General features: G+C 31.7%; 5 protein-coding genes and 7 long non-coding RNA genes across 15 annotated transcripts; 9 read left to right on the top strand and 3 right to left on the bottom strand.

The window, feature by feature from the left end:
- Positions 1–4,541: 4,541 nt before the first annotated feature.
- LOC109619771 (uncharacterized) lies at positions 4,542–5,546 on the top strand. The gene is made up of 3 exons (XR_004600212.2): positions 4,542–4,724; positions 5,017–5,274; positions 5,398–5,546. It is a non-coding gene; the product is annotated as an uncharacterized lncRNA (long non-coding RNA).
- A 6,143-nt stretch (positions 5,547–11,689) lies between these two features.
- Positions 11,690–14,639, top strand: LOC105346632 (perlucin). Its single transcript, XM_011455307.4, has 6 exons — positions 11,690–11,821; positions 12,341–12,432; positions 13,411–13,501; positions 13,685–13,813; positions 14,273–14,366; positions 14,538–14,639. Exons 1-6 carry the CDS (start codon positions 11,761–11,763, stop codon positions 14,563–14,565), a joined length of 495 nt encoding a protein of 164 aa, XP_011453609.2. The 5' UTR covers positions 11,690–11,760; the 3' UTR covers positions 14,566–14,639.
- A 12,799-nt stretch (positions 14,640–27,438) lies between these two features.
- On the top strand, positions 27,439–31,977 carry LOC117687087 (uncharacterized). The gene is made up of 4 exons (XR_010711828.1): positions 27,439–27,524; positions 28,261–28,352; positions 31,570–31,663; positions 31,840–31,977. It is a non-coding gene; the product is annotated as an uncharacterized lncRNA (long non-coding RNA).
- Positions 31,978–32,511: 534 nt separating this feature from the next.
- On the top strand, positions 32,512–35,475 carry LOC117687913 (uncharacterized). Its single transcript, XM_034465312.2, has 3 exons — positions 32,512–32,660; positions 33,048–33,207; positions 34,895–35,475. Exons 1-3 carry the CDS (start codon positions 32,595–32,597, stop codon positions 35,419–35,421), a joined length of 753 nt encoding a protein of 250 aa, XP_034321203.2. The 5' UTR covers positions 32,512–32,594; the 3' UTR covers positions 35,422–35,475.
- Positions 35,476–38,220: 2,745 nt separating this feature from the next.
- Positions 38,221–40,749, bottom strand: LOC117687912 (uncharacterized). The gene is made up of 3 exons (XM_034465311.2): positions 40,581–40,749; positions 40,078–40,237; positions 38,221–38,819 (listed from the first exon to the last, which is right to left on the bottom strand). The coding sequence occupies exons 1-3, from the start codon at positions 40,644–40,646 to the stop codon at positions 38,278–38,280; spliced, it is 768 nt and encodes a 255-aa protein (XP_034321202.2). The 5' UTR covers positions 40,647–40,749; the 3' UTR covers positions 38,221–38,277.
- An 11,155-nt stretch (positions 40,750–51,904) lies between these two features.
- Positions 51,905–53,345, top strand: LOC117687909 (uncharacterized). Its single transcript, XR_004600716.2, has 3 exons — positions 51,905–52,004; positions 52,869–52,968; positions 53,079–53,345. It is a non-coding gene; the product is annotated as an uncharacterized lncRNA (long non-coding RNA).
- Positions 53,346–56,306: 2,961 nt separating this feature from the next.
- LOC117687226 (uncharacterized) lies at positions 56,307–58,497 on the top strand. Its single transcript, XR_010707489.1, has 3 exons — positions 56,307–56,594; positions 56,854–56,918; positions 57,330–58,497. It is a non-coding gene; the product is annotated as an uncharacterized lncRNA (long non-coding RNA).
- Positions 58,498–60,363: 1,866 nt separating this feature from the next.
- Positions 60,364–66,990, top strand: LOC136275785 (uncharacterized). The gene is made up of 6 exons (XM_066085775.1): positions 60,364–60,885; positions 61,293–61,367; positions 61,697–61,768; positions 62,020–62,073; positions 64,222–66,206; positions 66,328–66,990. Exons 1-6 carry the CDS (start codon positions 60,513–60,515, stop codon positions 66,988–66,990), a joined length of 3,222 nt encoding a protein of 1,073 aa, XP_065941847.1. The 5' UTR covers positions 60,364–60,512.
- A 3,033-nt stretch (positions 66,991–70,023) lies between these two features.
- On the top strand, positions 70,024–89,453 carry LOC105333500 (uncharacterized). The gene is made up of 3 exons (XM_066065620.1): positions 70,024–70,602; positions 84,974–85,192; positions 88,656–89,453. The coding sequence occupies exons 1-3, from the start codon at positions 70,206–70,208 to the stop codon at positions 89,351–89,353; spliced, it is 1,314 nt and encodes a 437-aa protein (XP_065921692.1). The 5' UTR covers positions 70,024–70,205; the 3' UTR covers positions 89,354–89,453.
- Positions 89,454–91,292: 1,839 nt separating this feature from the next.
- Positions 91,293–93,851, bottom strand: LOC136273638 (uncharacterized). The gene is made up of 2 exons (XR_010711821.1): positions 93,770–93,851; positions 91,293–91,893 (listed from the first exon to the last, which is right to left on the bottom strand). It is a non-coding gene; the product is annotated as an uncharacterized lncRNA (long non-coding RNA).
- A 7,095-nt stretch (positions 93,852–100,946) lies between these two features.
- On the bottom strand, positions 100,947–103,914 carry LOC117687905 (uncharacterized). Of its 2 annotated transcripts, XR_004600711.2 has the most exons (3): positions 103,857–103,914; positions 101,280–101,656; positions 100,947–101,115 (listed from the first exon to the last, which is right to left on the bottom strand). It is a non-coding gene; the product is annotated as an uncharacterized lncRNA (long non-coding RNA). The 2 variants fall into 2 exon arrangements; XR_004600710.2 differs by lacking the exon at positions 103,857–103,914 and having other exon boundaries at positions 101,280–103,850.
- Positions 103,915–105,903: 1,989 nt separating this feature from the next.
- On the top strand, positions 105,904–108,924 carry LOC117687904 (uncharacterized). Of its 3 annotated transcripts, none has more exons than XR_004600709.2 (3): positions 105,904–106,055; positions 108,285–108,585; positions 108,756–108,924. It is a non-coding gene; the product is annotated as an uncharacterized lncRNA (long non-coding RNA). The 3 variants fall into 3 exon arrangements; XR_004600706.2 differs by having other exon boundaries at positions 105,916–106,055; positions 108,209–108,585; XR_004600705.2 differs by lacking the exon at positions 105,904–106,055 and having other exon boundaries at positions 108,016–108,585.
- Positions 108,925–115,015: the final 6,091 nt, after the last annotated feature.

The following is a 115,015-nucleotide window of genomic DNA, read 5'->3' as shown; positions in this document are numbered from 1 at the left end:
TAAGTTGATGCAAAATGTAGTGCACTTGACGTGACCTTTATGCGAAAACATGATAGTCAAATTTGAATAAATTCATAGATTCATTTGTTTATATGACCTGTTTGACTGTGTCAAAATTTCATGAATTTCTAATATAAGAAGTATGTCGAATAACGAGAACACTCTTCTTAAAAACGACAAAATACAGAGGTACAGTCCTGTAATTTATATATAAAAAAAAAACCTACATAACTTTAAAACCGTAAAATGAAATATGCATCAATAAACGTCATAAAGAAGTCATAAATGACGATATCTTCTAAAATGTTTTGAACGGCTAAATGTATGTGTATGATGATATTTGGGGGCAAATGCTTGAATTAAGAACAAAGGTCCATGTTGTCCGATAAGTTTCTCTCGGATTTAATCTAAAGCATTTTCCCCTGATCTGCTTCTCAGTGGGTTTTAAATTAACAGAAATAGCAAGCATTGGCGTCTTTATTATAACGTCATGAAATAGACAACGTCACCCACAGTGTACACACTATCTGGAAGTGGTGTCAAATAATTTTTACAAAATAGTGTAAACGTAATGAAATTTGTACAAATGATACTGTTTAAAATAAGAGGTTATTAAAATAAAAGCTAAATAAGGTCAATGCAGAGTAAACAATGCAATTATCGATTAAATTAGGGTTTGAATATATTTATGAAATATTGTTCATTGCAAGTAACAGCTAATCACTTTCTTTGCGTCTTTTGTAAAATGAAAATATTTCAAACTGGCCTCTCCAGCACACATCAAAATGTTCACTACGCGGAGTGTAGTCTTGTGATTGAGGCCAACAAATACCGATTTCAGAACTGCGAAAATTAACAGGGAGAAAACATCCGGAAACAGTTCTACAGAGATCCCGTTTGTTGTAACGCACAATCCGGGAAATCATAATATTTTCAATGACACGAGGTATTGTTTATTAGTTCCACATCAGTCCCAAACTATAAAGAATGTTATAAAGGAGAAAACTGTTATCTACAGCAGAAAACAACCCCCAAACCAAACGATCGAGTGTGATATAAATCGTATATCACACCCCTAATGTTGATATATCACACGGATAGGCGAATTTTATATTAATATTACACAGGGCGGAAAATGGTATATTTTCCTCCAGTATACGATATACGTGATATACATTCTAGTTCTATGGAATACTGGTAAATTGATCAAATAATGGGAAATAAAAAAAACTAACTCTTATTATTATGGCCACATCATATAATAAATAAAAAGAAAGAAAAAAACTATACAGTTAACAAAGGCACGTATATGTCTGTATATGGTCAAACCTATTAACGATGTTTCATCATTTGTTATGGATGGTATTTCGTTAGTGAAGGGGATCAGTAGAAGAGGATATGGTCGACTGGTAACTTTTCTTATATTCTAATGATTCCATACTATGAACAGTTATAAATATTTAATTCTAATCTGACGGCACTCTACAAGTCTGTTCATTTAAAAACCAAGAGAAAATGTTTTCTCTATAAATGGGTACTTATCTTTGACACAGGAATCCCACATACGTGACATCCGATTCTTCATAAATAGAATATTGTCGATTTTGTTATATGTACTATATGATGCTTTTTTCAATTAAAAACCATTGATATTACCAAAAAATGATTATCCTCTTCCTCAAATCTGTTTAACTAATCACTTTTTTTATGGTACTTTTAGATGATAATAATGAATATCAAAGTTTATTTAAATGACAACCGGAAAAGATTAACACGTAATGTTAAATGCAAGCAATAAATACTTCCTTCTTGAACGGATACTTTAGTGTTATAAATATACATACAATATAAAAATGAAAGGATGAAGTTGTTTAAATTTAATATATAATAAAAATATATTAATTAAGGTTTTCTGTTTGTACAGTTTGATTTATAAATTTTAGTATCGATTTCCTTATTCTATTGTTTTATTCTACAATTTCTTTTTCATTGAATATTTTTAATTTGAAAAGAATAATCTAAACTTGTTGCTTTTTAACAAGGCTTGTGAAAATTCAGAAATTTTATAAACAAAACCTTTGAAAAATTGCTAACATAGAAAGAGAATTGACTTACACGTATAGCCATCTAATCGGATCTACAGAGGCTAATGAAATCGTGAGATAATGCGTAGTTAGTTTCCTGTTTGAAGGAAAAACAATTCGCTTGAAAACTAAGATAAAAGCCCAAATTTTGAGTTTATGGCAAAAATTCATTCCGGCAGTTAATACAACTATTATGAAATGATGAACTGATTTTTTTTCTAGAAGAAATCCGCTAATTTCTAGTATTTTAGGGAAAATACAAATAATAAAATAAGGGGGGTGTATACAAAAATGTTTTGAGACCATTTCTTTAACAAACTATGTAATATCGTGTACGACGATTGAATACGAAGAAATGAACAGTTAGTAAGAACGGATGATGAATGCTTTCAAATAGACATATGAATTGTGTTATAATTTACATCATTTTAAGAATACGACGGTCAACAAAAAATACAAAGACTTTAACCATAGCTATTTTACTTAACGTCATATTATTACTAAAATTAAGAAACAAAATTTTGCAATAGTTTCAAATATTCTAAGGTGCAACTGATATGTCTAAAAATTATTTGAACAACAGTGTTTAGTGGTAATACATCTGGTGAGGGTGGTGGTAACTGTATTTTGGACATGAGCTTGCCCGAAAGAAAACAGAATATCTGTAAATATTTAGTCAAAAGGATGAGTAACGTCATCTGACGTGCAGGGTTTTCATACCGTAAACGAAAAGACACATTAAAAAAACCCTCAAAAACTCCCAATTACTATCTTATGATTCTCGAACAAATGTGAACAAATATTATGTCGTGTAATATATGCATGTTTTAGTTGTACGGTGAAACGCACAAAAGGCTTAGCGTGAAATAAAGAGACGGCTTTTCTATTAAATGTGCGTTCGTCATCTTAGCATCATGTTTTGAACGTTACCGGGTGCCGTGGTGACAAATCATGTTGTTTTTAAAATTGGATAACAAAAATGCATGTCCATCAAATGGAATAAAATGTTGTATACCAAAAAGATATGTTACTAATCGTAAGATACAGAATATATATCTATATTTTCACTGGATAAATTTTAAAAGAAATATACAGAAAATTTTTGCGATCAAAAATTAAGAAAAATCGTTTACAATTAATTACGATCGCCTGGCTATGTACGACTCATTAAAGTTAAGTTAAACTTAGATGCAATTAATAGTATGAGTGTGTCGATGTTATTATCAAACACCACTAATTTAGCCTAATTGAAATAATTCACTGAAATTCACACCAATATTGCGTCAAGTGAAAAATTTAATGTTAATAATTAAGCATAAAAATATCAAATAACAATTATCAGATATATTAGGCTGTTTCAATTCCCTTGCGTACAATGGAGTGGGAAGCGAGTCGTTTATGTGCAGTCCGTGTTAGCATGGGAGCATTCCTCATGGCTCTACTTTTATGCTTTATTAACGGTTTTTATTGTTTTTGGTATGTAAATATTTTTTATTAACTTGAAAATAAGATATCTAAGTTTACATAGCAAATGTTGAGTGTCCATACATATCTCTATATATATTGTACATAGTGATTTATGAAGAACTTTAATTTTTTTTTTATATTTAACATAGACAATTTCGGTTACCTATGGTTAAATATTCACTTACATATGGTGTAACATTAACTTTTTGTAAGTTTTTGTTTGTTTTATGAAGAATTGATATAATATAAAAAGTAATTGTACACAGCAAATTGAATTGCTAAATGTGTTGTGGTTTTATTTGGAGTTGATTCTAATTAACTTTCCTTTGCAATTACTCTGGCAAACCGAAAGCGAAACGGTGTGTGGTCCTAATCACAAATTATCACCGCTGACAAAACGTTCTTAAAAATATCCATAAATTTGATGTAATATATTCTAAAGGACTGTTTTTCAAGGAAACTTATTTATACATGTAAATACTTTGAAAATAGCCAGATTTAAGTCTCTTTTGATTATCGGAGATTATTGGAGACAGTCGATGGTCTGGTTGAACGAGACTATAGTTCAATATTGCTTGGATCCAATACAATTTCTCGGAAATATTTCAATTATTGATACGTGGTTTAATGGAATAAAAAAAAAAACTCTTTAAATTATACAATACATGATTCAAACGGGGTATCTCTTGGAATTCTTCATATAACAAAACATGGACGTAATTTAAATGCCTATAAGAAAACGCCCGCCATGCAAATAAACATATCTTTAATCTTAAAAAAAATAATCTATAAAATCAACTCCCGTCAGTACTTTGATTAAAATTTCAAATAGCCCTTATTTTTATTCATTTATTTATTTTTATTATTTATTTTTGAAAATTTTCCTTTACACGTAACTTCCCGTGTATGATACAGGGATATTTTGCATTTTTTGAAAAAAAAACATGTGCGCTATCTAAATTTCAGAAAACCTGTGTAAAAGAAAAACAACAATTCTAGGTCAGAGTTCAACGCGCCATAGCCAAGGAGTGTCACTTGCTTATGACGGGAATTTAGATTTGACATATGCGCATTGTTCACATACTGATTTCAATCGACCGAGAGCTTGGTTTCAAGTTGATCTGGGAATACCATACAGCATAAGTAACGTAAAGATATATTACAGATCCGAAGGTATGTCAATTAACATACGCGTAGTATGACGAACAACCATATTAAAAATGAGTGGATATTTTTGTAAACTTATATGGTTAACTTGTTTTTTGACTAACCTAGATTTATATATTTATTTCTACGCAAAAATGATACGTACAAAATGTATACTTCCAACATCATCTCAGCCAATCTTTTCCCCCATTTTAGTACACAGCGGCTCAGAGTTCGACGCTTTAAATAACTCACTTTATTCATTGAATGTACATAAATGTACAACTTTACTGTCCATTTAAAACGAATCATGTTTCAGATTCATGGATGCAGTACAGATTCAGGCAGTTTTATCTCGATGTATCAGAACTTCCAGCAGCAACGTCAAGTACGTCACAGAGAGTTCGCTGTTATACGGATAATACCACACAACCAAACGTACCTCCAAATATAATTGACATACCATGTCGATACACAGCTAGATACGTCATTGTAGAGACCACGTACGACGCACCTGAAGACAATAAATTTGGTGAAATTGGGCCTATTCTTGAAATCTGCGAAATAGAAATATATGGTATATTCTTCGTGAAATTTTATACTATCAATAATATGTTTGATCTTTAAATCGTTTATTATAGATAAGAAAAACTATGATGGGTTTATTACTAATTATTATATTCTTTATTTATTGCTTCAGGATGCGAATCTGGCAAATACGGTGATTATTGTCAACATTGTGAGGGATGTAAATCGTGTGATATCAATAGTGGTCACTTTGGTTAGTTTATTTGTTTACAATTTTGAAATATTTGTGTTACAAAACGTTTGATTAGCACATTGCTCAATACACGTCTTATGTACATTTTAAATTTTTTTCTTCAAATTTTTCAGATTTTTTTTTAAACAAATTTCTTTTTTTTAATTTTGAATGTTGAAGCAAAAATTTAGCTTTAGACCTTAAATGAATAAGTTGAACGTTCAGAACTGTTTATTTATGCCTAACATGAAAAAGAAAATACACAAATTAGCTTGAAAAAGATTGTTTACAGGTATTTTGAACCTATGTACATGTATACAATAACAGGACACAAGCCCTGTTTATCTGACAAAGAATTGTGAGCCATGCATCTTGCTTATAACTCTCACATTTCATTGGATCAATCAAAATGCATTCTGTAAGCATTGTAAACAATAAAACAAAAATAGAATTTGACCAAAATCGTGACCATGCCGCTTTAAAACGTTATTTTTCTTTCAATAATTCATGCATATTCATGCTGTCAACAAATACATTTTTACTCCTTGTTTGCATTGTAAACTGAATATAGGAATCACTTTTATTATTTTTTGTTTGCCCTGAAATGACCAGTAATCTGTCTTAATATTATTAACACATAATTTCATAATCTGCTTCCTTTTGTATAATTATGATAGGATTAAATATGATTATAGTTTGGTTTGCAGTATTAGAAAAATATATTGTGTATAGATGCATGCATGTCTATAATGAAGCTTAACGTAAGAATTGAAAACGAGTTTCCGGTCGTAACAAATGAAAGGCATCGAAACACAGGGAAGCGTAATTTTTAATGTTACATATATATATTTATAAAATATTATATTGTATATGATAAAACTTGATTATCTTTTCATCTTTTTTTAATATTTAAAGAATGCAGTCCTCATTATTATGGTGAGTTGTGTGATAAACAATGTATTCGGTACTGCATTCACGAAACCTGTTTTGACAGCAACGGAACATGCGATAGTGGGTGCAAATGCAACATTAGTCATGAACCAAGTGCTCAAAGTAGATTCTCTTTATACAATTCTTTACCTAAAGCAAATAGAGATGAAACACATGTTCAAGTGTCAATTACATGTACATGTATACATCTAAAAGAAGTTATCTAAAGAAAAAAATACTTTTTAAATTTTCTAATATTATTGGGATGTAATTTCTTAACTCTTTCAGTCTTTGTTAGTTCGATATTATTAAGTTTGTTATTTTTTTTTTGACAACTTGTAACTTTGTTCCCTCTTATAACAGCAAAATAGCACAGGTCAATACGATACATTTTTACATCAAATCTCTTTTATTTTTTTCAGTTACAAATTTACAAAATGCAAACCTTCAACAACTTGTTTATGCTGTTTCGGTGCTGTTTTGTCTAAGCTTGGTTATCAACATGTTTTCATTCATTATGTATGTAATAAAGGCAGAAGGTCTTTATTTTTGTGTTTTTGAAAGATACTATCTTTTAAGGTAATTATCCATACGTCACAAAACAACGTCTGACGTAATTCACGCGTTATTATGTCTTATCCGTGCCCGATCTAATTGAGACCTCACGTTAAAAATTGTATTTCAAAACAAAGAAATTAAGCCGACATAGAAATTTATTCAAAACAAATATATCAAAAATCCTGACAACTGCAATCAATTGGGTTTAACGGGGTATTAATCAGCAAAATAACATGACTGGGTTGTGTCGACTACGTACTCGTTTTAAAAATATAGACCGCTTACTTTTGTCCTGCATAAATATCAATCCATTATAAGGTTGAATTTAATCCAATGTTTTGAACATTAATCCCCCAAAGTCCATAAACATCCAAATGAAATCCTGACCGAGATCTATATTCCATGGCATTAGGGAGATAAAAACACAGGGGGAAATAATTTGACCTATATCATCTTTATCCTATTCGCTTAGCAATGAGCATAGATTTATTTTCCACGAAAAAAATGTTTTTAGAATTAAAATCACGCGCTGAAGAGAAGTTATTTCATCAAAGAACAGTCCTTAAAACCAGTAAAAAAGGTTTGAATAGATGTTTTGTCTTGAAGACATATATATATATAAATATATATATATATATATATATATATATATATATATATATATATATATATATATATATATATATATATATATATATATATATATATATATATATCAGGTAGTTAGCATTATCCACCCATGTGACTGCAATTTCTAAATAACGATCTCGATCACTAATACTTATCGATATCCAAAGAAACCATCTTTTGCGATTTAAATAATACAGATTAATCAACAGTTTGTTTAAATTATGTTTTCTATATAACAATAATCAAAACATATTTTTTAGAGCTATGAAATAATACGCCTATGCACAATTTAAATTTTACGGATTTTTTTTAAACTAAACATATTAATGATTTTACCAAAAATATGCCAATTATGATCCTGAAAAGGCCGGTCCCTTGAGTAATTTTATTTCCATTTGATTAAGGGCATTAAGGTGTAAATAATATCAAAATTTTAGAGAATTCTGTACGTAAATAAAATTATAAGAGCTTACATTTTCTTTGAACATTTATTTATTTTCTCTAATTTGTATGCATATTTATCTATTTTTGATAAAAAAGCAAGTGTAACATAAAAAAAATTGTTTTGAAATAAAAAATAAGTATTCCTTTATTTTACATATGATATAAGTCAAAAAATGATTTTGTGAAAGTCAAATTTCAGGCTTACACTTATATTCTTTATGTATGAGAAAAGCGCAATTTTCCGCAATCGGTTCTATTTTTAGCAACGGTTCTAGCTTTTATAATACCGATGGACCAGCAAACAGGGTAAAATTTGATAAGAACATATCCTCAGATACACTTATGAAAATTATGAAAAAATTATGCACGCATTTTATTTATATAGTGGGAACATGTATGGACCATCACCTTTACTGTGTTCGTATTTGCAAGCAATTTGAGTACCTTCCGTTTGTTTCGGGTTAAGAAGGGTGGGTGGTCAACAGAAAGACTATCAGATATACTTAATGACAAATTCTTATTATTTCATATTTTAGATTTGAATTTTTAGTTTGTAAATTACTTGTGTTTCTTGGCTATTCCAGATGGATCAAAACTGAAATTTGCAAATGTCAAAGAGAACAATCAAGACAAAATGAAAAGAGAGGTCGGGCTCAAACAAATGAAAACGCTGCAGATATGGAAACTGATTATAAAAATCTTTCCGAAATGTGTCGTTCACAACATTATTACGAGCAAGTCGGGTAGACTTTAAAAAAAGACCAGAAATTTTAGGGATCATATTAAATATTTGAAAAACTTTAAGATACCTAATTTAATAAGTACAGGAAAAGTGCAATTAAGATAAATGACAATATGCAACTTCATTTCACAAAATAGGAATAAAGTTTATTTTTAGCATTTACAGATACCACCTGTTACATGCCTCAAATTTGGTTTTGTTTTGTCAAAATATTTATTCTCCTTGACTTCTTCAAACTGACCTGTTTGTCTTGTTTCAGTATATGCTCAGTTTAGTCTTTGTTTCAGCCCGTGCGATGAAGAATAAACTGTCGTGAAATGTTAATGAAAATTAATTCGGGACATTTAGTACATCACTGGACGAATGAGCTACATTGTTATACAAATTAAAATGATAATCAAATCAACGATCGATACAAATGAAATGCATATGATATGTCAAACTTTATTGATGTCATATATATACAAGAAATTATTTCAGTATTAAACCAAAGCACAACAAATCACAATTTTGAAGGTTGTTTTGATGTTTTTGAGCCTATTCAATTTTAAACCTGATTACAGTTGTTGTTATGGATTGCAAACTTGAATGTTATAAATAAATAACAACATTAACCAGATGAATCAAATATTTGCTCTATGTGATATCGTTGATATTAATGTCATGACGTAATTTAAATTTAATATATAAATCAAAATAAAAAAGCTTAGAATTGTTCCAAATTTAACTTGCTTTGAATCTTTTTAAATGCACTAAATTGGTCAAACATTTAACACACTTTAAAAATGTTTTATTTAAAGTGCGTTGCCACACAGATACTCTGGCATACTATTCCAAGATAATTATGGTAAAAATTATCATGCCCGACTACCCGATTGCAAATACAAATTATGTTTGTCGACAACCTATTGGAAAGTCTGATTGTGATTAAACATATTCAGAGAATTCAACAAGAACAAACGCACGTCGTATAATAAACAAATAGCAAGTAGAAAAATGCGTAAGGAAAATGTATTTAACGAAAATATATAATGGCGAATGAGATTCAACCAACTATCTGTTGACAGTAAAAATTCAAAACTATTAACATTTATGCCCATTCAGAGTTTCATCTAATATCAGATGTGTAAGATTTCGGAAAATTACAGAAGCCAAAACCAGAACCTAAACGTAATAGGAGTCCGTTTATGTTTCAGCTTGTGTTTTGAAATAAATAAGGAATAAGGAATCATTCTTTGAGTATTATGAGGTGATAATTTTGGTCGGGGCGTGATCAAATCCAATAAAGCCTAAAGGGCTTTATGATAGATTCATTTTTGATTTGATCACGCTCCGACCGAAACATCACCTCATAATATTCAAAGAATGATTCCTTATTACTTATATTTATATAGTTTTAAGCCATCGTACGATTAAATATTTAAATATCAATAAACAAACCCCACTGGCGTCTCAATTTGGCGTCATTTGTATTATGGGTTATAAAGTACAAAATCGATACGTAGTGTTATCACAGGTAAAGACACAGGAAAATGTAAAAATAAAAGAATAAACAGTTGAGCATTACGCATAGCGCATAGGGCATTGATTATATGTAAACAGTTTTCCGGTCAAATTTTCCTTTGACACATCGATCAATAGACAATTATTAAATTCATTTCTTATCATTTAATAAAACATTTTCGAATAAAAAAATGTGAAGTGCCCTTGATCAAAAATGTAAATAATTTAAATGAAGCAGTGCCTATAAATACAATACAACAACAGCAACAATTTTCAAAATAGATGCACCTTCAGCTGAGCAGGATTAAACAGAAAAAGGGGGTTGAAATTTGAATCGGCTGAATTGAAAACGAAAAGGCAATACATGCGATGGTTGGTGATGTTATTACCTGTGCAGCAAGATTCGTTAAAACTGGTTTAAGTGCGAGTTAAATCGCTGAAATATGCAACTGGGCATAACCATGCAAGGAGACGCGATCGTGGACAAAAATGGTTGATATGTCGACAAATAATAGTATGTATGTGCGACTTTTATAAAATTTGTGGTAACTAAATAGCCTGCGAGATACTCAAATAATATATCTGACGCTTGGAATATTCCGAAGGAGTTTACTTGATGCACTACCCATAGCTTTGCCTTACGAAGCTTTCTCCGATGAAAGATCATGTACGTGTGTAAACTTGAAACTCATCGTTATCAAATTTAAACAACAGTGTTACTGTGAAAGTGTATAAGCCTATATGTTAGTTATAATCATTCTTGGAATTGAAACAGCCAGCATCGCAGTAAATGTTGATCGTTGATCTCATGATTCCAAGCAGACAAAATCGTGACAAGACGCTTAATTTCCTATTTAATGAATTAAATAATGCGTATGTTTATTTTTGAAGGTTACCTTTTAATTTTTATAAAGTTGTATTTTGTTTGCTGACAATTAAACAGACACAACTTTACATTTTGTTGACAGTGTTTACCTTGGAACTTCCCGTTCTATAAATAGTGTTAGATCAGAACATATTAGAAAACTAGATCCGTCAAAAATTTTATTGATGCAGGTATTAAAGAAATTTTTCGACCTATCAGAATCGCCAATATCTTATCAATCTAACAAATATTACATGATAAGAAAGTCGTAACAACAGACAAAAGGTAAGGGGGCTTGAAATAAAAATCAAAAATTGTCCTTAAATATACATAAAAACATAAACTTTAAATGTATAATATTATTTCAATTGTCACGAAATACATGATTTCTATAAATATTCAAACTTAACATTTTATATAGTACAAAAAACATACATAAATTCTGTCATGGATATAAAAAAAAAGAACGAAAATGATTATGTGATAGAACAAAGCCTCGCATTTTTGGAGTGTTTCTAATGTCCCGATATATTGATAAAACATCTCAGGTCTTTTGATAAGAACTTAGTCAAGGTATACGTTAGCATTGACTTGATACACCGATTAACTTTATAAGTGACATATATCTTCAATGTTGACAATGTCAAGTGTCTACGTCTTTTGTCTGATTGCTGTTTTCGTGAGAGGTGGAGGTATGTTTTCTGTAGACTATTATTTATAACATGTATACTTGTGTGTGTATTTAAAGCGATTAGGGTTTTTTTTTGTTTCATAAATCTTCATTCTATGATCATGATAGCATTTTATCTTCTCCAAGTAGGGTCATTTGGACAGTTGTACAATAAATTACTTTTTTCCCATTAATTTTTTTCCCCAAAAACATTGTCAGCTGTTTTGAGAAAGCTTAAATGGACAATGCTTCCTGCTAATCAATATATTGTTTATTGCAACAATTAAATATATAATAATACAGAATATTTCAATAAAATCAATAAATATTACCGAACTGAATATATATCGTTTTATCTCAGTTCTCTTCACAAAACCGTTCCTAATTAAGAAAGTATTTCCTATCTTTCTCGGGAAAAAAGGTGAGAAACGCGCAGAAACGACAAAGAACTTAGCGCTGGTCACACACTGCTTAACAACTTGGTTTAATTAGATTGAATTGCATTTCTACATTTTGTACACGAGGTATGTTTGTTGCTCAGAATCTGCCGCACGATGTCCTATTGGCTGGGACCACCATGGAAACTCTTGCTACTTATTTTCAAAAGACACCCAGTCTTGGAACAGTTCATCGGTATGTTTTTGTTGTTGTTTTCGTGGATATTTTTTTTTATAACAGCTCAATCATTTTACTATTTTACTTACTTTCAATTTGTGTCTTCAAATTTGAACACGCAACAAATTATACATATTGTTTTGAAAACCGTGCGAAGGTATTGTATAGGTTATAGAAGCACTTTTGTCAACTTTATATCTATACCCACTATAATTTGTTTCAATTTAAATGACGGGGGAAATGCATTTGTTCGATATATTACCAACGTTACTTTTATGATGTTAACTACTATGTCCAGTTCGATCACATAATAAATATATCAAATTTTTAATGAAAAAACATATTTATTTTCCTGCCAGGAAAGTAATGCCTCCATATTAATATAAATCTAGCACGTGATATCGACAGCTAATCTTAGACTATCATACAAAACTTGGTGGAGGTCAGCGTCGTCATAATTGCTAAAGTGTAACAAAAGAAAGGTTATATTTTTCAGTAAAACATAAATATGTCCTATAAAAGAACTGAAGAAAGCCAAAAAAATAAATAAAAAAAAGTATGTTTACACATGTACTTTCCTTGAACAATGACGTAAGATTCTGTGTTTCCACTACGGGCTATTTTTAGTTCGTGTGAGTGTTCTATTTTGACATTCAAAAGGATTGGTACCATGAATGACAAGCGTATTGCATTTATAATGCGTGTAAAAATTTCAAAGTAACAACTGTTAAGCATATATACAAAACTGTGACGGATGTGTACTTTAGCAAGAAATAGTGACTACCTGATTTTCGGCGGACATGCTCAATGAGGACATTACTTTCATAAACAATAAAAATGCTATATCTTTGTAAATTGATGGAATCTACTAATGTAATTTACAGAATACAGATAAATTTTCTAAGTAAACAAACACAAGCGTTTTTACTCTCATTCAAAATTAACGCAAAAATAGCATGTATAGCTTTAAGCAATATATGTATGTTTCTTTCCCAGGACAGCTGCGCTACAGTTGGTGCAAGTTTGGTAGCCATTGAATCCCAGACTGAGGAGACGTTCATACAGAATAGACTACATCATGAATTTGGTCAGACTATGTTCCTAGTTTCATAAAAAGGACATATTGACAGAGAGCTTGTTGGCAGCGACCAATTTAGAAACTACACTTTTAAGCCTTTGGCATCAAAATTGTGATGGAGTATGTAAAATATGCACAATTTTTTAATCAAATTTTTCTTAGACACTCAGTTTTGTTTATTTTATTTTTCAGCAAGCTTTATGTTCTGGCTTGGTGGTACCGACCAGTTTGTATCTGATCAAACATGGTACTGGGTTCAAACGGAACAAAAAATAAACAACGGATATACGGATTGGTACCGCACAGAACCTGATCATCCGGGTATTTATTTTTTGAATTTGTGTTTAACTCTTTACTTGTGATATAAACAAATCACAAATTGTTAAATAAAACCTTTTTTATACTATAATTTATTAACTGTAAATCTACGACGATGTTCTTCACATATCATTTTTGTAATGTTTTACTTACAACCGGGCTACACAACTTAAAGGCAGTAACATGAAATATGTATCTATAAACGTAAGAAAGAAGACAATACGAATTTTTCTAAAAGTGCTAAGACAGCAAAATTTATGTGTATGATGATATATTTCGGGGCTAGTGCTTGAATCTAAACATTACATGTATGTGTCTGCTGCTCAATCTGTTTATGTGGTACATAATAAAAAATAAGTTTAGCATATCCAAAACAGACTCACTTTAAACAAAGCCCCTACATTTTGAAAAACTTAATAATCATTAAAAAATATTGTAGTTTTTAAATTTTATAACTTTCAGGACGACAGCATTGTCTTGCGATGAGAAAGGACCTTAACTACCAATGGTGTGATGACTATTGCCCCGAGTTACACGGCTACATCTGCGAAATGACGTACGTTTTGTTGGATTGTCTTTGAGAAATGATTTTCGTTATTACATTTTTTTCAAACAATCATTTAATTATTTTATCAAGACATCTATTACACTTTCAATAAAATAGATGGTTTACAATATCCTGAGATTTCATTTACTTTTTCTAAGTGCTGGGCATTTTTTTTTTTAGTCTTGGGGATATGGACCTCATAGGATGAACGTGAAGATGTAATACCCGCGCTTGACAGTACTATTATATCATTACAAGTCTAAAAAAACAAATGCAACAAAGTATGATTGTTTGATTTTGTTGTTGTTGTTGTTGTTTTATGCATTTAATTTGCTTTTTGATTTAGGTTTTTGCATTTGTATCGTTTAAATGAGCTCTATACAGATCAAATATTGCAAACCATTTTTGGGAGTTGATTTTGATCAACTTTCAGATGCAATTACTATTGTAAACCGGAAGTGAAAAAGTGTTTGAATCTGCACACAAATCATTACCGCTGACAAGACTAAGAACTTGAAATTAATCAATATGCTCGATGTAATATATTCAGAAGCATTTTTAAAATGAGAATTCTTAAAGTTTTATAGACATTTAAATACGAACATATTATAAAAATAATAAATAATATAATATGAAAATAAAAGCTGGTTTTTTTTATTCATTTGTCTAGTGTACACCACTGTTAATCATGAAAGATGAAACACCAAAAATAATTATTTAAATTTGTGAAAAAATGAATTGTTTGAACTCTTCTGGTGAGTACCGGAAGTGACGGTTGACAAAAGAAAACCCGTAAAACATACCATCAATCGATTGTCTATCATTTATAAAAGTTCGTGTCTCAATCACTTACAGTGACTAAAATCTCGCTGGTATCAATTTTGTAAAAAGTCTAGGTATCTAAGATATTTGACATAACTGACCGGAAATACAATATCTTTGCTTATTTAACATATACAAGATCGTGTTATACTATACCGGTATTCAGTCCATGTAAAAAAAAATAGAGAAAAAATATTTCCGTACTTCCGGTGACGACTGGAAGTGACGACAATTCAAACAAAAAAATGCAAACACGGATACATACTTAGGGCTATCATCCCACAAATTTTGGTTGTTCAAGTCATCACCGTTTTTTAGATCTTGTGGAGTCATTGCTTGGTGTTTTTTTTTAGGGGGGGGGGTGTGGCTCTTGACAGGAAATGGACAAACGGTAATGCTCAGTGAAAATAAAAAGTTAGTATTTTATGAACATTATACACTTGTACTTTATTATTTACCAATTTTACTAAAATTGTCAAAGAAAAACAGTGAAACTTTCAAACAACTTGATTTGTTTGAAACCTTTCCGCTGAGAACCGGAAGTGACGGTTGACAAAATGAAAACGATTAAACGCATTTTCTATTGAATGTCTATTATCTATATAACTTTCGTGTATTGATCACTTGACTTTCTGAGATCTCGTGGGTAAAACATTTTTTCAAAAAAACGCTCTCTGAGATATTTGAGATATTTTACCGGAAGTCGATTTTTTTGTTTTTATTTAACATCGGATACATAACATATGTAAGGATTATTACTAATTTTTCAATTTCATATGAAACAAATTTAATGCAAAAAAAAAAATAATTATTGAAGTGCTTCCGGTGACGATCGGAAGTTATGACGGACAAAACAAAATAGTTGAAAGACATCTACAACCATAAATCTATAACCCTACAAAGTCTGAATGCTCAAGTCCTTATCATTTTCGAGATCTCAATGTCACAAGCTTTTTGTCGCGGGACAGGAAACGGACGACAGGAAATGAACTTTGAAAAACTCAAAAATTGGATACTTGAGATATAATTTATTTCTATCACTCCTAAAAATTTCAAGAAAATCTATCAAGCCATCTCCGAGAAATCGTGTGTACAAAAAAGGAGAACAAAATTCGTACCCAACTTTCGAGCCATGGTAAGCTCTTAAGAACGCACAGGGCGAAAAACCATCTTTAAGCAAGTCCTTAAAGGTGGCTTAAAGGTGACTTAAAGGAGCTTAAAGGCTATACAACCTTTAAGCCGCCTTTAAGTCACCTTTAAGCAAGTGCTTATAGGTCCTTAATGTCCAAACTTCTTTAAGCCACCTTTAAGCCACCTTTAAGCATCTTTAAGTGGCATTTACGCTCTCTTTACACTGCCTTTACACTGTCTTTAAGTGGCCTTTAAGTCAATATTGATCAAGCTGAACAATAAAAACATATATTAAATGCAAAAGCTCTTTTATAGAGATGGGAGGGGGTCATCGGAGTGATAATTATATAATTTCCAAGGAAGGGGGGGGGGGTGTTCCAGGCGGTTTTAATCGTCGCTCCATTAAACGTAGATCGCTATCATCAGCACCGCTCCGATGGACACAGATTGCCGTCATAAAATTCTTTATAATTTGTTGGGGGTTTCAAAATTATTGTAGGGATGAGCACAGTCTCTGTATCTTAATATGTGCATAAAACTAATTAAAGTATGTTTGTTTTCTATTATAAATTAATCGGTGAAAAAAATATCTCTCTCTCCCTCCCTCTCTCTCTCTCTCTCTCTCTCTCTCTCTCTCTCTCTCTCTCTCTCTCTCTCTCTCAGTTCATCCGGTTATTAAACAAAATAAAGATAATGAACCAAAAATGCATGATTTAATTTGTTAATCGGTTTAAGGTTTGTATTTTTTTTTCAATTTTCATTATTTCTAACTCTAGATCTGCTAGATACATGTTAAAGATGAAAAGACTCTCAACTGCCTTTGTTATATCGGGCAGGATATTACTGCTTTGTTTGTCTAGACATAGTTTTGTTCGTTTGTGTATATCTAATTAGAGTCTATTGTTTGTCCAACTTAAGAAAACCCCTGGAACTAACACAGAATATACAAGATATACACAACAGTTGTGTCGTGTGCCCAGGTGCATGTTTGTGTATATCTAATTAAAGTCTATTGTTTGTCCAACTTAAGAAAACCCCTGGAACTAACACAGAATATACAAGATATACACAACAGGTGTGTCGTGTGCCCAGGTGCACGTCAGGGTTTCTAAAGGCGTTGAATCTTAGTATGTACGAGTATACGATAAGTCTAGTGAATAAAAGTTAATTTACATTTGTAATTCATTTTCAAAGTATTATTTCCTAGCTCTGGGTTTCAAAGATGTTACGTCTACAAATTAACGATACATGTATGTAAGAGTAAAATCTTGAGGCTCATTGATTAATGTACCGGTGATCATAAATAGGGGTTGATTATTTAAATATATGTATAAGGGTAAATATGTCAAATATACCCGGCCTGGAACATCATACAATTGTATGTACAAGTCATTTGCAATTGCCACATGCAGTAAATACGTCACCGGTAATTGGTAATTTTGTTTGTTATAGAATTGATAGTTTATAAATCATGTACATACAATTACATGTAAATATTTAAACATATTGGAACGGCGCCGCGATCATGAAAACCGGGAAATTGCAGGAAATTGAACAAATACCCTAATAGTATCAATGCATTTATTAAAGAAATGATTTCATTTTCTTTCTTACATTTTTATAGCTATAAATAAGATGAACGTATATCTACTCGGTTTAAATTTATTAACTACATGTAAGAAAGCCTACTATAGTGAACCTAACGGTTTCCATTTAGGTATAATATATTTTTGTTCACTGAAGACCAAGTTCCGTATTTCATTCTAAATACATGCATGCATGTAATTTATAAATTAGATATAAGTGATTGTTACAAACTGAATGGTTTGTCAAAATCTTTTCAAGTAAACACATTCAATACAGTGATTCAATATCCACTGATATATAGGATATAAAAACGCTCTTAAATATGTAAGTTGCCGTGGCGCAGAGGATGTGTGGTGATGCTAGTAAACTAAGGGTACCGGGTTCAATTCTCGCCGTGGACGGTTTTGTTTGTGTTTTTTTTTTTCATTTTTCTTTCTAGAACAAAAACCGTTTTAATACCTTTTCTTTCATAAAGTTAATACATTTTGTTGGAAATTAAGCAGAATATTGAAATAATTTTTTTTAATGGCTTAAAGGTGGCTTAAAGGTAGCTTAAAGGTGGCTTAAAGGTGGCTTAAAGAAGTTTGGACATTAAGGACCTATAAGTTGTCCTTAAAGGTGGCTTAAAGGTGGCTTAAAGATAGTCTTTAAGCTGCCTTTAAGCCATCTTTACGCTTTCTTTAAGCCACCTTTAAGCAATACATATAGCTTAAAGGTAGCTTAAAGGTGGCTTAAAGATCGTCTTTAAGCTACCTTTAAACACCTTTAAGCTATCTTTAAGGAGGACTTAAAGATGGTCATTCATCCTGTGACGCCGCCAATGGCGTAAAACAAAAACAATAGGCACAACTTCAGGCTATGGTCTACCAATCCTGAAAATTTCATATTCATATCTCTGATAGTTTTCGAGATGAAGCGTGCACAAAATGGGTCGAAAAAGTGTATAGAACTTCATGTGTTCGACATTCCTCTTCTGTAAGTTGATCGTAAACAAACCGAAAATCGTTACATTCAAACATGGATGTTAGCCGATAAGGGTCATTTGATGTGAAATTACTTCGATTAACTTTGCATCGTATACTTATAGGTATAAAGGAACAATTGTGAAAATCATTATCTTAATTTCTCAATTATGTGTAATAATTACGAACAGATATATTTATATTCTTTATTAAAATTGTTTAATAATGTCAATTATGATACATTTCCCTCAAGCGATTGCCATACATTTGTTTGATAAATTACGGTATTACAGACTGCGTAGAAGCAGCTGCTTTTGTCATGTTGAAATACTGTTTTTTTATATATGAATTATCAATTTTTTATTGTGATATTGACTCTGGTGGTGCAACGAAGGTTTGATGAGACTGTATCTCTTGGTAGTGATAATATGTTTACTGATGGGAGGACAAAATTCGGTAATTTTTTTTTTAATTAGTATTTGCTTATAATTAATTAAAGTCAAAGTACTAATTAAACTTGGGTTTTTTTCTTTTCAGTAATAGGTTAAATATATATACTAGTGACTGAAAAATTACTGATGTATAATAAAATTATAACAAATCAGCTATTTTTGTTTATCTTTTAAACTCTTTAATGTAAACCTTCCAATATATTATTTAAAATTTCATACTTACTTTAAGCTTAATTAAATGCAAGTAACTATTATTGTGTCGATTGTGTTTTATAAAGGTCTTAAGTAATATTGAGGATCAATGTACGAACCTTTTCCTACGAGTAAATATTTTAAATTTACATATTACATTTTAGAATGCTGAAATTATACGGAAACTTCAAAAAGCGGCATTACAACCTATATATTTGAGCACGGCGTCATCTGACGAGGAGTACTTCATTTTTGGACAGTTCCTTGGACCGTCGGATACATAGCCGACATTTGATGGCGGAGAGTTAATCTCATTTCAAAACAGTAGGTTAACTTTTTTTTAGATTTCCTTTCATAAAATACTAAGTAAGATTTTTTTCTTACATGTCAAACGGGGTCTCTGGGAGATATGAATAAAAAAAAAAAATATTGGCAATTTTGTTATCAATGATCTGATTTTTTTTTATCATAAAAGATAAATACTTTAAAAATCGATTATTGAAGAATTTCGAACACTGGAACCCAACACATTTCTTTAAAAAAAAACCTATTGGTATGAAACGAACTATGGTACTCCCTTTCAGAATGCGGTGTTTATTTCACTGAGTAAACATGTACAGAAAAAGGAAAACTTATAAAAAATCAAAGTACTGAAAGCCGGGCCCTTTTGGTGTGTCTTTATGCATATTGTGTAGTAGTAGAAGTTAAAAAGTTCAACAGTTGCTGCCTTGAATTTTGCAACAAGCATTATATATTCAATCCCCGTTTCTTCATCGTGCAGCAAAGTAGTTCATGGAAATTCAAGCGCATTGTATGTGTCCAAAATGCATAGTAATGTTTTAAAAACACGTTATCAATAAGAAAACTAAAAAAGATAGACAGTTTTCGAAATTTAAAAAAAGAAACAAAATGACAACACTTTTGACAAAACGTGGCTCTTTGTGTAACTATTTGGTATAGCGGAAGCTTTACCTTGACGCTGTTTGGTTTTTTGTTTATTTGTGCTATTTATAGTAACATTGGCGATTGGCCTGCCTATAGCCAGGACTCTGCTTTCAGCAGAGCCCGGCTAATTACGCAATATCGCGAAAAAAACATATCCATTATAAACCTCATTTAGTTCTTTTCTTTCTCTATTTCTAAAGAAAATCGATTAGGGTTTATGCAGTTTTGCACGGACAAGCCTGATATCTACGCAATCAAGTAAAACGATGTTTGCGTATGAGTACACGCTTTGAATAGGTGCTTTCAAGTGTATTGTTCAGCTAATTAAATGTCAGCAGTAAGTTAAGTAACAGTAAAAAATAAGTGTAACTTCGTTTCATTCGAAGAACACAAAAAGATATTATACAGTATGATAAAAATGATAAAAACAATTCGTAGGGGTATCATCGCATCTGTAGCAATGCCAGACAATTTATCCCATCCGTTACAGAGGTTACATTCGGTTCCAGAGGACGGTAATTGTATAAAAATTGTTCCATCTACTTAGCACATAAATCAACTCCCTTTTTTGTAATCGTTCACTTATTAACAAGACGATCGATAGAATAACAAAATTAAATAAATTGGTGACCCTTTCTAGTAGCATAGACGCTCGATCTTCCCTCTAGATAATTGTTTATTAAGGCAAGAAATTATGCAAATCTTTCTTAACAAACCGAAGCAATCACCAATGGTACATAAAAATATTCAGGACTTGCCTCAAAAGGGTGCACTCAGATATTGACGAGATAAATGTATGTAAATTTTTCGAGAGAAAAGGTTCAAAAGGTCTTTTTTACGAATACTGAATTTGGCACGTATTGTTCTTCATCTCTGGGTCAGTATCTGACCCCGCAATTGCCAACCTTCCTTAAGTCAATACTCAGCTTGACCTCAAATTTATGTACTTTTCTTTAAAGGATTTGAGTTGAGGAACGAGATGAGGGATTTAAAAATTTTAGTGACGGTGGAGCCTGATGATTATGACATTTCTCTCAGCGATTCATTATTCATAGATAAAAATCAATAATCATGTATACAGTTTCAAATTTCACAATGCATTTTTAGATATTACGCAAGAAGGCCTAGGCAACACGGAATGGGAGGCCAACATGAATAGCAGGTTCTCCGACTATAATAACTGGCTTGTCCTGCAATCAAATTCCACACGGGAAAGTTTGACTTTGTTGTTAATATACAAATCCGCTAATCGCTCTCAAACAACGTTTGTCGAAAACAGCTGCGAAATAGGAATAGAGAAGACTAAGGTGGGTAACCAGAGAGAATATAAAGCTACAACGAGAAATTGCGGGGACAATAATGTAGTTAGGGAAACATTTAGAGTCGTTTTGGCCTTTAGGAAAACAAAAAAAACAGAAAACATTATTACCCGGTATCCAGGCGAGGCAGTCTACGAAAATCATCTGAAATATGTTGATACATACAAAGTTGAAAATGAAGACAAATATTACGCCATATTTAAATGACCGTCGATGGAAAAGGATGGCGTCACCCTTGATGGTCTTTCCTTTGAATTGTGGGTAAATGAAAAGAATGCACGTATATCTAGCAATCGCCTCTGGCGATTCAATATTGTCTAAGTTTGAAGCATCAATAAAGGATAAAGTGGAACTCAATAAAACAGAATCTATATGATTTTTTTCTTTTTTCTTTTTCAACATTAAATAATTTTAATTTTTATGTACATTGTGTGTTGAGCTTAGTGCTCATAAAGCTAGAAATGCTGTTTTTTGTTAGCTTATTTATATGCAATTTAAGCATTTCTCAAATTTTCATTTTTTTTATCAATGATGTTTTCCAATTTATCAAAACTGAAAAGTCATCGTGATAAACTATTCATAACGTTGTGAAGAAGTACCCGAATGTGAAAAATAAATCGTGATATGTGCCGAAATGTACAAACACAGTATCATAAATGCACATTACATCATGTGGGATTCATAGCATGTTAATCCTAATGAAACATAAAACTAGCAAATCGGTCAAACCTTATACATACATTATACTTTTTATAAAAAAATTCTTTAAAAAAGGCTACTTAAAGAATTACAACATTGTTTTGTGATGAATACGTAATACGTAATGAGTACAATTCTTAACAACTCTTTTAATAACCTTGAAAGCATATTTTTTATACAAGCATTCATTTTAACAACAAATCCAGTCCATTAAAATGGTTATGGATAGACAATAATTTGAAATCGTTCACTTCTTACCAAAATGGACCCTTTCATTATTGTTGTTTTAGCCACTAATTATTAACCTCGTAAGCTGAAAAATTCTTCATGTACACGTACATGTATACGTATATATCATCATTATACTTTCATGTTGAATGCTGTAATCCAAGTGATTTAGATGCAGTCTATAATCTGTGCTATTACCATCTACGGTAGCTAGCAATACACCTGGCAACGGATAGCACAACGAATTGCTACAAGAGCGTAAATTATGCGCGTACGGTCCGCTGTAGATTTCGCGTAATTCCCAGGAAGTCAGTTTAAAAAAACTAATACAGTAAAATTTTCTTTAATATCAAGAGATTCCGTATAAAAAAAAGGTACCTGTGTACAGTTGAAATTAACATTCCTTGAAAAACATTGTCATCCTTCGTTTTAGGTCGGTTGACAATGGTTTTTCTCGAGGATGTCAATTTCAACTGTTATCCTTTCAAACATGCCCTATTAATATAATGACAACTTATAGTGGAGCTCAACTCCAGTTATTGGCGTTATATGTTAATGCACGTATTTCTAGCTAGCAATCGCCTCTGGCGATTCGATATTGTCTAAGTTTTAAACAACAATGAAGGATAAAGTGGAACTCAATAAAACAGAATATATATGATTTTTTTTTAACATTAAATAATTTTCAAGTGTAATGTGTGTTGGGCTTAGTGTTCACAAAACTAGAAATGCTGGGGTTTTTTTTCGGTTCTTGTTTCGTTAGCTTTTTTATATGCAATTTAAGCATTTTTTAAATTTATCAAAACTGAAGAGTCATCGTGATAAACTATTTATAACGTTGTGAAAAAAAGAGGTCATATTTTTTAATACCCGAATGCAAAAAATAAATCGTGATATATGCCGAAAGGTACAAAAACCGTTTAAATGCACATTACATCATATGAAATTCTAATGTAACATAAAGCTAGCAAATCAGTCAAACCTTATACATTCATTATAATTTATTATGAAAGCATTCTTTAAAAAGGGCTACTTAAGGAATTATAAGAGTGTTATGTAATGAATACGTAATACGTAATGAGTACATTTCTTAACAACTCTTTAATAACTTTGAAATCATATTTTTTATATACAAGCATTCATTTTAACAACAAATCCAGTCCATTAAACTGGCTATGGATTGACAATAATTTGAAATCGTTCACTTCTTACCAAAATGGGCCCTTTCAATATTGTTGTTTTAGCCTCTAATTATTAACCTCGTAAGCTGAAAAATTCTTCATGTACACGTACATGTATACGTATATATCATCCTTACACTTTCATGTTGAATGCTGTAATCCAAGTGATTTAGATGCAGTCTATAATCTGTGCTATTACCATCTACGGTAGCTAGCAACACACTTGGCAACGGATAGCACAACGAATTGCTACAAAAGCGAAAATTATGCGCGTACGGTCCGCCGTAGATTTTGCGTCATTCCAAAGGAAGTCAGTTTAAACAAAAAACTAATACAGTAAAATTTTCTTTAAAATCAAGAGATTCAGTATTAAAAAGGTACCTGTGTACAGTTGAAATTAACATTCCTTGAAAAACATTGTCATCCTTCGCTTTGGGTCGGTTAACAATGGTTTTTCTCGAGGATGTCAATTTCAACTGTTATCCTCTCAAACATGCACTATTAATACAATGAAAACTTACATTGAGCTCAACTCAACTTCAGTTATTGGCGATATCAAAGGTATACTGCAGTCATTATTTTTTTTAAAACGTCATCAATAAATTACCAGATTACAAAACACATATTAGCCTCGCACTGATTAGAAACATAGAACTTCATAAAGTAAAACATATTTTTTTTAAACCATGTCTAAGTCACGTCTTTGTTCCAGTCAAAACGATGTATATTGACTCTAGTGTTAATTTCGAAAGGATCGATGATTCTGATCTTACATATTTTCACTGCGTGTTCTTATATAAGAATAATGTAAATATCACATAAAATTACCCATAGAATTTAAAGAATATGATACAAATATACTTTGGAGATACATGTATGTGAAGTGCATTTTACCTCATTAGGAAAAAATATTACTGCATGCCATTACGATTATATGTAGCAGCCTGTGATCGATTGACCGGTAAAAAGTTGCAAACAAAACATTTGAGGAGGTAACATTGAACAGCCATCTACATTACCTACTCAGTTCTTCATTAGAGAAAATGATCAACAAACGTTCGGAGCCACAAGCACTTAAATAATAAATTCCTAATGAAACAATTGCTAAACCTCATGTTTCTGCAGGTTCCCGCTTTGTAAGCCACCTGAACTGATGGATAGCTTAAGTTTAGGCAATGTGTAAACCTATGTAAACGTCGGGCTTCCAAATGAACACCTTGTGTAAACCATGCATTTCTTGAGTTAACGCACAATTTGCATAGGATTTGTGTTATGCGGAAACTGTTGTTTTTTATACAGTGCTTCTTATCATGAACGTTCTTGGTCTCAACATGGTATAAGTTGGTTTACTTAAGTTTATATGTCAACAGTCTTTTAGAAGATCTAGTTTGAAATCAGTGTTGCCAGATATAGCAGGTCAAAATAAAACCGTGGTTGAGAAAATTCATTAAAAATGACAGGTGATGATAATGAACAGTGTTCAAATTTAAAAGTCCAAATTACAAAACAGGAACAGAGCTAACACATACCTCTTCAAAAAATAAAGGTAGGATCAGGTGCCATGATGAATTGAAGATCCTCTGCTGACCGGCCACATCCGCCGTGTGCTCTTTGTCGTAATCGGGAAAAACAAAAAGTTCCGTACACAATAAGGTAATTAATTATGTTCTAACAATTAGTATGAAAAAAGTCAGTCAGCAGAGACGTAGGGGAAGATTGTGTTTGCTGACAAGGTCGCTTTATCGATCAAAGAACTTACGAAAAGATGAGTTCAAACCAGACTGTTGATAGTCCTGTTTTATCAACTTTTTTCAGTTGCTTGCCTCGCCTTAAAAACTTTTCGTCCTAAGAGCATGCCTTTGCGTATCGAATTAACTGAGAGAGGCAAAAACACCATATGCAGGTGATGAAGGTATATTGCTATACAAGTAAGGACATTGACTACTGTAAAACGAGAAAATATGGCGCACTACAAATTTTAGCGCCTTTGGCGCAACTGCCTCTGAGCTCTAAAATTAATAGTCCGCCAACGATTTTCCATATGTATTAAATTTCTTCAAGTTGCAAAACAATAACGTCTGTCCATTTTTAAGGCTATATAGAAGTGTTCATTTAAATATCAGATGCTGTCGGTTATGTTTGTTTAAACAATAACACAGATAAACGGTGTGGGTTATCGGGTATAAGTGCCTAAACATGGATTTATTAATTCAGTTTTAATTGCTTTTTAATATCTCTCATTCGCACCTTGAACACTGGGCTTCTCCCCATGCAACTTCCATTTAGCGCCTCGGGGTGAAAATGTGATTAAGCGTGGCGATCGTTAACGCTGACAATACATGATTGATCATAATTCCTTTGATCTCTGATTAGTGGATATAAAGATAACAAGACGATACCTTTTTGTGTTTTTTTAATGTAAAATTACTGTGAAAAAAAAATTCTCTCATGGTGATCGAAACTCATGGTAAATGTAGCATTCGATTTCACTTTTAGTTTCGGGACTTTTCTAGTGTTATACAAGTCGACACGTTAACTTCAAAGTCCGATAACTCAAATTTGTTTACCAACAAAAATTACGCATCATCGCCAATAAATGAGGTTTTCATATCTATCTACTGACGATTTACACAAAAGTAAGTGTATTATTCTCAACGACAGTTTACCGTGCATGCGAGATAGAAATCAAAGTCGTTGTGTTCACGTGCTTGAGTGAACACAGAACTAAATTTTGGGCGTGATCGTTTATCAAACAGCAACTTTTTTTATGAAAAGATGCATGCGCTAAAATATAATTGCGCTTATGTACTGGCACTTGCGTTTGCGCTAAAATACGTAAGCGCCAAATTTTCTCGTTTTACAGTATAGAAAAAATGAAGCCATCGCGTTTAATATAAAGTTTTGATGGTAGGTTACCATCAATGTCAATTTCCGGTAAAATATCCAAATAAAAACAAATGAAGCAGACGCTGTGGTATCTAATTAAACAAAAAGCATTCGTCGTATAAAGGGCAGATAACAAATACAAAATTGCTTCAGCAAAATATATTAAAAAAAAAAAGAAAGAAAAAAAAACCCACGAATTATATGTTTGACCTTTCTGATTTAAAACTGCACTTCAAAATTCGAACCTTTAAGTAATTAAAGTTAATTATTTACCTTAACTAGCACTTTAAACGTAACAAGAAAAAAGATATGTTTTTGTGCAAATTAGGTTTGTTGGTCAGAAAATTCTTAACAACAGGCAAATGTGTTTGAGATGATAATCAAATTCTTCTCTATTTAAAAGGCGATTAAAATGTATATTTAAATCATTTAATCATTGCAAATTTTTTGATATCTAAAGATATAATACTTCATTTTTTATTCAAACTAAATGGATTTTGTCATTGACATTAATCATTCAAAATAAAAAAACGATTATTTTATATAACGAAGCCTTGAATTTTTGGGTGTTTATATTGACCGAAGAAACATTTATTTACTAGGTTGATGCCATTGATTTGGTCTTTGATAAGAACTCTGTCAAGGTATGCGTATGCATAGACTTGATTCACCGATTAACTGTATAAGTGACGCACATTTTCAACGATAATCATGTCAAGTGTCTACGTTTTTGGCCTGATTGCTATTTTTGTGAAATATACAGGTATTTGTTCTGTAGACTATTTTAATGACTCTGACTGTGTTTCTTTAATGCTAACATAAATCTTCATTCTATCAGCTGAATAATATTTTTTATCCTCTTCAAATTGTGTCATTTTGACAGTTGGACATTTATTTACGTGTACTTTATTATTCTTTTTTGCATTATCCTAAGATTGTTAGCTGCTTGTGAAGGCTGAAATGAGCAATGCTTCCAGCTAATTATAATATTGTTTTTTGCCGCAATAATGTATACATGTATAAATTTACAGCATACTTGAAATGAAATCAAAGATAATTAACAAAATGAATATATTTTCCTTGTCGCTCTGGGTTTTTTTTGGGGTTTTTTTTTTGATAACTTTAAAACAAAATGAATGATTGATTGATAAACACAGATATTTTTATAATATGTTTAAGGACAACGTGCCTCGGCATACATGTATGTCTTTAGTCTACTGTGCCTCGGCAATCCTCGTCACAAAACAGTTGCTAACTTAGAAAGTGTTTCATTTTGTATTTTTTTTTCTAAATAAAGATTTTAATCTTGCCTAGCTGAGAAAGTTGATATGTATAGCGCACTGGTCGCTGGTCAGATTGCTATAAAATTGGTTACAAACACGTAGTAGTTGTAATTTAAACAATATTGTATCATGCATAACATATAAACGGATAGCATTGTCTATAAAAAATCCTCTCCAAAATACATTTTAGTAGTTGTACATATGTTTGTTGCACAGAATCTGCCGCAGGATGTCTTTTTGGCTGGGACCATCATGGGGACTCCTGCTACTTTTTTTCTAAAGACACTCGGTCTTGGAACAGTTCATCGGTAGGTTTTAGCCTGTTTTTTATTAAAATTTTAGTTTTAATTACAGCTCAATCATTTAATTGTTTTGATTTTTTTAATTCTTTGTTATTAAATTTCAACATGCAACAAACTAGTATTTTTACAAAAAAAAAACGTGCAATGAAATTATATGGGCTTTTAAAACGCTTTTTAACGATTAAATCCACTTTAAACGGTATACGTGTTTATCTTACTCCCGGGACATCTGCATTTCATTTGGTGCAAGTTTGGTAGCCATTGAGTCACAGACTGAAGAGAAATTCATACAAAATAGAACACATATTGATTTCGGTCCGATTTCTTTTTCATTTCAAAAAAAGGCAATATTAACTGAGAGCTCGTCGGTAGCGACTAATTTATATACAACGTATAATTTCAATCCTTTGGCAAAACAATCTTGAAGAAGTATGTGCAAAAATGCACAATTATTTATCTAAAAAAAATCGTTTAATATCGTTTTTTGCTTTTGTTTTTATTTTCAGCAAGCTTTATGTTTTGGCTCGGTGGGCGCTACCAATTCACATCTAATCAGACTTAATACTGGGTTCAAACGGAACAAAAAAAACCAAAAAAACAAAAAACGGATATACGGACTGGTACCAAACACAACCAGATAATCCGGGTACTTACAGACATTGAAACGCAATAATACACCAACAAAGGGTGCGACCAGTGCGAGAATCGTTTCCTGTAAACGGTTTACCGTTCGTGTTAAGCATGAATCGTTTCCTGTAAATAGTTTAATGTTTCCTGTAAAGCGTTTTGTGTTTCATGCAAAGCGTGTAAAGCGCTTTGTGTTTCGAGTAAAGCATGCGATAGTCGTTCGACACGTTTCATCAGATTTCATTAGGAACTTTTCTCATTTATCACGTGATACAAAATAACTCCTGATTTTAAAACTTTCCGGAGTAGTTTGTTATTAACAAAACACTTGCATACGTGTGTTCAAGACCTTAAAAAAAACAAGTCCTTAAAATACTGTCATTTCGTTATAAAAATGTAGTATTTTAAGGGTTTTGTTTCGCCATCGATAACTGAACTTTTCAACAATGTACAATTTTCACACATAGCTTAGATATTTGATAACAAATGCAGCTGGCTAAACCTGTAAATCAAATTGTATTTTTTTCCTTTGGATGGTCACGCGTCTATTTTTTTGGTTAACAGACAATAACAGTTTTATGACTTTAATTTAGTATTTGATAAGGTACTCAGTTTTAATTGTATAAAGTTAAACAATTAAATGAACACAATTGAAGAAGAACAGGGGGAAATGTACTGTTTACATTTTATGTCTATAAATATATGGTTATTCTAACAGTGTGTGGTAAATAAGCCGTTTTGTGTATATTGAGTCTGGAATTTAATTATTTATATTGTTCTTCCCAATATAATGTTCTTAATTTTTTTTGCATAAAAAGGGATACAAACTATTTTTCTTTCTTTTTATGCAAATCGTCTAATTTTAATATTCTGAAATTTTATACACGGAACATAGTCTATACGTAGTTGATACGATATGAATAAAAAAAAAAGATGTAAGATTGTAATAATACGGATTCCAATATCAATGTCATTTAATAAACCATTTATCTTTTCTGCATTTTTTATTTTTTGGCAACAATTTCATTTATCATACGACATTGAAACGATTGCTAAGTATCTTTTTTAACGATTAATACATATTCATGCATGATTTGTAGCATTTTTTTATTGGTGTGAATGAATGAATTCTTTGTTAATAAATGTAAATATTGTTATTGTGATTTAAATAAAGATCTTTTTATCTGTATTTATAATATATGTTATAACGTGTCATTTTAAAATAATTCTTATAATCAGAGGAAAAATCTGCTTGTAAGGAAATCAAAGCGTGTCCAAAACGTGTAAAAAGCAAGCAACTATTTCGTGCGAGAAAAGTTTCGTGAAAATCGTTCAGCGTTTAGTGCAAACCGTTAAGAGTTTCAAACAAAGTGTGTATCGTTTGATGGACATGTAAATAGTTCAATGTCTCGTGTAAATCGTTTAGCGAGCGTGAATAGAACGTGCAGCGGCCGTGTGGTGTAGTAGTACGTTTCAGGGTCTGCACTGTGGAAGCACTGGAGCTCGTGGTGGCTTATATTTGTAATATTTGTTGATAGCGGTCTTCCAAAAATGTACATCCTTCACGAAAACAGATTTTTTAAAAAAGTTATTCTTCTTACTGAAACTAATGACCGATGTATCCACGAAAAAAAATACCCGCGAACACAAATTAAACTGATTTCACGATTTGTTTTATTTTGCTTATTCAACTTACTTATGTTATAAAATAAACACTATTTTATATTTTTTTAGGATGTAAACAGGTAAATGAATTATTGTCGGGGGTTTTTTTTCGCTAATGTGTTGACCGATAAATATCTTTACGAGTCAATTTAGGTGAATTTATTATTTTAAAAACTTTTTTGTACTCTATATTATTAACGCGAAAAGCTACGACATACTTCTTAAACTGTTTTTTTTAGTAGAGTAAGTAGTTAAGATTTTTACTAGCATATGATTTTGATTTTAAGATAGTAATGATTATTATTTTACGAATTAGTGTATGGTTTCAATAGTCAAGGCAGATAATAATAGCTATTATAGATCGGTCCTCTACTTTAGTTTTGAAAAGTGATTTTGGTTGCAGGTACCGCATGAAAGGGTCTTTGGTGGTCACATAATTTACGAAAATGGTAAAAATGTGTATTTTCTCTTTACATTGGCGCCAGTAATTACCCGATAAAGGATATTAAACATATTTTGTAGCATCTCAATCTTTATGATATATTTTTTGCCAAAAAGGCGTAAACGTACAGAATCATTAAAAAATAAATTGACTTAAACAAATTTAAAATTAAGTATGCATCTATACATGTTATAAAAAGGACTTTAACTATGTGTCTTCTAAAATTGTTTGAAACAGCAAAATATATGTGTATGGTATATAATTAATTCAAGTGCTTTTTCGAAATCAACAGATAATTTTTATGGAGATAATTTGATAAAGAAGTTTGGGCTACCTCATTTGTTTATGATTTACATAAGGAAATATGTTTAAAAAAAAAGAAGATATTTTTTGCTCGGGTCATACAGAAAAATATGGTTTTTGTGTATAGAAAATAAAATCATTTAAATGATCATCAGACATTTTAGAATTGTCAATATGTATTTTAAGGGCAACAGCATTGTCTTTCGATAAGGAAGGATTATAACTACCAGTGGCGTGATGACTATTGCCCCGAGTTACACGGATACATCTGCGAAATGACGTAAATATTGTTACATTGCCTTCGAGAAATGATTTTCGTGATTGTAATTTTTTTAACAATCATTGAAATTATTTATTAAGGCATCTATTATAATAATCATAATTTTAAAAACAACCAATGACAAAAACTTAAGAATGTTTACTTCTAACTGCTGAATTTCTTTTCTTTTTTTATAGTTTAAGCCTTGGAAATCTTATTGGATGAAGAATCATGCATGCAAATATTTAATCACAGATTTAGAATTAGATTTATCTCTGTAATCTCTCTAATCGAAGATAGAAATATATTTAATAAAGAGGATTTTTTTCTTCAACACATTGTCTTCAAACATTTTTTACTGTAGTTTTGTTTAGAGAGTTGTTTTTTTTTTGTTGTTGTTGTTGTTTTTTTTGTATTTACATACATGTATAGATGCAGCAAACAAACTTCAAAATTATGGATTAAAAATATATTTCGTATTTATATTCAATCTTTGTTATATGTGAGCCTAACATAAAAATGATGAAAATAAACTTATATTTCAAAACTTATGGTTAAGTAATATATATGGCTTTTCCCCACTTTAAATTCTTTGCATAAAAATCGCAAATTGTTGCATTTAAACTTGAATTTTAGATAACAAGGGTCAATTGATGTGAAATTAATATGATAACCTTTGCATTGTAAACTTATATATACGATTCTGAAAATCATTACCTTATTATCATAACTATGAGTAGAATTTATGAATAATTGACGTTATATTATACATCAAGATTGTTTAATCATGTTCATTATGGTGCATATTTCTACGGTAATTGCCATACATTAGATAAATTACAGTATTACAAACTGCATAGAAGCAGCTGCGTTTGTCATTTCGAAATGCCGGGTTTTATATATACATGCATGAGTTTGTTGATTATTGTGATATTGACTCTGGTGGTGCAACATGGGTTTGATGGGACAGTATGTCTTGGTAGTGATAGTATGTTTATTGATCGGAGGACAAAATGCCGTAAGTTTTTTTGTTTTTTTTTTAACTCGGTTAAACAAAAAAAAAGTGAAACTGTTAGTTGTGGTTGGGTTTTTGTTTTTGCAGTAATGGGGTAAATATACATTTACTAATGACTGAAAACAATATTTAATGTGTAATAAGTATAAAACCAATCTGTTGTTTATGTATATATTGTTTATGCTTTGTAATGTAATCCTTCCGATATATTATTTAAAATTTAAAATTCCAAACTTGCTTTGAGCTAAATGATAACTTTTACTACAAATACAGAAAAGAAACTACTGTGGTTTCAATTGTGTTTTATAAAGAATTTAACTTAAATTTAGGATTAATGTAGGAACCAGTTGTCGATCACTGAATCTACTTAATTTCCATATAACATTTCAGAATGCTGAAATTATCCGAAAACTTCAGAAGGCGGCGTTGCAACCTTTGTCTTTGAGTACGGAACCCTCTGAAAAAGAATCCTACATCTTTGGACAGTTTCTGGGACCTTTGGATACAGAGGCGACATTTGATGGCGGCGAGCTTATCTCATTCCAAAACAGTAGGTAAACTTTTTTCCTAGGACTATATTTTCTTGTGCATTAATATTTTTCTAAAAATTTGTTAGTAATGATTTTAAGCATTCCATTCTGATTCTGAATGTTAAACCATGTTTTAAGATTTGTATAGAAAAGCTTGCTTTTTTAAATGAATTGCCCGTTAAAAATTGACGATGGTGCATGTTGAACGATGAAAAATGCAAGTAATTTTCGTTCTTAAATTTAGTGTATCACTTAGAATCCGAAGGGGAAAAATAAAAAGCAGGTAAATGTCCATGGTTAGAGAAATTGAACAACCTAACGTGTACTGTAAAAAATACATACGCAAACTTGTTTTAATACTTATTCGGATATATCGAAGTATTGGATATAGCGTAGTTTTATAGACTTCCAGTCAGTCTAATCCTTAAATAATTCATTGAAGAATTTCACGGACTCCGATATATCAATTTATGGATTCAGCAAACTGATTTCGAGTTACTTAGAAGTAAAAATAGCAAAATAGAGTGTTGCAAATAAGCGTGAATACTCCCTTATGCCCCAGTCACACATTCACGGATTAAATGCCGGATTAGCTACGGAAGCGATCCGGAATCATTCGTGGCGATATGCATTTATGAGTGACTTTTCCGTCTGTAATCGTATCCAAACGTAGCAATACTTGTATAGCTACGACAATTTTTGAACATGTTCAAAATTCCACTACGGATGAAACCACGGTAGTACTTCCTTAGAAAAACTTACTAAACCGTTTTAAAACGTAGAAGTCCGTTGTAACTCCATATAAATCCGTAGTAATTCGTATGTATCAATTTGTATCCATTCTGTAGTGCATCCGTACTAACTCCGTATCATTAGCAGAACCTAGGAGTTGATCTGTGAATGTGTGACTGGGGCATTAACAATTATTTGATTTTCCGGTGTCAACCGTGGAAAATATTCCGTATAGTAGAACCGTGGAGCTCATCCGTGAATGTGTGACTGGGGCATAACGTCGAAAGTACCTTTAAATATCCGTGTCACTTCAAGAGCCATATTTAGATATTGACACATTGCAAAGACGACTATATTTACATTGCATTAGGAAGATGACAATGTATTTTGTATTTGATGCTAACATATATCAATTTGATATCTACTGCCAAGCTTGTTTAAAATATATTTAAAATATCGTAGCTACTTAAATGAATCTTATTCTGGCTCTTTAAAAAAATCAGAGTTGTAATTATAATCATCCCATATTTCTATCGTATCTAGATACACGCTTTTTCTAAATAAAAAGGTGGATTTTTATCCAGACATATGTTCGTTAACATATTGCTTCGTCTCGGATTCATGAATACTTTTTCAAAGATATTTTTTGGTTACTTTTATCAACTTCTACACATATCTTTCAAATTGGCATACCCGGTTATTTCATAAAAAGGGGAAAAATCAACTTCCTACATTGTTTTAAAATCACTTGTTAAGAAGAAAATGTTCGTAATTAAAGTTTTAACGGGAACTTCAAATATATGTTAAATTTCACGCTAGGAAAACGTTTAAACATTCTTTGCTTTGGAGTACGTTTTACAAATACTGAACTTGACACGTACTGAACTTTTATGACATTTCACTCAGCGATTCATTATATATAGATCAAAATCAATAAAAATTTACACAGTTTTACATTTCACGTTTTATTTTTAGATCTTACGCGAGAAGGCAGCACAGCATGGGAGGCAAACATGAATAGCAGGTTCTCCGACTATAACAGCTGGCTTGTCCTAAAATCGAGTTCCACACGGGAAAGTTTGACTTTGTTGTTAAAATACAAATCCGCTAATCGCTTTCAAACAACGTTCGTCGAAAACAGCTGCGAAATAGGAATAGAGAAGACTGAGCTGGTTAACCAGACACAATACAAAGCTACAACGAGGAACTGCGGGAACAATAACGTCGTTAGGGATACCTTCAGCGTCGGTTTAACCTTTACCAAAACAGAAAAGACAGAGAACATTATTACCCGGTATCCAGGCGAGGCAATCAACGAGAATCATTTGAAATATGTGGATACATACAAAGTTGAAAATGAAGACACATATTACGCCATATTTAAATGGCCGGCCATGGAGAAGGATGGCGTCACCCTTGATGGTCTTTCCTTTGAATTGTGGGTTAATGAAAATGATGCACTCATTTCCAGAATTCGCATTTGGCGATTCAATATTGTCTAAATTATAAGCATCAATGAAGGATATACGTGGAACTTAATAAAACAGAACAAACGTAATTTGATTTCTTGTTTTTTATCTCAACATTAAATAATTTGATTTTCATGCGCACTGTCTACTGTGCTTAATGCCTACAAAACTAGAAATTTTGTTTTTGAAATAGAGATGTAACATTTCTCTTCTGTTTTTCTTTAGCTTTTTCTACGCATTTTAAATATTCTTCAATGGCTCATTATATAATATCAATGAGATAAGTGATATATGCCAAAACTTAAGAAAGGAAAAACTATCATTAATACATTTAAGATCATGTAGAATTCATAAACAATTAAATTTTTTGGAACATAAAATCATGTAAAATTCATAAACAGTTAAATTTAATGGAACATAAACCTAACAAATCGGTCAAATCATATACATATGTGATATGTTCAAATCAATTTGAACATCAAGATGCCTTTTTGATCTAAATGATTACGATAGCAGATTAAAATACACTTAAAGAACAAAAACGTTGGCTTGTGATGAGCAAGATCCTTAATATCCAGAGGTAAACTGGTTGTTGGATCGACTTACGGGGACAAATCTGCAATTGGCGTCTGTATTGTAACATTTACCTTGATGAATTTTTTTCTAGGTAGTCCACTAAAAATCAAAAAGTCAAAAATTGAAAATAACATGAAATCGTTTACTTCTTAAAATAAATCGCTTTCATCATTGTTTAAACATGAGGAATATAATTCTCGTGAGGTATAAAATTATTCATGTATACATACATGAGTCCTTTTTGTAGTTGAACGTTTTATGCTAACATCTAATTGGTTAAGACGCTGTCAATAATTCGATCTATTTTTCATTTCTATTTTAGCGTTAGAAACACTTGTTAAAATAACGGTTAAAACAATGAAAACAATGCCTGTATGGAAAGCTAACAGTTGAAATTGACACCCTTCGAGAATGATTGTTAACTTCCGCTTTGCGTTGGTTGACAATGGTTTTCTTTGTGGTGTCAATTGCAACTGTAATTTTACCAAACAGGCAGTGTTTAGATAATGACGACTGACAATTGAGCACAATCCTACCTCAGTTAAAAGTTTTCATATCAAAGACATTCCACAGACTTATATTTACAATTGCCATCAATAAATTAGCAGATAACAGAACACATAATAGCCTCGCACTGATTACAGATAACTTCAAAAAGCAGTACTTTTTAAAGAAAAAAAGTTGTTTAAATCGTGTCTTATTTCCATAAGGATATGCAATGACGGAGTGGTAATTTCGCAAAGATCAATGCGTCTGTTTAAAGAATCTTACCTAAGGCCATTATTAAAAATATCCATGTTTCCTCTAACCCGAACCTAAATTTTGAAGGTGAGTGGGTAGGTCGGTAGGTCGGTCGGTCGGTCGGTCGGTCGGTCGATGGTTGGGTGGGTGGGTAGGTAGTAGGTAGGAAGGTAGGTATAATAGTTGTTATTAATTATAACTATTGATGGTCTTTGATAAATATTGAAGTATAAATAATTACAGAGCTAATTTAAAAAAAAAGATCAGGCGAATAATCACACATTTTTTTAAACGTTCAGTATAATTGATTTTTACACATGCTATCATTTTGATGATTAAAATTTGACAATGTATTTTGTGTTGAGGGATTAGTTTTTCATTATAATAAAAAAAATACCCTGCAATGTATGTGTTAATTTAGGAAATAAGATTAACAAATTTCCTAAGGTATGCACACGTTTACTTTGTACATGTACCAAGCGGATTAAGATAATTATCGTTTATGCATGTCTAAATATGAATTGATTTAATTATGTTTGAAAGAGGAATAAACATTATTAAACATATTTAATGAAACAGTTAAAAATAGTTTTGGTCACTGGGAAAACTGATCACAGAAAGTTTATAATGAGAACTCGTGTGTCAAATTTGAACTTTTTTGCTCAGATTGATCAACAACTCAGAAGAAAAAAAAATGACTTTTAACGACTCTTCTGTATTATTTGGGTTTGCTCTGTTCAGGGATATTTCATTGAATTTACTCAAATTCTATTTGACACAATAAACGACAACATGTTTCGAGTTATTAATACTCATAAGGCGCTTGTTATATGCAAAATACAGTTTGCATACAAACGAAAAACTCCGATCTCAATTATTTATCCTAAAAAATTCTACTTTCCAGATTGAATGATGAGCGGATGGTAAGCGCACTCTGTGCAAACGATGAGCGCACACTGAATGACATTTGGTGAGCGCTTGTGAACGGGGAACACATCACATGATATGTGAACGCTATTTGAACGCTGGATAAACAATCAGTTCGGAGTGTTTCAAGAGTTATTATGTTCTTGTGTTTCGTCGGTAATAAGAAAGATCAACCCATAAACTTCTTGTAAGTATTGTTATCAGCCTATATATAATATTATCTGACTGAACGGTTAGTAAACGCTGAATAAAGAATGAGCGAACGGTAGAGCGCAAGTGAACGCACGGTGGGAGCTTTGTTACCTGTAAGCGCAAACGGAACGAAACGGAGAGCGCAAGTGAAAATGGAAAGGGAAAGTAAAACGTTCCAGGGACTGTAGTCAACAATTGTACTTTATTTGTTCAACTATTAGTAAATTTTAGTAGAATTTTACTTTTTGAATATATCGCTGACTTAAAAGCGATACAGCAAGCGATACATATTGATTCGATATCATATGCATAAGTTTCTTGTTTGAAGAACACTTCAAATATTAACGTTAGAATTAAATACAAGGTACATGTAAGAAAAGAAAGATTGAAAGCAAATATTTGAACGCTGCTTTATTGAACTACATCTTACTTTCATTAAAGACAGAAAAAAACTTAGACAATTTTGAATTTCCAAATGCGAACTCCAGCAATTGCATCACCCATGAAAGCGTCTTTCTCATTTAACCACAACTCAAAGCGAACGCTGTCAACAGTGACGCCATCTTGTTTCATCATCGGCCATTTTAAAATGGCGTGATAAACATCTTTATCTTTTCTCTTGTATGTATCTACATATTTTAAATATCTATCATGGATAGTCTCTGTAGAATACGGGTAACGTGACGCGAGGTTGACCACCTTCTTGGTGTTGTTAACGTTTAAACCAACGATAAAGAACTCTCTCACGACATCGTGGTATTCGCAGTTCTTTGCTGTTCCTATGTATTCGGTCTGAAAGGTGCTCTCTACCTTTTCTATTCCGATTTCGCAGCTATTTTCGATGAACCTTGTTTGAGAGCGATTAGCGTAGTTGTAGTTAAACATCACCAGCAAAGTTTCCTCCGTGGAGTTTGAATGCAGGGTTAGCCAGCTGTCGTAGTTGGAATGACTGTTTCTCATCTCGGCCTCATATTCCAAGCCCCATCGTTGAAACTCTGAAATAAGAATGATTTATAATTTTGCTATTAATGTAACATAGCGAATTTGTCGATATTAATGTGCATTAAAGTACATCATAATTGAAATACTATCACCAGTTTAGAAGTTTCAAATTTAAACATTATTTAACCAAAAATAGCTTTTAAAAATATTTGGAAAGGTAAAAATTGTAAAACCCCAGGTGGAATTCGAACACATGACATACAAATTCGTAGTATACCATTCAAACCACTGCGCTACACTGATATGTGACAGAATTGGGAAAGAAACTACTTATATCTACATTTGGTTTTATTGTGTATTAAGATAAACAATGCGTCACAACATGGAAGTGTCCCATACTACCTTAATACAAATTCTTGTTGTTGATGGATTTTCCAAAAACATAACTGATGAAAAGATATATTGTTAGTTGTGTAGGTGAACGAAATGTGAGAGCCAATAGATCCAAAAGTGCTTATTTGTATACTGTGGAATCATTTAAATTCATGGGGCCAATTTTCGTGGACTGTTGGTATTTTACTTATTCGTGGGGATCTAATTTCGTGGGTGCGTCAGTTTTCCCTTTTAGTAATAAAGAATACTCTGTCTAATTTTTTTCGTGGAGGACATAAATTCGTGGGCAAGGGCTACCCACGAAAACCACGAACATTGAGTCACCGCGAATTATAATGATTCCACAGTACTTAATAGAGTATGGTTAAATTGGTTAAAATTTTGTGGATTTATTTTTTTTCTAAGACATGCTGTCTTGTGAAGTCAATACTCCTGCTTTTCCTGCTTTGATAAAAACCTAGTTCAAATCTGCCATAATCAAAAGCACCCAATTTCTATTTAATGTATCACTGCATAAAAGCTACTTTAAAGATTTCAAGTTTTCAATGACAATGTTTAAAATATTTAGCAAACAACTATTGAAATCAACATGCCCCTAAATATATATGTCCCACTCTTTGAAACGAGAATATCTCCCACCCGCCTATATACCGATTTCAGAAGGATCAAAGACAGCCTAATTATTACTTAAACATGTATTATTTTTCTAGACAAAGATATGTTCTTTAAACAACCAAAACTATTGTATATCAAACTGTATTCAAATATATAAAAAATAGTTTTTAAAGAAATTATGATAATTTAAAATTATATAATTATTTTTTACAGGGAAAAACAACAGCTTTTTAACAATTATTAAAAAAAATCTTTCATGCACAAGCATATAAAAATATTGTTCTAAAAAAAAAGTTGACCTACTATTTTGGAATGATATTAATTCGTCGCCATCAAATTTTGCCTCTGTATCTGGAGGCCCAGTAAACCGCCCAAAATAGTTGGATTGTTGACCCAAAGATTCAGTGCTCAAATATAAAGTCTGAAATGACGCTTTCTGGAGTTTTCTTATAATTTCAGATTTCTGTAATGTATTACAAGAAGACAAATGATCAGACTCTTGACACTCACTTTATAATCGGTTAATAAACATAATATCTTCCCTCTAAAGCGATTCAAACTCACGTCAAATATGTATCGTATTCTTCAAAAAATACCATGAAATTGTTTCACACCCTCTTGTCTCGTGAATGAATTTTTAACGATCAAGATCAAAATTTGAATTTATATCCAGGAAAAATGTTGTTCTTTTTATTTGATATACCAGAAAAAAGACACATTAATGCTGATTATACCTAAAAAAATTTTCACTTAATATCAATCAATATATCATATAGATATAAGTTTAAAAAAGATACAAAACTTACAGAGTACTGCCTTCCCACCAGAAAAAATACTAATGGTACCAGTAGATACAATTTCATCATGCCCATGTCTCTACACAATAACTAGCCACAGTATCTCAACACTGCGAAAATATTGTGAAGAGAGGAAAACAGCAGCTTCGAATTTTAAATAAGATCACAGTGCACAATTGATGAAGTGAGATATCAACTTTTCAAAATTGTTCAGGGGAATTTGAAATGAATTGCAATTGACATTTATCAAACCAAAATTGGATAATTCAAGTAATCATTACTGCAAGACTGAAATTATGTTCACATCATTATAGTTTTACAATGCAAAGGTCATCAAATTAATTCAATATTTACCAACGTTCATAAGTTAACTATGTAAAGTTATAATGTGAAGGGTTGCACAATTTTATGAACGTCCAATGTATAAAAGAAAAGGTCGATATACATGTAAGTTTTTTTTTAGTATGCCCTCTTTAGGGAATAAAGCCTTTTACATAGCAGGATTAAATATTAGAGAACAATTTTTGTAAAATATGTGATAGTTTGTTTGTTTGTTTTCTAAACTTCTCCTGTAATTATACTTCTTTTTTTTAAATGGCATGCAATAATATGATATATATGTAGATCCAATAACATATTTCATTTTCATTCATAAGGATGACGGACCCAACTCATTTCTAAAGTAGTTATTTTCATGACAATTTATATGAGTTAGAGCTCTTAACGATATCCAAACAATCAATAAAAAGATTATAAACTTAATTTTTAATGTTTTAGTAGAAAGCGTGTTAAATATTGCTTGTATTACTTCTTTTTTTTAATAAAACATAACGGAATGGGAGTTCTTGTGAGAAAAAGAACATATCTTTAAATAATTCTGCACTAGAATTTCTTCCAAATTAAAAAACGATACTAATATTATGATATTAAAATAATACTATTTTAAAAATGACCATATCATCGACGTAATAAGATAATATTTCTGTTATGCATATGTTAGTTGTTATCAGTATTTTTTATTGTACTCAAATTCAAACTTGTCTGACGCTATTAGGGGAAAATCACTTCGTCAATATGAAGGAAACTTCTTTTTCAAAAGAGATCTGATATAATAAATGAGCGAAATATTTGTGGTAGTGGGTTGTCCCAAAAATGAACAAGTCCACTTCAGGGTCTTCATTTTTTCAGATGATAAAAGGATTAAACCCTGTAGTATAATTAATAGATACCAGCATAAAAATGACCATTGTTTACAATAAGTGTCCGCATAAAAATATACAATCATATTCAAAGATATATTCATGAAATACATTACTACTCAGAGTTTACTAATCAAACTATTTGTAAAGATGGATAACTCTGATTATAATGCATCATACTTTCAGGGTCTAAAATAGTTACTGCATTGAACAGAATTTACAAAAATATAGAAATATGCTCTATATCATTATCAATATCAATATTTGATTAAATAAGAACAAACTATCAATATAGCTCCTTCGTAGATTACATTATTTTAAGATACATATAATAAACATAAAAATATAACTTTGCAACGATCGCCTGTCTATGAAACAAGTTATGAACATCATTTTCAGGTCGATTTATGACTCAAAAACATCTACAAGAGTGTCTCAAACGTTTGTAAATGACAAATATTCTTAAGCACAGACAGTTTACTTTATTTTTAATTCGAGTATTAAAGCGAAATTTGATGCAATGATTTGTTCACTGGCTCAAACTCTGTAAGCTGATTCATGTCGATGGCAATAAACAACTTGAGGAAATATCATTTGTGTATGTCTAATAATGTTGAAAAGCGTATTTTAGCATGTTGAATTATACCAAGAAAGCCACAAATTGCATTATATAAAGTGCGCATTGATGACGAAAAACAGATATCTAATGCTTCATAATCTATTTTCGTTGAGTTTTAATGTTGTAACAATCACTAGCTTGAGTTCCCTAACTAAATATCTGCGCAAAGCAAATTAGGTCAGTCGTCTTTATTTGAATGCATTGACAACACAAAAGCATTGTTAATCGTTTTTCATTACATCTAAATGTTAGATTTATTTCGTAATAAGATTTTAGCTTTTAAAGATGATAAAACCACATAAAAAATAATATTCCTGTTAAGCATATTTTAGTTGTTATCAGTATTTTTTTATTGTACTCAAATCCAAACTTGTCTAACGCTATTAAGGGAAAATCACTTCGTATATATAATGGAAACTTCTTTTTCAAAAGAGATCTGATATACCAAATGAGCGATATATTTGTGGTAGTGGGTTGTCCCAAAAATAAACAAGTCCACTTCAGGGTCTTCATTTTTTTCAGATGATGAAAGGATTAAAGGATTAAACCCTGTAGTATAATTAATAGATACCAGCATAAAAATGACCAATGTTTACAATAAGTGTCCGCATAAAAATATACAATCATATTCAAAGATATATTCATGAAATACATTACTACTCAGAGTTTACTAATCAAACTATTTGTAAAGAAGGATAACTCTGACTTTAATGCATCATACTTTCAGGGTCTAAAAGAGTTACTGCCCTTGAACACAATTTAAAAATCTAGAAATATGCTCTATATCATTATGAATATCAATAGTTGATTAAATAAAAACAAACTTTCAATGTAGCTACTTTGTAGATTACATTATTTTAAGATACATATAATAAACATAAAAATATAACTTTGCAACGATCACCTGTTTATGAAACAAGTTTTTACAATCCTGTTTACTATGATAGTGATAGTACTCTCTAACTACAAATACTAAATATGGTAACAATAGCTAACCTTTCACATTTAATAGAAATGAGATACTATAGCTTGGATATCAAAACTATGAATTACTGGTATTCTTTATATTATACATTCTTTCATAAATAAGATATTGTAACCTCAAAAAGTAGTATTAGCCAAATGTAACAATTAACAGATATTACCATTATTATCTATCAAATTATTGATTATAGTTTAAGAATACCAAACAAGAACACTTACTACAACTGACTGCTTTTAGAATGTTGGGCAAATAAACAAATATGCTAAATTGTATCTTTAAGAAAAGAAAATATGTCCTTCTCAAATGAAGCCTAGCCTTAGTCTGTCACAAAGATTACTAAGTTACAGCGGCATTAAGGCTATTACATATAAGAAGCCACTACAATAGGTAATTGAATAGTGATTACTTGATAGGTGCATAAAAGACAAGTTATAGGGATAGTAGTCTGTTACTAAATATGTACATGCAAGATAAGGAATGAAATGTAGAATGATGATGATGTTGATGATGAAATATGAATAATTTGCATCAAAGTACTTATTATTATTAAATGCACCCTATTACATATTTAAGAGAATTAAATTTAAAGTTTATAACTTAAGAAATCAAAGACGTAAATTTTGCAGGATAGCTACAGAGGTCGAAAAAATCATCTTAATTTAAAAAGCCATTCCATCACCTGGATCATTTATATTCCATAATTATAAAATGTTGAGACCAAGAAGGTTATCCACCAACATTCATGATAACAAAAAAATTATTTCTCTACTAGTGACTCAGAATTTTTGCTGAATCAATGGAGAGACTGAATAAGTTATGATAACTGATGTTTCAAATAACCCCGAATGTTTTGAATGTAATTATTTACTTATTTATCTGTGTATCAATTAAAGGCTCCAAATCATATTGACACGCATACGATATGATTTTCGTCAGAATTAAAATACACTTCACACATGTACAAAATCTCATTACATCACATTTTATTTAATTCTAAACTAAATATGAGATTGATATAATTCTTGTATAGGAACGCGCAGTTCAAATATGTAATAAAATAAGGTGATTTTGAATTGTCTGATAATTTTTTTTTTATGTCATAGTTCACTCCTTGTGTATAAACAGAGTTAACTGTCCTTCATTTTAAGAAAAATGAACTAGGGGGTGCAAACATCTATCCTCTAAATTTGAAGAATAAAATCAATCCTCCAAAAAATGGTTGCCTAGACATGTTGAGTACTCAACCCAACCCCAACCCCAACCCCCCCCCCCCCCCCCCATTAAAAACAATAAAGTAGAGATGATTTTAAAACAGTAAAAATGTTCGTAAAAGATTTGTCACTTTTTGGTCAATCTACATTTATCATTTCACATTATGAATTTTCTTACTGTCTTTTTTTTTAACAATGACTGCATAAGAAACATTGCCATTTTACATAAATTATTGTAAAAAGTTGCTTCTTGTCAACTCCTTGAATTACTTACGTTTACCGTTAGGCTATCGAAATTTCAAGAGTTGCCAAATTCAACCCCATCGGCAATATAAAACGATTTATTTCATTTTCTTGAATGAATTATATAGATGCAAATGATTAGCACATGAAGCATGGTGATTGAGTTTGTTGTACATGTATGAATGTATGTGAATGCATATTTGGAAAAGATGCAAATAAAAACTTGATAAAAAAGCTGATTGTCCTGCAATTTTAATTGTTCTTTTAACCATTAAAATTTAAATCAGCGAAATATTGTTTAAGTTTTTTATATCAAGTTCTATATGCATTGACATATTCAGAAATTGTAGTTTTTAAATCAGAGCAAATGAATTTCCGTCAGCTTTGCAAATCTATAAATGCCTAACTTCCTAATTTAACGATAGTCATGCAAAAACGACTTCTCGCGATTTTACGCGGATTTTAATTCCACTCGTTTGATTAGGAATCTACAGTACTGTATGCTGCTGAGGTTTTTTTTCTCCAAAAAATCTTATGACGATATCGTTTTTAAAATATCGCTATTTAATAGCAAAAAATGTCGTGAAGCAAAGCAATTAAGACTGATACTGATTGAATGTTATTTAAATATTTATTGATGACATATATTACATAACGCCGTTGTTTTCCCTCACTCTACAGATAATTTTTATACTTAAATAAGGGGCTGACAATCTAATTATTTTGAATTATAAGAAAACGAGATAGAATACTTCGTCATGGCCACGCAGAAATAGCTAAATCTTGTTCCAATTGGTTCAAATTATATTTTTTTCATTTATATATTTTGTTTGGAAAAGCAATCAATGCTAATAATAAATGGAATTGATCTTATCATTGCATATATGATGTATATTTAATACAGAAAATAAATTATTTTTTCCATTCGGTAAATCCGTTCACTATGTAAAATCAGAAAGTAAAGTGTGGTAAAGACAAACCATGTTCAAAACGTGACTTTAATTTGTCAAGCCAGTTAAAAGAGTTCAAGCAAATATGTGCCTTGCTTTGTCCTTCACTAAATATAGATTTTTGTTTTGTGCGCTCTATAGATGATTAAACACTTGCTGATTAATATATGTGTAGAAAAAAATTTTGACAAACATTAATGAATTGTCCTATCATTTTTTCATTTTATTTTATAATCAACCAAAAAAGTTCAATGTTATACCATTTCTAAGGACATCTTGATATTTTGATTTAAAAGAACTAAGCGAATTTTAGCATTGAATGTAGAAAAACCCAAATCTACTTAGTGCTCTTAGAGTGATTTATAACTCATTTAGAGTTCAAACCTACTATTTGAATCTTCTTTTAGTTGAGTGTAAAATGAATAAGTCATTGTTAAAATCATTCTACTTAAAATTTACTTTTTAAAATATTACAAATGTTTGCACTGTTATATATACACGTACATGAGACCTTTTTGTTACTTACAGACACTGAAACATATTCTACCTGGTAACTGAAATAATTTTCTGATGTAATATAAGGTAATAATAACACGTGGAAATCATCTTTGGAGACGAAAATTTGCAACCCGTAATGGTCTCTAAAAGGAAATTGCATAATTCAAATTAAAATCGAATTAAAGTAGAATAACTGTCTTGACCTCGTAATTAAAATAAAATAAATAATATTTTTTTTTAGGTTTAAGTATAATTGACGGAGGTGAAAATGGATAAAAATCATAGACGAGTCCATCATAGTTGACCTTTAACCTTTAATATGACTTGAAATTTGATGGGCATTAAATCATTGAACACTGACAATGGATGTGTCTAAATTTCAGTTCTTTCCCATGAACGGAACACAAGTGACAAATGATAGAATTGCAAAAAAATTAAATGAACGCCATACAAATGTAGGTTTAAAAAAATATCAAAATGCGTGGTATTGATTTTTTTCTGCCTTGAGTAATTTATGGATATGATTTTTTTTCTTAAGATAATAGATTAAAATCAACTTTTCATAATATCAAGCCAATACTTTGCGTACTTGAGAAAATATTTCTAATCATTAATTAAACGAGTGTTTCAACTCACCTCAAAATGTTCATACACGATCGATTCTTACTTTCTCGGAAATGAGGTTTTGTTATTTGTTTTTATTGCATTTTCAAAAATATCGCGGTTTTTTTAGAATGTTTATAGTTATAAATTTTTATTTTTTGCAACTTAAGATTGTGTCTTTATCATCAATTCCAATGTTATATGTAAGTGCATTTAGTATATTTTGAGAAAATCCCAATTAATGATTATTTTACAAGTGTCATTTTGATGTACGCAAGAAAAATTGACATTGCATTACTTAAGAAGCATACAATTTTCAGTTATCAAAGATATCAAAATACAAATTCATTTCAAATTATTTAACATTTGTCTATGACAACGTGACAATGGTAGCGCTGGTCTTTTCACATTGAACGAAACATTTGACTTTTAGATAGTTAAATGAATTATTTATTCACTACAGTGATTTTTCTTTACAGTTGAAAGTGAGTCAGTCATAGAATATTATTACTAAAATGTAATAGATTTTCCTTGATAACACAAGGCATTGTATCTAGAATAATTCATGAAACAAAGTTGTTTAAACATAGTCACAGGTAATTGGTATTTGATATATATCTTTTTAATCATCTTTATGGTTTGTGCAGAGACTTTCAAAATGTCTGGAATTCAATATCAACTTAACTCAAAAAAAAAGATTCACCATCAGCAATATTTCACCTGTCATGTTCCAAAACAAGTGTGTGTGAATTGCATTGGCGTTATGTTAAGAGCGTATCATCTTCTAGATAACAAATGAAAAACCAAACAAGTTATTGATTTGTTTTTCTACTTCAATTAAATTAAAATACATTCGAACAATACAACTCTGGCTAAGAATTGTCGCATTTAAAAATAACGCGTATTGGTCTCTCTAGATATAAGCATTCTATTCATTGGACTTTTTTGGAGTTCCAACAATTATAAATAATTTAATTCTAGTTGTAACGCGCTTTCTAATTGGCTAAAAAATTATTTTATATCGAATAAAGAATGTTGCCTAAGTCATAGTAAGACTAACGTAAAAAACGTACCAATACGCCTGACGTTACGTTTGAATTTTGTACAATTTTACGTCATTTTAAAGGTCAAATGACCGTTTTTATCTACAATGAAGAGTAAAAAATTAAATTATAAGGAATGAATTCAATATTTATTAGTTTTATACGATATAAAATGGTTTGAAACAGTTTACGCTTTTTTATAAACCGCTTCGCGGTTTATAAAGCGTAAACTGCCCCAAACCATTTATCGTATAAAACAAATAAATATTGAATTCATTCCTTGAATAAAACACTGGCAGGTTTATTTGACACCGTGTCTTACGTTCAAATCTTACTTACATTACAAGAATAATACATCATTTTAAACTGGCGTCTTAGTCAACGTCATGTTTTCAGTAAGTGTCGGTTATGTAAACCAAAATTTTATTTCTTCCAGTATACATGTATAACTTAACTAAAAGATAAAGCAGTCAATTAATTACTTGGTATTCAATTTAACTTAAAACTGATACAGTCAGTTCAAGCATATCTTTCACAACATACACCATAGCATAGCAAAGCATTTAAATCTCATAGCATGGCATTGAAATCTCATACCAAAGCATTGGAATCTTATACCATAGCATACAATCTCATAGAATCTCATTCGTCATATCATATCATAGCATGCCATAGTTTAACATACATCATTAGTTTAAAGGCCGAACATTTTACAAACGCCCTTTTTTTACCTGTACAAGCTTCAAAATGATGCCGCTTGTCAATCAAGTTTGAAACAATAGCACCCAGTTTGATTGACGTGATCGTCCGAACGTGATCTTGCCAGGTCCGCGGTTTTCTGTTTACTAGCAATTAACAAGGTGATCTTTGATATCTTCCGTCATGTATTAAAAAGGGGGGATTAAACATTGATTTTTAAGCATTACCAGTATTAAGATTGATTATGAAAAATAATTATTCAGTGATTGAAAATACGCACAATTTATATTTGAATTATGTTGAATGTGTGTGACCTAATAAATTCCACGAAAATGCATGGACAGCTCCAAAACATATAAAATTTTATTTTTACAACAAACGTACAATGTGCTACTAAAGCTATATTTACTGATAATTACTCAGTTGGAAGTTGGTGCATGTAAACGTCACTCCATGGAAAACGAACCCCATTAATTGTCGACGTATAATGGCTGTCTTTATATTCCAGATTCTTACTGATTGTATGGTTTTCTTATACCATTATAATTGTTTAAATTAAGTTTTTAAACAATGCCAAGTGCTAAACACAATGTACTGAGTTATACTTTTACAGCAGAATTAATTAACTGCATTGTTTTCAATTGTGCTTTACACACGTGTGCTTAGAGAAAATTCGGACGACACATATCATTTCCGTATAAAATCGCTTCGTAAGGTCATTAGAACAACAAGATATTTAAACTAAGACCAATTCTGACTAATTCTTTATTTCCTGTGTATTAATTTGCCTCCTGTGTATAGCGATTAGCAGCGTTCACAACCACGGTAGACTGCAAACCCCGGAGGTTTTCACACCTCTAATAATATTAAGCCCCGCCCTCATCTGAGATTTACCACCCGGTAAAAATGTTCGGCCTTTAACCCGGTTTTGAATGTTTTTATTTTTAAAAAAATAAATGTTCACATTGCAGATTTGTCGTAAACTTTTTTTTTTATTATTTTACTTTGAAATGTGTGGAACTCTTATGTGTATGGAGGCGTTTTTGTTCAGATCTCATATCATACTATAGGTCTCCTGTACATGTATATATATAACAGTACAACCATTTGTAATATTTTAAAAAGTAAATTTTAAGTAGAATAATTTTAGCAATGACTTATTTTCTTAGGTTTGAACTCTAAATGAGTTATAAATCACTCTAAGTGCACTAAGTAACTTTGGGGTTTTTTTTCACATTCGACGCAAAAATTGCTTGGTTCTTTTAAATCAAAATATTAAGATGTCCATAAAAATGGTATAACATTGAACCTTTTAGGTTGATCATTAAATAAAATGGAATAAAACAAATCATAAATGTTTGTCAAAAATGCTTTCTATACTTTTATTAATAAGCAAGTGTCTAATCATCTATAAAGCGCACAAAACTAAAATCTATTTTTAGTGAAGGACAAAGCAAGGCACATATTTGCCTGAACTCTTTTAACTGGCTTGTCAAATTTAAGTCACGTTTTGAACATGGTTTGTCTTTACTGCACTTTACTTCCTGATTTTTTTTTTTTGTTTTTGATATAGTAGACGAATTTACCGAATGGAATAAATCATTTTTTTCTGTATTAAATATACATCATATATGCAATAATAAGTTCAATTCCATTTATTTAATAGCATTGATTGCTTTTCCAAACAAAATAAATAAATTTAAAAAAAAAGATAATTTGAACCAATTGGAACAAGATTTAGCTATTTCTGCGTGGCCATGACAAAGTATTCTATCTCGCTTTCTTATAATTGCAAATAATTAGATTTGTAGCACCTTAACTAAGTATAAATAAGATTCGTAGAGTGAGGGAAAACAACGGCGTTATGTAATATATGTCATTAATAAATATTTAAATAACATTCAATCAGTGTCAGTCTAAATTGCATTGCTTCTCGACAATTCGTGCATTAAATGGCAATATTTAAAAAAAAAAAAAATTGGAAAAAAAAGAACTCAGAAGCATACAGTACTGTAGATTCCAAATCGAATGAGTGGAATTAAAATCCGCGTAAAATCGTGAGAAGTCGTCACGCAATTTTTTTAATCTCGCTTTTATTTTTCTAACAAATGTAAACTAGAAGAAACTATTAGTTTTTGCATGACTATCGTTAAATTAGGAAGTAAGGCATTTATAAATTTGCAAAGCTCTCGGAAATTTATTTGCTTTGATTTAAAAACTTCAATTTCTGAATGTGTCAATGTATATAGAACTTGATATAAAAAATTAAAAAAATATTTCGCTGATTTAAGTTTCAGTGGTTAAAAGAACAATTAAAACTGAAGAACAATATTCAGCTTTTTTATCAAGTTTTTTTATTTGCATCTTTTCCAAATATGCATTCACATTCATTCATACAACAAACTCAATCATCATGCTTCATGTGCCAATCATTTGCTTCTTTCTTGATTTATTCAAGAAAATGAAATAAATCGTTTTATATTGCTGATGGGGTTGAATTTGGCAACTCTTGAAATTTCGATAGCCTAACGGTAAACGTAAGTAATTAAAGGAGTTGACAAGAAGCAACTTTTTACAATAATTTATGTAAAATGACAATGTTTCTTATGCAATCATTGTTTTAAAGAAGACGGTGAAAATATCTATATAGTGTGAAGTGATAAATGTAGATTGACCGAAAGGTGAAAATCTTTTACGAACATTTTTACTGTTCTAAATTCATCTCTACTAAATTGTTTTATTCTTCTGAACAAATCATGTCTTCGGATGTCTTTGAAAATTTACAAGAATATGGATTTTGAAAAAAAATTAAAGATATAGGTACATGAACACATACAAACACTTCTATAGGGTGGCAATGGTAGAGCAGAAACAACGTTTTTTTCATAATATCGGCGTTATTTCTTTTACTTTAGTATTTTCGTTCGATAAATCGGCATAAGGCAATTGTATGCATGTGTCAACAAGTCTTACACTCTTTACTCTCAGCAGTTTATATACTGGCACTTTTAATAAAAAGCAGGTTTTTTATAATTGTTAAGCATAGCGTTTGTAGAAATACAAATCTGCAGACCATTCCCACATATTTATTAGTTTAAAGGATATCGTATAGGGCTTTGGATTTTCCCCCTCAGATTATCTTTCTAATTTCTCAACCAGTACGAATAAATTAATTGATTTCAAGTTGTGATTTATAGTTTCGGGATAATATGCGGGGATGACAACTAATTTACAAAGTGTTACATAATTTGTGTTGTATTTTTAGTTTTGCTTATGTCAATTGGGCGGAGCATGTGAATTTTATTGTATATAAATATGTGAACATTCTTTCTTAAATCTGTGCTCTTTTCAGAAGGCGGATTGAGAAGGTCTTTTCTCTGTTGGTAAGAACATTTTGTTTATAAATTACATAGCTAAATTTAATAGTTTTCAAAATTAAATGTCATTATGTTCTTTTCTTTTTAATCCTAAATAAGCATGTATGCTTAAGGTCAAGATCTAGTGAATGATTCCAGAGTATCATTTTGGTCATAAAACCACTATGACGTCATAATTGATTTGAGGAATCTGTTCCCGTATTTTACGGCTTTAAAGGAATTATGTAGAAAATAGAACAATTTTCTACATTCTATAATTAATAACGAGAAAAAGTAATCTAGGTACCTATATTGAATTTGACATCATTTTAAAGAGGAGGTCAAGAACTTGTTTGATGCAGTGTTTGGAGAGACTGTGGGCATTCTAGATATATTTCATAGGTCAAAACTGGAGAAAAAAACTCCGAGATATGTCACTTTTTTCCTTCATATTTCATATAATGGTTGTTTAAAACATGATTTCTCATTGTGTTTACTAAAAAAAGTCAGTCCCCAGTACACCCTATGAAACAAAGGTATTGTCATGAAGCATCACTGAAAGAATATATATATATATATATATATATAGATATAGATATAGATATAAATATATATATATATATATATATATATATATATATATATATATATATATATCCTGAAAGTCATAGAATTGTAGGCACCTTCCATTTACTAGATCTTAATGTTTGTGTATGTAAGTTTCTCTTTTCTGTCGGGGGTCTTTGTTTCTTCTTGATATATTCAAAAGATCAATGTTCATCCTTTATAAGTGATTAATTATATTTTAGATCAATGTTTTTCTTGGTTTATACAGTTTTGTAAAAACCAAAGACTATGATGCAAAGTATTTGATGCATGCATTTTTTTCAGTATTTCTTGAGTAATTTTCACACGAAGATGAGGGTTATCATCCTTTTCCTTCTGGTCTGTCTTATCTTCGAGAGCTCATCTAAACGTAGCGGAGGGTCAGGTATTTAAATAACAATACTGTTAAATACTAACATTTCGTGATTTTTGTAAAAAGCCGTTTCCATGAGATGGTAAATTAGTATTTTTTTTAAACTTTTATTCTATTTCTAGATAACGGAGATGATGATGACGATGGGAACAGCGGAGGTAGCAACAAAGGAGGAAGCAACAAAGCAGGAAGCAACAAAGCAGGAAGCAACTTTCCAGGAAACAACAAACTCGGAAGCAACAAAGGAGACAGTGATTAATAAAGAAATAACAAAATGATAACCTGGCTGATACAGATATACAGATAAAACTAAATGTAAATTTGTATTGCACAACATAGAAAATAAAAGAAGAAACTTAAAGAACATAGTTTCGTGTTCTGACTGTATAATTCTTTGTTTTATTTGGTTTTGTTTTAAAAGTGTATATGTCGGTTTGTAACAATTTGATTAAGATGTTATGTTCTGTTACGATTTTTCTCTCGAAAATTTGAAAAAATGGCCACAGGAAAAGTACATCTTTTATGAGTCTATTTGAACTTCCATAAAAGGTAGCTCCTTTGTCTCTTTAAAATAACCCCCCCCCCCAAAAAAAAATGAAAAAAATACCCCCCCCCCAAAAAAAAAATGAAAATAAAAATACCAAATCAAAATCAAAACAAAAGAAACAAACTCCTAGGGTATGGTTATGGAACAAGTGCATATAATGCGGGTTTTTGTCTTTGCATACATTATTTAACTTCACTTAAAAGACTAGGGGTGTATTAAACTACCTGGACGGTTTGTTATTCAGGTTGGGGCCAATTTGGCCATATAGTAAAAATGTATTATATCTAAGGAAAGCTTCTTTAGTTTCCCAAATTTTTTTAACATGGCAGGCACGTAGCATCGTTTTTGAAAGTGGGGGGGGGGGGGGGGGGAAGGGGGGCAGACTCATCCAAACAAAATTTTTACAAGCAAAAAAAATAAATAAATAAAAAATAAGACTTTCGCAAGATCTTCAAAATCCTAATCTGGGGGGGGGGGGGGGGGGGGGGGAGGGGGAGGGGGCGTAGTATATAACTTCAATATCAATCCTAATTTCCTTATTTTCATAGTGGGGGGTGCCCCCCCCCCCCCCCCCCCCCCGATGCTACGTGCCCGCATGTTGAACAATGATAAAGACATTTGTGATAATTTGCTATGTACCTAAAACAGGAAATGATGTCATTAAGGAAAAAAGGGAATTTTGATATAACAATTCGACATTGTAAGGGTTGCGAGGACTTCGTCGGCGATGTTGGTAAGTTTGAGGTTGTTCTGGTCTTTTTTGGATTCCCTGTACACTTTGTCTGTTATTTGTTTTGCATTTGGTGCATTTAGGGAATCGTCCATCATTATTTTGTTGCTGGCTTTTATTGGCATTGTTGTGTCTTTGTAATTGCAGCAGCTGTTCGGAGAATTTTTGGGACAGTCCGGGTATATGCTTCATTGGTTCTGCATGGTGTTGTTTCCATGGGGTATCTTTTGGTTTTTGAATATGCCTTGGTATTCCACTAGGGCGATATTTTCCTTCGATTGGAACCGTGTCGGTAGCCTTGTAAAAACTGTCACTCTTTTCTGGTACTCCGGCTCGATTTTCAACTTGGCGTAGTACCGATGGCATTTAACAATGGTGTCCTCAAATTTAACAATGGTGTCCTCACATTTAACAATGGTGTCCTCACATTTAACAATGGTGTCCTTGTGAGGTTGTGGCTCCAGTGGAACGAATGTTCTTTGACCCTGGATTTTCTTCTCGACACAATATGAACCCTGTTTGATAACCACAACCACAGTTTTTAGTTTGTTGTCTGTAAACGCGTTTGTAGAATTGACAGTTGTTCCTGACCGCCCCCATGCACTGCAATCATCTAGAAATTCGAACTTGTTATCCTTGTTTGCTTTTATCAAGATGAACGCGTTGCTCTTTTGTCCAATCGGGATGTTCTGGGCAACGGTAGCTTCATCACACGCAGTCACTCCCCTGCGAGATGAAATTCATGATTTTAAGAACTTTAATGAACCGTTCATGAAGTTTCATGATGTATTCATGACTGGTTCATAAAGGTGGTTCATGAATTTCATTCATGAATATATTCTTAAAATGTAATTCACGAACAAATTATGAATATACAAGAATACAGGAAATACCTGGTATTCAATAGTTCTAGGTATTGAACATTCATGAATTTTCATGAAGTTCTAATTTACGAAATATATAATTAATTTCAAATACTTTTATATATAATATAGTTTACTCTAGTATTCAGAACACTATCTTTTTAAAAAAAAATTATACATCTTAAAATATTAATATTAAAACACAGTCTTCATGAACATTCATGAATATTCATGCAAACACCTATATAAATGTGGCATCTTTAATTTTGAAAAAGAAAGATGTGATATATTATAGTTATTTTATTTATTCAATTCTAAGAAACATGTAAATTCATTGACAACAGCGAAGGTCTCAGACATCATGATCAAATGGTCAACTAGATCCTAAATTTGACGCTTAATTTCTTCATTGTTCAATCTATATTTTTTTTAAAAATGACATATTTTATTAGTGAATAATCAGTCTTTGCAAATGATACATTATGGCAATTTTATGTTGTTAAAAATCTTGTAAACTAAACTGAAAAAGTGAAATAATTTAAAACTTTGCATATTTCTTTGGAAAAAAGATTTAGTATACGTTGAATTCTAACTTGTTTGAAGTACATTGTATATCAAGTTTATTAAAGACGTTGTAGGTTGTCAGTCTATCATAGAAGCATAAATACACACAAGACGAAGTGCGTCTGCTCCTGGGAGAACGACAGAGAAAATGTTCCGAGCACATTCGGTTGAAATTTGGACCCCGTCGAGTTTAGAACCTTTGCGGTTTCTTTGTAAAAGGCTTTACTGTTGCACACATTTGAAAGGGATTCATTCTAAGAAGTTACAAATCCGTTATGTAAATATTCCGTTGAGAACTTCCAACAATTCATTTATGATTAGCTGTTTAAACTCAGACAACTACCGTTACTACACTCCGAGTTTCGAAGAGTCCGCCATTGTTTATGAGGTGTCATGTCGATTCGCCTCCGTTACAAAAACACACTGAACTTCAATTTGTCAATTAACTTAATGATATGCAATAATGAAAATATTACTTTAAAACATTAATGCAAATTATAGAAATGAAGAATGAAAGAATATTTAATTGAGTGTAAATTATTTTTTAAGTTCCAAAACCTTGATCGAGGGTTCAAAAACGAAGGGGGTTGAAGTTTAACAGACACAACTTGTGTAAACCGAACGATATTAAATCGTACGTTTCTTCAATCTCTGAAAATATGATAATGAAAACTTCAGCATTTTATAATTAGTTTCATTTAAAGATATTTTTTGATTATTATTAACATATGTTAAAAAAATTATTTAACTAAATGAAAGAGTCTCAGAATACACAGTCAGCGAGTTGTTTTGATTCTATTACGTCACTTCCGCCCAGTGATTACGCGTTTTGAATGAAAGCAGACGGATCTTCAACATGAGCGATGGATTAATTAAGCATGGAACATGCAAGAAGATAATGCAGCAGATGTAGTTCAAAGTAATGGTATTAAAGGTAATATAGTATGTATACATGTGTATTGAAATAACTTTTATGAGGGAGTCAAAACGTAAGATTAAGTTTTGTTCATTTTTTCAAACATTTCAAAATGGCGGTTTTTAATTTGTAGTGAAATTCTTTTATGACTAACTTATAAGTTTTAACTACATAATTGATAATAAATTACACATTTGATATACCTTAATCGGTGCAATTACAAGGTAAAGTTATATGCTGATGTCATTTGAGTTAAAACAATTTTTTTTTATTCTAGAATTATGCAGTGAAACCAGAATATTGGACAGCCCTAAAGATAGTGATCATTGAACATAAATTTCAGTAAGTAGAAATAAATACTCTTGCAAGTAATTGAAAATTTCTAATAGAATGGCCAGTATCATTTTCAAATTTGAAAACAGTTATAGTTTCATCGTAATAAATTAAAGAAGTATTTTATTCGAGTATATAGATACATTGAAATGGATTGAACAGCAGGCATAATGCCTATTTATGTTTTCTCCTGAATTTTTCATCTTGTTTCATCTTGAGTTGTTTTATTTTTCTGCGATATCACTTTTTCTAGGGTAGGCACTCTCATTCTTAAGCTCTAGTGCAATTTCAGCATTATCATTTGATAAAAATATTTGAAATAAGAATTAAATAAGATGATTGAATGATTAGTTGATGTTCCAAATGTTTTAAACGACATGTCATAATTATACTGCTATTTGTCATATTATTTTTGTACAGTACAGAGGTACAACTCTTCTGCCACCGAAGGGGCTATATGTGAAGCCTGAAGAATTGCCACCAAGAAGTATTGTCACCAAGACACTCTGGGTTTGTAGAAAATAATCATTTAAAGGATGGAGCATTTTACCTACCATGCAGTAAATGCACATTGCAATATATGGAATACAAGTGAAATCAACATGAGCAGAGGCAAGGAAGATGCAACAAAGGAAGATTTCATAAAGAACATATTGATAGTTATCAACTAGTAATCATATTCTAATGTCGCTTATATTTCAAATCATTGCATATTGGTATGTCAATTCTAATATTGTAACATTCCTTTAAAGCTAATGAGTTAGTATTGATATCATTACCTGTTGTTTTTTAAATTCTACTACAGTTATTGCCGAGATCAAAGAGATGCCGCGGACAATTTATTCTCCAATATACCACGAACGTCATCAGTAAATTATCAGATCAGAAATACCTATTTGTCTCACACTTATCATGAAAGTACAACTTCAAACCGTAAAAAGTTTTAAAACCATGTCAATTTTACGTGTTAGTTCCAGTCAAAACGATGTGTATTGCCTCAAATGTTTATTTTTAAGAGATCAATGCGGCTGTTCCTAGGACCTCCCTAGCACATTTTAACTGCGTGTTTTTACATAAAATATATAACGTGTAGTAGTTATAATCGTATCAAATTGCCCTTAAAATATTAGGAATATAACTCAAAGATATTTTATAAATGAGTGAAGAGTATCAAAAATCCCAAGAAAAAATTCTGTCGTATGCATGTGATTCCTTTGATCGATACACATGTAAACATTACTAACATAACTAACATGAGGTTACACGGAACAGCCGTCAAAATGACTTAGTTCGTCTCTCTATAGGAGAAACGATCTGTAGAAATACTGGGCTGTAAGTAGAATAGAAATAAAGTACTTGTTTTCGTGAATGTTGCAGGATAACCTCCTCGGTCTCGAAATGTTGTTTAAAATATAAAAGCCTCGGCTAACGCCTCGGCTTTTATATTTCAAAACAACATTTCTTAACCTCGGAGGTTATTCTGCAACATTCACGATAACTCGTACTTTATTTCTTAAACAACTTTATCAAACTTGCTGATTATTTAAAGTGATAGTCAGTACATAAGAATTATGTGATACTTAAGATATTGCCTCATTATTCTTCAATTTATTATAATAAAGTATTTTATATTTGATTTTTTAGGAGATTTTACCTCTTTATATACAAAATGTATAAGGTAAGAATTTTCATGAATAGTTCATGAATTTTATTTATGAATTATTCATGAATAAAATTCATAATGATATTCATGAACAGTACATGAAGATTCATTAAACTTATTCATGAACAGTTCATGAAGATCCGATGAACTTATTATTGGACATTCATCAAATAATGAAGCTTCATGAATATAACTGTTCATGAATTATTCATGAAAAATTATATTCATGAATATTCATCAACATTTTTTCATGAACAAAAATTCATGACTTTTTTAAAATGTCCAATAATAAGTTCATGGGATCCTCATGAACTGTTCATGAACATTTCATGAATATAATTCATGAATCATTCAAGGGAAAATCATGAATTGTTCATGATCATCTCGAAGGGGCAGCTTTGTATGCACTGTCTACTGTCATTAATCTGTTGCGTGGCAGGGATTGGACGGTGTTGAATTCTTCGATTTCTGTATCTGGGTTTGGTGAACAGTCTCCCTCTTCTTCTTCTAGGATGGAATAGCGGTTTGATAAATTAATTGATGAATGGAAGCTACAGGGTGGTGATGAAATTTTTATAAATATTGCCAGTAAAAACGTTAGATATGAATACACATAAATAAACATGAATAAACATAAATATACATGACATATACAAGACATTTTTTGCGACCACATTCATTCAAACATTTTTGTACCGTCTTGAAAATTTCAATGCTTTGTGTATCTGTTAAAGAATCATCCCCCATAACAGTAAATGTGCATCTATAATGTGTACATAACGTACTGTTTTATATCTATCGATTTTAAGCAATGCCGATATTAATATTCACCACATGGCCACTCGTTCTTCTTTTTGATAGTCTGACGGCGAACCATGATGAAAATCTGAAAATACCAAGCGTCAAAAAAATTAAAATAATAAAAAAAAACGATCTTATAACACAGTTATCTTTTACTATAAAATCAATTTAGTAAAATTTTACTATAAAAGAAAATATGTGGTTGAAATAAAAACTATTTGGGAATATTGATAAATGTAAGCCAATGGCTTATTTCTGATATATAATTTTATAACAGAATTAATTTTGTCGTGAAATACATATATAAATTATTTCTATGGTTATTACAAGAAATTAAAGTTGGTTCTTACCGGCTAAGTGATTCAAATTCCAGTCCGAAACTTGTTAAATTTGATGAGAGATAAGTGAAATGAGAACCTGGCTCCAGGATCATGAAACAATCTTAGACTTAAGTCAAAAATTGTACACTTTCTTAATGTCTCTTAATTGAAAATACTGATAAAATTGATATGCTATTAAGAGGGAGTCTACGAGAAAACCATGCAAAAGTAAAAAATAATTATCCAAGACACTTTAAAAAATGGCATTTACATTTATATAATCTTAAAGAGGATGATCATAAATATTTGTAGTAAAAAGATAAATGATGGATGTACCCTCATATTTAAGATATCCCCAAATCTATTTTTAGCTCTCCCCATTAGGCTAAAATTGAGTACAAAATGAAACTTTTACAACCCCTCACATAATATCAATGAACACAAAAAATTCATGTACTTTTGTTGTCTTTAAAAAGTAAACAATTATAACTATCCATAAAAACCATTATTTTGTTCACCATGTGACTCTTTGGGGGAATCCCAGTAGGGTTTTTAAATAGAGTGAACTACCTTGACTTTAATGTATCCGACTTCTGAATAGCTATATGTCTGATACAACGGATAAATAATATTTTTAATTTCTTTATATAAATCAAAATTATTTTGTTTACCATTGTTTCAAAGGAATTTGTTGGATTTACTGTAATTTACAAGATATCCAATTTTGAAAATCAGTGGAAAATGTTATGAAATTATCTCCCTTTGTATACTCTTCAGTAAGTGAAGGGGGAAATCACCTATTGTTTACATGGAGGGAAAATGTCGTCTGGTGGGTGTTGCTTTGGCACAGCGACAGATTGTAACAATAATGTGATATATAATTTAAAAGACTGCGTGAAAACAACATATCACCATTTAAGATACCTGAATGCAAACTCTAAAGGCATAAACCTGCCAGAAAGTTATTTAATCCTGTGCAGAGCTGGTGTGAATGTTATTACTGCAGCCCATCTAGACCAAAATATTTGCAAGTTTCACAGGGATTTTCTTGGTGTGTATTGGAAGCGAAGCAAACGATCATGTACACATCCATTTCATGGAAATTCAAAATCAAAGCCAGACAGAGGCATCACCCCAGTAATGAGTAGAGAACTATGGCTGCGTCTTCAACTCTCAGTTCCCATAGGCGAAGGTATATATTTTTAAGAATTGTTTCCTTGCATTTACATATTTTTCAAAAGCTCCATGCATAGGCTAAGTGTATGTATAGGCCTACTTATATTATGTCTATGTACTATATGTTAGGGTCCATTGTTATTTGTTATTCATAAGTTTACTTAATTATATTATAAGCAGGTATAACAGAATGTCATGATTTAAATTATTAGCTTAGGTTGTATGTTGTTTCTGGTCCATTCATAACTCAGTCATCTTTGATTGTATACTTAGTCTCAAGATGTTTTTTTTTTTTTGGCATTACATTTTGCTTAGTTAATCATAGTTTATTGGACATTATCATAATTATTAAATACTCCAGTGTCCAAATGAATAAGAATGATCAAGATGATAAGATCATTATGTTTTTGGTTTTATTTAAAGCTGTATGCAGAACATGTGTTTCTAAACACAAAGCAGACCTCAGTCTTGGTGAACAAATTGTGGAAGAAATCAGAGGTAATTATTTTCAAATATTGAATAAGTATGACATTTTATGACAGTGACAGTAGGGATGGATCCATGATTTTCTTAGGGAAAAAACTATAACAACTTTAACAATATACAAAGCAAATACTTTAGATAAGAAAGTTTTTAAAATTTATGAATCAAAAAGGCTTATCTGAAAGTAACCGGTACTGCATGGTAAAACATGTTCATCTTATCAAGCTATATACCCGGTACATTTATATGAACTCGTTATACATGTTATACATTTATAATAGTTAAATTAATACTAGTATATAAGTAATCAAATGATTACTATACAAGGACTTTTTTATTTATAGACAGAGTTCAACAAATGAGTAATCCACCATTACACCCAACTGATGATTTGCAAAGTTGCCTTTATGTCAATGGTATGGTTTAATTACATGCAAATATTAAAATCCTTAAAACATGGTATTAAACAATAATAGTTTTTCCTTAGCCTTTCACACTACTTATGCAGATTTATAATAGTAAGGAACATTGAAAATGAAGCATATTTGATAGATATTTGTCAGCCCTGTAAAAGGATAAATAATTAAAGCTAATGTTGTATTTTTTATATGTTAAAACATTTTAGTGATGGTATAATTATATTAAGAATAATACTTTAATTTTTTAGCTGATCCAGACACTGTTCCAATATCTCAGTCCAACCAAACTGACCATGCTGATGGTGAGTGTATAAAAATTGTAGTAATACTTGATTTATCATATTTAACATTGTACTTTTAAGTAATGATGTGCATCCTAATTTAATAAAGGGATAGGTGTTGGTTGTGTTAGAAGCTACTTTTTGACTTATTTAAATAGGTTATAATTCTTTAAAATGATATGGAAATGCAGGGCTCAACGTTATAAAGTTTGTCTGATGTAAAGCTCATTTTTAGATTGGACATGGTAGTTTCCATAAAACACTCAGAGTCAGCAGATTGAGTTGGAAAATTAAAATTTATTAAAATCACACAGTATAATTATTGACAATATTAAGAATGACTCCCCCCCCCCCCCCCGGGAAAAATATCTGTATCTGCTCATGTGTTCTTCATTGTGTAGCTGACATCAGAATATGTTTAGTTACATCATGGTTTTTAGTTCAGGTCATATTAATTGACTGTTTAGACTAATCAGATGACATTTTTCATAGAATTATTGTAATTATAATTACCGGTATATATTATAATTAGACAAGATGAATATATTCCGAAATTGGGCCCTTAGAAGTCATATGATAATAATTGTACAATAAATACACAATATGCAGAATGTCCTGAATCATAATGAACGATAAACAAAATCGCTATACACTTCACTGACTTGTGTGCAGATGCATCAGTTGGAGAAATCCTGTGTACAATGTAATTGACAAATGGAAAAAAAAATATACACTAAAAGATGTGAACATAAACACCTATCATATAAATTGTAGGAATACACCACATAAGGTATTAAACATAACTTGAAACTGTATACTCAGTCTAAAGATGATTTTGCATCACATTTTTAGGTCACGTGAGTTACTCAGTGACCTATTTCTATCTGTTTATGTCCATCTTCGGCTGTTGTTCATCGGTCGTAAACTTTTGAACATTTTTAGCTTCTTCTCTGAAACCAATGAACTAACAGGGTTGTACCTAAGACCGAAGGGAGGGGTGGGGTATTTACCTGCCTATAATGACATAATTACCCAGCTATTATTGCATTTCAAACACAATTTAGCTATAAGCTACACCCCCAGACCCCCCTTCTACTTTTTTATTTCTTCCTTCTTCTTCAATTTTTAGAGACAACCCCGAACTAAGTACATAGTTATGATGAAGAAGAACGCCTCTTCCAAAATTGTTCATGACCTCTGGGTCAGGGGTTCTGGTGTTAGGGCGGGGCTCTAATGATAACATGTGTATATATAAAAAATACATTAATTCTTTGAAAATCTTCTCCTCTGCTCCTGAGGAAGAATACCTCTTCTAAAATTGTGAAATTCATGGCCCCTGGTTCAGGGGTTTTGCTGTTAGGGCGGGGCTCTAATCATTATATAGTGAAATACATTGATTTTTAAAAAATCTTCTTTGATGATCCTGAATATAAAGCAGATGAACTATAAGTACATAGTGATGATGAGACAGTCCAAGAGTGACTCTTACAAAATTGTGAAGTTCATGGCCCCTGGGTCAGGGGTTCTGGTGTTAGGTAGGGACTATAAATGATTGCAGTAATTTTTTGAAAATCTTCTCCACTGTCAATCCTGTGTATTAATTTGATGAATTATGTACATAGTTATGATGAGGAAGAGTGCTTCTTTTAAAATTATGAATTTCATGGCCCCTTGGTCAGGGGTTTTGGTGTTAGGGCAGCGCTCTTATGATTATATAGGGTAGGGTGGTGTAATTTCACCTGATTATTTTTTTGTACTTAAGATTTGTTTAATTATGTCACTGTATGTTATGCTACAATTTTTTAAAATAATTTTTAGAATTTAGAAAGTTTATTGGATTAAACAATCCCAGAATATCATTAATAGCCCTGTAATTATAATGCACATGAATATACATAATTGCAAAAGCCACACTGCAGTTACTCAGGGGACCGATAAGCCCCATGGGCTTCTTGTTGAAAGCTTTGATAAGATATTCACTCCACTTTTTAACTGTTATATTGTCTTTATTAGTCATTAACCTTATAAATTTGTCTCACAAGATTTATTTATTCTATGCGAACAGAAAATATTCTGTACTGTTTTCCGCTCATTCAATGTATTGTTAAACAAAAATCCCCTCATGTGTAAGAAACCCTCAAAGATGTTATACATTTTATATTTTTACAGACATCAATATGTCAGACAGCGAAGCATTGCATTTGTCTCAGTCCACTGCTGCATCAAATTGGTCAGATATGCAAAAGTCTTCAAGGGAGAGGTACAATGATGCCATGCAAATGCTGACAAATGGCCACCTGGAGTTCCTTCGCTCTCAAGCAAGCCAACCTCTACAGGACTTGCAGTACTCAACCAGAGCATACTATGTGCGTCATGCAAAAGCTGCTTTTGAATTTATTTGTGACCTCATAGCTCCTGGTCAAGGTCATGATCTAGTTGACGAAGTAGTCTGCAGCTACATATCAAGCAGCTCAGTGGTATCCCAACAAGATTCAATGACGGACACGGTAGTTGAGGCATATAAGAAGGCAGCAGACCATACAACTAGAACTCAGATTCTTTCCCTCATTGCCAATAAATATAGCAAAGCCACATTGTTGAAAATGATTGAGGGTATGACAATCCACCAAATTGATATGGCAAGAAAACATGCAGCTACCTACTGGCCTGGGCATTATGTTGATTCACCAAAGATTGTTCGAGTCAGAATATCAAAAGGAAAAATTCAGCATTTTATAGAGTTCATATCAGCTCCTATGTACCTCCATACAGTGGGTTTTGGTTCCAAACACTTGAAGCTCTCGTCAGGATTGGAAGTCAAAATACCTAAAGTAATCCGTACAATGATTGCATCAAGACTCATCACTGCATATGTTGCATATTGCCAGGACAATGATATTGTACCTCCATCAAGAGCCACATTATATAAGATAGTGAAAGTGTGTGCAGCATCACAGATGAAATCATTACATGGTATTGACAACCTTGCCAGTGAAGGAGAATCAGGAATTTCCATCATTGAGAAAGCAGTGGAAAAACTATCTGAATTAGGACTTGATGAGTTAAAAGTGAAGGACTTCAAGAATCAACTACAAGCTGTAAAATTGCATCTGAAGAATGATTTCAAGACACACCTTATCACAAAAAGCACATGCATCGAGCATTGCATGCAATATGCTTTTTCTGATTCCCCTTGCGATCATGAACATTCAGAGACCTGCTCATCTTGTCACCAAGTGAAAAATGTCACCACTGAAATTGCTCAGTGCCTTAAAGGTGTCCACTGTGAAGCTAATGTGAAAGAGGAAATTCAACATGATGTAGACTTGTCATGTGAGAAAATAGTGAACTGGCGAAATCATTGCATAAGGACTGTGAATCAGGATGCATGTAAGAGAGATATTCTGAACAACCTTCGAGAAGATCAAGGATTTATAATCATGGACTGGGCAATGAAATATTTGCCACAGACATTCAGAGAAACTCAGAGTGAATGGTTCGGAAAGCAAGGGATCAGCTGGCATGTATCATGTGTCCTCGTACGAAAAAATGGTACAGAAGATGATGAACCATTAGACATTCTTTCCTATGTCCATCTTCTTCAAAATGGAACACAGGGATGGTTCACGGTTTCCAAAATTCTTACCCACACTTTGCAGATGCTTCATGAGAGTCACCCACATCTGAGAGAAGTATATTTACGCTCTGATAATGCTGGATGCTACCACTGTACCCCTCTTCTGGCATGCCTTTGGAAATTAAGGAACGATTCATTTGTGACAATCAGAGAGTATAATTTTAGTGAAGCACAATCTGGCAAAGATTTGTGTGACTCGCGCACAGGGAGTTGTAGAATGCACATCTTAAATTACATCAATGAAGGTAACAATGTCACAAATGTCTTTGAGATGAAAGATGCCCTTGAGAGTCATGGGGGAGTGCGAAATACATTCACTTCCATCATTGATGTTGATATGAGCACCCAGCCTGTACTGTCAGGTCAGCTTCAGATCCCCATAAGCCAGTACAACAACTTCACCTTTATGGACAGTGGTATTTTGGCATTCAAGTCTTACGGTTTCGGAGAGCAGCTTATTCCATCCGAAAAGCTTGAAAGTGTTACAAAAAACATGATGGACATCCAAGAAGCTATGGTAAGATTTTAATCTTAAAAGTATCATTTGTTTTATATTGTTCAATTTACCGGTAATGTATATTGCGATTTTCATACATTTGAGTAAACATGCATGTAATACTTCTATTTTTTCACAACAGATTGTTGCAAACGCCAAACCACCCACTGACAAACCAAGACAAAAGAAAACTACAAGTCGTTTGCTGTCATGTTGTGATCCTGATTGTGTAAAAGAGTTCAGAAAAGAGAGTCAACTGCTAAACCACCTAGCTATTGGTAATCATGTGAACGACAATGAAGAGGCTGACAACATACTGGACACCTCGAAAAGAATGTGGGTGCAGGCATGTACCAAAATCAGATCTACTCAACCCATTGTTAGCATTGAAACAGATGATCGGAATGTGGCTGATGAAGTCTCATATGAAACACAGGCATATGCACTGAAACAAAGGAAGAAAAGTGCAAGATTTTCCAGTGCTGTGAAAAAGTTTTTGTTTGAGATTTTTGATGAAGGAGAAAAGACTGGTCGAAAGGCAAACCCATACACAGTAAGCAAGCAGATGCGATCAGAAAAAGACTCAGATGGGAAAAGACTTTTTAGTCCATGTGAATGGTTGACACATCAGCAGATTAGAGGTGTTTTTGCCAGTTTTGTCACAAAAAAGCAGAAACTGTCAAGTTCTACTTCACAGGCTAAGCGGTTGATTTGCACGAGGTCGGTGATGAGCAGGATGAACTTCTTGAAAATATCATCTGTAGTCTTCAGGCAGCAGAACATTTTGATACTGTTCAAGACATAGCAAATGAACTTGTGGATTAAATGCATTTGACTGGATTATATCGATCGGTATTGTTGGAAATCATGTTTACCTAATTTATGCAAATATTGACATTATAAATGATAGGCTAGCAGGAATACTGTAATATTGAGTTAAATGAAATCTCCATAATTTTCAAAGATATAAAATTTTACAATTAAAATTTGCTCTTTTATTCAACAATGTTGCAGAATAGGTTTTACTTTTAGATATCTTGTTCTAAATGTGATGGTGGGATAAATAATGATTTAAAATTGTTTGATTTTTTTTACTATAGCGAGAGTTAATTGTGTACTCTCCAGTACTGACAGGAATTTTGTGACACAAATTTAAGTTAGTCCTTGGCCATTCTTGAATGCTTCTTGTGAGTAAATATATGTAGTTAGGTATCCTGTATGATTTTTAAAAGACAGACTAAAATTAATGACTACAGTGTTTCGATAATTATTATTTAAAATGCATACACGTATATAAGTACCAGAAGTTTTCATATTTTTGTACTTCTTGAACACATTCTTGTACACAATATTAATTAAGTTTTGTAAGCATCCTTAGCAATGTTTGTTACATGTAAATGAAATAGACAAGTAGGTATGCATTAATACTGGTTTTGAATTAAATATGAAATTACTCTGAAATTGTGATTTTATGAAAAAAAATTGATGTTTAAAATCATGTGTGATAATTTATCATTCTAGCCTTAATTATTTATTTTCTATGTTAATACATTTTCAATGAATATTCCTTTAATTATAATGTAATGAATTGTAATACCTGTTTAGATGCAATTAATTACTCTAATAGAAATACTGTGTAAAGTACTTTTTTAAGCTTTATATAAAGTGCAAATATTTGACTGTTGACCTTATCAAATAATATTTATCAACAATATGTATACAAGACTGTTTATTTAATTAAGCTTAGCATTATTTTTTTTTAGCAAAAATGACAACTTTTTAAATTTAATATTAAGAAAATAATGAGAGACAGTTGTGGGTCTTTTTATGATATTGTATTTTTTTTTTTTTTTTTTCAAAGCATAATGCACAGTTAAATTTATGACAAAAAACAGATTTTTATGTTGACCTTATCAAATGATATTACAATAATTTTTTTTTTAAATAACAGAGAAACATGTAGTTCCTGTATGGGTAAAAAATGGATTTGTTGATAAAAATGATGTATCTTTGTTTTAAGCATAGCTTGTTGCTTTTTTAGTTTCCGAAGAATTCCTTTTTAATGAAAATATGCTATTTAAAGACCTTCCAGAAAATACAAATATTATTTTATTCTAAAGTGTGTATCAGGTGTTATAGCTCTTAGAATTTTAATGAAATAAGATCAGTGAAATTCTATTTTTAGAACATTATGAGATTGTAAGAGTTGTCTCTCTTTGGTGCCTTCAGAATTTAAAATTTTATATGATGGATATGATGAACACTCTTTATATATGTATGTATGTCAAATATATTTTTTATTGAAATTTGTTTAAAATGAAATACAGCTACTCATTAACTTGGTATTTTCTTCATGATTTTCACTACTTTTTTGAATTGTTGCTAATGGCAACCATAGGGGGTGCTGTAATCCATATCAATTACCAGATTTTGACCAAATTCACAGGAAATGCTTAAAATATATCAAAATTGATAATTATGATAAAAGAAACTAAAAAGAAGAACCTAACATGAATAGCTTTCTGCATGGTTTTCTCGTAGACTCCCTCTTAAAAGTGTCTTGATATAAAGTTGTTAATTACAAATTTCAATCGCCATATTATGATAAATAATAATTTTATGACTGACTGAAATTTTGACTTAACGAGGCCGGGTCTAATTTGTTCTGCCCTAGATTTTTGAATGAAACTTTTTACATGAATTTCTACTGATATAATTATTATTTTAAGATTAAAAAATAAGACATTTACCACAACGTTTGTTAAGGGGGTCATCTCAAAGTTTGTTCATCTTTAACATAGGACCCTATGGGATTTTGCTTGAAATGTATCAATTTTGCATATTTTTTACATTTTTTCAAAACTTCTGCCCTAGGGATTTCTTTTTCTGTTCTACATATTAAAGTTATTGCTAAAAGGCATCAAATTGTCAAATAAAAAAACCCTTTTACCTCCTGGTTTGTTCCAGGGGTCTTATCAAAGTTGATTTTTGTATGCCCAATTTCCCAGATTCGTCAGATAATGGCTATTTTTTATTTGACAAAGGCGGAAAAAGTGATATTCTTAGTATAATTAAAACATTCAGACATATTTAAGTAATAAAAAAATATATAACATCACATATTAAGGGTCATTAATATAAAATACATGGTTACTGTCTTAAAATATATGAATTAAGCTATATTTAGGCGGGTTAAGAAAACGTGACAGAGGGCTAGGCTTGCTGAACCCTCTTCACGTTTTCGACCCGAGCCCAAATATAGCTTATACTTCGAGATATTTATGTTTATTCCACAATATAACATTATTTTTACGCATCAAACGAGATATTTTCAACAATTTTCGCTGAATATCTGCAGTTGAAACTATCACGCCATGGCGTCAACCAAGCAAAAAGATGACGTCACAATACAAATGAAACGCTGCGCGAAAGCGTGCGTACTCGTTCTGTACTCGGCCTCGTTAAGTCTGAAATTGCTTCATGATCCTGAGGCCTGCTTTTATAACACCAACGTCTCATACTAGTAATTACTTCTCATGTTTTAATTAATAAAATTCTATTGGATATTTTAATCAACTCAATTATGCACGATCATTTGATTGGATAAACAAATAATTAGTAATTAGTTTTAAATTACAATTACTAAAAATAATTGTAATGAATTTTTAAAATCAATGAAAAATAAACAAAGAAAAAGTTCTTATTTGCAACATTTTTATTGAAATAAATATAAAATCTTTATAAAATCATTCCCAGTAATTCCTTTTAGGTCCCTTTGTGTTCCTTTTGGGTCCTTTTGTGTTCCTTAGGGTCCTTTTGGGTCCTTTGGGGTAAATCGATGTACCGTTCAACCGTGCAAGGAACGACAACTCGGAATCGAAATCGCAAACTGTATCTTTTTAAAACTGTTGTAATTTAATTTGCAAGGCCGACAATTGGATTTAAAGTGCACATAGATAATGATGTTCGCAGGAATTACTGATGCAAAGCCTTTCGATTCAGTATTGAAAGTAGACAATCATGTTTTCGGTAAGAAGGTTGTTGAGATCGGCCCAATGTTTACAAACAAGCCATCCATCATTTAGACATGTGCACGTGGATTTAAAGAAAACGTTGCAGTCATCTTTAGAAAATTACACGGATTTAAAACTATTTCCTCAGCGAATTTCGAATTGTGGTTTTGGAAGAAGTTTTACCAACACATTTGTAGATTATGAAGACTATGTGGGTCCAAATGAAAATGCTCTTTTTCATGTGCAATTTTCTAGTGTTTTCAAAAGAGGATTTGACTGTTTGAAGCAATATCTGAGAAATGATGTTGGTCTCTTTGACAACTTTCACTTGGACGGTGTTTCTAATGATGATAGAGACCATTTCCATGCATTAACTGCTCTGAGAATTTTTCTAGAAAAGCTTGGTAAGTGAAAATTAATTGAACTCAGGATTACAACCTGTGTACTGTACTGGTAAACGACCAATTCTCGCCAAGGACCATTTCTTGCCAGCGCATTGTTATGTCAATTTATTGACACGTAAAATTATACACGAAAAATGATGCAATAATGCACTGGCCAGAAATGATACTTGGCAAGAAATGGTCGCACGCCAGTATATTTTAAGTTATTTATGGTTCAAACGCCGGCGCCAGATAGCCCAGTTGGTAGAGCACCAGACTAGAGATTAAGGGGGCCTTCGTTCAAACCCCAGCCAGTTTAGTTTGTTGTTGTTTCTAACATCCTGTTACTATTTGATGCCATGCCAAACCTTGTAGCTGATAGGTTACTATAGTAACTCCTGCCAGGTGTGTTGATCATCGAGGGTGATGATCGTTAAAAGGGGGGGGGGGGAGGAATGTGATGGTCAGACTGGTTTGAAAACCGGCTCCAGATACATGTAGCTCAAAGCATATTTTCAGTAACTTGATAAAAAGAAGAGGGAAAGGGTGGGGGTCCAGACCCAGGAATTTAATAAAAGTTTAAATTTACAGTGTGGGAGGATTGGGGTCCAGAAATTCCAAATCCACATATTGCAATTTTTTTTTTTTAAGCATCTGTCACCAAGGGGGAAGGGCACCATAGGATAAGGGGAACTAACTCGTATATATAGGCCCAACCCAAAAGACAGGGGGTCAGCCTAAAGATCATAGTCTTAAATTGACCTCTAAGTCAGATATGCATAAAGCTATAACTCGAAGGCAGGTTTTACACAATTTATTGATTAAGTGATTTGAATTTTTAAACTGTGAATGAAAAAAAATAATCTAATCATGCTAATAGAACAAAGTCAAATAGAACAGGATAGAAATAATTATTTCTTAAAATGCCAAATGAGTTAGATTTGAATTCGGTGCGATGTTGCTTAGTCTACTGACAGACTGGTGGACAGTCGACTAGATCATTTTTCACTTCATACTTCATACAGGGGAATGCTTACATCTTTTTTATTCAGAAGTATTTCGGAATACGTCGCACAATTTTTAACATTATCATCTGGGTCCCTTCATAAAAAATCCCTGTAGACTTTTAATTTTTAGATGTGTATTGAAACCTGACAAGCTAAAGGGTCAAAGGGGAAATCTTTGGATTTTTTATTCTCTCAAATGAACACCATTTGAACCCAGAGGTATTTATAAATATAGAACAATTAAAGAAAATGTTTGGCATAAATATCTACTAGACTACTGTATGGATTTTTTTTCGAAAACAGAATACTAATTGATATGATGAAAATTAGACACAAAGAATAGAAAAAGAAAAATTTTTTAATATCACAGTATACAATTAGAATATAAAATATATGTGAAAACAATGTATAGTTATATGTACATTGTCAATTCATATTAGAAAACATAATGAAGTAGTGCATTTTAGTTCAGAACAGCACTTTGTTGTATCACATAAATTTTGTAACAAAAATTGCTTAAATCAGCAAGAGTTATCTTTCTTTGCCTAAAAATACTGATTCAATGTTATACAATCAGTAAATGATACTTTGTCATAGTTTCTAAATTTTATAAGGATAAAAATGCTTTTTCTTTTAAAGAACTAGGTACGGTATATGCCAAAAATGGCCCTATCTCTAAATCGAACGATATTTTACTTAAAGGTAGACATTAATATGTAACTTCATGAAATAGAACAGTTTTGATAATTTCTTCATAATTTTTGGGTGTGCCACTGCTCAAATAGTGTGTCATTTTAGTCACATTATAATGACGTCACATTTAGTATCGTAACGTTATACACGTAAGCAATGGAATTCATATGAATCACCCCTCATAATTATAGTAACTTTAAATAAGTCTAGACATTAAGTTGTAAAATGATCATTATTATGTACATATAATTATTAACTTATACATTGTATCTATTCACGGTAAATGAAAAGTCCAATATCTTGTGTGCTTCTGGAAAGCTCAAACTATAGTGCTCCATATATAAATCAATGTTAACACATCTGCCTTTAAAATTACGTTACATCATTTACATATTCTCTTTTGAAAGGGTTGATATCTTTTTTAAAGGAATTAAATATTGTACTAAATTATTATAGTCTTTAACAATTAAACATAATCTGATAAATTTCCGTATTTCAATTTGCATCCAAACTAGTTTCGTTAGGATTTAGGCTCGCAGTGTAGTTTCAAAATACGAAATCGGGATTTTCTTGAAAAGGTAACAACTTGTTTTTGTTACTGGGTGTTTGCGTCTTCGCATTCGCCAGCATCAACGATGAGTTTTGTTTGAGATATGCATGCCTGAAATCTTTGAGTATAAATGGGGTGCGTCTTTTAACCCCAAGGAACCCCAAGGAAACCCAAGGAAACCCAAGGAAACCCCAAGGAACCCCAAGGAACCTCAAGGATACCCCAAGGAACCCCAATGACAAAAATTAATAAATTTTAATACCCAAGGGGTCTTATTGGACTTCAAGGGTCACCTCTTAGTACCCCAAGGGTACCCCAAGGAACCCCAAGGAAACCCGTAAGAACCCCATGGAACCCAAATGATAAAGTTATTAACCAGTGATACCCCAGGGGTCTCATTCGAATCAAAGGCTCACCCCAAGGTACCCCAGTGATAGAAATTAATAACTATTTATACCCAAGCGGTCTCATTTGAATCCAAGGGTCACCTCGTAGTACCCCAAGGATACCCCAAGGAACCCCAAGTATACTCATTAGAACCCCAAGTAACCCCAATAATAGAAATTAGTAACTAGTGATACCCCAGGAGTCTCATTATACCCCTATACCCCCACAAATGAAGTTTAAGGGGGTATATTGGTTTCACCCTGTCCGTCCGTCTGTCCGTCTCTCTGTAGATGCAACTTTGTCCCCCCTATAGAATTTTTTACTACTGCATGGAACAGTCTGAAAATTTGTACATATGTTGATCACCATCTGAAGATGTGCACCTGTAATTTTTTTAGGATCAGACAAGATTTAATGATTTTATGACAGTTTTCATTTTCCTCATTCTATATATTGTTCACTGATGTTGAAAAGTAAGGGAGGTAATCCTTACAGATTTTATTAATTTATAGCATTAAGGTGGCTCTATACACCCACAGTTTATTCCAATTTTCAATAGAAGACCACAAAACATATACTTATCAAATATTAAATATATGATAGGGATACTATAGGTATTTTTAAAGAATTTTTTAATGTTTTTTCGTGTTTTTGTAATATAATTTTTAAAAAGACAGCTATTAACAAATTGAGAAAAAAAATTTTGTCATATGATGGATATTTCCTTCGGACACATAAAAAAAATTTAACTCTTCTTAACATTCAAAAATGTTATTATTGCAATTTTTTTTAGTATTTCCCCAAAACATAATTTTTCATATTTTCTTACTCTGTTGACAAATCATCTGAAAAAGTTGTGTAATGTTATAAGAAAATGTATTTTAATAAATGTAACATAAAAAATTGAATGAAAATCATTGCAAATAAACACAAAAAATATTCTAAATTTTATTTGGTATGAAAGTTCCTCAGGTAAGGGTTATCGTTTCTAAGTCCCAAGGCCCAAACACCTTGGGGACTTTTCATTTTTAAGTTGAAGAAAATTTCCTAAATATCATGATTGAATGATAAATACATACATACTGCATGATAGGCCTGTATAAGTGAATATATTCGCTTTAATGCAAAAGTAAGTCAAATAAATAAAGGGGAAAATTGACTAGGCTAATATGATTTATGTATCCCAACCTGAGAGAAAATCAAAGGAACCCTCCCATCCCCTTAAGGTGTCGATATTAATGTGCATTAAAGTATATTAAAATTGCAATATTTTCACCTGTTTAGAATTTTCTTTCACTGTATTCAAATCAAAAATACGTTTTAGAAAATTTTGGAAAGCTAAAAAAATTATTGTTCTCAACGGGATTTGAACTCATGACCTACAGGTTGAAGGGTAGCCACGAAACCACTGCGCTATCGTGTACCAAATACGAAATGGGAAAGAATATATATAAAAAATTATACTTGATTTTATTGTTTATTTCGATAAATAATACCACACAACGTGAAGGTGTCACATACCACATTACTGTTAAGTAATGAATTTTCCAATTATCAAATTAAGTCTATTCATTTAACAACTTTTTCAAAAGAGCGGTCCCCATACATTTCGCCTCAGTTTAAATCAGCCTGTACCGGAATTGCCTGCTTCCAGATTTACTTTTTTGCGTACTGCGTCATCAAAAAGTGGTGTATAGAGCCACCTTAAAACACCCTAAAATATATTTATATAAAATACATTCAAATGGAGGTTTTTTGTCTGTATGCGTTAACTAAATTTATCTTTTATAAGTATTCTATCAACTGACAATGCAGAATTTTTGTTTGTCAATGATAAATTCTTAGGAGCTGGCTGAATTCATTTGTCCCAAGGGGGCCATTATCTGAGCCATGGTTTAGATGGAGCATGTGTGTATGGAAAATTGATAATCTGTAAAATGGGCAGTGGCTTTGGGGCTAATTTAAAAGGAAATAAATAATATCATTATTAAAATAAAGAAGTGAACTATTTTTAGAAGTTGTTTAAATTTATTAGTCATGCAAGTAAATTGATGAAGTGACCCTATAGGGAATCTAATTTAAATTAGATTTATTAAAATTACTGATATGATTGTAGTGTTTCTGCAATTTTAAAATTGTTTGTAATATTAAATTTTCTTTCTTACATATTTTTACATAGTATGGTAATTATGGTAATGTTTTGGAAGTTTATTAAATTTAAAAAGCCTGTCAAAGAAAATCATATATAAAGTCCTATGGGATCAATTTTCTGATATGGAGTTCAATTGTACCATAGGCCATAGCAGAAAGTGTGGAAAATTTGAAACAACTAACTGCATCTGTTAAGACTCTTATTAGAAAGATATTAAAGTTTTATCAACAGAAGAGCATTGCTTGGCTACCGGTATTTCCATTTACTGCAAAGGGTGGGATTATTGTCATTTTGTTGGTTTTTCATTAAAACAATTAAATAAAAAAAAATATCATCAGATACATTAATTTCTAAATATATTACTGTTATACATATGTATTTAAAGTGATAAGTACCCCAAAGAACCCAAATGAATCCCAAGTATACCAATGAGAACCCATTAAGGATACCCTTGAGAACCCCATAGATACCTCAAATAAAGTCAATGGTGGAAAGTAAATTTGATGACCAAGGCCGGTCTCATTAAAAATCAAAGGGTCACTCCTGATACCCCAAGGATACCCCAATTATAAAAATTGATAACTATTGATACCCCAGGATACTCATTGGAGTCCAAAGGTCAACTATTGGTACCCCAAGGATACCTGTAGGAACCCCAATTGCAAGGTACCCAATTGATAGAATTTAATAACCACCCCAATGGTTGTACTGTAAAACATATTACTAATTAATACCCAATTATACCCAATTACTCAATGGAATATCATAAAAACATCTGGGCAACCCAAGGAACACTTGTGATACCCCAATACATACTGGTATGATAAAAATAATGTTTCTCCAATATCTGTTCACTTTGGATGAATTTAACAATTAGTGTTGTCAAATCAGTTGAAAATCATAATCGAGTACCGTTAATTGGCAGAATTTGTTGTCTCTTACCAACTGATGATCAGCCAATATTGAATCAGTAACAAATTATATCAAATTCAAGAAAATAGGGCACTAAATTTTATGTCACCACAAGGAAGTCTGCAATTCTTCCGGTGAACCATTCATATGAACACTTAATATGACAATGTTTCTTCGGTGAAATTTTCAAATGAAGTGGAGAAAGATATTGTTCAGTTACAAAGACCCAAACTTGTTTTACTATTGACATAGGGGGTGTTACCCTTATTGGAGTACTTTTGAGAAGTGATCATGGAAGTGTGGAGTGGGGCTATTTGTGGGTACAACACAATGGATTGACCCATTATGCGTGCAGAATGTTCACCTGAGAGGCACCAAAATACCTGTTAATTGCAGGTAGACACCCGTTGTATATTGGTGGTAGCTCTTGGACAGGGATTAAAGGGCCAACATAACCCTTTACATGTATACACAATGGCTTCACCATCACTGTTGCAATATATCTACCTACACATACATCTCCTTGTTTATTGGTAGACAACCCTTGTGAATTTTGGGTATCTTCCCACTTTGCTATAATTCTGAAATTTTGATGGGTGACTGATTTTAGCTAAGTGGGAATGGTGCTCAGGTAAGGGTTTCAAAGAACAAAGGAAATTAATTACAGGTAAATTATAGTCTGTTTAATTATTGACCTTAAGCAAATTTTTAATAAAAAAAAAAATAACAGGCAGTTTTTTTAGATTATGTTTAAAATAAAGTTAAAAAAATTAATTAGATACTTGTAATAGAAGTAAATTTTGATAATTAAAAAGGGTTTGTTCTATCATGATTGATCGTACAAGCTAATTTTTATTTCATGTAAAATTACTCAATATTCATTCTTTTGAGGAGAAGGAAAACTATGACATTACTACCCCTTCTATGTCCCTTATCAAGAACCTTGAAAAAATAAACATTATATGGTTCAAGTTTTGGGCTGTTGATTTTAATAATGAAAAAAACTATAAATGTAAATTTTATAAGAAATGCAGAGGAATTATCACGTACATCATACGATTTGGCTATAGTGGTTATGATATAAAAGAATTAAATGCTCAACAACATGTACATTTAGGACTACATTTTCAGACTGATGGAACTATTTCAATATTTTACCCATGAAAGTCAGAAAAATTCTTGTAAAAGGACTATATATATGATATGGGCCTAAAATGGCCCCCTAAAATGAACATCATCATTTTTCTTTGTACAAATATAAATGTGATGTTTTTACCTAATGTTCATTTTGATTCAACTGCCCAGAATTTAGAAATATGACATCGTAAAGACAACCTTTTCCTGCCATTTTTGCATTTTTAGCATAAACATGATAAAACAGCTTGTTTTCAAGCAGTTTTTCTTTCAGAAAAAATAGAGAGCATGCTTGAACAAACAAAATATTTTAATCAGAGATGTATCTAGCCAAGGCTAATAAGTGACAAAAAAAATTTCCCTGTTCAAGCATGCCCTCTATATTTCCCATTCATAAAAAGATAAGAAAAATGTAAATTTTTGACTGATTTTGATTGAAATAGCGTCACTTCTGACGTCATTTTCTGCCAGTGAGTGCAAAAAAACCAAATAAATAGGTGAAAAATAAATTTTACATCAACTCTTCTGAAATATAACATAACATATTATTGTACCTGAAACACTTTAAAAAATTGCGAATAATGGGGGCCAAATTTAACTCATATCATATATATAGTTCTTTCGTACTTCAAATCACCATCTACCAGTTGAAGTGGGAAGATGGGAAGGTATCCCATTAAATGAAAGATTTTGTCCTCTCTGTTACAAAAAACGTATAGCCGATGAATTTCATTATATTTTAGAATGTAATGCAATATCACAAGTCCGAAACAAATTCATAGACAAAAATTTTTTGGCTAGACCAAATGTGTTTTAAAGTACATTGTATTACATATTAGGGTATCCTTGGGGTTGTATGGTGTATCAAGAGTTATAAATCTGTATGATTAGGGTATCTTTTGGAGTTCCTTGGGATTTCTGTGGGGTTCCCTAGGGTTTATAGAGGTTTTTAGAGGCGTGTCTGGGATACCAATGAGTCCCCAATGATATCAAGAATTTTTAATTTGAATTATTAGGCTATATCCTTGGGGTTCCATTGGGTTCTATGGGGTATCAAGTTTTATGAATCTGTATTATAAGGGTATCCTTTCAGTTCCTTGGGGTATCCATGGGGTTCTGTGGGATACCTAATGGTGTCTGGGATATCAAAAAGCCCCGAGGGTGTATCCAGAGATATAAAATTGTGTTATTAGGGTATCCTTAGAGTTCATTTGGGTATCAAAAGTTATATTACTGGGTATCCTTGGAGTTCCTTGAGGTATCCATAGGGTGTGTCAGGGATAAAAATGGGGTATCTGTATTATTACTATTAGAGTACTATTAGGGTATCCTTTAGGTTTCTTGGGGTACCCATGGGTTCCTTGGGATACCTTGTGATTTGTCTAGGATATCAAAGTGACCCAAAAAGTATCAAGAGATATAGTGTATCCTTGGAGTTCCATAGGATATCAAGAGTTATAAAATTTATATAACCAATACATGTATAAGAGTATCCCTAGAGTTCCTTGGGGTATCCATGGGTTTTGTCTGAGATACCAGTGAGTCCCTACGGTTATCAAGAATTTAAATTTGTATTATTAAGTTATCCTTTAAGTTCCTTGAGGTATCCTTGGGGTTCTGTGGTGTATCAAGAGTTATGAATCTGTATTTTTAGGGTATTCTTGGAGTTCTTTGGGATATCCCTGGGGTTCCCTGGGATTCTTAGAGGTGTACCTGGAATACCAATGAGTCCCCAGGGTTATCAAGAGTTTTACATTTGTATTACAATGTATTAGGGTATCCTTGGGGTTCTATGGAGTATTAAGAGTTATGATTCTGTATTATAAGGGTATTCTTGGAGTTCCTTGGGATATCCATGGGGTTCCCTGGGATTCCTAGAGGTGTATCTGGAATACCAATGAGTCCTCAGGGTTAATAAGAGTTTTAAATTTGTATTATTAGGGTATCCTTGGGGTTCTATGGAGTATCAAGAGTTATGATTCTGTATTATTAGGGTATTCTTCGAGTTCCTTGGGATATCCCTGGGGTTCCCTGTGGTTCTTAGAGGTGTGTCTGGAATACCAGTGAGTCCCCAGGGGTACCAAGAGTTTAAAATTTGTATTATTAGGGTATCCTTGAGGTTCCTTGGGGTTCTATAATGGTGTATCAGGAGTTATAAATCTGTATTATTAGGTTATCTTTGGGGTTCCTTGGGGTATAATTGGGGTACCAAGGGTAAGGGGTGACCCTTGCACTCTAATGAGACCCCCTTGGGTATCAATAGTTATTTATTTCTGTCATTGGGGTTTCCTTGGGGTTTCCTTGGGGTTCCTTGGGGTTTCCTTGGGGTTCCTTGGGGTTAAAAGACGTGCCGGTATAAATGCATTTATGTCATAAACAATCCGCTTGTTTTTTTCATCTTGCACTCTCCAATCATATTCAGAATTTTTGTGTCCCCTGAAAATATAAAGCGTCGCCGTTATCGATTTACTTAAACAGGTTTTTTGGTGTTTTTTTTTTTTGTTATTTCCGAAAGGCAAACAAAGTTGCGATCAGTAGTTACCGTTGATATTTCTATATAATTTAAATTAACACTTACCTGCGGAAACCATTACACATATTTTAAAAACAATTTTAAAGGGTTGTGATAAAAAATTGAAAAATACATTTGCATGCAGATTTACATGTACCTAATATTTCGGGATTATTATTATATAACAAAATCTCAAAAGTCAGTAGCTAAATACTGTTTATTGTACCTTCATATTAAATACTTAAATCTGTATGGTTAAGACGCAGTTGATAATCCGTTCTATTACACTCAGCGTTTGCAACACACTTGGCAACGGGTAACACAACGAATTTTTACATGCGCGTAAATTATGTGTGTACGGTTCGCTGTAGAATTCACATCATTTCTATATAAAAGTAGAAAAAATTTCTCTAAAATTAAGACATTCAGTATAATAAAAGAAAGTCCTGTTTGGGAGGTTAATTAACAGTTGAAATTGACACCCCTCGAACACCATTGTCAACCTCCGCTTTATGTTGACAATGGTTTTCTCGGGTGTCAATTTCAACTGTTACCCTCCCAAACAGGCGCTTTTTATGTAATGTTCTTAATGAAACTCAAGGAACTAAATTCCGCGTAAAATCACATGAAGCACATATCGCGGGTTTTAAAATCTCGCTTTTTTTTCCGGACAGATGTCAACTAATTGAAACTATGATAAAAGTTTGGCGTTTGTGATTTTATATTTTTGCAATTTGATTCAAAACAGTTGAGTCGCGGAATGAAGTACTCACGTCAAACAAAGAATATACAGTATGTGACACAAAATGTAAGGGAAAACCGTACAACACATACTCTTGATTTATAAAAGTAGTATATTCAGTTTATTTATTTAATGGATTAACTGAATAGCATTACCCTTTTGATAACATTTCCGTTATCAAAACTAAAGACATGATCACAGACAGTTGTTCTTTCTTCAAGAGAATGATATTAAAAATAAAGTTTCGTATATTTAGAATGAGTTTAATTTTTTTTTTATTACTTACATGTAATGTACAATTTTTACGCACGCCGTATAATATTTTAGGTTTCATTTGTTCCAAGAAACAAACAAACAATTTCATTAGTTTTTGATAAATGATAGTCATTTTACTCTCAAATGTGCAATACATTGATTTGAAATATTTTTAAATCTTTATAATTAACCATAAATAATGCACACTGTGGTTTAATCGATCCATCCAACAGTTTCGATCCACGTGTTTTACCGAAAATCAGTCTGTGAGCTGCACCATGTGCTCTTCCATTTTCGTTCAATTGTTTTTCATTTCAAGAAAAATGTGTCTAACAATAACGTATTTTGCAGTATTTGTGATGTTTGATGTCATGATTGAAGATTAATTTTTACATACACTACGTTGTTTAAACTCTCTCTCTCTCTCTCTCTCTCTCTCTCTCTCTCTCTCTCTCTCTCTCATGTTTGTGCAAACATTACAGAAGTAATAAAGTCTTGTTTGCATGGATTTTATTCATTTTACATACTAATGATAAGTATAACGCTTTCAACGCATGAATATACGTTTGTAGACTATCATCGGCTTTATCGGTACAAATATTATTTGTACATATTAAAAAATAAAGTAAATAAACCTGTGCTTGCAAAAAAATATATTCACTGATGCAGAAAAATAGTAAAACTAAAAAAATGAAAAATATATACATGTACATTTGACTAAACACAGGACATGATCGCGGCAAGGTGTGAATGTCAGACCGTAGGCCTATAGAACCTCTATTTCGTTATCATCAATTACTAGTACTTGACGGCTGAATTAATTTAAGCATTGAAGATGTGTCATATAAACTTATTTTAAATATCTTATTGTTTATCACAGTCTACATCAGCAACCTTTAGTTTGATGAAGTCGGGAGTCCTCTAACAATGTCGAGTAAAAAAAAAATCGCTAAGCCTAACGTTAAGGAAGGAGTCTTCTCGTAATCAAACATACTTCTTATAATAAGAAATTCATGAAATTTTGACACACTCAAACGGATCATATTACCAAATGATTCTATCAATTTAATTAAATTTGACCTTTTTGTTTTCGCATAAAGGTCAGGTCAAGGTCAACACCTTTTTCCTCAACGTAAAGGATGATAAAAATAAGTGTATACTGTAGCTCTTTGCAGTTATGCAGACATTTGTTTAAGATTTGAAGATTCTATTCTTCAATGAAATGATAGAATATCAGAATATCCATCAGCTTATACTATTAAATTGAAATAAAATATTTCTACTAAAATTGATATTGCTTAGCCCACATTTCCTCTAATTTTCTTAAATTTTGAAGAAATTTTGATTAATTTTTTATGCTGCCAATAATAAAATATTTCTGATTTTTATGTATTATGAAGACTTTATATAAAGATATAAATTGACCGAAAAGCTAATATATTGACCATTTAATAATAGAGAAAAACTGATTTTAGTGATTTTTTCACAAAAATCAATGTATAGAATGGGTGCTTTTAAAAAGCTTATAAAAATGTACCAGTAATTTGATAGGCAAATCATTTTTTAAAAACATATTCTGAAACCCAAGTATCATATCATTAGTTCACATTCGTAAAAAAATCCAACATTGATGTTATTGTTTTTTAAATGCTAAAACAGACTCATTAATCTGCAGCAATTCTGAATTGCGAAACATGTGATATTTTCCTACGCCAATGTTCCGCCAAAAATATTGTCCTTGTTAGATTCTAAACATTGATCGCTTTTTCTGTGCCAAGTTGTATGATATTAAAAAAGTAAGAAAAAATTACTATTTTAATTTCCTTTCATCTTGATTTAATGAACGATTAATCAAATTTATGTTTGACAAGTCGAAAACCAGAAAAGACTCCTTCCTTAATTTCTTTCACTTACGACCCGCCTTACTCAAAGAATGTGACGTCATGTAAACAAACTTGTTCTGTACATGCGTTTGAAATGCTTCAAATGAAATTTACTGATATTTTCTGAGTGAATGGATCATTCACCGAACATTTCTATAAAAATATGGGACTCATTGTAGAAGTAATGATGTTTTCTTTTGTTGTGTAAACAAATATGAATATTATGCGGTGGAAAAAAGTGCTACTTTGTTACCGAAGCCGTTTTGTGAGTGAAGTATGGCGAATATATATCTTGTTTTTAATCATTTGCCAAATCGAAGAATCGTTTCAAGAAGCTCAAAGTATGTAGTGTGAATGAGGAAAAAACTATACAAAAGCTACAAGTACGTGGAAAACAAAAGGAAACATGACTCAACAGTATACGGTAGGCCTAAATACAGTTGACGGTATACCTAAAGTGAAAACAAAAATGATCACGTCCTATATTCATTATCATGATAATAATTTATCAGAACTTATTATAGATATCATTTTTTTGTAATGAAAATAACTGAAGATAAATTCATCTTATCTTGTTTGATTTTCGTCATCGATAATTGATCATACAGCGAATATAACCGTATCTGCCTGACTGAATCCACCACTAAAACTCGTCACAAAGCGGGAAATTTAACTATCAGCGCAGGCCTTGAGCAAAATGTAATCATGTTTAAATCTTTTCTCTTTTTAATTATATTTTAATAAATCATGTTTCGTTTTGCTCGAGGACTGCGCTCTATATACATTTTCAAATTTTATGGTAAAAATTGCCTTGAATTTCCGGTAAACATCGTGCATTTAGCAGATGCTAGTGTTGCTTAGCAACGCTTTGCACGATTATTTTTACGGATTTATCGCTTACACTTGACATCATATTCGTAATTATGCATTTATTTACTTTTCATAAACAACTTGAAAAATGTTGGAATTTTAGGCATTACAACCGTACCTAGTTCTTAGGCTGGATGAGATAATTGTAAAATGGATACATGTCTTAAAAAATGCTATAATGATAAATGTAAACCAGAATTTCTAATCAGGTTGTTTCAGATGTTAGAGAAGTCAGTAGCATACCAGAACAGCAGATTTCAATCAGATGATATCAGGGATGTCAAGCTAGTCTTGACCAAACTAAAATGATTTTATTATTATATATGTATTATTTTTTTTCCATATCTGCTCTCTCATAATAGAAATCCTTATTCCATTGTACACATTGATTTAAAATTATGAAATTAAACTACATGTATAAGCCTACAGTTTGCAATTGTCTCAGTCATGTTTTTTTTCCTCCAGTAACAATTACAGTACATTTACCCCTGTGAACTAACTACAAAGAGAGAAATGAAAATTTTCCATCCAATAATTCTGAGGCCTAAAAAATCAAACATGTATTGTTCATATACTGTACTGTATGAGTACATTGAAAGAAGTTACATTTGAAAAAAAATCCCAATCCATGTGGAGGGAGGCAGTTCTTACCTCATTTTTCAAAATTTGAACTATGTGTCTAATTTTCCTGTAATTCTAAAAGTTTTATATAATTGTTTATGCCCTGCCAAAAGTGGGGGATCAGTTCGTTAAGAAGTCATTTTTCTGTATGTGAATTTAAATGTCGTTTTCCAAAACAAATTGGGGCCAAGCACCGCCCCCTTGATGCTACATGCCCGTAACGATAGCGAGTTAAGAGAAACAAAGGGAGATTATTTTGTACAGAAGTTATCTCTCTTATTAGAGGGTCATTCCACCTTAAGAAAGGCCTATAAATTAAAACGTGCAAGTTACAGAGGATACCTCCCTTTAACCATGTAAAATAACAACTGTGTTTTAAAAATATGTATTTGCCATATCATAACAGTCCTGACCCAAGTACTAAGATGTGTTGTGTGAGTCTGATTATTATTCTTTTGACAAACTTTTGCAAGATAGATGACAGTAAAAAATGATTATGAAAAAAACTGTTTTTAAACTAGTTGTGCCTCTGGAAAATGTTTTCAGTTCCTTCAAACTTCGTTATTTTTTATTTTAACTGCCCCAACAGTTAAATTTACTATGACCTCTATCTTCAGTCATCAGATATTTCGTGATCACTGTTTTTCTTATAAATGTATCCTGTTTACTTCCAGCATTCCATGAAAGTAGCTTGAAAAGCTCACAGAGAAATGTATTTGATGGTAAAAGGGAAGGAGAAATAGCAGCACTGTTGAGCAACCATCTGTTGTCATGCTTAGTGTATGGGAATAAATATCTCATCAGCAATACCTACCAAAAGCAACCATCACAATGTCCATGTCTAAATCCAATCCAGTGTATGGAACATATTCCATATGGAGAGACAGGTTTAGGTAAGTTAAGTTTGTAACATTTGAATAATATTATGTGAGATAACCTTAAGATAATAGGTACATGGGTGATCTCAAAACGTTTTAACCATTAATGAAGCTAATAAGGGCCAGAGCCTGTATCTAGTTTCTGTGCAGCATAGCAGGTGAGGGTCATCGACCCAGATTGCCACCTCTTTGAATGTGACGACAGTCCATCATTGCTCTATTTCCGGCAGGAGATTTAAGACGGCTCAATGGTTGTGGCCATTTGTAGGCTATTTTAATCTCTTTAAGTTGAAGAGCTCTGTATAAGGATATAGGAAAATCGAAGTACTGATAGTACTGAAAAGGAGAATGATTAGATTTTAAAGCTCAAATATTGGGAATTGTTCTTTAATTACAAAATGTTATTTTATGGTCAAAAAATGACATATGTCAAAGTTTAAGGCAGATCTGATGGTTAAATTTGTTAAAGTCTCCATAATGCTGGATGGACTGAGGCTATTCAGAGTGTCAAGTATATGGACACAACATACAGCATCAAGTGTCCTCAAAGGAATTAATCAAGCAACCATTTGGTTACTGGCCAAAATGTCATGACTATTGAGGAAGATTAGGTGATTTCAAATTGTCAGTTGTTGCTTAAATGTCACCGAAGATTCATTTGAGTGATCGATTAATTTCTTGTTTTTGTCATATCAATCTGTTACAGTACTGGATATATTAAGCTTAAATTTAATCCCCTCTTTTTAGCTCACCTGAGCTGAAAGCTTAAGTGAGCTATTCTGATCCTATTTTTTCTGTCGTCCCTCCGTCTGTCCGTCTGTCTGTAAACTTTTCACATTTTCAACATCTTCTCCAGAATTGCTGGGCCAATTTCGACCAAACTTGTCACAATGCACTCTCAGGCAAAGGAGATTCAAAGTTGTGAAAATTAAGGACCACACCATTTTACAAGGGGTGGAAAATAGCAATTATTTTGAGAAATCTTTGAAAATCTTCTTCTCAAGAACCATTTGACCAGGAAAGCTGAATCTTGTGTGGAAGCATCCTCAGATATTGTAGATCCAAAGTTGTGAAAATCATGACCCCCGGGGGTAAGATGGGGCCGCAAAAGGGGGGGGGGATAAAATTTTACATAGGAATATATAAAGTAAATCTTTAAAAATATTTTTCTCATTAACCATTTTGCCAGGAAAGCTGAAACTGGTATGGAAGCATCCTCAGGTAGCGTAGATTCAAAGTTGTGAAAATCATGACCCCTGGGGGTAGGGTGGGGCCACAATGGAGGGGGGGGGGGGTGGTCGAATTTTTACATAGGATTATATAGAGTAAATCCTTGAAAATCTTTTCTTAGACACCAATCAGCCAGGAAAGCTGAAACATGTGTGGAGACACCCTCAGGTAGTGTAGATTCAAAGTTATGAAAATTATGACTCCCAGGGGTAGGGCAGGCCCACAATTGGGGGTCAAATTTTACAATGGAATGTATAGAAGAAATCCTTAAAAATCTTTTTATCAGAAACAAATCAGCCAGGAAAGCTGAAACTTATGTGGAGACAACCTTAAGTAGTGTAGATTTAAAGTTGTTAAAAATTGTGACTCCTGGGGGTAGTGTGGGGCCACAATGGGTGGGGGGGGGTTGGAATTTTTACATAGGAAGATATAGAGTAAATCTTTAAAAATCTTCTTCTCAGAAACTAATCAACCAGGAAAGCTGAACCTTATTTGAAAGCATCCTCAGGTAGTGTAGATTCAAAGTTGTGAAAGTCATGACTCTCGGGGGTAGGATGGGGCCACAATTGGGGGTCAAATTTTACATAGGAATATGTAGAGTAAATCTTTAAAAATCTTCTTCTTCCTCTTCCTTTTCTTCCTTAAAAATCTTTTTCTCAGAAACCAATCAGCCAGGAAAGCTGAACCTTGTGTGGAAGCATCCACAGGTAGTGTAGATGCAAAGTTGTGAAAATCATGACTCCAAGGGGTAGGATCTTCTAAAAAAACATTTGCCTAGAAAAGCTGTAACTTAAGTGAAAGCAACTTCAGATAGTTTAGATTCTAATTCGCTAAAATCAAAAGTTTGAGGAGTAGGGTGGGGCCACATTGGGGATTTAGTTGTACAAAGTAAAACATTTTAATCATTCACAAAAACTGAAATGTTATCATGTATGGTTTTACTTATATGCAAGCATTTTGACATATTGCTGGTTCTTTAAAATTGTTTAGACTTTAGCCCCTGGACGATTTTTGGGTCTCACAAGGGGTTCAGAGTGTGATGTTACAGGTTTATCTCCCGTTAATAAACAATTGTTTAGGATCTTTTTGAGAACTGCAATGCTCAACATGTGATATGACTATAAAATCATCTGGGACTGGATCATATACACAAGAATATCCGGGGGGGGGGGGGGGTACTTTTACTTTTACCACATTGTCCACATATTTTTGAGCGATGTGGCCGATGGGCCTCTTGTTTATACATTTTGATAGCAGGGACACCCCCTGCCATTTATTTTGAAGTTTTCAATTAGGTTTATTTTTGTTATTCTTAACTAATGAATTAGAAACTAGGCAAGTTGACAGTCCTATGAGTTTTAATAAGTTTCAGTCATGAACAATTAGCTGGTTTCTATGTTCATTTTACTGATCACAGCCTCCAAATTCCTTACATAAAATTCTGCAAGATTTGTTGAACCATTTTCATCAGCCACCAGGACTTTCTAGTTTGGCATCTATTATGTCTCACAGCCCCCTTCCCACCCCTTTAATCACTTTTTTTACTTGAATTTATGATCTTCATAAATGCATGTACTGTGATGTACAAACGATATTCATGATGAAATGCATGTAAACATAGGAAACATAAATGTTATCTTTAAAGGGGCATGGTCATGATTTTGGTTAAAAATAATTTTTCCGATTTTAATGTTTACATTGTTTCAGTAAAATATTTTAGATAGGCAACCGAAATGTTGGCATCATTTGTTGAGTTATTTGTTGTTATGTAAACAAAGCTTTTGTTTAAATTTTGAAGTGGAAATTCCATTTTTAGACTTCAAATGAATGTGTTAAATTCTAGAAACTGTTTACATATGCTTAAAATGAACAAGAAGATAGGCAAATTAGATTGAAAAGGATTTTTTTAACTAGTATATTGACTCAAAGTAAAAGAAAACAGGGTACAAGCCTTGTTTATATGACAAAGAGTTGGGACCTATGTATCTTGCTCACATCTCTACGACTGAATCAAATTTTACTTGATCATTAGAATTACATTCCGAAAGCATTGTAAATAATAAAAATAGTAAAACTGAATTTGACCAAAATTGTGACCATGCCCCTTTAAGCTTTAGGCTACAGATTGCCAAGTTCAGTATTTGAAAGCATCAATATCATAGCCCTAAAAGTGTGTTTTTTTTCTACATAAGGCCACAGTTTCATGTTTCAAAATGATGATATTCATTTTTAATTCATTCAATTGTAGGACATGATAAGCTATGGTATGGACACCCAGGCATAGTTTTGATCCCAGAGGACCCACCAGACTACATACCCATTATGGTTTATGAAGAAATCCTATATGATGATGATGATGATTATGATGGTGTTGGTCAAGAGAGAAACATTAAGGAAAACAAAGAAAACTCAAAAGAAAAGTGTGACTTTGAATCTGAAGACATGCATTTTGACAAGTGTGCTGAACAGATCTTTAGCCAAGCCATTACCTTTGCATTTCATCGATGGAATGTTATGAATGATAGTTGTATTCAACCTGTGTCAACTTTAATTCCATCTTTGGTACTGACTCCTTCTAAGTATTACATAGTGATGTATGATTACATGAATGACATTTTGCTTAGCAGTAGTCACCAGTGTTGTTCATGGTGGGATGACAGCGATTTGAAGTTCAATATGTCAGCTGTTCTTCAGATGTGGATGGTGCTTAATTATGTAGACTTTGTTCCTGCGTTAAGCCAGAAAACAGAACATGTTTTAGCGGGTAGCAGTAGTTTTCACAACATACTAAAAACGAAGCACTTGTTTCAAAAGACTAAACTCATTTCTCGCAAATCAACATTCAAATCTTCTCGGAAGTGTAGAGGACTCTTTAATAAGGAAGATAATATTGATTTGGATGAGGAGGCACAATATAATATAAAGTTTTCTAGTATAACTACTTGACACCTTATTTGACTACTATAATCTATGGAGGCATACAAGTATATGCTGTATGTTCTCGCGTGTGTTTGAAATTAAAAAAAAAATATATACTGGCGATGTTTTTTTTTTTTTTATGTCTTCTGTTTTTAGCTCGCATGTTACAAAAGCATTATCATATGTTACACTGTAGATCCTCAACAACTGTATACACAGATTTCGTTAGACAATTGTGGGGACGTTTAACCACAATAAATCGCAAGGAACCACAACGAACCCCAATGATACCACAATGAACTAATATTAAGTGAATACATTCATGACTATCTAAAAGTGTCACATATACAATTTACAGGTATTTGAAAATGCATTAATATGCAACCACAGTGCTGGCAAATTCAAAGTTGTCATTATATAAATAGTGCCAGATGAGTTTCGGAGGGTAACAGTTGAAATTGACGCATATAGGAAACCATTAGGTTGACAATGGTTTTCGAGGGGTGTCAATTTCAACCGTTATCCTCCCAAACAGGCACTATTAATATTATTATACTGAATGTCTTAACATGAGATAATTTTTTACTGCTTTTATATAGAAATGACGTGAATTCTACTCCGAACCTTGCGCACTAATTTACGCGCATGTAATAATTCATTGTGTTACCCCTTGCTTAGTGTGTTGCTAACGCTGAGGGTAATAGAACGGATTGTCAACTGTGTCTCAACCAATCAGATTTCAGTATTTAACATGAAGTATAATAATTTAATAGATAAATATAAGCTGTATAATTATTAATAATTATTATTAATTATGATGAACGAATAGGCTCAGGAAAGCAGACGTTCTTATATTGGAACGTTTTAGCATTTCTACATTGACCAGCATTATACGTATATCCACATAAAATTATAACGTTTTCGTAAAAAAATGTGTTACTATTCTGCAAATATTTTAACTTCCGCAAATATTGTAGCATGACAAATCCGAAAATATCACTCCTGAACTATATTAAAATAGTGGTATAAGTGCAAAAAGCGTATACTGATAAAATATTACCCCGTTTATAGCTTTTTTTGTAAAAGTATATCACGATCTTCGCTGCTGGTACATCAGCTCGTTTGATTTATGAATGATACATGTATAGGTTTTGAATAAAAACACGATTCTTTAGTTGGAAAAAAATCTACATTCTATGATATGATGGTATTCTTTACCAAAAAACTGCACTAGTCTAGCACCTCTTTGTAAATATTATTCCAGCAACCTGTTTTTACATAAAATCGTTGAATACAGATTCGTATCTTAAAAAAAAAACCCACAAAAATCATTTTAAAAAATCATGAAAGTAAGTTTTTGACTTTTTTTCCAAAAGCGTGTCCATGATCCTTTAATCTCTAGATGAGTTATGAAAATATTTTCTTGAAGAAAAGACATTTATTTTAACTATGAACCATAGTGATGAAATTTAGGTACTAAATAATTGTAGTAAGGGAAAATGTTTATATCACAAAAACGGTGTCTGCGTTAAAAACATTTTTAGTCAGTAATAAACATCTTTAAAAAAAACCCAAAAAAAAACCTTTTTGATAATTATTAGAGCGAAACATCAAATTCACACGTCGTCTTGTCACCCCAAGACACAGTGCAGCAGTGTTTCTAGGAGACACAGTTAGTCAAGTTAGATTCGCATTCTTAATCTTAATGCACAACACACGTTTTAATTTTCAATATTGTTCGTTTGATTCATATTTGTATAACTCTCATAAATGAATTAATTTTCTGAAGTTTCTTATGCATCTTTCAATGACAAACTATGCTTATTATTGTAAACATTTACTCTTATTTTTTTTTTTTTAGAATATACTCATTTTTATCAAACAAAGAAAGGTATTTTATGTATTTAGATATCAAAATACAATTTATAGTAACATTGAAATAAAAAAAAAAAATTCATCAAACAACCAAATTAAAGAACTTTTATTAAGATATTAAAATAACATTACAGTTATTTTGAAAAAGGTTCATTTTCACCAAAACAGACTAAGATCTTTTGCGTATTTAGATATCAAAATACCAATCGTAACTGGCAGCTATAGCTGAGTCATTAGGTTTTATCACATACAGGACGGAACCAAATCCCTCTAATGTAATGTTATCTGCCTTCATCGCAGGATAATTCAAAACGGCATAGCACACGCCCTTTTCGCTCCTCGTATAGTAAGGGTCGACGTACTTAAAATATTTGCGAATGGTTGGGCTTCCAGGGACGTTCAGATCACGTGACCCCACTGAACCGAGCCAATTGATTGGTTGCTTAGTAAACAATTAAAGTACATTGATAATTTATCCTGATTTGCACGATTTTTTAACCGTTGCAACATATTCTGTGATATAACCCTTATCATATGTTTACACACCAACTTCGCAGCTGTCGCAAGGAAATCTGTCTGGGAACGAATGTTGTAGTTTCCATTAGAGAACAAGTCGATGGTTTCTCGTGTTGATGTTGTATCTGTACTTCTTGATTGTGAAAATTGCTACATGTACAGACTATTGTTTTCACCTGAAATAAATATAGCTGTTTCAACAACAACCAGGTCCTTCATGAAAATGTATGGGAAAATCATGTACATTAGCGTTAGATTGCAATATATATGGCAAGTATATGTACATATGCATACGTTTGCCATAATACACGTACATTAATATAAGTTGGACAAATAAATCCCCATGATATGTGCAATGGAAAAATAACAGTATTTCAAGATTGGAATCGTTGCCAATTTCAGTCTTATGAAGAAATTGCTATTCACTTAATTTTTTTTACATAGAAAAAATATAATAAACCTGCGAATAAATAGTTGAAACAAAAGACATTATGGGTTTTCAGAAACATTTTTAATTATAAAAACCCAATTCACGGGTCGCTTTTCGAAATTAGGATAGAAGAACTCACATGTATCACCTTACACCAAGTTGAAGAGATCCTTTTTAAATATCCAACGTCATATCAATTGATATCAATACCAAATCTTAGTTTATGGAAGGTGGAATGATATTAAACATTTTTTATTATATAAAATATACAAGTTAAAAATGTCTTATGAAAAGGATCCCCTATCTTGCTATCCCTTCAACCATGATATTGAGTATGTGGTACTTAAAATGAATGTGAGATATATCTTGAGTTGGAAGATCCCTCTAATGAGAGGTTAAGCATTTCAACGTGTTCATGTACGAGTACGTGTAATTAAGGGAATCCCCTAATTTTATGTGTATAACGTCACATTTTCCGTATACCGCGTAATTCTACAAGTTGTACAAAACGTGTAGGACAAAAAGTACACGTAGATGAAAACTTCTAGCATTTTTTGATAAGAATATAGACTAAGTGTACATAAGATGTTGTGTAATGTAAAGCAGACGATAAATTTAGGACAACTATGCTTTTGGTTTCATCAAAGTCATAGAATTATTTCATAAACAATAAGAGTTAACTGAACATGTTCAAAACGATGAATCTAATTATTTTACACGTACGCGTACACCTACATATAACCAAATTATAGTATGTGTACGTGTAAACAGACTTGTAGCTTCACACGTACCCGTATACGTACACGCTTAAATGCTTAACCTCTCTATATCATCTAATTTTTTATCTTCCGTAGGAAACTGGGGGGATGGGAGATTGCGTATGCGTTAAACATGTGTTTCTTTCTTTAAATACCAGATTAAATAGGTTGAACCACATAGTAGTAGCCCCTTGTTTATATAATAGTGTTGTGCTGTGCATGTACTATGCCTAAATAGTAGTCAGGATTTGACACAGTGCACGAGCCGGAGGCGAGTGCACTATGTATCAAACCCTGACTACTGTTTAGGCATAGTACATGCACAACACAACACTATTGTATTATGCCAACTGTTTAATATACTGACGTGCTTTGCTAAAAGTAGCTTTGACGTATGAGTGTTGACAAGTCGCTAAAAATAATCACCGGAAAAGTAAGTTTTTTTTTTCTTCAAATTAATCAATTGTTGGATAGTTTATTTAATCAACAAGCTGTTGTACAATAAAAAGTCAACAAAGGTTTATGTTCTTTTCAAGAACTGTGAGACGTTTGACCTTACCGAGAAAACTCGAAATTATTAGCAGACGAAATTTCATTGAATTTTTTCATGTACAATCTTTATCAAGCGTCATTTAAAAAAGCGTTTTTGTGATTCTTATGCAGAATTTCTTTAAAAAATGTTCAATCAATTCGTTCAAAAGTTTATTAGAAACTTTAACTTTAAAATTACTGTCAATAATGAATTGTTTTTGGAAAGATTAATAATTTTAATTGCTTGATGTCAATTTGTTTAATTTGAATTTTAGGTATGATTGTTTTAAACGATATGTAACAAAAATATTTAAAATATTTGAACGGACTTACCTTTAATGACGACCAAAAATAAAGCGACGAAAACAAAAATCTTCCACATATTGCTGTTTGCTAAAAATACATAATATAAGGGCTAAATCAGCTATATTTATAGAAAAAATCTAATCAGTCATGATCATTAACACATTACAGGCATTTCGGATTAAAAACGGATTTTCAAATTAATCAATATACATCACATTCATGATAATTAACCGGGTTTGTTTTTTTAAATTTGATTAATTTGCAGTTCGTTCTACCTTAAAGTGTAACACGTTTCATTACTTGAAATAAAATGAAGTTGAAGGATGAGATCCTGTAACATATGTCAGCAACTTCCTTTTAAAGTGTGAGTTGTAAAAAAAAATAGAAGGATTTTTACTTAATTTTAAACAAGAGTGGCACGACTTGACATTTTCTGATTAGTCAACAATTTTAATCGTTTGTTATTGTAATTATTGAGGCATTTCCAACAGAAACTTTCGACTGAATAACAGCGAAATTTGTTCTACTTTGTAAACATTATCTTCTAATGAATAAAAAGAAATGTGTGAGTCTTAATATTGGTACGTACAATAGACTATATTCCCATACATCAAAGAATCGTTACTGTAGTTTAGTTATTTAAATACATTTGCACATGTATATATAACAATTAAACAGATGGGCCACATCGCTCACCTGAGCAACAATAGGTATGATAAAATCAGCGTCAGAGACTTGACGTTTCAATTCAAATAAATTTAAACGCATATGTTTAAACGAAACGCAATGTCGAAAATCAAAATTATAATCATAAGAGATCGATTTTTGTAAGTTTTAAAACATATATTCTTAACATACTGAGTAGCTAATCATGTGTGTAAACCATTCAAATATAACAAATTATTCAAATTTATACCTATGTCGTTCATTATTCATAATACTTCCAATTGTAATTGTTTGGGAAACAAATGTAAGTGCATATAATTTAGAAAGATACAAACTGATATAAATAAGCGAAAAAAATATGATATAGCGCTAACAAACTATCTTACATCAGATATGAATTATATAGAAATATGTGTGTTTGGTGTTAATTGTCCCCCGCCGCAACGCGGAGCGGGGACATAGAAATGCCGGGCGTCCGTCCGTCCGTGTGTCCGTGGGTCCGTGTGTCCGTGTGTCCGTGCGTCCGTCCGTCACACTTTTTTGTAAGCGCTCTCATGCCTACAAATTTTGACGGATTTTCATTAAATTTATACCAAATGTTTATACCACTATTACCTTGGTCAAGTTCGAAAATCAGCTTTGGTCGATACTTTTTGTTGGAGTTATGGGACTTTGACTGCAATAATGACTTCGTTTTATCCAAAAATTGACCTTGTAAGCGCTCTCATGCCTACAAATTTTGACAGATTTTCATTAAATTTATACCAAATGTTTATACCACTATTACCTTGGTCAAGTTCGAAAATCAGCTTTAGTCGATACTTTTTGTTGGCGTTATGGGACTTTGACCACAATCATGACTCCATTTTATCCAAAAATTGACCTTGTTAGCGCTCTCATGCCTACAAATTTTGACGGATTTTCATTAAATTTATACCAAATGTTTATACCACTATTACCTTGGTCAAGTTCGAAAATCAACGTTAGTCGTTACTTTTTTGTGGGGTTATGGGACTTTGACCACAATCATGACTCCGTTTTATCAAAAAAAAATTGACCTTGTAAGCGCTCTCATGCCTACAAATTTTGACGGATTTTCATCAAATTTATACCAAATGTTTATACCACTAATACCTTGGTCAAGTTCCTAAATCAGCCTTGGTCGATAGACTCGATACTAGTATACTGCTTGACCGGCGGGGGACCCTGGAATTCTATTCTTGTGAATTTTTGTTGCGTCAGTGATACATGTATATACGGCCTAACAATTTACCTTTGAATTGAATCATCTAAAACAAAAAACAAATACTCATGTAATTTGTTTTGCTACAAGTTTGATTTGATATATTTATGTTCTTAATGAATATTCGAAAGAAAGAAAAATCGGATCAGTAAGCCAAGCAGTAGTACTTGTTTACTTGATTATATATGCGTTTCCCTATATAAAGCATATTAGTATCCGGGTACGATTTATTTAAAAAGTCCTACTAAAGAACTCGTACCGTTCCATATATGCCTTTTTTAGAGGCTTCCAAATCTTAAGGGACGGGGAAAATGGTAAGTGGTCTCTTTAACTTAAACCGTAAGTGTTTCTCTGTTTCTAATACTGACAGACAATCAAACTTACCTGTCAAGGCGTCCTGTCTCGAAAAACATTTGTACACTCTCATATTGTTGTTGATGATTGATCCGTCTAATATACCATCAGTGTTATTATTATAACTCCGTATACAATGTGTACTTCTTAATTGTGTTATAAAAGGTGAGACAGAAACTGACTATCTCCCTTTAACAGATACACAGTTTTGGTTAATCCATCACAGTCCAAGATGTGTGACATTTCATTCGTGTATATTCTATGTTGTTCTATGCAATGTTTTTGTTTAATGCCTTATATAGTGTTTTCCACCACACCAGGTCACAACTAAACCAGTTTAGCAGGGTATTGCTGGCAACAGAGAGAGAGAGAGAGAGAGAGAGAGAGAGAGAGAGAGAGAGAGAGAGAGAGAGAGAGAGAGAGAGAGAGAGAGAGAGATATTATTATTTTGTAGTTGTATGTGTGAACAAATTCTATTATCTATTGAAATATGTAATTTTATTAAGTTTTTTAATGAGAAATTGATAAACATGTATTTACATGTATTAGACAAAGGATAGGGGATACTACTGTACTTAAATGAGTAATAAAGAGTATTGGGAGTACATGTATTTACATTGTATATTACAAGTGTGATAAACAAATTATTTTATTTTTATTTTTAGGAACTGTCTTCGTTTATGTGTATATATATGCTGATACCAATTATTGGAAATAAAGAACCTCAACACAATATTGTTAGTGTTACATTTGGCGTTGCCGTTAAGATTCCGTTCGGTTTCCCTAGGAAGACTTCCAGAAGGAAGACAGCTAAGATACAAGTTGACCATGCACATTGTAAACAGTGAGTTAATAGTGATATCAGTTCAGTGTGAGTAGTGTTCTCAACAATATAAAGTTCAACAGACAGAGTTTTATCATCTCTGGACAACTTTAACGAGTCATAATGGAGGAAGAGATAAAGAAGTTACAGAATCAAATCAAGAACAAAGAGCCTAAAGGATCCCAAGTGCTAGTTGTATATGCAAAATCAGACCGGAAATGTACCTGTCAAAGATGGAGACTCAGATGTCTACAATTGGATTTCCGATATGAGAGAACACATACAGTCAACTAAATCGAAAGATGATTTTGTAGATTTCATCATGGACCATCTGACTGTATCAAGGAAATAAGAAGTTAAAAACTGACCTATAGAGGAGAGAAAACGGGAAACAAATATTGGATATTCTAAAGACTTTGTTTGAAATCAAAGAAACAAGTACCCAACGTTTCCAAACATTTTATCAACGAAACCAAAGACAGGATGATCAAGATAAATTGAATGACCCGAAATTGAAGCCTTCTCAGTGAGAAGTCGATCTGTTAAGGAATAAGACCAAGACTCATCTGAACGGTTTGATGGTCGAAAGTTCCTCAAGGAATTTTTTGTAAGCCGACATGGTGTGTTTGTCACCTAATGCTTTTGTCTATTTCAAACACCTGTGTTTTAAATCAAAGCCTTATAATGCATTGTCAATAAGATCTTTCGCTCTGACATTTCTAACAATTCTGGTTCATACATAAAAAATTCGCTTTGACAAATTTTGACATTTGTTTTGACTTTCATCAGAAGAGATTGTCTGTTTAAAAGCGCATGGTTTTTTTATAGAAGGAATGACGCTTCTGTATTTTCTCTACAGTTTTACCTACTGTTTTTAAAGATTGCTTTTCGTGCATACAGAAATTTGTTCAGTGTTTACAGAAAACGCGATTACAAGTAAAACAAAACGTTTAAGAAGCCCTTCTACTATAGATCCCCGAAGACTTATGGTTTGGTTTTTCGCGATCAATATATCATATATCCTTTATGCTTTAGTGCCTTAAAATGGCTTATATGGACTTCTTTACAATTGTAACAACAATAACAAAAGTACTATGTGTCCCTAAAATTCTTAGCAAATATGCACTGAATATTTGGCGCAAACTTCATCCATGATTAAGGAGGTCTTGGTAAAAAAAAAAATTAAAAAGTTTTCCTTTTTATATTCAAAAGACTACAGTTATGTGTATTTCTTCTAAATTCAATGTAGAAAATTCTCTACAACGACGCACTTGTAATCAGTTCCTTTCTATGCCAGGAATGATTAGATTAATTAACATGATTTTTTTTTTAAGAAAGAGGAAATAAAACTGCAGCATTCTAATGAGTGTAAATAACAAATATTTATTATTTGTGGAAATAATCGAATAAATTTAGAAATCGACAATGTAACGATGATATTTGTATCGGTTTTGTTCAATAATTAAACATATGCAGGAGTGAAGGGACTTATTATGTATACAAAGCAAAAAAAAAAAAGATTCTATTAGAAACGAACATCTGTCACTTGTCAATGCTCATCAGTTGTATGACAGTAATAAAATAATGTGCATGTACTTTATAATGCACATATTCATTCTCCAAAGATAAACAAAAGTAATGAAATCAATTCGCGATAGAAAAAAATATTTCCATCTTATGTAAATAAAACAAAATTGATAATTGACTTATTTCCTGTTTATTTTCATAAAATTGTAGTTACACAAAACCACATAGAGGCTTGGAACCTAACGACAGATTGCGACTGCAAGGCTAGTTACTTTGTTGTTTAAATTATGTACAGAATATTTCATTGTAAACTTTTTTTTAATAAAATGCGTAGCTGCTGCGCATAACTCAATCAGATTTAAATGCGCCTACAAAGGTTGAGTAACAGATTTGTCTGTATCTGATTTCACAGAGCGTTAAGTGTATATATATATTTTTTATCATGATGTAAGGGACATGAAATAAAATGTATGCTTCTTCATCGAACATTGTTTAAATCAGGAACGATATTCAAACTTTAAATTTTACATTATACCAACCATGCATTACATCAAATTATGATGTTTCATATAATCATGAGGTTGATGAATTATCTAGTTATTTCTAAAGATGAATACATTTTTGAATGTCATTTGTCAATTTTTTAAGCTGGATACAAAGCTCAAATTCTTTTTTTCCCTTCATTTTGTTAACATAATAATATGAAAAGAAAATGCTTTTAGCATAGTAAATGTAAGCTCGAGATCATTAGATTTACGGACAGTTGTTTTTTTTATGCCAAAGAAATACACTTTCTTACATATAAAACAATTCGCAATTCATTGCAATCAGAAACAAGCAATACGTTTTAACTGATTCACTCAAATTCCCTGATTCCCTACACAAGTATGCATATAATTGATACCATAATGACTAATATATATTTTATTAATGTTTCCAACTAGCTTACAAAATCTTTTGAATACGTCTACAATCCCTTTTAAGTGAATAAGTGTGGATTTTCTTGACTTGTAAAAGAAACGACTCTGTACCTGCAAGTTTAGAGTAGAATCATCCTTAATATTTGGTTGATATATGCGTAGTTTAAGCGAACTTAAAATTTCTTAATATATAAAAACATTTGCATAGTTTCAATAATACATTTGATATACATGACGTTTACCAACAGTTTTGAAAACCTTGCATTTGAGTTCATTTAACTTTCCTATATATATGGTATCAACGCAAAGCTATTGAATGTATGAAATAAAAATTCATGCACGCAGTGGTTTCTTTTTAAATAAATAATAATACAGTATTTAAAAATAATACATAATAAAAAGACATTTTAAACACTGAACAGGGATTTTTTCTGAGGAAAGAAAAATCGCTTTCTATGTTTGCTTTAACACGACGCCTAACATTCAAAGAGAAGGTCCGTACTTAAACATCGACAACATAATTTATTTTTTTTAAAGTAATCTTTTTGCTCGAATGACTGTATGCTATTAACACCTGTGATTAGAATAAAAAAATTCAATTTAATTTTTACTGGTAACACATTTAAGAAATATTATTTTGGTATTGCTAATCCTTTTTATACTGTGAAGATCAGATATCATTCAATGGTGTGTTTGTTAACAATATCATATAAAATCGCATACAACTAAACATGATATCGTAAATGAAGGATTCACGGTCAAATCCACTTAATTTTCTTCAGCTTTTTGTGGAATATTTTTTGTAACTAATTGGATCTAACAGCTTTGCGAGACCACGGCGTATGTTTTTGCAAGTTCTATGATGGGGAGAATACGTTTAAGTGGGCATAATTGCTGGGGTTTGTTACAGCATATGGACACATCAATCAGCACCTAACCCCCACCCCTGCCCCTCATAAAAAGAAAACCCTTCTGTCTATTTCGTATAAAACTAATCTGTTTTTAGCAATGGTTGTATCTTTATATGTCTGTGTTATTAAAATGTCCTATAAGACAAAACTTGATGCCTGTCTCCTACAATGTACGTTTATAAGCAGGCATGACCAATCATCGCCAACTAAAACTAAAGAAAACAACTATACTGAGTGTATTTGTCATTTCAGTGGGAAAATCGCTACATTTATTTTGTTTTATTTTTTTTTTCATCTTTGATATAGTCCTCTTTTCGTAATGTTCAATATTCTTTTGGCATCGGACAGTTACATTTTAATGGCAACAGCAAAATCTTGAATTAAAATGATACCTGCATACTTTTGCCATAAGTATACCGATAGTTTTATAAACGCTTTATTTTACCTCCCATTATAATGCCATGTTTATATCTGGTAGAAACATTGATTCGGATAAGTATGATTATAATGACCAATTTCAAAGGTTAACTAACAGGCAATGCTTTTTTAAGTCTTCAAAGAGATTCACAATGTATAAGTAACCAATTATATCAAAGATCACTACAGGAAACGGCATCATCAAACCGACATTGCTTGATAAAAATAATAGAGAAAAGAAAAACATTATTATAATGATATGCGAAGAAGTTTGCGTGGTTTTAAAAATTTGATTTTTTTGATGGTACATGATACTGGAAATGAACAAAAGAAAACTAAACCATTATTATTTGGATGATTTCTTAGTTTATTGTCAAAGCGTTAACAGCATGATAAACTCTGATCAGATATACATTCCTTGTGTATTGGCATTTCGAATAATAAAATGGCACTGCAGTTATCGCTCATGTTTTCTAATTCTGTTTTATAAAATCAATCCTAGCGTATTCCATCTGAAAGGAAAAAATGATTTGAATTTAACAATAAAGAAGCAACATGTCTTAACGATAAATAGCAAAGGCAGGAATAGCTGATATTCTGTGTATGAAGATCCAGGGTAGTAACAAATTCAAAACGACACTCAAATTTAGAAATTTGAACTTAATTTAACACTTACTACTTCACAGAACGTTTTCGTTTTCCCGCTAGTGAAGCTCCCACGCCTCCAAATTCAGCTTTAGCACCCTTTATCTCAGCTCTTGCACCTCCGAATTCGGCGCTTGCACCTCCAAATTCAGCTTTAGCACCCTTTATCTCAGCTCTTGCACCTCCGAATTCGGCCCTTGCACCTCCAAACTCGGCTCTTGCACCTCCTATTCCAGCTTTAGCACCACTTGGAGGAACTTTACCACCATTTACAATACGCGCAATTCCAGCAAAAATATCTCCAATTCCATCGAAAATATTTTTAAGGGGATCGGAAAAAACATCAACAATACCTAAGTTGAAAATCAGAAAACAACCCAACAGAAAAGTAAGTGCAGCCGATTTCATCTGAAAAAAAAACATTGACATGGATTAGTGGAATTATTACATGTAGACATATGACTTAAAATAATAAGAATTTGTAGTGTAATTATTTTCTTGCTTCCTTTATAATGCTAAAACTTCATATTTTATTATCAAGTGGAAAACCACATATCGATTAATTTTTAGTACATCTTGCAGGAATAACATTCTTGAAATATACCTTATATTATGCCTAGCACAGGAAAAACAATGCCATTGAATCAAGTTAACTTTGACTGAAAGGTAAGATATAGATAACAGCTCTGTCATTCAGTTGTTGATCAAAGCCTTTCGGTTTACATTAAGTTGGCTGAATTGTATAGTTTCATCTTGTGTTGTTTCTTTTTTTTAACTTTTCAGTAATGACCTTTTACATAATATTCTTAACATGTTTACTTATTCAAAACAATAAATTTTGTACATAAGAGACCAAACAATAGAAATGTTACGTTAAACTTTTCATTTATTTATACATTTCAGTAAATGCTATAGAATTTAACTCCTTTGCTATCAATTTTTATATTCTTCAATTTGCCTGTACATTTATTGTTGTATAACTATTGACTTGACCATACATCGGTATGTTTAGAACAGTATGCTACATGTGTAACTGATTGTTGTAGATGTTTACATTACTTTCGTGATGCTAATTTTGTATGAAAATGGTTCATTCATTTTTTTTCACCAAGGGAACATATGTTCAATATTTTCTTTATTATTATTTGATATCTTTCAGTTGTATTGTTTTCTACAATATGGAAAGTTTTGTAGGGTTGGATTAAGATAGCTCTATACGTCAACATTTATAATTTTCAAGAAACAACGTAACAAGATGGCGATTTCACTGTTTTGATAAATTTTTGTATCAATATTATGCATAGTTTTCGCCAATTTAACTCTTTACTTTTTAACTGAATGTGTAACTACTATGATTAATATACATTTTTTGTAAATGTTCAATATACACGCATGTACTAACATGTACAAGGGTTGATCCAAAAGTAATGTCACACCATGCGCCACGTTTTACGCTGGTGCTGTATTGTATATAATGATACATCTAAACTTTCCTTATCAAAATTCTGATTTAAAGTACAATTTTGAATAAATTTCGTTGAACACTTAACAAAATATTGATGTTTGTAGGATGATATATACGTGACATCGCCGCGTCATAAATTTACGTCTTTTTATAGGTTTGTATTTATGCGTAAACTACAAGCTTCCAAAATTTAAAAAAGACCAAACCAACACAATATTTTGAAACAGATATACCATATACTTTTTCTAACTGTTTTAAAAATTTAGGGACCGTTACCGTCCGTTTCGGACATATACACAATGCCCTTTATCTATAAATCAAGGAATAAAATACTGGACATGCGAACAGAGATACGAGGCATTTTTTGCTTCGATGGATAGAAATCATTAGAAAATGTGCTGGAACTGACATATCAATCTAAAATTGAGAGCGAATGAAAAATGTTCCCTTAACATGGTTCCAATATGTAATAAAAGCATATGTCTCGTTAATAAATAAATTAAAAAGACGGAAGGTATTCGCTCTGAAGGAATGTTAAAACTAGGTTCTTACGTCATGAGCTGTATCATAAAGCTACGTTAAATTCATAACTTCTTGAAGAGACCTCGACAAACTGATCGCACATTAAATAATATCCATCATATTACCCCATCGATTACAAAAAGAGTAATTAGTTACTTTATGAATAAAGATGGATAAACAATTTAAATAGAGCCTCGTGGCTAATTTTTATAGAGTACCAAATTGCGAAATTCTACAAGAACGCCAAAGATCTAGAAATGGCGTCGCTAGCGTGCAGCGACTATCCTTGCTTCACGCTCTAAAAAAATACATTATCTTCAGATATATTTAACATAATGCATGAAAATTTATATATCTGAACTGATTTAGTTAGATATCTCGAAGCACAAGTTTTTTGTCTCTTAACGCGTATTTTTCACTATTTTATTGCATCTGTGTCATTGCGTCTGGATCAACTCTCGTATCATGTTCCTATATTATTAATATGTAAACTTATGAGACGATTGTCTTACTGATATAAAAGAACTATATTAATCGAGTAGTTATCTGCTGAATTGGTCTATTCTAAGGTTAAGTGAGCCACCTTAATCGCAATGTTTACAAAATACAACAATTGCTTACCTTTTAAAAGACAGTCCTATAATTATGACAATTTATTGTAATAAATTTTCCATTTATACCCTGCTGTTAAAAAAAACCCGGTAAAGCCGGTGTGGGGGTTGCTGCTATAAAAACAACTCATGAATATTTATATAACTGTTTCAAAATAACACAATTAAGTGACCACAAAAGAGTAACATAAAAAGCCATGACAAACAATATCTCTTGTTAGTTGTCAGCTTTAAATGTGACTGTAAAGTCTAAAAAGTTGACAGTCCTATAATTATGACAATTTATTGTAATACATTTTCCATTCATATTTTTCCGTAAAAAAACCCAGAACATTTCCATACCTTTTATGTCCCCATCATCATCATCATCATCATCATCATCATCTCTATCTCTATTTCTCTTTATTTCTATGTCTCCCCTATACTTGTGTATATATTTTGCTATGTGATGTCGCTGATAAGTTATAAGGCATCTCTCTCTCTCTCTCTCTCTCTCTCTCTCTCTCTCTCTCTCTCTCTCTCTCTCTCAACGTCTGAATATCATTTAATGAAAAAAATTAGAAACATTGAAACGTATAGGAATGTACATCAGTTATTTACATAATTATATAATTTTTCCAAATTTCGGATAATCGGCTCCAAAATTTACAGCGGCAATCTGAAACATACATGTAGTTATATTTTATGGTTCAAAAACTTATTTCACTGAATTTATTTTCACTTTTATGAGGTCAAAATTGATATTAGTTTTGTTTAAATTCCGTTTCGTTTCGTTTCGATTTTTGGTTTCGTTTCGTTTGGTTTCGATTCGTTTTGTTTCGTTTCGATTGGTTTTGTTTCGTTTCGTTCGATTTTGTTTCGTTTCGTTTCGTTTCTATTTCGTTTCGCACTTTACAGGCGCCCTTTTATTTCAGTAAGACAATCGTCTCATAAGTTTACATATTAATAATATAGGAACATGATACGAGAGTTGATGCAGACGCAATGACACAGATGCAATAAAATAGTGAAAAATCCGCGTTAAGAGACAAAAAACTTGTGCTTCGAGATATTTAACTAAATCAGTTCAGATATATAAATTTTAATGCATTATGTTAAATATATCTGAAGATAATGTATTTTTTTAGAGCGTGAAGGAAGGATAGTCGCTGCACGCTAGCGACGCCATTTCTAGATCTTTGGCGTTCTTGTAGAATTTCGCAATTTGGTACTCTATAAAAATTAGCCACGAGGCTCTATTTGAATTTTTTATCCATTTTTATTCATAAAGTAACTAATTACTCTTTTTGTAATCGATGGGGTAATATGATGGATATTATTTAATGTGCGATCAGTTTGTCGAGGTCTCTTCAAGAAGTCATGAAGTTAACGTGGCTTTATGATACAGCTCATGACGTAAGAACCTAGTTTTAACATTCCTTCAGAGCGAATACCTTCCGTCTACAACTCATGAATATTTATATGACTTTCAAAATAACACAATCAAGTGACGACAACAGATTGAAAGGTTTTATCCGTTTCGTATTTAAATCAGTGTAAAAAGAAAAGCGAAATGCACTTAAAATTTGTTTTTGTTTACCCCATCTAATGCGGTCTGAGCTAGACAATCGTCAAATTGTAAGTGTAAGTTCCCCACCTACACAACATTTTTTAATTGAAGCATGTATTCATGTAATATCTAAACACTTACAATTTGTCCATTGTCTAGCTCAGAACGCATTAGATGGGGTAAACAAAAACAAATTTTAAGTGCATTTTGCTTATTTTTTTTACAGTGATTTAAATACGAAACGGATAAAACCTTTTAATCTGTTGTCGTCACTTGATTGTGTTATTTTGAAAGACATATAAATATTCATGAGTTGTTTTTTGGCAGCAACCCCCAAAAAGTTGGGGTTTTTTTACAGAAAAATATGAATGGAAAATTTATTACAATTAATAGTCATAATTATAGGACTGTCAACTTTTTAGACTTTACAGTCACATTTAAAGCTGACAACTAACAAGAGATATTGTTTGTCATGGCTTTTTATGTTACTCTTTTGTGGTCACTTAATTGTGTTATTTTGAAACAGTTATATAAATATTCATGAGTTGTTTTTATAGCAGCAACCCCCACACCGGCTTTACCGGTTTTTTTTAACAGTAGGGTATAAATGGAAAATTTATTACAATAAATTGTCATAATTATAGGACTGTCTTTTAAAAGGTTATCAATTGTTGTATTTTGTAAACATTGCAATTAAGGTGGCTCACTTAACCTTAGAATAGATCAAATCAGCAAATAACTACTCGATTAATATAATTCTTTTATTTCAGTAAGACAATCGTCTCATAAGTTTACATATTAATAATATAGGAACATGATACGAGAGTTGATCCAAACGTAATGTCACAGATGCAATAAAATAGTGAAAAATACGCGTAAAGTGTCAAAAAACTTGTGATTCGAGATATCTACCTAATTCAGTTCAGATTTATAAATTTTAATGCATAATGATAAATATATCTGAAGATAATGTATTTTTAGAGCGTGAAGCAAGGATAGTCGCTGCACGCTAGCGACGTCATTTCTAGATCTTTGGCCACGAGGCTCTATTTGAATTTTTTATCCATTTTTATTCATAAAGTAACTAATTACTCTTTTTGTAATCGATGGGGTAATATGATGGATATTATTTAATGTGCGATCAGTTTGTCGAGGTCTCTTCAAGAAGTTATGAATTTAACGTAGCTTTATGATACAGCTCATGACGTAAGAACCTAGTTTTAACATTCCTTCAGAGCGAATACCTTCCGTCTATTTAATTTATTTATTAACGAGACATATGCTTTTATTACATATTGGAACCATGTTAAGGGAACCTTTTTCATTCGCTCTCAATTTTAGATTGATATGTCAGTTCCAGCACATTTTCTAATGATTTCTATCCATCGAAGCAAAAAATGCCTCGTATCTCTGTTCGCAAGTCCAGTATTTTATTCCTTGATTTAGAGATAAAGGGCATTGTGTATATGTCCGAAATGGACGGTAACGGTCCCTAAATTTTTAAAACAGTTAGAAAAAGTATATGGTATATATGTTTCAAAATATTGTGTTGGTTTGGTCTTTTTTAAATTTTGGAAGCTTGTAGTTTACGCATAAATACAAATCTATAAAAAGACGTTAATTCATGACGCGGCGTATATATCATCCTACAAACATCAATATCTTGTCAAGTGTTCAATGAAATTTATTCAAAATTGTACTTTAAATCAGAATTTTGATAAGTAAAGTTTTGATGTATCATTATATACAATACAGCGCCAGCGTAAAACGTGTCGCATGGTGTGACATTACTTTGGGATCAACCCTTGTGCATGTTAGTACATGCATGTATATTGAACATTTACAAGAACAGTATATTAATCATAGTAGTTACACATTCAGTTAAAAGTATAGAGTTAAAATTGGCGAAAACTATGCATAATATTGATACAAAAAATTTATCAAAACAGTGAAATCGCCATCTTGTTACGTAGTTTCTTGAAAATTATAAATGTTGACGTATAGAGCTATCTTAATCCAACCCTACAAAACTTTTCATAAACTAGAAAACAATACAACTGAAAGATATCAAATAATAAAAAAAATATTGAACATACGTTCCCTTGGTGGAAAAAAAATGAATGAACCATTTTCATACAAAATTAGCATTACGAAAGTAATGTATACATCTAAAACAAACAGTTACACATGTAGCATACTGTTCTAAACATACCGATGTATGGTCAAGGCAATAGTTATACAACAATAAATGTACAGGCAAATTGAAGAATGCAAAAATTGATAGCAAAGGAGTGATTAAATTCTATAGCATTTACTGAAATGTATAAATAAATTAAAAGTTTAACATAACATTTCTATTGTTTGGTCTCTTATGTACAAGAATTTATTGTTTTGAATAAGTAAAAATGTTTAGAATATTATGTAAAGGGTCATTACTGAAAAGTTAAAAAAAAGAAACAACACAAGATGAAACTATACAATTCAGCCAACTTAATGTAAACCGAAAGGCTTTGATCAATGACTGAATGACAGAGCTGTTATCTATATCTTACCTTTCAGTCAAAGTTAACTTGATTCAATGGCATTGTTTTTCCTGTGCTAGGCATAATATAAGGTATATTTCAAGAATGTTATTCCTGTAAGATGTGCTAAAAATTAATCGATATGTGGTTTTCCACTTGATAATAAAATATCAAGTCTTAGCATTTTAAAGGAAGCAAGAAAATAAATACACTACAAATCCTTATTATTTTAAGTCATATGTCTACATGTAATAATTCCACTAATCCATGTCAATGTGGGTTTTTTTTCAGATGAAATCGGCTGCACTTACTTTTCTGTTGGGTTGTTTTCTGATTTTCAACTTAGGTATTGTTGATGTTTTTTCAGATCCCCTTAAAAATATTTTCGATGGAATTGGAGATATTTTTGCTGGAATTGCGCGTATTGTAAATGGTGGTAAAGTTCCACCAAGTGGTGCTAAAGCTGGAATAGGAGGTGCAAGAGCCGAGTTTGGAGGTGCAAGGGCCGAATTCGGAGGTGCAAGAGCTGAGATAAAGGGTGCTAAAGCTGAATTTGGAGGTGCAAGCGCCGAATTCGGAGGTGCAAGAGCTGAGATAAAGGGTGCTAAAGCTGAATTTGGAGGCGTGGGAGCTTCACTAGCGGGAAAACGAAAACGTTCTGTGAAGTAGTAAGTGTTAAATTAAGTTCAAGTTCACATTCCTAAATTTGAGTGTCGTTTTGAATTTGTTACTACCCTGGATCTTCATACACAGAATATCAGCTATTCCTGCCTTTGCTATTTATCGTTAGGACATGTTGCTTCTTTATTGTTGAATTCAAATCATTTTTTCCTTTCAGATGGAACACGCTAAGATTGATTTTATAAAACAGAATTAGAAAACATGAGCGATAACTGCAGTGCCATTTTATTATTCGAAATGCCAATACACAAGGAATGTATATCTGATCAGAGTTTATCATGCTGTTAACGCTTTGACAATAAACTAAGAAATCATGCAAATAATAATGGTTTAGTTTTCTTTTGTTCATTTCAAGTATCATGTACCATCACAAAATCAAATTTTTAAAACCACGCAAACTTCTTCGCATTTCATTATAATAATGTTTTTCTTTTCTCTATTATTGTTATCAAGCAATGTCGGTTTGATGATGCCGTTTCCTGTAGTGATCTTTGATATATTTGGTTACTAATGCATTGTAAATCTCTTTGAAGACTTATAAAAGCATTGTTTGTTGATTAACATTTGAAATTAGTCATTATAATCCTACTTATCAGAATCAATGTTTCTACCAGATATAAACATGGCATTATAATGGGAGGTAAAATAAAGCGTTTATAAGACTATCGGTATACTTATGGCCACAGTATTCAGGTATCATTTTAATTCAGGATTTTGCCGTTGCCATTAAAATATGACTGTCTGATGCCAAACAAATATTGAACATTACGAAAAGAGTACAATATCAAAGATGAAAAAAAAAATATAACAAAATAAATGTAGCGATTTTCCCACTGAAATGACAAATACACTCAGTATAGTTGTTTTCTTCAGTTTTAGTTGGCGATGACTGCTTATAAACGTAGGGGATAGGCATCAAGTTTTGTCTTATAGGACATTTTAATAACACAGACATACAAAGACACAACCATTGCCAAAAACAGATTAGTTTTAAACGACAGAGACAGAAGGTTTTTTTTTATGGGGGACAGGGGTGGGGGTTGGGTGCTGATTGATGTGTCCATATGCTGTAGCAAACCCAAGCAATTATGCCCACTTAAACGTATTCTCAATCATAGAACTTGCAAAAACATACGCCGTGGTCTCGCAAAGCCGTTAGATCCAATTAGTTACAAAAAAATATTAAACAAAAAGCTGAAGAAAAATTTAGTGGTTTTGACCATGAATCCTTCATTTACGATATCATGTTTAGTTGTATGCGATTTTATATGATATTGTTAACACACACACTATTGAATGATATCTGATCTTCACAGTATAAAAAGGATTAACAATACCAAAATGATATTTCTTAAATGTGTTACCAGTAAAAATTAAATTGATTTTTTTTATTCTAATCACAGGTGTTAATAGCATACAGTCATTCGAGCAAAATTATTTTTTTTTTTTAAAATTATGTTGTCGATGTTTAAGTACGGACCTTCTATTTGAATGTTAGGCGTCGTGTTAAAGCAAACATACAAAGCGATTTTTCTTTCCTCAGAAAAAAATCCCTGTTCAGTGTTTATAATTTCTTTCTATTATGTATTATTTCTAAATACTGTATTACTATTTACTTAAAAAAAACCACTGCGTGCATGAACTTTTATTTCATACATTCAATAGCTTTGGGTTGATACCATATATTTAGGAAAGTTAAATGAACTCAAATGCAAGGTTTTTAAAACTGTTGGTAAACGTCATGTATATCAAATGTATTTTTGAAACTATGCAAATGTTTTTATATAAGAAATTTTAAGTTTATTTTAAACTACGCATATATCAACCAAATATAAAGGTTGATTCTATTGTTAACTTGCAGGTACAGAGTCGTTTCTTTTACAAGTAAGAAAATCCACACTTATTCACTTAAAAGGGATTGTAGCCGTATTCAAAAGATTTTGTAAGCTAGTTGGAAACATTAATAGAATATATATTAATCATTTTGGTATCAATTATTTGCATAATTGTGTAGGGAATTAGGGAATTTGAGTGAATCAGTTAAAAAGTATTGCTTGTTTTTGATTGCAATGAATTGCGAATTTTTTTTATATGTAAGAAAATGTATTTCTTTGGCATATAAAAACAACAACTGTCCGTAAATCTAAAGATCTCGAGCTTACATTTACTATGCTAAAATCAATTTCTTTTCATATTATTATGTTAACAAAATGAAGGGAAAAAAGAATTTGAGCTTTGTATCCAGCTTGAAAATTAACAACTGACATTCAAAAATGTATTCATCTTTAGAAATAACTAGATAACTTATCTACCTCATGATTATATGAAACATCATAATTTGATGTAAAGCATGGTTGGTATCATGTAAAATTTAAACTTCATTTCGAATGGAGCTTTAGATACCCATTACGTATACATATATGGTTTGAGTAAGTGTGTGTAATTAAAAAAAAGTTTGAATATCGTTCCTGATTTATACAATGTTCGATGAAGAAGCATAGATTTCATTTCATGTCCCTTACATCATGATAAAAAAAAAATATACAAACCCTTAACGCTCTGTGAAATCAGATACTGACAAATCTGTTACGCAACCTTTATTGGCCCATTTAAATCTGATTGAGTTATGCGCAGCAGCTATGCATTTAGTAAAAAAAAGTTTACAATGAAATATTCTGTACATAATTTAAACAACAAAGTAACTAGCCTTGCAGTCGCAATCTGTCGTTAGGTTCCAAGCCTCTATGTGGTTTTGTGTAACTACAATTTTATGAAAATAAACAGGAAATAAGTCAATTATCAATTTTGTTTTATTTACATCAGATTGAAATATTTTTTCTATTGCAAATTGATTTCATTACTTTTGTTTATCTTTGGAGAATGAAAATGTACATTATAAAGTACATGCATATTATTTTATTACTGTCATACAACTGATGAGCATTGACAAGTGACATATGTTCGTGTCTTATAGGATCTTCTCCTGCATATGTTTAATTATAGAACAAAAACAAATACAAATATCATCGTTACAGTGAAGATTTCTTAATTTATTCGATTATTTCCACAAAAGATAAATATTTGTTATTTACACTCATTAGAATGCTGCGGTTTTATTCCCTCTTTTTAAAAAAAAAAATCATGTTAATTAATCTAATCATTCCTGGTATAGAAAGGAGCTGTTTACAAGAGCGTTGTTGTAGAGAATTTTCTACATTGAATTTAGAAGAAATACACATAACTGTAGTCTTTTGAATATAAAAAGGAAAACTTTTTTAATATATTTTTTTTACCAAGACCTCCTAAATCATGGATGAAGTTTGCGCCAAATATTGAGTGCATATTTGCTAAAAGTTTCAGGGACACAGAGTACTTTTGTTATTGTTGTTACAATTGTAAAGAAGTCCATATAAGCCCTTTAAAGGCACTAAAGCATAAAGGATATATGATATATTGATCGCGAAAAACTAAACCATAAGTCTTGTGGGATCTATAGTAGAAGGGCTTCTTAAACGTTTTGTTTTACTTGTAATCGCGTTTTCTGTAAACACTGAACAAATTTCTGTATGCACGAAAAGCAATCTTTAAAAACAGTAGGTAAAACTGTAGAGAAAATACAGAAGCGTCATTCCTTCTATGAAAAAACCATGCGCTTTTAAACAGACAATTTCTTCTGATGAAAGTCAAAACAAATGTCAAAACTTGTCAAAGCGAATTTTTTATGTATGAACCAGAAATGTTAGAAATGTCAGAGCGAAGGATCTTATTGACAATGCGTTATTTGGCTTTGATTTAAAACACAGTTGTTTGAAATAGACAAAAGCAATAGGTGTGCAAACACACTATGTCGGCTTACAAAAAAATCCTTGAGGAACTTTCGACCATCAAACCGTTCAGCTTGAGTATTGGTCCGATTCCTTAACAGATCGACTTCTCACTGAGAAGGCTCTAATTTTGGGTCATTTAATTGATCTTCATCATCCTGTCTTTGGTTTCGTTGATAAAATGTTTGGAAACGTTGTGTACTTATTTCTTTGATTTCAAACAAAGTCTTCAGAATATCCAATATTTGTTTCCCGTTTTCTCTCCTCTATAGGTAAGTGTTTAACTTCTGATTTCCTTGATACAGTCAGATGGTCCATGATGAAAACTACAAAATCATCTTTCGATTTAGTTGACTGTATGTGTTCTCTCATATCGGAAATCCTATTGTAGACATCTGAGTCTCCATATACAACTAGCACTTGGGATCCTTTAGGCTCTTTGTTCTTGATTTGATTCTGTAACTTCTTTACCTCTTACTCCATTATGACTCGTTAAAGTTGTCCAGAGATGATAAAACTCTGTCTGATGAACTTTATATTGTTGTGAACACTACTCACACTGAACTGATATCACTATTAACTCACTGTTTACAATGTGCATGGTCAACTTGTATCTTAGTTGTCTTCCTTCTGGAAGTCTTCCTAGGGAAACCGAACGGAATCCTACCGGCGACGCCAAATGTAACACTAACAATATTGTGTTGAGATTCTTTATTTCCAATAATTGGTATCAGCATATATATACACACATAAACGATGACAGTTCCTAAAAATAAAAATAAAATAATTTTGTTTACCACACTTGTAATATACAATGTAAATACATGTACACCCAATACTCATTATTACTCATTTAAGTATAGTAGTATCCCCTATCCTTTGTATAATACATGTAAATTCAGGTTTGTCAATTTCTCATTTAAAAAACTTAATAAAATTACATATTTCAATATCAATAGATAATAGAATTTGTTTACACATACAACTACTATTATAAATACCAAAACAATAAACAAATACACATACTTTAGTAAGGGCACACCGTGCTTGTTAATTCTTCTTTACAGAGGAGTTAACACATCTTCCCTTTTTGCCTTTCTCCAGAAAAAATGAAAGTAAGCTCAGCAAGAATTACCCCGAAGGCTAGTTTATGACATCATAAAATAATCAACCAAAAACCTAAATGTATTTTCTATAATAAACATAAAATGTTACAAACAAAATAATAATCTCTCTCTCTCTCTCTCTCTCTCTCTTTCTCTCTCTCTCTATCTGTTGACAGCAATACCCTGCTAAAATGGTTCAGTTGTGACCTGGTGTGGTGGAAAACACTATACAAGGCATCAAACAAAAACAATGCAAAGGACAACATAAAATATACACGAATGAAATGTCACACATCTTGGACTGTGATGGATTAACCAAAACTGTACATCTGTTAAAGTGAGACGGTCAGTTTCTGTCTCACCTTTTATAACACAATTAAGAAGTACACACTGTATACTGAGTTATAATAATAACATTGATGGTATAGTGGGCGGATCAAGCATCAACAACAATTTGAGTGTTTACAAATGTTTTTCGAGACAGGACACCTTGACAGGTAAGTTTAATTATCAGTCAGTATTAGAAACAGAAACATGTACGTGTTAACTTAAAGTTATGTATCACTGACGCACCAAGCTTCATAAACACCAAATACACACATTTTTTTACACAATTCATATTTGATGTAGGATAGTTTGTTAGCGCTATATCATATTTTTTTCGCTTATTTATATCTGTTTGTATCTTTCTAAATTATATGCACTTACATTTTTTTTCAAACAATTACTTTTTTTTTAAGTGGAAGTATTATGAATAATGAACGACATAGGTATAATTGAATAATTTGTTATATAATTTTGTTATATATTTGAATGGTTTACACACATGATTAGTTACTCAGTTTGTTAAAAATATATGTTTTAAAACTTGCAAAAATCGATCTCTTATGATTGTAATTTTGATTTTCGACAATACATTTCGTTTAAACAGATGCGTTTAAATTTATTTGAATTGTAACATCAAAATAGTTATAGGTGTCATTGTTGATTGTGACGCATTAAAGTATTTTTGAAGAAAAGAAAGATTTATAAAAAACGAGTAGAAGTTACGTTAATTCAACTACATTCACCTTTTACATTAATGTAAAATAGTTTAATGGAAGCTTCGAGTTTACGATATCAAAAGCTTCCATTAAACGATTTTAATTTAAAAGTAATTGCAAAGGGTAACTACTCTAAATAGTTCAAGTACGTATGCAGTTATTTTAAGGAATATTATAAAATGTCAAGATGAGTAGATGTCTCACGGTATACTACTGTAACTTGGGTCTTCTTGTAAAGGTGGTTCTCTGTATAGGTCTAGTTGTAGTCATGTCTCGCTGTATACTACATAGGCCTTGTTGTAGTCGTGCAATCAGTTCAAACATTTCTTTTACAACATACAATTGCAAAGCAAAAAAATTGTAAAAGATATGCATCATTCTTTTACTCCGGTAAGATATTCTAAACAACCTATTGGAAAATTGTTTTTCTTATTGGGAAAACTT

The sequence above is a fragment of the Magallana gigas genome, chromosome 1 (genome assembly GCF_963853765.1).
Source record: "Magallana gigas chromosome 1, xbMagGiga1.1, whole genome shotgun sequence".
NCBI classification, from domain to species: Eukaryota; Metazoa; Mollusca; class Bivalvia; order Ostreida; family Ostreidae; genus Magallana; species Magallana gigas.
Note: the sequence above shows the minus strand (reverse complement) of the source record. Positions and strands in the feature narration are given on the sequence as shown.

Excerpts from the sequence above, each read along its gene's own strand:
- LOC105346632 (XM_011455307.4), top strand. The coding sequence starts at position 11,761 with ATGTTGACAATGTCAAGTGTCTACGTCTTTTGTCTGATTGCTGTTTTC. Across the intron at positions 11,822-12,340 it reads TGTTTTCGTGAGAGGTGGAG|AATCTGCCGCACGATGTCCT; the intron begins GTATGTTTTCTG and ends TTTGTTGCTCAG. Across the intron at positions 13,502-13,684 it reads TAGACTACATCATGAATTTG|CAAGCTTTATGTTCTGGCTT; the intron begins GTCAGACTATGT and ends TTTATTTTTCAG.
- LOC136275785 (XM_066085775.1), top strand. The coding sequence starts at position 60,513 with ATGTCGTCTGGTGGGTGTTGCTTTGGCACAGCGACAGATTGTAACAAT. Across the intron at positions 61,368-61,696 it reads AATTGTGGAAGAAATCAGAG|ACAGAGTTCAACAAATGAGT; the intron begins GTAATTATTTTC and ends TTTTATTTATAG. Across the intron at positions 66,207-66,327 it reads TGGACATCCAAGAAGCTATG|ATTGTTGCAAACGCCAAACC; the intron begins GTAAGATTTTAA and ends TTTTCACAACAG.
- LOC117687913 (XM_034465312.2), top strand. The coding sequence starts at position 32,595 with ATGGGTTTGATGGGACAGTATGTCTTGGTAGTGATAGTATGTTTATTG. Across the intron at positions 32,661-33,047 it reads TGATCGGAGGACAAAATGCC|AATGCTGAAATTATCCGAAA; the intron begins GTAAGTTTTTTT and ends ATAACATTTCAG. Across the intron at positions 33,208-34,894 it reads GCTTATCTCATTCCAAAACA|ATCTTACGCGAGAAGGCAGC; the intron begins GTAGGTAAACTT and ends TTTTATTTTTAG.
- LOC117687912 (XM_034465311.2), bottom strand. The coding sequence starts at position 40,646 with ATGGGCATGATGAAATTGTATCTACTGGTACCATTAGTATTTTTTCTG. Across the intron at positions 40,238-40,580 it reads TGGTGGGAAGGCAGTACTCT|AAATCTGAAATTATAAGAAA; the intron begins GTAAGTTTTGTA and ends AATACATTACAG. Across the intron at positions 38,820-40,077 it reads ATTAATATCATTCCAAAATA|AGTTTCAACGATGGGGCTTG; the intron begins GTAGGTCAACTT and ends TTCTTATTTCAG.
- LOC105333500 (XM_066065620.1), top strand. The coding sequence starts at position 70,206 with ATGTTTTCGGTAAGAAGGTTGTTGAGATCGGCCCAATGTTTACAAACA. Across the intron at positions 70,603-84,973 it reads AATTTTTCTAGAAAAGCTTG|CATTCCATGAAAGTAGCTTG; the intron begins GTAAGTGAAAAT and ends GTTTACTTCCAG. Across the intron at positions 85,193-88,655 it reads ATATGGAGAGACAGGTTTAG|GACATGATAAGCTATGGTAT; the intron begins GTAAGTTAAGTT and ends ATTCAATTGTAG.